Source organism: Melanerpes formicivorus, unplaced genomic scaffold (assembly GCF_026170545.1).
Source record: "Melanerpes formicivorus ecotype bairdi unplaced genomic scaffold, bMelFor1.0.p_v2 SCAF_14, whole genome shotgun sequence".
Classification (NCBI taxonomy): domain Eukaryota; kingdom Metazoa; phylum Chordata; class Aves; order Piciformes; family Picidae; genus Melanerpes; species Melanerpes formicivorus.
The window spans coordinates 2,225,309-2,348,398 of NW_027142366.1; the positions used below are offsets into that span (position 1 = coordinate 2,225,309).

Genomic DNA, 123,090 nt, shown 5'->3' on the forward strand with positions numbered 1-123,090 from the left:
AATCAAATCAAATCAGAGACACACACCCCACACCCCCCCACACCCCCCCCCGCCCCTACTCCCCTCACCCCACTCCCAGCCCCTCATTGTCTGCATGAGGCTGGCTGAGCCTCTGCACACTGCAGTCCTCTGCCCATTGTACTGCTGAGAACATGCGAACAGACGCTCTCGGGCGATGGGTTTTATTGAACGCAACTTCAATGGCAAATGGAGAAGGGAGGAGGGGGGAGAGAGAAAGAGAGAGAGAGAGAGGGGAAAAAAAAAAAAAAAGAAGGGAAGGAAAAAAAAAAAAAAAAGCCTTGAAAATCCATGCCAAAAAAAAAAAAAGAGAGAAAGAAAAAAAAAAGAGGTGGGGAGGGTGTTTTTTAATGCAATCAATGGCTCCTTCCTATAACTCTGCCTGTTGTGAGGAAATTTCTTTCCAGTAGCAGCCAGCAGCAGTCCCAAGGCTGTGACATTGCTGTAACGCTTGGAGCTCAGCTCTCTATCTCTGGCAGCAGCTCCGTCTTTTTGTCATTATTGGCTGTGATTGCAGGGGGTGAACGCCAGCTCGCCGAGTGCCGAGATACTGCTGCCTTCCCCTCCCTCCGGACAACCTGCCCTCCGAGAGGAGTTTGGGAGGGTGGTGGGGAGGAGATGGGGGTGAAAGAAGGAGTGGAATTCTCTTTGCTTCCCCCGAGGAAGCTCCTATCCGAGCCCACATGGATAGGTAGAGGTCCCCAAGGCCCTTTTGGAAAGCTCATTAGGAAAGTAGTGACAGATGCATTAGCTATTAAAAAAAAAAAGGGGGGTGGGGGGGGAGAGGAGAAGCTATCATAGAACTTTAAAAAAAAAAAGAACCACACCACAACAAGCCAGCAGCAGCCACCCGACAGTTTTATTGCTGTCAGATCCTTTTTTGGTTGGGTTTTGGTTGGGGTTTTTTTTTTGGTGGGCACGTTGCAAAGCAGGAGAGGTTTGGGGAAATATCTGAGGCATGCACGCTCCTCCTGTGCTCCGGGCTGTCGATAAGCCAGCCAGGGTGACTTCTCACCTCCCCCCCCCAGGAGGGGACTGCCAGTTCTGCCTATTGCCACTACAGCCACTCGCCCTCCCCATCCCCCCCCTCACCTCCGGGAGAGGAGGCTTTGGAACGGGCACGTCTGGCTGCATGCAAAGCTGTGGAAGGAGCCCGCTGGGAGGTCATGGGGGCGGGGGGGACACGCAAAAAAAACGGGCGTCAGCTGCTGCCATCTCCGACTCCAAGCTGCAGCCTGAGGAGGACAGGTCTTGGCATGAGATGTTCCCTCCTGATCTAAGCAGAGGTGATAGAGTCCTGCGTGCCAGGACCTGCTGTCCTTGCAAGCTCCAGCAACATGCTCGGTGGAAGGACAGGGACAGGTCACACTGTGCAGCTGCACTGGACACACAGTCAGACTCCAGGCCCCACCTCAGGTCCCCGATCTCTCCAGCACCAGGTTGTAACCCACAGCCCTCAGAGCTTGGGGAACAGGCACACACATGCCAGCAGGATACACACTGACAGGATAAATCAGTTCCCTGCACCGAGTGTGAGGAACACATTCTGGAAGCAGCTGGCAGAGCCCTGCAAATGGGGACCAGGGTGGGCAACGGGTACTGGATAAAGATTATATGCACTAGATGGTGGTCTGGGCAGATAAGCTGCAGTAGGAGTAGATGATGGGAAGGATAGGGAAGTAGGATCAAGGTGATGGTGTGGGTTTGGAGCTCCTTCCTCATCCTGTGAACCAGAAAAGGCCACCACCGCTCTTACACCAGCATGAAGAGCAGAGCCCAGGTAGTAAGAGGACAATAACAGATGTTGCACCTGCATGACAGCTCCTGAACAGTGCCAGATGAGCTGGAATTCACATCTGAGCCACAACAGCAAAGCTCTTCCCACAAACAGCAGCGGGGAATCAAAACATCACTTCCACAACCACACTCACAGCACCAGCTCCTGCCTCTGTGCACCCTGATGGACCATCCTCACCACAACAGGACGCTTCCACCAAGCACAAGCAGACCTCTCCCAGACCTCTGAAAGGGGCTCTCTCAAAAAGCAACCAGGAGGGTATCAGAGCCCACATCCCCTGACCTCCCCTCCCAACCACAGTCAGGAGGCAGAAACCTCACCAGAGGGAAACAGTAGCAGCAGCAGCAGCAGCAGTAACCGTCCCCCTCGGTCGAGTTTTAAACGGCTCTCGGCTCCCCTTCAAACACATCTAAATGCACCGATCCTATTGTGTGCATAAATCTTTGCACCGGGGCCTTGCACGCCTCCACACTATTGATAAAGAGAAATGAGTCTTAAATATTTAATGAGCGAATAAACCCGTTAAGAGGATATGATTAACTGCATGCCACAGCTCTGCATTTAAGGTGTCCCTGCTGTACCTTTAGAGGGGTTTTTATTTTTAAGGGAAATCGGCAGCAGCAGCTGGTGGAAGCCAGCAGCCGGGGTGCCACGAGGGGAGGAGCGCCAGCACCGCCGCTTCGTGGGCATAAATATGCCACAGGAGCCCGTGCCGTTAAAGGGGGGGGAGGCCCAGGAGGGACCATATTGATTCAGCCTGATGGGGGGGGGGGGGGGGGGGGGGGCAGAAAATAAGAGCCAAGGAGGTTTTATAAGAGGTGGTGAGAGCCAGGCTGCCCATTAGAGGAAACGTCTGAACTCTGCCACCTTTCTGCGGTGGCAGGAGGGGGGCTGCTTGGGGGTGGGGATCAGGAGACCTTGGGAGATGTTTCCAGCTGGTTCAAGGAGCTGGAGCACAACCCCGGGCAAGTCACTAACGGTCACCCTGTGCCCAGAGTGGAGCTCTGTGTGAGACAACCGAGGTCTTGTTTGCTGCGGGTGTGGATCAAGGCAGTCTGTGGAGCCAGGCTGGTTGCACGTTCCCCTCCCTCTGCCTCCACCGAGCCAACAGCAACCTCAGGCCGAGTAGGGCCAGGGTACCAACTCGCCAGCCAGCCCACAGGATGTTCCTCAGGCATGCAGCAAGCCATCAATGGAAGATTTTATGAAGCCAAGAGCTATAAATGTCCCTTTGCTTTGGGACTTTTTTCTTTTCTCTGTTTCTAAATTATTTTGATCATTATTTTTACCAGAGCCAGGCAAAGAATACAAAACAAACCACCGTGAATCATCACTCTGGGTTTCAGATATGTTAAATTTAGCTGTTTTGGTGCCACCTTTTTTGTTTATATTCTCCAAGTGTCTCTTGCCAACAAGTTACCGGCAGGGATTTTTGGCCAGGAAGGGGGGGGGGGAGGTTGAGGGGATGGAGGGAGGGGGGGGAAAGAAGACAAGACACAGACTGTGAATTTGAAGCATCTTGGAAGAAAGGGAATTTCAAAGTCTTAATTGCAACAGCTCACAGAACCACAGAACCACGAACCAGGTTGGAAGAGAACCGCTAAGATCATCAAGCCCAGCCCCCCCCACCCCCGCCCCCACCCCCTCAAATCTCAAGCCTATAAAAAACTAAGCCAAAATCCAGCATGTGAGATGAGATCCCAACGAAAACAACTGAAACAACTCTGCTTCCCCAGTCGAACCTCCACGAAAGAGCAAAGAGCAGGAATCACTTCGCAGAGAGAAGGACGGCGCCGGTGGCGGTCGCAGTCCCTCTTGAACGCTTAAGGCGACGACGGCAAACCACCAACCCTCTGCCAAGAGGCAAGGGGCGAAACGTCGTGGAATCGATCATTTATCACAGGTCCTGCCACCGCCAGGGATTATCACATGGGAATGATGCCCCCTGCGCGGCGGCGAGCGCGGCAGGAGGGAGCCACAGAGACCGACGGACAGATGGAAGTCATGCTTGGAAATACTTCTAATCGAAGAGGCTGAGCTGCCGTGGCCGAGCGGAGGACCACGCGCCCGTGACCTGGTATAAATCAGGGCGAAATAACTCGGGCAAGGGGATGTACAAAGCAGCCCCAGGCAGGAGGAAGGGATGCTCTGGGTGACGCAGCCAAGCGGAGAGCAGCTGTAGAGGAAGAGCCGCGGAGCCCTGACACATGCTGGCCAAATCCCAAGAGGCGTCAGCGCAGAGTAACATCGAGGATGAGCTGTGGAACTGTGTGACTGTGGCTGGTAGGAGGGGTGGGAGATGGCTGATCCCCTGGTGCACATGGCTGGTGAGCAGGGCAGCAGCAGGGAAAGAAGAAGCTCCAGGTAGGTCTGGTTAAAACACAGGTGGATGCTGCTTCACTAAATGCTGATTCATAGAATGATTCCAGCTAGAAAAGACCTGTAAGACCACCAGGTCCAATCAGGAACCCAGCACTGCCAGGTCACCACTAAACCGTGATCCTCAGCACCACATCTACACAGCTTTTCAGTCCCTCCAGGGACAGCAATACCAACACTTCCCTGAGCATTCTCTTCCAGGACTTGAAAAGCCTTTTAGGGAAAAAATAATTCCCCATGTCCAACCCAAACCTCCCCTGGCACAACCTGAGGACATTTCCTCTTGCCCTGTTGCTGTTACTTGGGAGAAGACCAACCTCCACCTGGCTCCAACCTCCTTTCAGGGAGTTCTATAGAGCTACAAGCTCTCCCCTCATCCTCCTTTTCTCCAGGCTAAACAACCCCAATTCCCTCAGCTGCTCCTCACAAGACTGCTCCAGACCCTTCACCAGCTTCACTGCCCTTCTCTGGACATGCTCCAGCACCTCAATGGCCTTCTTGAAGTGAGGGGCCCAAAACTGACACCACTATTCGAGCTGCAGCCTTGCCAGTGCTGAGTGCAGGACAACAGTCCCTGCCCTGGTCCTGCCGGACACACTATTGCTGATGCAGGGCAGGATGCTGTTCACTTTCTTGGCCACCTGGCCACACACACCTGGCCACCTGCAAGGAGAAATAGCATCCCACCATCCAGAGACTGCAAGCATCCAGACCCCTGCAGGATCTGAATCCAAGAGCCAGGACTTCACCAAATATGATCCTGTCTCTCCTCAAGCCCTAGACTGAGATGAACTCTGGCTTCACCCTGACAATTTCTCCCAAAGCCACCTTTGATGCTCAAAGCGTGGAGGACCAGAGAAGCAGGCATCTACCAAAACTTGAAGAGCCTTTCTTGGTCAAGAGCCAAACTCCATGTCCTTGCTAGATTTACTTCATCACAGCAATTGCATCCAGCATTGAGTGTGGAGGCCAAACCTTCCCCATGCTTGCTTTCCAGCTGGGAGGGGGAAGCTGAAGGGAGAAGACAGGAGATTTTGAGGGGCAGGAGCAAGTAAAGAAGGAAAGAGGGTGCTAGAGGACCTTGGGGGCCACACCAGGGCACAGAGAAGCTGGGAGCTTCTCAGCACAGGGTAGCTGGACAGGTGGCTGCAGAGGTCTCAGCATGATCAGGACACTGCTGAAACAGAGTCATAGAATGGTTTGGGTTGGAAGGGAGCTTTAAGGCTCACCCAGTCCAACCCCTGCTTCAGTCAGCACAGGCATGTTCAACTAGAGCAGGTTGCTCAGCCCCCCAAACAACCTGACCTGGAATGGTTCCAGGGATGGGACATCTACCAATTCTCTGGGCCAGTGCCTCACCACTCTCATCATAAAAAATGCCTTCCTACTCTCTGGTCTGAATCTCCCTCTTTTAGTTTAAAACCATCAGCTCTTGTCCTGTCACAACAGGCCCTGCTCAAAAGCCTGTCCCCATCTTTCTTATAGACCCCCTTCAAGCACTGAAAGTCTCCCTGGAGCCTTCTCTTCTCCAGGCTGAACAATCTGATGGAATGGAACAAGTGCCCCCAAGCAGCACTGACTCCAGCAACACCACTTCACTAACAGTATCTGCACAACACCAATCCCAGCAAAGATCCTCTCCAGCCCAGGCTGGAGCACCTTGCTCTGGGAGCTGTGGTCCCCAATGGGTGCTGCCACCCACTTCAATATGGGCAAAATCTGCTCTTGCTGTCACTGCCTGCACTTGCCTGCAGAGCACTGCAAGTGCCCCTGTGCTGGGCAAAGCCTGCAGGCACTGCTCAGGCAGGGAGACACCAGTGGCCTCTTCCTGCCCAGATACCATGTGCAAGGCAGTGCTGCAACAGTCTGGTAGAGATGGAGCTGTTTTACATCCCAGCCTGGTCAGCTGACATTTATCAGGGTAACAAAAGGTTACAGCTGGATCACAAGACAGGCTGCCAATGCATCTTCCCCTTCTGGGGAGGAAAGTCAAGAGCCAAAGTTGTTAAAAGGAGTCCACTCATCTCTCACATCTTCTTCTGCCTGCAGTTTGATGTGTGGGGCAATGGTTCCTCTCATCTTCCTTTGAAATGAAAGAGGAAAGGAAAATGCAAGAATTGAAAAAAAACCCCAAACAATAATGAAGTTCTTCTAATGTCTTGGGTCAGATATTCCCCAAGGCTTCTGTTGTGGTACTCTAAGAAAGCTGAGGCTGGATCTCTTGAATTCAGGATGCTTCCATCAATTTGCACCAGCATTTTGATTTCAACAGGACTGGCCGGGTATGCACAGGCTGTTCTGTGCCTGGACTGAGGCATCAAGAGAAGCCCTCAGGAACTGAGAGTCATTATTTGTTATTAACTCACCTGGAATCTCTGATTTCTCACAGGTTATTATGCTACTTGGCTGAGGAGTGAAACAGCTCCTCATGAAAGAGGGAAAAGTGAACCATCCACCAGCGCAGGATCCTCTTTCCAGTGGACTTCAGCAGGTCACCATCAACCTGGATCAAAAGCAATCAAGATTGTCCTGGTGGCTTCAGGGCTTTCTTCTTGTGTCCATTTATTGACCATAAAATAAAGGAACCAGCCCCTGCAGAGACTGCCCTGCTCCAGCCTCCTGCCTTCTCATGCTGGGCAGCATTGGGTATCACACTTGGCTGTTTTCAGACCATGGCCCCATAAAGCAGAGTCCCCTTGCAAGGTCGTTCCAGGCAGGAAATTGCTGCCTTGTTGGAGCATCTGAGAGGGAAACTCAGCTCCCCTTTCCTTTCCAAAAGCCTCTGAGGAGTTTGTTCTGGAGAGATGGAGAACTGCTGAGATCCCAGAGGCTCTGCTCCTGGCTGTCCAGTGGATTCCTCCCAGTGCTGATCTGGTGGTTGTCACAATGACCTTTTATGGTTACTGATCTGTTGGGACAGCAGCTTAAGGTGCACAGGGCACTTCCATGCCTCAGCTCTCTTACAGCATTTGTGTGTGGTCTGGCTGGGTTTGCAGACAGGGAAACCAAGGCACAGAACTGACTCTGGAGACAGCCAAGCCTCCAGCAGTATCTCCAGCTGTAGCACTCAGGAGCTCCAATGATGCTGCCCACGATACCAGTCTATCACTCACACCCAGCTGAACTTCCCTAAGGGCCCCTGAGGAGTGATCTGCTTTCCCTCCATCCCCAAATCATCCACTGCAAGCTGCTGGCCTTGGTGCCTCTCTCTTGAGCACCACTTTCTGTCTCTGGTACCCAACAGGCACCTCTCCTGACAGCCAGGCTCTGCCCCTCTGATGCTCAGGGTGCCACCTTCCCCTCCACCAGCCTCAGGAGGACACAGCAAGGGGGCTTATGCGTCTCTAACAGGGCTGGTGACAGCGAGGTGGACAATGACATTTGCTGCAGGAGCCTGACATTGAACCCAGCCAGTCAGAACGGAGGGTGTTTTGCTGGCAAGGGTAGAGGCTCTGCTCTGACACCATCAGCGAGGGGCAGGAGAGGGAGGGGAAAGGAAAAAAGCCGAAGCAGCAGCCAGACAGCTGCCTCTTCCTCCTCCTCCTTTTGTGCAGAAATGTGTTTTTGTTTGTCAGTCAAACAGATTGTTTTCTCCTTCTTTGCAGGCCAATTGTTTCTGCTCCTGCAAGATAAGGGATTGAAAAGGGCTATATTTTTATGGCACTGAATCTAGGTCCTCCGAATTGGAGGGGAGACATCAAGTGGGAGGAGATTCCTGTTCAAATCAACACTCCTCTCCCCAGTTCCACTCTCCAATCCTATTTCCACCCCCATTTTCCCTTTTTTTTCCTTCCTTCTCCTGCCTGGAGCTGCCTCTCAGCCCTCTCGCTATTTAATCTCCATCTCTCTGGTCGACTCAGGAGGTTTATGCAGCTTCGTCCTCTTTGCACCATCTGCTGAAATGAATCCAGCTGTCCCCTAGCCACTCTGTCCAGCCATCCTCCTCCTGCCACCTCCTCCTGCCATCCTCACCCCAAAAAAGGGGAGAGCAAAGTTGATGCCATATGTGGCCATCCAGATGAACAAAACCCAGGAGGGATTTTCTTTTCTGTGAAGGCAGAAGACACACTGGAGAGGCAGATCCCATCATGAGGCAGAAGCAGGAAGAAGAGATGAGGGAGAATAATGGTTAATAAGGGCAAGCCCAGGCTGGGATAAGGCAGCAAGTTCCTCTCCTGGCTTCCAGAGCAAGGCCAAAGAGCCTGTGTTCAGTCTTCTTCCTTTCTCTTGTTGGACTCCCTCAAATTCACCATCCAGGTGGGATGCTGTGCCTGATGATGATGGTTGAGAGAGGGAACAGCAGAAGGGTGACCTGTCAGCATGATATTCATGCCTTCAGAGCAGGTCCCCAAGCCAACAGACTTGGAGAAGGTCCTTGCTCTGGGGACCATTAGGACTGGAGGCAAACCCAGCCTTGAAAGGGGTGGGGATGGCCACGTCTCAAGCAGGAGTTCTTTGCTCTGGTGACCAGCGCTGAGGACCGGTGGGAGGTTTTGCCTTCCCTCCTTGGGAGATGAGAGCCAGGAAGGGGGCAGAGTGGTTCATATCCAACTCATAAGCCTCTCAGAGCTCAGGCTTGAGGAGTGAGATTCACTCAATTAATTTTGCTTTGGCAAAAAGTCCATTTTTATTGCTATTTCATGCCTTCAGTATAGATTTTCCCTGCTCGTCTCAAAGGGATAATAAAACCTGACTCGTTCTTTTTATAAAAGTCTCACACTCCCTCTCTCACCAGGCTCTGTGTTCCCCAGCTAGAGATGTAAATTTAAAGGGGAAATGCTGTCACTTAAAACAAAACAAAACCAAAAAAAGCAACTCAGAAATATCATCTTTGAGCATATTCCAGCTTGAAAAACTAGGCTGTTGCAAGCAAAGCAAAAACCACGTGGCTGCCTTCCCGCAGCCAAGTGGCCTCCCCACACAGCAATGGTCACCCTCCCACCAGGGACCACGGGTGACTGGCAGCCCTAGGAAGCCACCCTCCATCTTTCAGAGCTAGTGGAGGCTCTCATTTTACTGGGACATGTAGCTTTTGTTGGCTGGGGACTGGGAAGTGCAGGTGGTGACCACTGCTTGGTTCTGAGTCTTTACGCTTGGCCACAATGCTGGTTCCCAAGTGCCTGCACCTGTCTGCCTCCTCCTCCTTCTCCTCCTCCACACCAGGTCCAGGGTGAAAACCTCACTGCTGCTAGCTCCAAGCAGCTGCATGAGCCCTCCTGGGGGAAATCCCAAATCCACATGATGCTGAGCAGGTGGATTTCGAGCGTGTTTCCAAGTGGGTGGTGGGACAAGATGCTGACAGGTCCAACCTGCTCTGCCCCAGCTGGGATACGTCCTGCCCAGTCTTCAGAAGGGCTGCAGTTGTGGAGCATCCCTCTGGGAGGTGAAGAAGGGAGAAGGAAACTGCCCTTACTCTGCCTCATGCCCTTGCCACAGGGGATAGGATGGGAGCAGAAGCCAAGTGGCATTGCTGGAAGCCTGTCATTAGTGAGCAACAGCAATCACCTGGGGACAGGGTGGAGCCTACGAGCACATTAGAGCCAGGTGCCTGCCGGCAGGTCCGATCCAGCTGCCTAGGATGGACTCAAGATTGTTTACTCCTGCCCCAGCCATGTGTCTGATTCAGTGATGGGCAGAAATCCAACGTCACCAAGACTCTCCTTGCTCCAGCAGAAATCAGGAGTGAATCCAAAGCGAAGAGAAGCAGTACGAGGCAAGAGGAGACTTGTGTGTGCCTGAGTGGTGCCAGCCAGCATGCTGCCACACCAGCCCAGCACTCAGCCCTGTGCCACAGCACCAGACCACACCAGCCAGGAACAGGCCACGGGGTGACAACCAAACCCTTCACATGGAACCCTTCTCCCCACCCTCTTCCTTTTGCCCCACCATGAAGCTGCCTGCAGAGCCCAGCTGCTTGGAAACTCAAAGCCCTGCCTGCATCTGGCAGGACAGGCAGTGCCCACAGCAAGAGGAAACCCACAGCTTGCTCTGTTCCTGCAGGTGTGCCTCCAACCAACAACAGTTTTAGGGCTACTCATGCTGGGACAGGCAGGAAAGAAGAGATGAGGGTGAGGAAACCCCCAGTGATAACACAGTCCCAGGCTAACTGACAGCCTGTCACCTCCGGGCTCAGCTCACCATGTCCCTGGTGAGGCTCCATCAGTTCAACCAAAGTTATGCTGTTTCTTCTGATGACAGAACAAACTGTCCTTCCCCACCCCGAGCTGCCAAGTCTGAGAGACGCTACAGAAAAGAATTCTGTAGCTCCCCCATTTGGGAGGGAAATCTATTGGGGTCCCTAGAGCCCTCATAAAGCTTGACCCTCCAGGCTGGAAGATCCTTAGTGAGCTGTGACAACCTCTGCAGCACAGGCAAAGGCAGGAGATGATTAAGACTGGCTGAAATCTCACAGGACTCTGATGTCTGAGAGGCCCCACGCAAGGCAGAGAGAACACTCTGGGCTGCTCCGTGCAACCTCCTATTCCCCTCACCTTAGCAGGGGAGAGCAGGGACGGAGCTAGGCCAGGAACCAGGTCACGGCTGCTGGTTTCCAGGCAGCAAAGGTTTGGAAGAGCAGAGGATCATTTAGCAGAGCGACAGTGAAGGTTCAGAGCAGAGCCTTCAAATTACACGCTACAGAGCACTTTTCCTGCCTAAAAGGTCTCTGAAATGACTGTGGCGGCTCTGAAACGAAGCACTCTGTATGCAATTGTTCCCTGGGGCTTGCAGAGGAGACAGAGCCAGGAGAGGAGAGGTGGGTCTGCGGTCCCCGGCAGGGGCAGCTCCTCAGCAGATGAGGATGCACACTTCTGCTGGGCTCCACGGCACAGCCCAGCTGCTTCCCTAAATCTCCCCAGCAGCTTCTACCGGTTGTGCTCGCCTTTCCTTTTTTTTTTATTTTATTTTTTTTAATTCAGTTCTCACTTCCTGCCTTGAACTCAGCCCCAGGCTGCAGAGCTACTGCTTAGGGTGCAGATGCTCCCAGCCTGGGCTCCAAGCCCCAGGTACAAACCCATACTGAAACCCCTAATCATCACTGCTTTTGTCATACCTCAAGGCACACTTTGATCCCGCAGGGAATGGGGAGGGAAGAGCGCTCAGAGGGAACACGTCCTTTCCTCCATCTCATTTGGCTCCTTCCCATCCTTCTCCACTCCATCCCCCCAGCAGCTCAAGGTCCACTTTCATCAGGCAGTGACAGACAGCAGGAGATGCGGTCTCAGCACCAGCTGAGCACGCAGTGCCAGGGCACCATGCACAGCCAACCCTCTCTCATCAACACACAGGTGACAGCAACCACATCCGCAAAGCCACCCCGGTGCTGCTCGCCCTCCTGGGGAACACAAGCTGCTACCTCGGGGAAGGGAAAGTCCCAGCAAAGTCCCAGCACCCAGTAAAACAACATTTCTGGACCCTCAAGGAGGCTCTGGCGATGCTGGCAGACGGAGTAGAGCTAGGAGAACCCTCAGATGGTTCTGGGACCACCAAAGATGCCTTCCCTTCACGCACACACTACCCTAGGAGCAATTTCGCATGCAAAACCCCCACTGTTGTTTTTGTTCCTCCAAAACATCACTCTGGGAGGTCACCTGAGGGCAACCAGCACGGCACCGCTCGCAGCCAAAGGGGGTAGAGCATGCAGGAACCAGTAGCCACAAGAGCTTTTGGGTATTCAGATTTGCTCAGGTCTAAGGGACCGCATCGAAGGCAACGGGGAACAAACACACACCCCAGCATCTCCCCGCTCTGACGTCAATGACAGCCTCCGGTAGGTCTGCAACGTCAACCACCACGCTTCACCACCGGCCAGAGAGCCCTTGGGATGGTGACCCACGGGCCGGGGAAGGAGGCTGGTCAGCATCTCCCTTGGGATAAGCACTGCCCAAGCTCAGGCTGCTGTTCCAGCAGCGCTTTTCCAGGGGGTGGTGTGAATGGGACACACACCCTGGGATTTAGCTGGAATTTAGCAGCAGGAGGGCTCGGGGGGTGCCCGGAGCTCTCAGACCAGCTTCCTTCAGGGGTACCTCAAATGCACCATGTACCCCCCTTCTCTATCTGCAACCGTGGGATTGGGGGAGGTTGGGGAGCCCCTTGCTACCCCCCATCGTGACGTCAGAGTGCATGGGGACAGGGTCGCGCTTGGTGGTCCGGGCAGGGGGCAGGGGGGCTCGAAGCCGGGGGTCGGAGCGGGCTCGGTTACAAACAGGAGCGCGAATGGAACGGAATGGGCAGCGGGAAGGGGAAAAGGGAAGGGAGAAAGAAAAGGAGCAAAAGGGAAAAGGGGAAAGGCAGGGAAAGAAAGAGAAGGGAACGGGAAACGAAGGGAAAGGGGATGGGAAAGGGGAAAGGAAGAAAAAGGGAATGGGAAAGGAGAAAGTAGGAGAAAGGGAACGGGAAAGAAGGGCAAGGAAGGGAAAGGGAAAGGAAGGGGAAGGGAAGATGCCGGCAGCGCGACACGGACGCGGCAGCAGGAACGCAACGGGCCCGGCGGGCGCCGCGGCTGCAGCCGCCGTTGCGACGCGAAGCGAGCGGGGCTGTACCGCGGGGCCCCCGGCACGGCTCGGCCAGCCCCTCTCCTCCCCAGCCAGACAACGGGTGTCACCCCACCACCGGCACCACTCCGTCCCCGCCGCCCTCCCCGGGAGCCCACCTCGGCCGGTGGCGTTTGAGCCAGTGGCGTCTGAGCCCGAGGCCCTCCCGGGAGCCACAACTGGAGCCTTTTCTTACCTGCCGGGCCGGTGCCCCGGAGGGAAGGATCTCAGCGGCGGCGCTGGGCGGGGGCGGCCCCGGCGGCCATCCCCGAGCGGCCGCGCCGCTCTCCGCCGCGCCGCGCCGTGCAGAGCCGCCTCGGCGGTGTCAGCGGGCGGGAGCCCCGCGCGGCGCCGGGAGGGAGGGAGGGAGGGAACGGAGAGGGGGGGAGGAAAGTCGGGGGCATGACCGAGCGCCGTCGGAAGTGCACGCGCGCCCGCCGCCCTGCCCGCGACGGCGGCGACACCTGCCGGCCGCGCCGCGCGCCACCGCCAACCGGCATCCGGGGACGGGCCCCGCGCGCCGCCGGGAACCGAGCGCGAACCGAACGGGAACCGAACAAGCGCCACTAGGCATCGCGGCGGGCGCTAAGCATCATGTACCGGCCACCACACGGGCTACCGGGACCGTGCACCGGGCAGCAGTGCCAGCGGCAAGAGATCATATGGCAACGTGCGCCGGGTGGCGGGTTAGGGGTGGGTGGTGGGCAGCGGTACTCGAGTAGGGCATCCTGCTGGGTGCTGGTACCGAGCGCTGCACAGCAGGCAGTGGTACTCGAGTAGGGCATCCTGCTGGGTGCTGGTACTGGGCACTGGGTACTGGGTAATGGATGGTAGGCAGCAGTACTGGGAGCAGGGCAGCAACTGCCAGGTGTCGGGGGAAAGGCACCAAGTGCTCCTCAGCAAGATGAGGTGCCAGGCACTGCTGTACACCAGGGACCACATACCAGGTGCTGGGTCAGGGCGTAGATCAGGAGTTGGATCCACATTGGCTCAGGGCTGGACCACATGTGGATCTGCACTTGCATATGAGTCTGAATTTGGATTGAAATTTGGGTACACATCTGGATTTTTAACTGATCTGCTTCAGGATTTGGATCTACATCTGGATCGAGGTTGGACCATATGTGGCTAGGCGCTTGGATCCAGTTCTTGATTTGGATCAGGATTTGGCTCTGGATTTGAATCCACATCTGGATTTGCATTTGGAGATAGATTCAGATCCTCAGCCTGATCTGCAGCTGCATGTGGAACACACATCCTTTGGAGAGGATGAAGGTGGCATGTCCAGCCCTCTACTCTCCAGCGCCCCACGGCAGCCCCAGTGAGTGCACAGAGCACCAGGGTGCTCACCCCCGAGGGTGCTCACCCCCGAGGGTGCTGTCTGCTTCAGCTTGGAGAGCCCCATGCAGAGAGCCAGGGTCTGCAGTGGCCACCGCAGGAACTTTGGCCACCAAGCCGAGGGGAGGGACAAGATGGCAGCAGTCCCGCTGGCCCTGGCCACTGCTTAGCAGTGCACTGGGGGCTGAACGTGCTCCAAGGAGGAGTTGAGGTCAGGGCGGGGGATGAGCGCAGGAAACATATTAAGCGAGGAAAATTGGCTGCAGCCTGGTGCTTGCTTGGGATTTTCCTCTCCATCAGGGATCCGGTGTTAGACTCTTGCTGCTCAGCTCTTGTGCCTCAGAGGTGCCACCCAGCTCTGCTCCAAGAGGGGCGGCACCCGGGACCCCTCCTTGCTTGTGCCCCTGCTGTTGACACCTCTCTTCAGCCCCAGCGACACTCGCAGGTATTTTTAACAGGGAGATTCCAGGCTCCCACAGCCCGGGTGCTAATTTAATCCTGCTTTCCTACGAAAACGATTCCTGAAGGCGGGAGCCAAAGCAAAGCTATGCGGAAGCGCCCTGGGTGCAGGACACTCTGAGACGCACAAAGGAAACAAAGCAAAACCAGCGTTTTGCACGTTTTGTAGCCTCATTTCAGCTGGGGCTTGGAACTGCAGAAGGGAAATCTTTTCCAGCAGGATGTGCACAGCAGGAGGGCGTGCATCAAGCTGCTGGTGTCCCTTTGGAGCAGGGCCACCTGCCTGCTGAGGGATGGCAACTTCTGCGTGTCCCTGCTTTTCCCCAGGGGTTGTCAGCTCCCTTAGGGGACGTGGGGCTGAAGCGGAGTGTCCCTCGTGGGGCTGCCCGGGTGGGAATGGTGGCCGATGGCAGGAAATACCTGCTGCTCTGCCGCTTCCCGGCCAAGGCGAACAAGAGGGAGAGTGTTCGGAGGGCGGCCGGGGCCACGTGTGGCAGGAGGAGCCTCTGAGGGACACTTGGGCCATTGTTCCTTGAGCGCGTGGGGCGGAAATTCGGGTGGACCCCTTGTGTGCCGTCCTCTCAGTGCCGATCCCAGGCTGCCAGCGGGACACAGGAGTTTGTTCAACCTCATGTCTGTTGTAGCGGTGGTTGGTGGGACAGCCCTGGTGGGACAACCCGCTTGAGGGGGCTCTCCTGCTCCTCACAGCTGGACTGTGGCACATGCCTGAGGACTTTTCTCTCCTCCAGAGCTCTTACTGCTATTTGTTGTGGCCCTGCTGTCTGTCTGCATTCCTATCAGCGCCCTGCAGCAGCATCACAGTCACCTGGAAAGACATTTGGTATGGTCTGGATTTGATCTGTGCTTTGCCATTTCTTTAAGCACTCCTTGGTGTTTTCCTTTTGCTTATCCAGCACTTTTTCCCACCAACACTCCCCAGTTTCTTCAGAAAGGAAGAAAAAGCCTTGCAGAATGTGCCCAGCCTTGCAAATCCCTGCTTACCCTCCTCATGTCCTGTCAAACAGGCTTCCTTCTGAGCAGCAAAGGGTCACAAGCTCTCCTCAGAGTCCAATAACACTGATCCTCCCCACTGCCCTCACAGGGAGAGCAAAGTGGGGTTTGTCTCAAGGGGGAGAGCAACGTGGGGTTTATCTCACTGCTTCCACCCAAGCCCCCAGCCAGCTCACCTTCCCCTCTGCCACCTGGCCCTGTGTTGGCTTTCAGATCTGAAGAGGATTTTTTGGGAGAGAGGATACAAAAAGGGGAGGGGAGGGGAGGGGAGGGGAGGGGAGGGGAAGGGAAGGGAAGGGAAGGGAAGGGAAGGGAAGGGAAGGGAAGGGAAGGGAAGGGAAGGGAAGGGAAGGGAAGGGAAGGGAAGGGAAGGGAAGGGAAGGGAAGGGAAGGGAAGGGAAGGGAAGGGAAGGGAAGGGAAGGGAAGGGAAGGGAAGGGAAGGGAAGGGAAGGGAAGGGAAGGGAAGGGAAGGGAAGGGGAGCATGCTGCTTTCCTTCCTCACCTCAGTGCTCTGCCCTTTCTCAGGGACCAGAGAGATTGCTTCCATTAGGAGAAGCTGAGGATCCAAGTATTTGTCAATGGGCAGGAGAAGATTTGCTGATCATTCCGTGGGACAGTGTGGAGCGAGGCGCTTGGCGCGTGCCCATCCATCCTTTTATGGCAAAACCAGGGCTGAGCGCCGGGCGGGTTCGCATTCGAAGCTGATTGATAGGTGGCATTAATGCAGGCAGAGATAATTCTGTGTTTTGAGATTGCTGAGCAAGGAATAATTTTTTATTTTGGGTCAAAGATAAGGGTGTTGTGCAGAGCTGAAATATGCAGGGGTTGATCTGTGTCACCGCCGGTGTGATTCTCTGTGCTGGGTAAGGTGGCGGCAGGACCGCATTAGCCATTCCTGCCTTTGCTTTTAAGTGCTTTGGGTCTGTGCCCGATGCAAGGAGTAATCCCCTGCTGTCACTTAACGCCAGGACACAGTTCCAACTCTCTGAGCTTTGGAGTTTCCCATTATAAAAGAGCAAAACCAAAACAAACCCCCCAAAAACCCCAAACCACAGAGCAGAACTCTCTGTTTTCTTGGGTTTGTTTGATTTTGTGCAGGCAGAAGGCTGTGCCATGGAGAGACATTAACTAAATAGAGCAGCACGGCTTGATCATTATGGGAGAGGTGCAGGCAGAGTGTTGCCAAGCTGGTGATGCCACTCAAACCCACCTCTGGCAGTCTGGGCTGAAGCTGTCAGCAGCACCTCAGCTGTCCCAAGCTCTCTGCCCTTGCAGCAGCCCATGTGGCACATCTTGGGTCGGGTGGCACAGCCAGTGTCATACTTAGAGGCACACAGGGCTGTTGGCTCCTTCATGTTGCTCAACCTCTCCAGGTGGCTGAATGCTTTTGACAAGCTGGAAGGGACCTCAAAGGGGACAGATGTGCAGTAAGGACACAGACTGGACCCCCCTTGGGGACTCAGTGGTGGAGGAGAGGAGCAGCCCTTTGGGTCCCCAAGTCACAAGGGCCAAATAGCTGGGGGCTACTTTGCTAAATGCATCAGCACAGGGCACCTCTGAACATGAGAGATCATCCATCCATCCATCCATCCATCCATCCATCCATCCATCCATCCATCCATCCATCCTTCCATCTCCCAGTGGAAGGTGGCTTCCAGCTGGAGTGCGGGGGCTGTTTCGGCAGGGGCAGGCAGCAGAGACGATGCCATTCATGGCGTAAAGGGAGCTGTAATGAGGAAGAACGATGCAGGCATTAATTAGGCAGGCAGCAAGATCCTCAGGTGCAGATAACTCAGCAGAAGCGCTGGGCCATTTGCATGCAGGAGATGGAGATGGCAAACACTCGTGTCCTGGAGATACAAAGTGAACCCGCTGGCATCCCTCCTTTCCCCTTTGGTCAGGTCCCAGGGCCACCGCAGCTAGCAAGGTAGTGGGGGGCTGCACGGCAAACCCCCTCCCCTTCCATCAAAGCAAGTGGTGCGAGGAAGAAAGGAAGAGGAAGGAGGAGAGAGCAGAGCTGAGGAGCAAAATAAGCTGCGCTACAAAACGCCCCAAGCAGTCACTTGTGCTTCAGGCCATCCCTGCTGTGTGGCCGAGTGGCTTTTTCCAGACCTGGCAGAAGAAGCCCGGAGGGCTGGGCTGGGAGACAGGGACAAGGGAAAGAAGGAGACAGCCCTGGCTGAGCCAACGTGCATCTGAACCTCAATAGGTTTCAGAGGCTGCGACGTGTTTTGGGGATGAAAGCTGCCCTGGGGCCCCTCCCAGCGAGCAGCAGTGCTGCAAGTAAGCTGCGGGCATCGTGTTTGTCTGGCTGGCAACTTCCTTGTTACGCTGGAAATGCTCTTAAAAAGAAAGTGAAGAAAAAAAACCCAACCAAAACCGAAACCACAAAACAATAATAATAAAATAAAAACCCAGCCAAACCTACAACAACAAAAATACAGCACCAGCCCCCAACCGCCCTCCCCCCCCAGCCCTGTCTCTACCACCCAACAACAACCAAGAAAGGCAAGATCTTTCACAAGCCCGGAAGATGTCACCATAGAAACAGAAATCAGACCCACTCCAAGGATCCTGCCGCCTGGGAAGGCGATAAAATGTTTTCTATCGATTGCTGTCGGGAAAGTCACTGCTGATAAGCCATCTGAGGAGAAATGGAGCAGGTTCGCGGGGACGTGGGAGCTCTTCAGATGAGCCTCCAGATGATCCCTTGGCTGGCCCTGTGTGGTGGTCGGGGGCCCAGGGACCCTGGGCTGGCTGGGGTTGGTTGCTGTGCCCTAGGCTGCTGCCAGCGTCCGTGTGCAGGGGAGGAGGTGTGAGTGTCTCATGCCTTCGGTGTGGCGATGTGTGCGTGCCCTGGCTGCTCTAAGCAGCGAGTGGAGAGCTCCCTGGCTGCTTTCCCCTTTGCTTTTGCAGCAGAGCAGCTGCTCCCGGCCAAAAAGCGCCGTGGCAGGGCGGCTGAACTTTCCCTTGGCTCCTGGTGTGGCACTGCCAGCGTTTGGCATCCTCTCGGTAGTGGCAGCGATACCCCCTGTGGTGCCCACCAGCCTGGTGCCCTCGCAGGACTCGGGTCCCTGGTCCACATTTGCTGGCAGGCAGCTGCTCTGCAGCTGGGAGCATCCCTGCGGTTGCGGTGCCGGTGGGAGCTTCCCAGCAGCTCTTCCCAGGGCACTGCACAGCTCAGGGGCCTGGCTCACACGCCCTTTGAAGAGACGGAAAATCCTATTATCTGCTCATTCTTCTCGCAGTGTGAAGCCTCAGAGCATTCAGCAGCAGCTGAGTGTGGTCTGCTGCCTGCAGCCCAGTGCTGCCTCTCCTCCCATCCACAGGGGAAGGTCCCCACGGGTGGGCATCACCTTTTGCATCTCCTGATCCACGCTGGATAGATTTCTGCCTGCAGTGGGGTGCAAAGGATGGGTGTGCAGGGAATGCAGGGCTACGGGGCTGTGGGCTGATCCCACCCTCTTGGTTTTGGAGCTGAGGCTGCTACTGCAGCTTGCAAAACCTCCCATCATTAGGGCCAGGAAGGTGGTAACCCATCTCGTGTGCTCCATCCCCGCGGCATCGTTGCTGCCAGTAATTGGCAGCAATAAAAGAGGCAGTTAATCCAGGCCGGCGTGGGACGCAGGCACATTGATGTCTGCGGTGAAAGGCACCCTGGCAAGGAGGAGCTGGGGAAGAATATGCTCCCGGGCACAATTTGCAGCCCTGGAGAGCTGGTTGGATGCCACAGGGAGCATTTGCTGGGGATTTTGTTAATGATGCAGGCGCAGCCTTCCCAGCTTGGCCTGTGCTAAAGCCCTGGCTCACGCAAGCTGAGCCTGTTTGGCTTGAACTTAAACCAGCTGCTTTCCACTGGCTGGTGGATTTTTGTCTTGTTGCTGGGTGGCTTCCTGCAGGAGAGGAACAAAGGAGTAGTTAGTGGGTGATTTCAGCCTGGGGGGTATTTGTTTGGAGGAGGAAGGAAGGGTTAAGCAGGATCTCGTTACTCAGTTATTTTAGGATGGCAGGGCTGAAGGGACCACAAGAGGATGGGAAGATGGAATTTAATCAATATTGACAAGAGCTGTTCACCAAAACAGGCTCAGTCACTAATGAAAGCCAGACCTGGTGACTCCCCAGAGAAGGATGGCTTTGGGAAAGAGGGGAAGGACGCACTAGGAAAGCCAGGGCTCCCTCTCTCATGGTTCTGATGAAACCAGGCTGTGTTTAGGCTTGATTTTCCCAGCATGGAAAGGCTTGGGCTTGTTTGCCTTATCAGTACAGAATGTCCAGGACTGACGCTGGTGGCAGCGAACCAACAGCCCCATCCTTGCCCAGGAGCCTGTGTCCATGTCACACCTCAGGCACCAACATCCCAGTGTCAGGCAGAGGCTGGCACATGTGTGATGACAGCAAAGGCAGCCCCAGACAGATGGCATGGTGTGGGGTACAGCTCAGACTACAAGTGGGTGTCCCTGTGCAGTGAAGTATTCCACGAGCAGAAATGTTCCCATCCAAGCCATCTTACCTGGTGGGTTTTCTCAGACCTTTTTAACTCAAACACCCACCAAGCTGATGGGAGAAAGAATGTTTTTGTCAGAGGTTTGTGTTTTCCCTTCTACTCTTGCAATTAGAAGCAGCAAATGGCCAATTCACCTCCAAGCCCAGCCCCTTCCGACGATGCAGCTCATGGAGAATCAGCCTAATTCCTGCAGCTGGCAGCTGCTATTTTCCTATCACTGTGGGCTCTGTATCCTGGAGCTGAGCTGTGCTCTGTGTCACACAGTGCTGGGGCTGCCCAAAACCCTGTGGGCACAGCTGGGGACTCAGGCATGACCTGGAGCTGCTGGACCAGCACCTGCCTGCCAATTTCCCAGATCACACAGGACCATCACCCAGCTGAGCAAGGGCCAGTTGGCCAGGGTGGCCTTGCAGGCGTGCTGGGGTTGCAGCTGCCTCCTGGCCCCCAAAGTCACTGGTCTGGACTTGCTGGGCTGTAAGCTTGATTCTGAGAGGTAGAGTTTAACCCCCCCCAAAATTACAATCTCCAGCTGTTTACCTCCCAGCTTCCTGGAAAGCTGTGGAAGATGGCAAGCCCAGGCCTCACCCTGCTCCATCACAGCACGGGAGTGGTGCAGTGAACTGTGCCTGCATGGAGATAGGTTGGGCTTCCTTTTATGGGGGGGAGCTTTTCTGTGTTCCTAAAGGCAACATCGTGTCCTCCAGCCTCCTGGTGTGGCCATGGAGCTGCTCCTGGAGCCAGGGGGGCTGAGTGGGAGGCAATTGGAAAGAAGGACAGTTTTGATCCCTTGCCAGGCACGCACAACCCCATCCAAGTTCACACTGGCAGATAATGAGCTTTAATGAGCAGGCCACACTAATTGGTAAGTGATCCCAGAACTGTCTGTGGCAAGAGGCAAGGGAAGAACAGTGGCAGCTCCAGGCAAGGAGGGAGTCAAGGCTGTGCAGCCTGCGGCGTTCTGGAGGGCAGGGGCTGCCAGAGCCAGGGATGCCCAGGGCAAGGGCTGGGGCTGCCCACAGCAAGTGCTCTGCTGTCAGCAGGACGGTGACTGAGGTTGGGAAGGAAGACCACGAGTAGGGTTTTCAGGCAGGACCATGAGTGGGATTTGCAAGATCCCTTCCTTGGTGGCCAGCTTGGCTTTGCAAGCACCACCAGGGTGAGGTGCATGGGTAGAAAAGAACCACAGGAACAGCCATGCCTCCTGCTCCAAGCTCTTTAGTGGGTGAGGAACGAGATGCAGGGAGCTGGAGGCTTGGAGGCTTTTGCACCGTGGGGTGATGAGCAGACAGTTGGAATCCACAGCCCTTGAACCTGGAGCAGGGCAGGGTGAGCCTGGCTGTGCTGCCAAGGCAGCCCTAATCGGAGATCATTGTAAATTCCCCTCTTAAATGGAGTGGAAAAATGCTATTAGGCTAATAGAACATTACAGGGGAAGGACGCTCTGCCGCCGTGCTCTCCGGGGAGCTGGGCTGTAATGAGGGGAAGGAGCAGGAGATGATGGTACCCAGCCTGCTCGGGGCAGTGGGAGCACAAACCAGGTCAGGACCACCCAACCCTGCTTTGCTTTGCCCTGTCTCAGTTTTCCCACGTGGCAAGGGGACAGTGAGCTCTGCTCCAGCAGCCAGGAGACCCTGGGAGGTACCTGAAGGGCTTGGTTGGCCTTGGCCACTGTACAGTGTGGGGAAAGTGAGGTACAAGAGAGCGTGCCAGAGTCACACAGGAGATCAAGGACAGCAGCAGGATCCTGTGTCCCCTGGGTGCCTCAGTGCCACATTCCCTAGAAAAGTGCTCAGAAAGACAGCTGGAGATGAGGGTCACCCAAACTGTGGGATTTGGATTCCTCTGCTGGCTGGGGACAAGGATCTGGGGAGGAGCATGGCTGGGGGCTGGGGGCTTTACTGCTGGGGCTACCTTGACTGATGTGGGAAAATGCTATGACAGTGGCAGCTGATGCAGGCAGTGCCCAGGGAGGGCCGAGGGCATCCATCAGCTTCCTCTGGGGGTGCAGGGCTGGCAGGGGATCATGAAGCAGCAAAGGCAGTGGGGTGAGGTCTGTCAGCACCCCAAAGGACAGAACAGGGGGACAGAGGAGCCCCATCACCTCCATTAGCAGGTCCATCTTCAGATGGGGCCACCCATATCCAGGCTGGTCTCTACATGCAGCTCAAGCACTGTGAGGATGTGACCCCTCGAGGAGCAGATGGGGTGGCCTGTCCCCAGCTGTAGATGCTCTGCCAGGTCCCTGCAGCAGCCGTGCTCCATTTTTAACACTAAGTGGCAGCCTCTGCCAGGCTTTGGGGCAGCAAGGCCTGGGCAGCAGCATCCCAGAGGGGGTCTGCAGCATCCCTGGGGGGTCTGCAGCATCCCTTGGGTCCCAGAACCCCCAGCCTGACTGACACCTGCCCGGAATGCAGACCACACTGGGGATGCTGCCCAGGGGATTTCCTCACCCACACGGCCATGGGTGCCAGGCTGAGCCCTGCTTGGGGTCAGATCGGGTCAATGCTGCCTGCTAGGAGGGAGATAAGAAGCAGAGTTGGCAGCTGTTGGTACCATCTGCTGAATTAGAATCACAATGCACTAAACAAATAGCATCTTGGGATAAAAACGTGCTGTTTAAGGCAAGGAGGTGTTTCTGCTGCAGGTATTGCTGTGACCTGGTAACCCTCCATGGGGATTCACAGTGCTGTGGAGAAGCTCAGGGATATAAATGAGTCCTGGAGCTGTAGACTGCCTGTGTGTCTGTGCCTGTGGAAGCACCTTAGGTCCTGTGCTGTGGAAAGTGTTGATGCTTTGGGGAAACACTGCTCTGGATTTTCTGCAGCCCAGAACGAGGGGAAAACAAAAATAACTCAAATTCCCGTGGTGGGGATTTTGGTGGAAGCCAGCAGTTCAAGCCAGCACAGGAGATCAAAGCGATGGGCAGCGTGACCCCAGGGCAGCCCCTGCGCCCTCCCAGGCGGTGCCCTTGGCATGATACCAAAGGTTCTCCTTGGGGATTGCACACAGCTTGCCAAGACATTCCTGTGCAGAGCAGAAGCCTTCACTCTCACACTTTGCTGCTGGTCCTGCAGCTTATCCTTCAGCACCAGGCCATGAAATGCTGCAGAGGAGGTCAGCATCTTGCCAGCCCTGCTCTCCTTCAGCATGTGGAGTATGGACTATGACTATATGACTATAGAACACACTCATGGAGCTCACAGAAGAGACACACCAGGCTGTTTCACAGAACCAAGGAATGGTTTGGGTTGGAAAGGACCTTAAAGATTATCTGGTTCCAGCCCCTCTGCCATGGGTAGGAACACTTTCCACAGTATTATATAGGCACCTGCACCCTGGAATCATCTAGAGGGTAAGCCTATGAAGAGATGCTGGGCTGAGATGTTGGGGCTGTTTAGCCTGGAGAAGAGAAAGCTCCAGGGAGACCTTACAGCTGCATTTCAATATCTGAAGAGGACCTACAGGAAGGCTGGAGAGAGACTGTTCAGAAGGGCTTGTAGTGGTGGGGTGTGGGGCAATGGTTTGAAGCTAAAGCAGGGTAAATTTAGGGTAGACATAAGGAGGAAGTTCTTTACACTGAGGTTGGTGAAGTACTTCAACAGGTTGCTCAGAGAGGTGGTGGAGGCCCCATCCCATGAGACATTCAAGGTCAAACTTGGTGGGGTCCTGAGCAAGCTGATCTAGTTGGAGATGTCTCTGCTCACTGCGGGGGGGTTGGACAAGACAACCTTCGAGGGCCCCTTCCAACCCAATGCATTCTGTGATTCTAAATGCTACCCAGAGGGCCACAGACAGGTTTTCCCCTGGGCTGGTGACAGGTACAAGGGGTGGTCACCTGAGGACACAGTGGCTTTGGCAGGATGCAGGTGCCCAGAGGCAGCTCTGCTGTGCAGCTGTGAGTGCCGACAAAGCGCAGCCCGGAGCGGGTGAGCCCCTCGGCGCCGCTGCTCTCTCACAGCTCAGCGCTCACGCCGGGTTCAGCACAGCCCAGCGGCTGGCACGGGCTCCACTCTGCATTTATCCCTTCCCATTTTGGAACAGCCAGCAGCTCATAACCATTCACCCTACTGCAAACAGCCCCGGGGCTGAGCTTGCTGCCTGCTCGCCCTGCCCTGCACCACCCACGCTCGGGCAGGCTGCATCTCCTGCAGGCTGCTAACGAGGTTCATGCTAATGCCCTCCTCTTCCCCAAACTCCTGGAGAAACCCAGCCTCTTAGCAGGCCTGGGAAGTCTCCAGAGGGATCCCTTGAATGTGCTGCCCAGGGAGGTGGTGGAGTCACCATCACTGGAAATGTTTAAAAAGAGCCTGGCTGAGGCAGTTGGTGCCATGGTTTAGTTGATCAGATGGTGTTGGGGGATAGGTTGAGCTTGATGATCTCGAAGGTCTTTTCCAACCTGGTTAGCTCAGTATTCTGTAAAGCTGGGGAAAAAATACTCAAGGAATGGTTCAAAGCTGCACCATGAAGGGATTAGCCATGAAGGGTTTAGCCATGAAGGGTTTAGGCTGGATGTTTGGAAGCATTTCATTACCAAAAGGGTGGTGAACCACTGGAACAGGCTTCCTGGAGAGGAGGTCAATGCCTCAAGCCTGTCAGTGTTTAAGAGACACTTGGACAATGCCTGTAATAACATGGTTTAACTTCTGGTCACCCCCAAAGTGGTCAGGCAGTGAGAATAGATGGTCAGACAGTGGTCCTGGATGATTGCTATAGGGCCCTTCAAATTGAAAACATTCCTCTTCTCTTCTCTTCTCTTCTCTTCTCTTCTCTTCTCTTCTCTTCTCTTCTCTTCTCTTCTCTTCTCTTCTCTTCTCTTCTCTTCTCTTCTCTTCTCTTCTCTTCTCTTCTCGTCTCGTCTCGTCTCGTCTCGTCTCGTCTCGTCTCGTCTCGTCTCGTCTCGTCTCGTCTCGTCTCCCTTCCCCATTCCCTATCCCATCCTATCCTATCCTATCCTATCCTATCCTATCCTATCCTATCCTATCCTATCCTATCCTATCCTATCCTATCCTATCCTACCCCTATCTTTTCATAGAATCATAGACTCATAGATGGGCTTGGGTTGGAAAGGACCTTTAAAGGCCATCTGGTCCAGCCCCTCTACAGTGAGCAGGGACATAATCAACCAGAGCAGGTTGCTCAGAGCCCTAAACAACCTGACTGGGAAAGGTTCCAGGGCTGGGGAAGCTATCACCTCTCTGGGCAACCTGGGCCAGCATCTCACCACCCTGAGTTTTGAAACTCCTACCCCCAGCAACCTCAAAACCCCTTTGGCTTTCTGCATCTCCCTCATCCCCGTGCCTGAGCTCAGGCTGCTGAGTTATTTCCATCACCGCCAGATGATTTGTGGCCTCCTGTCAGTGCTCAGAGGACAGGGATGCTCAGATGAACCACCCAGCATCTCCCCCCAGCTCCTCAGTGTAAATCAGCACAATGCTGGCGATTGCAGCAGGGCTGATTTATGCTGGCAGAAGGACGCTCCAAAGTAGGGCCATGATTTAGCAATCCCATTAGGACCTTGCCACTTCTGCAGAAGAGGCACAGCAGGTCGGTTTGTCTTCTCCTCCTGGAGAGAAGGATGCAGTGATGAGCAGTGACAGTGCTGGAAGCCGGCTGTGCCACTGCTTCCTGGCTGGCTCCAGCAGGATCAGTGCTCTGAGAGCAAGGCTTCATCCTGGGAAGGCAAAACCTCCTCTGTGATTTATAGTGGGCAGGAGCAGCCAGTCCCATCTGCTACCCCAGGCACCTACTCTCTTCCTTTTTTCTTTTCCCCTTTTTTTTTCCTTTTTTCATTAAGCATGAAAGCTAACTGCGAGAAACAACAGAGCTGCAGGAAAAGTGTCTTTAATGGGCATGCTTCTTGGGGAGGGAAAAGCTGCAAGGCAGCAGGAGCTGAATTTACCTCCGTGGGAGCCCTGGAGATGATGAGCATCATTTTGCAAACGGGCAGACAAGCCAAAAAAAAAAAAAAAGTCACCTAGAAAGAAAGAAAATCTCCTCTCAGTGCTTTCTCATCCTCCTTTCCTGACCTTTCCTCTGTTCCCTGTACACACTCAGGATGTTTTACCCTCCGTGATGCTCTGCAGCCGGTGCTTGTGCAGGCAGGCGGAGCACGGCCAAGCAAATCACCCCTCAGCCAGGCTAACAAATGACTAAACAACTGCAAAGGCACTTTGCAGCAGGGCTTTTTTCCTTTTTCTTCTTCTTTTTTTTTCCAACAGATTTAGCAGCAGACTGGCTTTTACAGTGCAGCTTTCCTTTCAGTGCCTTCATCCAGCCTCCATAATGTACCACCCCCTCAAGAAAAAAAAAGAGGACAGAAAAAAAAAAGCCCAGAAGAGAGGAAAGCAGTTCCACAGCAGACCATTTCGGAGCAAACAGCACCCACAGACAAAATGGCTCCTCCAGGGCTGCTGCAGCCCTCCATGCTCTGATTTAAAGGCCAAGCAATTAGTGCGGCAAGCTGGGGAAGCACTTGGAGCAGCGCTGGGGTGGGAGGTTGGCTGCTGGTCTGAGGCGCTGAGGCCAGGAGCTGAGCCAGCAGTCAGCTTGGTGCGGGGGTCAAGGGGAGGTTTGCAGGTCCCACTGGTGGGAAGGGGTTGAGGAAGATCATAGCAGTGTAGAGTCACAGGCTGGTTTGCATTAGAAGGGACCTTTAAAGGGCATCTAGTTCACTCCCCTCCCTGCAGTCAGCAGGGACATCTGCAACCAGAGCAGGTTGTTCAGAGCCCCAAACAACCTGACCTGGAATGGTTCCAGGGATGGGGCTTTTGCCACCTCTCTGTGCAGCCTGGAGCAGTGTTCACCACATGCAGCATATAACAAAATTCCTTCCTTCTACCTAGGCTAAATCTCCCTCTTTTGGTTTAAAACTATTGCCCCTTGTCCTGTCACACCGGGTTGAAGGAGCACCTGGAAAATGGCTGGGTGGGGAGGGGGCTGACACAGATACACCACCCCAGCAAGCAGAAGGATGTTAAACTTCCTGCAGGCAAAATCTGTCTCTCCCCTGGCTTGTCCTGCTCCCCACCCAGGCCTTGTTCATCTCAGCAGCAGCAGCCTCAATGTGGGCTTCTCCATGCATCTGTGCTGATGGCTTCTGCTGCATCATCCCAGCAAACAGTGGGGTCCCACCATGCACATTTTCCCATCTCACTTGGGTCCCCCCAAAGGCTGGGTTACTTTGTCATGGCCCTTGCTTCTTGGCAGCAACAGCACCAGGATAGCCTGTCCTTGCCCCTGAAGGCAGGGGACCCCTGAGGCCACCCTTTCCCTGTCCCTGAAGGCAGGGGACCCCTGAGGCCAGCCTTTCCCCACCACTGCTCACCCTCACAGCTAGAGAACTGCTGCTAGAGAAGGGGGGTAGGTGATGGGAGAAAAGAAGGTTTAAACCCCAGACTGACTGCAGGGAAAAAGGCTTTCCTTAATTGAGATTAATTGAGCCATGGGGAAATGATTTGTGTTCACCAAAACAATCACCTCCTTCTCATCACCCAGGCTTCATTTTGCTCACAAGCTGATGCTCAACTGGGGAATGAGGCTGGCATTGAGTTCTCCTGGTGCTACACCCCAAAACACACTCCTATTTCCTTTCCTGATACCTTTCCCCTTGTGCCCTTGTCCCTTGTCCCAAAGACCCCCAAGACCTTTGCCAGGCAGATGTCTTTCCTGCCAAGTGGAGAGGTTTTCTTTCCCAGCCCTCCCCTCAACTCCTGCCCTCTGCAGCTCACAACTTTAGGGTCTCCTTCATGTTCTTGCCTCCCTTCCCTGGGCACTTACCCTGGCATGGCTGGCTCAGATCAGCACCACTTACAGAGCCCTGCCTGATGCCAGGGTGGCCATGCACTCCTGCACCATGGTGGTGCCTTCCCAGCACTCTCTTCTTGGGGTAATTTAATGACATTTCCATTCCTTTTTGCAGCTCATTGTAAGAAATGTCTCCAGGTTGGGTTTTTTTAGCACTGAGAGACATTATATATGTGCTGGGGTGATGCTGTGCCAGCAGCCACAATCTTGGAGGGCCAAGGACGTGCTGTCCCTCTGGGGAAGCTCACTGAAAAGTCAAGGCCAGGCTGGCACCGTGTCCAGTGTGCTCAGAGGAGTCTGGATTTACTTCTGATCATAATAGTCATGTCATTCCACAACCTTGCCATGTGCCCTTGGTCATATCCCTCGTTCCTGGTGCTCCCCAGCGACGAGGATGCTGTTGGAGCCCGCGGGTGGAACTCTAGGTGTGACAGAGAGATGAAGCATGAGGCTCCCAGCCACATGCTGTGCTCCTGGCAGGGCTGGGAGCTGCAGACATGTAGCACCACTTCTCCCTCACCATCTCTAGGATTAGCTTAATAGCACAGGGAAATAACAGGATGAAAAATTCGCTCCCCTCCAAGCACTAAAAGCCAAGTTTCAAGGTTAATTGTCTGCCCTGTAGGAATAGCTTTTGCACGCGGCGAGGGGCTTAATTAGTGTCATTTTAGCCAAGCAGAGAGAGTGTGCCCTGAACCCGTGCTGCATGCCCCCAAGCCTGTTTTCCTCTCCCAGCGTTGGATGGAGAGGTGATAAATTGCAGGCAGCTTCCCACAGCCAGCACTCAGCGGAGATGGATTTGAGGCTGATGGCGAAACCCTGAGATGCTCCTTGGCGGCGGCAGCGCAGCTGTGGCCCCCCCTGTCCCATCCCTGTGCCCGCTGCACCCCTGGATCCTGGACCTGCTGCTTTGTGAGATTCCTTGGGTTGTCCCATTGTGCTGTAAGCTGAGGGAGCAGGGGAAAGCATCCAGATCTGACCACATGGGGAAGAGCCAACCTGGGGGGATGAAAGGCAGCGTTTAAAGAAAGCCAGAGCAGGCTTGCAGCAGGTGCAGCACAGCTCAAAGCCATGCATGATGTACTGCCAAGTGGCTAGATCCTGCCTCCTTCCTATCCTGTGCCCATGCCCCAGGCCAGGGGAGGACCCATCCCCACTGAGCATTTGCCTGGTAGAAAAAGCACATGCTGCCAGGCTTGGCTTTAATGAGAGGCCAAGGAGATAGAAACATGGAATCACAGAATTGTTTAGGTTGGAAGCGATCTTTAAGACCATCAAGCCCAACTGTTAACCCAGCACTGCTGACTCACTACTGGCCCTCAGTACCATATCTCCATGGCTTTTCTATCCCTCCAGGGATGGGGACTCCATCACTGCCTTGGCAGCCTGGACCAGGATTCTTGGGGAAAAAATTGTTCCTCATGCCCAACCTAAACCTCTCCTGGTGCAACTCAAGGCCATTTCCTCTTGTCCCATTGCTTCTGATTAGGGAGAAGAGGCCAAGCCCCACCTGACTCCAACCTCCCTTCAGGGAGTTGTAGAGAACCAGAAGGTTTCCCCTGGGTCTCCTTTTGTCCAGGCTACACAAACTCAGTTCCCTCAGCTGCTCTTCACAGGACCTGTGCTTTTGACCCTTCACCAGCTTTGTTGCCCTTCTCTGGAAGGACTTCAATGTCCTTCTTGCAGTGAGGCACCCAAAACTGAACCCAATATTTGAGGTGTGGCCTCACCAGTGCTGAGGGGAAATCACTTTCCTAAGAGAAGGAGGTGATTCTTCTCCCCAGTTCATGTTGGCTAGCTGTGGGATATGACCACTGCCCATGCAGCTGAGAATTCTTTGCAGCCCAGCACTGATCCCCAGTAGCCAGCGTGGGGCCAGACACTGTCTGGCTCCAAGAAAGGAGGAGAGGCAGCTGCTTTGAGCCCTGCCTTGGAAACCAGGGCTGGTGCCAGCAGCAGGGGCTCTGGTGGCACAGTGGCAGCCCATTCATGGGGGCCACCCAGGGCCTTCCCAGCCCAGGGCAGCTGCTTCCCATCATAGCATCCTTGGCAGCAGGGCAGGAGCAGGACCCTCCCATGGAGGGTCCCCATGCCCAGCCACCCCCGAGTGTGGTTTCCCATCACTCAGCATCCATCCTCACTGGGCTCCAGCTCGCAGAGCCCGCAGGGACAGCCATGACCTCCTGAGCAATCCAGGTCAGGAGGCTCCCCTGGCCGCCTGCCTGCCTGGGCTGAAGCAGACCTTGGAAAGGAGCAGCCTCTTGAGATTTAAAGTTTTCCCCATACTGAAGAATTCATGGCAGCTCTCACTGAATTCATCTGCCAGCAAAACTTCCCTACTCCTACTCCAGCCATGCTTCCAGACGGGCCGTGTCCTCCCACCCCTCCTGCGCCCACATCCCATGCCCTGCCATAGGGCTGCAGCCGCTGGGTGCTGGGCCCACCCCACGCTCCCAGCACTGCTCCAGCCTCTCCTCCTTCCCTCTCTGCCCTTTGGATTAAATTTCTTCTCCCTGCAGCCGATGTCCAAACAGGACCCCAGGGGATCCCCACCAGCAACAACAAACTGCAGCAGAAAACATCTGTCCCGACGGCTGGGGCTGGCGTGGAGCCTCTGCAGCCTGACCCAGGCAGTGACCCACAGCCCAGCAATTGTTCTTTTTATGGGGATCTGCATAAAAACCCCAAGTCTTGGCAAGAGGGCAATGCTGCAGGCAGGCACCCTGGCAAAGGGGACAGCTGGGTTTTTAGGTGCTTCCAGACCAAACTTGGAAACTTCCCACACTTCTCCAAGTGTGAGAAGGAGGAGGGATGTGTGGAGGAGGGAGTGGGGACAGCATCTTGTCTTTAGCAACCAGGGGATTTAAAGACCTCAAAACTTAAACCAGGTAAGCTGTCTGCTCTGGGTTAGGTGAGGAAGCCTCAGACCCTTTGTTTCAGGCTCTGTTTCCTGCAATGCAAGGCTCAGTTTGTGCTCAGAGTTCTTCATCTTACTGAAAGGGTGAAGGGGATAGAATTAAAAAGTTGTCTCCAGCAGCTTCTTTTTGCTGAACCAACTTCAATCAGCACCCAGCAAGGGCACCCAGCAATGCCCCTCCCCGGCTCCCAGTCTGCTTACAGGGAGGGACACGGCAGGGAAACCTGGATGCACAGCTTGGGAGGGGCCAGGAGCTGGGGCAGGAGGCCCCTGCACCCCGTGCCTGATGCAGAGCTGGCTGGTAGGGTTTGCTGGTGCTCATGGCTCACCCTCCCATTCTGCTGCAGCAATTTGGAGCCTGGGGCTCATGGTGGTGAGGAGTGATGGAGTTTTAATTCATTTAAGGGAATTAAGCTCGTCTGTGACTACTCACGTCGCCTCCACTTTCATTAATTCCTGAGCCGCTTGCCTGCTTTCCCTTGGCTCTGGCTGGGTTTTGGTATCACAGGAAACAAATTTCCTGCCAATTGCACATGGCTGGGGAGCAAGAGGAGACTCCATTTATCCCCATTCCCGTGCTTGGAAGCACTTTTGGTTGCCCACATTAGTTCTACAGGGACTTGCCACCTTGTGACCGGCACAGGGAGCTGGGCTCGCTGGGAGCTGGCAGAGCCCCTGGGCTGCAGCTGAGTGGAACCAGTTCATCCCAGCAGAGGAGAGTTTCTGGCCAAATGCTGGCTGGAAGTGGAGCAGAAAGCCCTGGGGGGCACCAGGGAGAAGGTGGAAGAGGTTCTGCTGGGCTTCTGCACCCCTTCTACTTTTAAGGTCAGTCCAGCCTGGGGCACTGCAATTCCCAGAGCGGAGGAGCTCCCTGCTCTGGGGGCTGCTTTCCCCCCACTGGTGGGACACAAGGGCAGAGCTCTTGCCTGTCGTATGTCACTGGGATGGAGGGAGGAGATTCCTGCTGGGAGCCAGGCAGTTTACTGGTCACAGGGACTCTGTCATACCAGGGTTCCTAGCCTTATTCCCAGGGTCCTTGATCTTCTTCCTGGGGTCCCTAACCTTAATCCCAGAGTCCTTAACCTTCTTCCTGGGGTCCTCAACTTTCTTCCCAGGGTCCCCAACCATACCCCCAGTGACTCAACTTTCTTTCCATCTTCCTTTTGAGATGCTTCTGGGATGCAGCTCACAAACAGCCACAAAAAGCAGAGGGGGGAGAAGAAGAAAAGATAAAAATAACAGCAGCAGGAGTGGGTTTGAAGTAAATAACAGCAAAACATCAAAGCAGAGGGGGAGTGCTGCTCTGAGGAGGTATTTATAGCTGGCTTTGTGGTTCCTCAGGATAAACTTGCATGACCCCATGGAAAACCTCTTCCCTGGCCCCCACGAGTGTGTGTTTGTGTCTGAGACCTTCAAGTCAGCCCTTCCCCAGGAGCTCCCTGGGTGGTTTGAGCCTGGAGGCAGAGGACATCCCTGCAGCTTTCAGGGACTGCTCGGGGAAGGGCTGATGCCCCAGATAAGCCTCAAGCCCCGCTCCCTGCAGCACTGGGGCTGGGAACCTGCTGTGAGGGCCATCACGCACGGCACGAAGCAGCCCCCACTGGCAGGCTTTGCCCCCCGCTGAGTCCTTGAGGAGGGCTTTTTCCTCTCCACAGCCCTCCTGAGTGTCACATCTGAGAGCAAGGCTGATTGCCTGGGAAAAGCCAGAAGGAGAGATGAAAGATGGCCACGGAGGTGCTGAGAGATGGCCATGGAGGTGATGCTGTGTGCTGTGACTCAGCTCCCTTCATCCTCCCTGCTGCAGCAAGCTTTAGGTGAGCATTTTGACGTCTCAAAACCCCAAACCTGGCTGCTCAGATGATGGGGACATCCTAATTGCATGTGTCTGGAGCAATGCCTCATGTCCTTGGGCTGATAATGTGCAGGGAGGTGTTTTGGAGGCTGCTTTGGCCCTCAGCAGTTTGCACCATAGGCACAAAGGTGCTGGGGGTGCAGAGGGTGGTTTGTAGGTGCAGAGGGGTTAGGAAAAGCTGTCCAGCCTCTTTGGATGGACCCAGGGGGCAATGGGGGTTGTTTCCCACCTCGGGCATGGCCTGTGCTTGTGACCAGGGGATGTAGTAGCAGTGACCTTCTCAGCTGCCCCCTGCTTTGGGAAGCCTCAGCTTCTCTTAAAGCATCTGTCCCCGTGAAAGGTACTTTGGAAGGATTTAAGTGGTTTGGGGGATTTAGGGCTTTGGGGGGAGAGCAGATTGGCAATAAACCCTCCAGCCAGCTGTGCAGAGTCAGGACCTTTTGAAGAAGAGAAAGCCAGAGGGATTTCCACCCTTCTGGAGCCCCAAAACATCCTCCCTCCTTGCAGCCGTCTCCCAGGCTGGGTGAGCAGCGGAGCTTTGCTGGGCTGCGGTAGCAAGGGCTCCTGCACGCCCTCACTGCTGCTCTCTAATCAGACACGGGCTTTGCAATTAAGCACCACGAAGTGCCTTGGGGACAGAGCCTGCTGCTTGAGCCCAGCTCAGACGAGTTCGGGGAGGGAGAGACCTGATTTCCCGCTTAGCAGACAGGTCACGATCAGTGGATTCATTGATCCCAGAAAGTAAAGCCTTGGCTTCATTAGAGACATGCTGGTGATGAAGGCAGCCTGGGGGAGTGGGGAAGCTGTTCTGAATCCTTCCCTAAACGTTGTCTCCACTGGGCTCTGAGTGCAGATGCCAGGAAGCTCTTCCAACAACGTGGCTTCAGTTGGAGGGAGCCTGCTCCTCCCCACGTCACCACCACACGCTCAACTCCATGGGGCACTGGAGCTCCCTGGGAACAGGCTGAGGCTGGAAAGATGTCCCTTAGTGCCTCTGTGTCTGTCCCCTCCCCCAGCAGTTCTCCCCACTGAGGTGTGACAAGGGCACAATGTCCTGGGTCAAAGCAATGCCAGCTGTGGCTTTGCCAGGGCAGGGCAGCGAGGCGAGCCCCTGTGTATCTGGAGTAGGGTGAGGTGTGCCTGGAGTTGGCTGGGGGGATCCCAGAGCTTGGGGGATTCATGAGGGGTTTTCACCCAGAGGTATAGACACAGCAAGGCCTTGGAAGCTGGTTTAGGTGCAGGCAGCACAGGCAGGGCAGAGTGGAAGCAGCCCCAGGAGATTGGAGAACACTGATCATAGAATCATAGAATCAGAGAGCGGTTTGGGTTAGAAGAGACCTTTAAAGGGCATCCAGTCCAACCCCTCTGCAGTCAGCAAGGACATCTGCAACTAGAGAGGTTGCTCAGAGCCCCAGACAACCTGACCTGGAATGGTTCCAGGGATGGACCATCTACCAGCTCTCTGGGCAGCCTGGGCCAGAGCCTCACCACCCTCAGCATAAAAAAATATCTTCCTTCCATCTAGTCTGAACCTCCCTCTATCCCCCTTGTCCTGCCACAGCAGGCCAAGCTGCAAAGTCTCTCCCCATCTTTCTCCTAGACCCCCTTGAAGTACTGAAAAGCCTTAAGAAGGTCTCCCTGGAGTCTTCTCTTCTCCAGGCTGAACAGCCCCAAGTCTCTCAGCCTGGCCTCGCAGCAGAGGGCTTCCAGCCCTCCTACCATTGCTGTGGCCTCCTCTGGCCAGGTCCAAACAGGTCCCTGTCTCTCCTGCGCTGAGGACTCCAGAGCTGGACCCAGCACTGCAGATAAGATCTCAGCAGAGCACAGCAGAGGGGCAGAATCCCCTCCCTCAATGTGCTGCCCACACTGCTGGGGATCAGCCCAGGTCACAGGTGGGTCTGAGCTGCAAGCACACACTGCCAGCTCATGTCCAGCTTTTCACCCACCAGTAACCCCAAGTCCTTCTCCACAGGGCTGCTCTCAATCCTTTCATCCCCCAGCCCATGCTGATACCAGGGGCTGTCCCAGTGATGCTTGTCAAGACTCATGGGCAAAGTCCTGCCCAGACTGCTCCCAAACCAGGAGCACACAAACTGTACACACAGAATGTTTTGAGTGTGAAGGGGCTGTTGTTATTCCCCTTTGCCTGCAGGAAGGACAGATCCTGCTCTGTCCTGTGCTGTGTTTCTGGTTGCCCTCCCCACATCAGCTCTCCCTGGAGGCAGGTTTCCTTGTTGGCTCCTGCCAAGAGTTCCTGGCAGTAACTTCTCGGTGCCCTTGAATGCAGCTGCTCAAGACAGCAGATGGGGACGTGGGCTGTGGCTGTGCCAGACTGGTTGCTCTGCAAGGCTGGTTAAGGTTAAGCTGGGCTTATGCAACCAGCTCCATCCACACCCCAAGTTCCCATTGCCTCCTGTAAACAGTGACTGAGAAACTCGTGGAGTTACTGGGAACACTGAGGGAACAGCTCCCCCAGGGGTGAGCACTGCCCAGGAGCTGGAGCAGGGCCCTGTACCTGTGCCCTTCCCTGCATCACGACTCCACAGATAAGCCAACATGAGAACACCCACAGGCAAAGGGAAAAATAGCTTGGGAAGGACTGTGAACCTTCCACGTGGAGCTTTTGGAGGCTTTCCTGGTTCTCTGCATGAAGGCAGCCACAGAGAGGACACAGCTTTCAGGAGGTTTCTGCTCCAGGGAGTCACACTGCGCTGCTGCAGGGGCAGGGATGTGTCATCTTGCTCCTGTGGCTGCCTTCTTGTTGCTAACTCTTTTCAGAGAGCACCTCCTGTGGGCAAACCTGTCTGGCAGGACATCCTGATGCCAACACAGGCATCCTCAGCTTCCAGCAGCCCCAAGCCTCCCATGCTGTGACATGTCCCCTTCACAGGGGTTATTGTTGGACACCTGCTCTAGGGGCAAGATCTCCAGCTCCTGAGCACTTGGCTGCAGTTTCTGGCTCATGCTGCTAACATGGAGGGGCTGGAAGCAAAGCAACTTCTTCCCAGCCTGGCTTGCAGTCTGGGAGCATCTCAGGCTTCTGGAGAATTTAGGTGCATGGAGCTGATCTTGGTTGCTCTCTGCATCTCTGGGCATTTAAGGGAATGCAAGGAACAGTTGGGGCATGGAAAGCAGCAGCAGCTGCCTCCCTGGATTTACAGGGATCAGCAGCAGAGCGAGTCCCCAGCATTAAGCAGGGTGTAAGTGGGAGCAGAGCCTGCCTCACAGACCATATGTTCCAAATCCACCACGTTCAATCAAGCCTAATAAAATTGATAGGGGAGCATTGAAAATCTCACGATTAATTCTTTATGATCTGTAATAGGGGAGCTGCGTGCCAATTACTCCAGTAAATCATTCATCAGAATATAAATAGAGCTAACCTCCAGCACAAACACCAGGAAGATTTCCACCAGGACTGCAGGGCTGGATTGCAGCACTGCACTGCTGGTGACAACCTGTTTACCAGGACAGGAGAGGAGGGTCTGTGGTTCGGCTGCTTCTGCCCCAGGTTTCAGCTCTGGGCTCCAGGGTTATTTGCTTCTCTCTAGCTTTGTCTGCTTTGATGTTCTGTCCTTGATCTCTGTGACCCATGTCCAAGTCCTTGCAGGTTTGCAAGGCCTCCATGGTCAGCTTCATTTCAGGGCAGGTTTGGATGTGTGGACAGTGACACAGCCCATGGGGAAAGGGACACAAGAGACAGAGAAAAAAGCCCCAGGCTCATGCTGCACCCATGGGACCCCTGTTGAGTGGCACAGCTGGGGTGGGACCTGGCAGACTACAAAATCAGATGCCAGAAACCAGGACTGTCAAGTCAAACCCAGCCCTTTGTGGTGACCACCAAGGCTTGGACAACCATAAATTCAAGTTGGCCTGGCTGCAGTGATGGGTGAGGGGGGGGGGGGTAAAGGAGCTACAGGCAAGTGTGGGCACTGATGAGCTTGTCCTGCTTTGCAGGGGATGGCAGCAAGAGTCACCTGAGGAAGCTGTGGGTGCTTTGTCCCCTTTTTAGCTTTTTCTCAGCAAGAACACCAATCCTCTGGTCTGGAAAGTTTTTCTTGGTCATAGACACAGATGTCCCTCTGATGTGCTGAAGCTGACCTGGTTGCAGTTTCCCAGCCAATATCCCATTTCTAAAGGACAGCCACCCAACAGTGCTCCCTGCCCTGGATTTCCATGAGCTGAGAGTCCCCCGGGCCTCCTTGTGTTGGAAACACTCCTGAGCAAACTGCAACTTGCTGAGCCTCAGTATCCTGCTGCCTCACCACCACCAAGCACTCTTCACCAGACCATGCTGAGCTGCACCCAACAAATGTGCTGAAGGCATGGAAAGCTTCCAGTGTCACTGCAGCAGATGTCAGAAGCAATGGCAGCTGCACCAGCCCCGTGTGCCACGAACAGCTGCCAACTGGTGAGCCAGCTCCTGGTCCTCCCCCCATCTTTAGGACTGACTTTCTTTAAGTGCTCATTGCCCACATGAGAGTTTGCAACTCCATATTTATAGGTAACCTCCTGGGGCTGTGCTGGGATTTCAAAAGGTGCTGGAGGGTGTTCAGGCTGAGAAGGGAGTTGGGAAAGCTTGAGGGCAGTGCCCTCTTCCTTAGCTCGGTGCTCAGAAGCAGAGAGCTGAATAAAAGGCAGGCCATGGGAAGAGGAATGGGGACACAAAGGAAAACCCAGCCCTGCAGAAAGCCCTCTTTGTCTCCTTCACAGCTGCTGGGATGTTTCCGAGGTGGGATGGAGGCTGGTGCCACCACAAACACCCCGCGCCCCTCTTACGTGGAACATGTTCCCTGGCCAGGGGATTTGGCAGCGGGAACAGCGTGGGAGCAGCAGTGTGAGGCCCTGCCCACAACACAGCTGAGCTGGTGGTGGGGCACTGGGTCCTGCAGCAGATGCCTTTACTGGGTGCCTCCCAATGTGAGGTGAGAGGACAGATGTGTACAGACAGCCTAGCTCTGCTGGCACTGAGCAAGGAGCCAGGGAGACAACTCAACCCTCTGCACCTCCTCACCAACTACCCCTCTCTCTGTCCCATTCCTCCTCCCAGCTCACCACAGCATCTTTGTCCTCTCCCAGCTGGCAGTGCTGGCAGCACCATGACATCCTCCCCCTGCAGGAGGGAGGATGGTTCAGAGAAGGTTTCTCTCTCGGGGGAACCGTTTCCCTCTCTCTGAACGAAACCATCCCTGCTTTCGCCACCATGTCTCCTTCACCCTCCCTGCTGCCCCAAGCACCCAGCTGGTGGAACTCACAAAAATAAACATCCTCCCATCTGCTCCCATGCCCCAGCCTGGGAGATGACAGAGGCGATAATTACACACTCGGCACAGCAAAATTATCCGGCGCGAGGGAGAAGAGGCCGGAAGCAGCTGGAGATCATCCGCAGGGAATGCTGCTCCCTCCCCCAGCGCCTCTGCCTGAGCCTTACCCCAAAGCAAACCACCACTGCCAGTTGCTTGGTGAACGTGGTAGGACTGTGGCAGGAGAGGGTCCAGCCCCGTGCCAGCACCCCGAGCACAGGAGCTGACCCCACAGTAGGGGCAGGCGGGGATGTGCTGCTGCAGGGAGTGCTTCGGAGCAGCAGGACAAGACGGTTTCCTGTGGGGTCCATAGCTGGAATCCCCTGGGTCTCCAGCAGCGCAGCCTCCATGAATGGTGTTTTACTGGATGGAGGCTTCTCACCAGCTGTCACTTGTGCAAGGGTTTGCTGCCTGCCAGGGCACAAGTGCTTGGACATCCCGTCCCTTCCTCGCTCCCACGAGACCTCTGTGGGGAACACGTGCAGCTCACCCATCAGGCTTCCTTCACAGCAAACTCCTTTGTGGAAGAACATTTATTTTCCCTCAAAGGAGAGTCTGCAAATGCAGGTGGTCCATGCAGAGACCCTCAGAGGTCTGTGGGGATGATGCTACCTGATTTCCCATGCATAGGCAGGACTAGGACTGTAGTCCCCAAGGTGTGTTAATGAGAAATACCCTAAAGAGGAGTGAAGAAGAGAAAAAGAGAGCAGGAATAATAACAGCAATAAAGACCCCAAACAACTCCACACCTGCTGGAGGCAGCAGGCTGCAATGATCTGTCCTCAGAACAGATCCAGACTTGATGGCTTTACATTCTGCCCTGGAATGAGAATACTGAGCAAGCGACATTTAATTACCACAGCCAGGAAATCAGTGGGGCTGGTTTGCTCACCCTAACCCTGGTGTGAGTGCTGAACGTGGGCAGGACGATGGGCAGGGGGAATGGGCAGGGAGACAAGCAGGGGAATGGGCAGGTGATGGGCAAGGAACAGAGAGAGGCTCTGTGCAGGAGGGCAGGCAAGGGCGACAGGCAGGAGAATTGGCAGGGGAACAGGCAGGGGGACAGGAGATGGAATGGGCAGAGGGGCAGGCAGGGGGGCAGGCAGGGCAATGGGTAGGGGGGCTGGCAGGGCAATGCGCAGCAGCGCAGGCAGGGCAATGGGCAGCAGCGCAGGCAGGGCAGGGGAACGGGCAGGGGAACGGGCAGGGGAACGGGCAGGGGAACGGGCAGGGGAACGGGCAGGGGAACGGGCAGGGGAACGGGCAGGGGAACGGGCAGGGGAACGGGCAGGGGACAGGCAAGGTCGCGGCTCTGCCCTGCCGCAGGCCCTCTCCCGGCCGCTCTCCGCAGCTCGGTGCTTCTCCCTCCCACGCCCGCCCGGTGCTGCCCGGTGGGGCGAAGACCCGACCCCGGGTGTAAGTGGGGGGAGCCCCGTCCCGCCCGCCCCGCTCCGCTCCGGGCGGGGTGGAGGCTGACCCGCGCCGCGGCCCGGTTCTGTCACCGGGCAGGGTCGAAGTCCAGACGCTCGCAGCACACGACGGAGGCGGCCGGGCTCCGCGGCGAGGTCAGTGCTCCGCCGGTGCCTCGGGCCCGGGCCCGGCCCTGCCGCCGGGGCCCCGCCAGCCGCGGCGGCGGAGGCGTGACGACGCTTCCCGTCAGCGCCACCGGCCGGCCCCGGGCGGGGGAGGCGGCGGCGGAGGCGGTGTCCGGGCGGCCCCCGGCCCTGCGCCATGGCGGGGCGGCCCGGGCCGGGAGCGGGGCGGCGGGCGGCGGCGGCGGGCGGGGGCCGGCCGTTCCCACGGGAGTGCTGCGAAGGGCTGGGCGGCCTGGACTACGGCCAGGTACCGGCGGGGCCGCGGGGCGGGCGGGGAGCGCCGGGAAGAGGCCCGACCCGAGGAGCTGCCGTCCGGCGGCGAGGGGCAGCCCCGGGCCGCACCTCCCCACGCACCGCGGCCTCGGCCGGGGCCGGCGCAGGGCTCCGCAGGGCTGGCAGCAAGACCCCCCCCGGGCTCAGCCCGCAGGTGCGGCGGCCCTCGGGGATGCTCCGTGCGCCGTGCCCGAGGGGCGCCTGCCGCTGCCCCGGCCTGCTGCCCCGCACCGCAGCGGCACGGTGTGGCCATGTGGCAAGAGCTGCACCGGCACCACATGGGAGGCCCAGGGGTGCTGCCACTGGTCACCCAGGTGCCCCTGAAGGTCCTGCCCGGGTGGATGTGCAGCTCTTGCCTGGGTGCCCATGGGGCTTTCACCCAGGTGCCCATGCAGCTCTCACCCAGGTGCTGGTGCAGGTCTTGCCCAGATGCCCACACAGCTCTCACCCAGGTGCTGGTGCAGGTCTCGCCCAGGTGCCCATGCAGCTCTCACCCAGGTGCTGGTGCAGGTCTTGCCCAGATGCCCACACAGCTCTCACCCAGGTGCTGGTGCAGGTCTCACCCAGGTGCTGGTGCAGGTCTCGCCCAGGTGCCCATGCAGCTCTCACCCAGGTGCCCATATAGGTCATTCCCAGGTGCCCATGCAGCTCTCACCCAGGTGCTGGTGCAGGTCTCGCCCAGGTGCCCATGCAGCTCTCACCCAGGTGCCCATATAGGTCATTCCCAGGTGCCCATGCAGCTCTCACCCAGGTGCCCATATAGGTCATTCCCAGGTGCCCATGCAGCTCTCACCCAGGTGCTGGTGCAGGTCTCGCCCAGGTGCCCATGCAGCTCTCACCCAGGTGCCCATATAGGTCATTCCCAGGTGCCCATGCAGCTCTCACCCAGGTGCCCATATAGGTCATTCCCAGGTGCCCATGCAGCTCTCACCCAGGTGCCCATATAGGTCATTCCCAGGTGCCTGTGCAGCTCTTGCCCTCCCAGGCTTTCATATCACAGTTTCATATCACAATATGTTAGAGGTCGGAAGGGACCTCCAGAGATCATCGAGTCAACCCCCTGCCAAAGCAGGATTGCCCAGGGTAGGCTGCACAGGAATGCATCCAGGTGGGTTTTGAACGTGTCCAGAGAGGGAGACTCCACGGCTTTGCAGCTGTGGGCAAGTGTGTGCCACTGTTACTTCCCCCCCCGTTATTTCTCACCCCTTGAGGAGGAAGGGGCAAAGTTGAACGCTCTGTGCCCGGCAGTTTGCAGAGGTAGCTCCTCCTGATTGGCCTCCCTTTTATCCCTAAAAAGCACATGCTAGACACAGGCCAATCTGCCTCCCGCTGGCAGCAGTGAATTTGGTTGTTGGGAGGAGAAAAGAAGGTGAATGCAATGTTAGGGATGTTGCCGGCCAGGAGTTTGTAGGTCAGGAAGAAGCTTTTGTTCATCCCGTGCTAGCGGTGTGCTCAGGGCTGTGAGAGGAAGTGAGAGGAGAGAAGCTGTCCTGGTCCCATGGGTTTGCAATTAAAGTGGGATGAGACAGTTCAGCCTCGGTGCCAGCAGCTGTCTGGGTGCCCAGGGTACTGCCTGACAGCTCTCAGTTTGAAGGCATGAGGTGTGATGGTGAAGGGCATGGAAGGAGGGGGAGGAAAGGCTGAGAAGGGTGGGAAAAGAAGGATGTGGGTCAGGATCAGGCCCTGGGGGCTGTTGCCATCATTCCTTAGCAGTACTTGTGTCTTGAGGGTTTGCATAGAAGAACCCAGGGGAACTGGGAATGGGGTGGTTTGAAGGCAGCCAGAACCTTCCGAGCATCCTCCCATTTCCCTGGGGCAGCAGATGACCACAGCTGTGCAGCAAACACCCAGAGTGGCTGGATGTGCCCTGGCACAGCACAGGAGCCGTTCCCAGGGCCTTGGCTCTTGGCTAGGAAAGATACCAGGTTTAGCAGAGCCTCTCCATAAATCCTGCTGAGTTCTGGCTCCTTCCAAGAACCTGTGAAAAGCCATGGGGAATTTCTCTCCTGGACAGGCGAGGTGGAGCCAATGCCTTTTGGAGCCTTTCCTGTACCCTGGCATCCAAAGAACTTACAAACACAGCTGTGTTTGGGAAGCAAAAGCCTTCCACATCTTGATGTTGTCTTGATTTTGATTCAAGCAAGGGAAGAGCTTGGGCTAGGCTATTTTGTCTTTTGTTTTCAGAGCTTTTGGACACAAAAAAAAAGAGGCTAAGGCTGGTTTTGATCCAAATACCACTGCAGGGAGAGGGAGGGGGAGGGAGAAGCAGCATGGCTTCTTGCACATAAAAATGCTGACAATGTCAGGGAGCTGTCCTGGGAAAAATCTCTCTTTCTTACACAGAGAAAGGGAGAGAAGCAGCAGCTTTAAGGGCTTTGTTGTTGTCATCAAGACAGGAAGGTGTTTTGCAGCTTCTTGCAAGGTGAGTGCTTCCCTTTCATGGAGGAGAGGATTTGCATCACTCTGACTCTGTGGAAAGCAAGTTTGAGGCTGACACAGTTCATTGCTTGGGATTTCCACACAGGCCAGCATCCCTGGGACAGTCCTCCATCCCCAGGGACATGGGGAAATGGTGCTCCCTTTCCTGCATCTTGAAAGCAGGTGCCAGCTGCCCTCCCTGCAGCACTGGTGCTCATCCTGAGTGCCTGTGCCCTGGGCACAGCTGCAAACATGGGGCTGCCTGAGATCCTGCTGCCCTCTGTGTGTGGGGAAGCAGCTTGGAGGAGTCCCCATCCTTCTTGACAGCACTTTGTAAGCCATGACAGCATTGATGGGGCCGTTAAAAGATTCATCTGCTCTTGCAGGGCAGCTGATGTGTTTGGTTTAAGGTAAAGTGCCCCATATTTGGGCCCCCATGGAAGCTCCCACCCTCAGTAACTGTCTCTTTCCATGCCCCCCCAGGTGGACGTGAGAGCCATGGCAAGGTTCTTTGGCTACGTGGACGTGACCGACTCTGCCTTCATTGCAGCTGTCCTCTCCATTGCCTTCAACCCATTCTTCTGGAATGTGGTAAGAACCACCTGCACACTGGTCACTCCATTAAGCTTAGCTTTCCTTTGCCAGGGATCTCCTTTGGACCATGCTGGAGGAAAAACCTCTTTTGAGGACATCTGGTGGGCTGGGTGGGACAAGCGAGGCTCAGTTATGAGGTGTCAGAAGTGGGTGAGCAGAGAGCCATGTCTCAGCCTGGAGCTGGGGGTCTCTGTGATGGGTGCCACAGAGGAGGGGGAGGCAGGAAGCAGCTCAGGATGCAGAAGGAATTAGGAGCTCAGCTTGGGAGAGGGAACATAAAACCTGTCCTTCAGCCACCTTCTGTCACATTTCCCACCCCAGCAGCTAGGCACTGGTCATGGCTGGGACTCAGTATAAATGGCATTAGCTCCTGGTGCTGGCTGTACTGGATATGTTGCCTGCTGTTTCCCCTTGAAATATGTGGCAGATGGTTGTGTGGATGGCAGGAAGCAAACCCAATCAGCTAGAAGTTAACCTGAAGAAATACCTCCTCCATCATACTGAACAACCTGCTCTGGTTGAAGATGTCCCTGCTCACTGCAGGGAGATTGGACTGAGTGACCTTTAAAGGTCCCTTCCAACCCAAACCAGTCTGTGATTCCATGATTCTGTGATTCAGAGTCTGTCAAAGAGCTGCAGAGCTGGCAGCAAGCCAGCCCAAAGCAGGAGCAGGGATACCTGTGCAGGGGTGATGCTTGCCCTCCCTGCAGGTGCCTTAGCACTGGGAGACTCTCTCCTGCCCTTAAGCTACCTCGCTTCAAGAACAGGGAGAATCATTGCCAGCCCCATGCTGGAGCCCTGCAGGGCCAATGTGACAAGCTGGGAGCCCAGGCTGGCAGCAGCACGAGGTGGCTCCCACCATGCAGCACCCTCAGCAGCACAGCCAAGGTCTGGGGTGAAACTTTTCCTCGTGAGTGCTCACGGCAATGGGATGTTGTCTCAGCCAAGATTCCCAGAAGCACCTGCCAAACCTCCCTGCAGGGTCTCTCACCCTGGGGAAGCCTCCTTGAAAAGGTCTTATTTTTCCAGAGGGGGAGGACTCTGCTCTCTCTGAGCGTGGTGGCTCTTGAGGTTGTCTCCTGCTGGGCTTTGGAAAAGTGAAGCTCTCCTGGCTGTGAGTCACTTTGGAAACCTCCGCCGGAGCTCTTTGTTGCAGCCTCCCTAATTTTTCATGCAGCTCCTTATTAACAAGTCTCACGGTGTCTGAAATGGGAGCTGGAATATGCCACATCATTTCGACTGTGGAGTCATCATGTAGCATAAAGAATCAATGAATAAGAAGATTCAGGATGTGGTCTCTTTGGGGAGGGGGGAGGGGGGGGTTGGGAGGTGGGGGGAAAGAGAGAGACCTGCTCCAGTGACAAACTGCATTAAAGGGAAAGGGAAAAAACCCTCCTGTGCTTTATTAGCATCTGCTGCTATGCCTGCCATCCGTGGGATGCCTGCAGCTTGGGAAATAGCATTGCTTTTTGGATCAGGAGTTTGGCTGCTGCTAAAGGACACGGGGAGAGAGCTGATGTAACAGCGGGAAGTTCATTGCTCAGCGTTGCTGTTGTCCCCTTCCAGCGTCTGAAGGGCTGTTGGCGGCAGGTGGCACTGCAAGCAAGACGTGCAGGGCCTGTGCCCAGGAGCAGAAGGCATGTCTGCATGGGTGTGCAGTGAGCAGCCTGAGCTGGTGTGTTGGTGGAAAGCTCTGGGGAGGTGAGAGCGGCACTAGAGGTTTCCCCTGGCTGTAGTGGGCTGGGTGACTCTTGCAGTCCATGTGCCTCTGTCCATATTGTTGCTCTGACCATGTGCCTGGGGTTTCCAGGCTTTGCCAGTCCTGGTGTGGGGCTCATACCAGACACTGCTGGGAGATTTTTGCAGGAGAGCTGTGGGACCTGCAGCCTTGAGCAAGTGCCTGCTGTTTGGGGGCATTTTAGCAGGAGTAGCCACAGCCGTTCCTGGATTTCCCCTGACCTGGTTCCTTTACTCATCCCCATCCTTCTTTCCATGTGATCAGTGTTGCCTGCACCCAGCCAGCAGCTCTTCTTTCCTTCTCTCCATCCCTGTGCAGGCTCCCTTTGTCTTTTGCTGGTTGAGTTCCTTCCCAGCAGCTGAGATTGCTTCTGCATCTGAATTACTTTGCAAGAGCTTTAGTGCAAAGCCTGGATTCCTATGCAGTGCCAAGCATCCTCTGCTCTCTGTGCTTAATAAGTAATGTGGGACCCTGCTCAAAAACCTTCCTGTGCATGAAATTCCTGATTTGGATAGAAATTTGGATGCATTGATTTAGTTCAGTGTCTTAATTCCCTGCTTCTGCTGAGCTCTGGCCAGGTCTGCTTCTTGCAAAGTTTGGCGCCGGGCTGCCCTGGCTGTGCAGTGCCTCAATAAATATGTGGAGGGGAAACCCTGGCTCCATGTGGTGCTTGGCCAGTGGAGAGACACATCTCCAGGCCTCCAGCATAGTGAGGTGTTTACCCTGCTAAGCACCAAGCATATCTCTTTGGGATAAAAACCTGCAGACTTTGGGGATGAAGCATAAACTCCAGAAGCTGCACAGGAGCATCTCTCTGGAGAAAACCCTGATGCTCCTCAGGTCAGTTTACAGGCTTTGGTTAAGAGAGCAATTTAGAGGAGCAGAGCCTAAGTGGGGCAATTTGCAGGACTCCAGTCAGGCTGTGCTGATGCTCCCTCCTGTTCTCCACAGGGGAGAAAAGCCCACCAGAAATAGCCTCCCGACTTCCAATTCCCACCCTCCTCCCTGCAAGAGGTGCCAGAGGGTACCATGAATGTCTCACCTGGGGTTGTCTGCTGCATTTCCCAACTGAGGGCTTGCAATCCCTCTTCTACTTCCTTCTCTCCATGCCAATTAAAACCTCACTAGTCCCTGGGTGGTCCCCCAGGTTACATTGTCCATGGCACAGTTTGGATGTGTTCCTGCACTATTCTCTGTTTTTTTTCCTCTCTCCTCCTGTGTTGTCTCTTTTCCCACCCACTGTGGCTGTTACAAAAGGAGCTGCTGGGAGCCATGATCCTGTATGAGACACAGTGCAGGCAAGGCCCCAAAACACAGCCCTGGAGCTGGTTTAGGGGTGAGGTCATTTAAAACTCCTCAAGGATGTTCAACACAGCCAGGCCTGAGCTGCTGTGGGGCTGTTGATGGGCACCTGGCAAGGAGTAGGTGCGTTGCTGGAGCCGAGCCATGAAATGTTAATGAGGTCAGAGCAGCAGGAACCTCAATAAATCCCATCTGTGTTTGGAAAGCTGCAGAGCGAGGGGAGAAGCTTCCCATCCTTTGGTAACTAGGGAAGGTATTAAATAACTCCTTGAGGACAAACATTTTCAAGCCAGGGGAGGCAGATAACCTGATGAGGGAGGATTTCAAGAGCTGGCTGAGCCTTGGCACTCGGGGAGGTTGCAGCAAGCTGGAAGGTTTCTGAACAGCCAAGTGGCACAGCCGCGAGCCAGGTAGTCTGACGCTGGTCACCACGCCAGTGAGCTTGAAGTGGGGAGCACATCCATCAGCAGCCTCTGTCTTGATTTGAGCCTCTTAAAAATGTACAGCTGGCGTCACAGAGTGATGCAGAAATGGCACATCTTCAGCTGCCACCCAAGAGCTTGGCCCTCCTCTCGCCTCTGATGACCTCCCCCAGGCACCCTTGCAGGAATCTGTCACGGTTAGGAAAGGGCTCAGTGGAATTTAGCCTGGTTTTAAAGAAACTAGACCCCATCAGACAAGCTGTGATTTTTATCCTTCAAGGTTGCAGCTTTTCCTGTTCAGGGTAACAAGATCTCTGTTCTAGGCTTCTGTCAAGTGTTTAAACTGCATGAGGTTTTGATTAAAGAAGTAGTTGCAGAGGGACCTGGGCTGACAACGCCTGGCTCCTGATGGATGTGTATCTCTTGGTTCATTTAGTTTTAATTTCCCATCCTTTCCTCCTTCTTTGGAGACTGGAGGAATCTGCCAAGTGGATAAAAAGTGCTTGCACCAGCGGGGAGGGGGAAGTTTGCAGGAGCTGGCAGTCTGATTTCACCTCCCTCTGGCCACTTCTTGCTAAACTCGGAGGAAGGTGCCTGGCCCAAAACCTCTCCGCGCTGCTGGGACGTGGCCAGGAGTTCAGGAGCTGTCAGGATACAGACCTCAGTGAGCCAAACTCCAGGAGACCTTATGGGGACCGGAGAAGAATGCCTGATGCTGGGGGGGATCTCAGCAGTTTTCACTGTCTGATGCTGGAGTGGTTCAGTAGCTGTCCTTGTCTGTCTTGCAGAAGGCAAAGATTAAGTGGTGGCCTGATGGCACCTCAGTGGGGAAAGGAGATTGTAGGGCATGAAATGGCTGTGTGAGGGCTGGAGCTGCAGGCAGAGCCTCGCAGGGATCACACTCCACTTAGCTGAACTTCACAGGGTTGGGAGATGAAGGAGTCCGAGTGATTTATTGGTATTTTCTGGCCTTCAAATTCTGTGAGAGTTTTGTGGAGCCGCCTGCAAACCTCTGCCTGCCTGCCACAGTGGTTGAGAGCAGCAAAACAGCCCTCAACCACCTTCTGGAAGGCGCTTTCAGATCCCGCTGTAGAAGCCACGGCACAGCGATGATGATGATTTGCTTATAACAGATGCTAGATCAATAGCAGGGCTTCAAGCCACGCTGCAAGGCAATTGACTGCAGAAAGCATCTCTTTATTGGGGTAAAGCTGGGCTTGCAAGGAGGTTTGGATTCGCTCTTACATCTCTGGTCTGAAAATGTCACCACCAGCTCTGATGCCTTTCATCCTTTGTGCAGGGAGAGAACGCACATTAGTCGTAATTGGACTCTCTGCCAGGCAGCAATAGCCGTTTTCATTTCCTACAATGCTTGTGAAAGAGCAAGGATTTGCTGCCCTTTTTCCTTTTTTTGCCTTTCCCCCCCCTTTTTCCCCCCCCTCTTCTTTATCTTCTTTCCTCTCCCCCAAACAGCATTTAGTGGCAATTTTATTCCAAGTGACTTGGTAACGCTTCCCACTCAGACACCGAAGGCTTTGCAGCGATGCTGTAACGCATGATGAGCGGATGGCATCGATTCTCCAGTTGTCTCAGAGTGAGTCCTGGCCAGGTGTGGCCAACTGTGACAGTGGAGCTCCTAAATTTAGCTTTTTCCAGCTTGTTGGCACCGCTGTGAGCTGCGTAACGGGTGCCAGAAGTGGGTCACCTCCCCCGGCCTGCCCGCTGGAGTGACACAACTAGGAGCTCTGTCACCTTGAGGGAGAGCCACATCCTTTATCCCAGCCCTGCTTCCCTGCAGCCTCCCAGCTAGGGCTGGTGGTGTTTTCATCTCAATCCTCTTTAAGAAGCCGTGAAATGTCTTTTTATGATGTCCTTGCAGGCTGAGCTGCCTGCAGCAGTGGGGATCATGGAGCCCTGCCTGGCCTGGCAGCTGTGAGCTGAGATCATAGAATCCTAGAATTGTTTCTGTTGGAAAAGACCTCCAAGATCAAGTCCAACCTCCAACTTAAGACCACCATGGCCATTAAACTACGTTCCTAAGTGTCATGTCCACACATTTCCTGAACACCTCCAGGGATGGTGACTCTGTCACCTCCCTGGGCAGCCTGTTCCAGTGCCTGACCGCTCTTGCAAGGAAGAAATTGGTCCTAATATCCAACCTAAACCTCCCCTGGTGCAATTTCAGGCCATTTCTTCTCATTCCATCACCTGATACGAGGGGGAAGAGACTGACCCCCACCTCACTCCAGTCTCTTTTCAGGGAGATGCAGAGAGCAATGAGGTCTCCCCTCAGCCTTCTTGTCTCCAGGCTAAACAAGCCCAGTTCCCTCAGCTGCTCCTCACCAGACCTGTTCTCTAGACCATTCACCAGCTTTGTTTCCCTCCCTGTGGAGGTGCTGCAGCAACTCAGTATCTTTCCTGTAGGTGTTTCATCTGTGTGTGGAGCCAGGCAGGGGCTCAGTGCTCCTGCTAATCATTCAAGCAGCCCCCATGCACAGGTACCAGCCAAAGCAGGATGTGCTTGGGTGGCTGTGACGTTTCCATGCCCATCCCTAGAGTGGCTTTGGGATCCAGCTGGTGCCTGCTCAGCATTGCTCTAAACTGAGCAAGGTCAGAATCTGTCTCTCACCTCGCAGTCTCCTGTGGTTCATGGCCAAGCTGACCCAAAAAACAACCTCCTTTTTTTAGCTTCTGCAGAATGCTCCCCTGGAAACCCAGGGTGTTTGCTGTATTTGCTCTACTTCTCTTGTTTAGTGTTTTAAAAATAAACCACAGGCTGCTGGCAGCTTTGCTGGAATGTCAGCACAGGCACAAAAGATGAAAACACTGAAGTCAGGAGTCTTGCTTCCAGATGCGTCAGAGAGTTATCTGCACACCCTACGAGTTGGGAGAGGCCTTTCCTCGCCATCCCAGTCCATTCCTGTCCTGCCATGCTGCTGCTAAACACAGACTCACAGAATCCCAGAGTCCACACATAGTGAGGGTTGGAAGGGACCTCTGAAGATCATCCAGTCCAACCCCTCTGCTAAAGCAGGGCACCCACAGCAGCTTGCCCAGGAGCACAATGTCTGGGCAGGTTTGGGATCTCTCCAGAGAAGCAGACTCCACAATCTTTCTGGGCAGCCTGCTCCAGGACTTCAGCAACCTCACAGCAAAGGTTTTTTTTCCTCATGTTCAGAAGGGACTTCCTGGGTTCCAGTTTGTGCCTGGTGCCCCTGGTTGCCACTGGGCAACACTGAAAAGAGCCTGGCCCCATCCTGTTGACACCCACTCTCCAGTATTTATAAGCATTGATAAACACTTCCTCCTGCTGCTGAGGTGCAGCCCAAAGAGGTTATTCTGTGACATGACAAGTCTGTGCCCACCTCTGTCCCATGGCACAAGGCAAAAAATGCAGTTAGAGCTCCAAAAGAAAGTAGTATGGTTTACCCAGACTGGGAGGCATGGAAGTCCCACGTGGCCCTGGGCTTTGGTAGTGTTTGTGTGTAGCCCTGGGGCTGGGAGCTGCTGGAGCCCTGAGCTGGGAAATCCATCAGCTCCCCTGGGACACCTCCGGCTGTCTGGGGGCGTCCTGGCTTGCGTTCCTGCCGCAGTCACAGACGTAAGCTGGGTGGTTTCCCACTGTACCATGGCTCAGACCATTTAGCAGAAGCCTGCCCAATTCCCAGGATGGGATCTCCCAAAATAGGCTGCCTTGACGAAGCTCTGAGCGGCACACAGTCTTCTGGGTGCTTTTGGGAAGTATTTTCCTTAAGACTCACTGCCCAGCTTCCGTCGCCGTGCAATTGCATCCTCCGCATGCCTGGAGACTTAGGATGGAGAGGCAGGTGTTGGGGCTTCACAAGGGAGGTGCTGGGTCCAGTTAGTGGCAGGCTGGTGGCACACAGGGTTGGCAACCCAAAGACAATACATCCTCGTTTTCCCTGTTTTCTTCCCCCTTGATGGGCTCCAGGGGCACACTTAGCTCTGGTTGCTCACGAGGGCAGTAGCAAAAGGGTAGTGAAGTAGATTAGTAAATCAGTAAAAGCAAAACCCCTCTTCTCCTTTCTACCTATGCTGTGTCTCCAGTGTAGCTGGAAATGGCCTTTGGCAGGAGCATCCCACATCCTTGCCTTCTTGAGTGTGAAACCAGATAGTTCAGCAGCCTGATCACAGCAGTGCTTGGTGGGTGCCAGTTCATGGTAAATACGAGGAGCCTCACCTCAGTTAAAGCAAACAAATATCTGCATTCCTCCCTTCCTGTGTTGTCTCCCTTGATTCCTCTTTCTAAGGCATGATGACAGACCTTTAAAACCCCTGCACCCTGATCCAGGGAGAAACAGTTGATTTTTGGAAGCTGATGCTGATGTGTTACACTGGAGAAGGATATGAGCTGTGGACATAGAGCTACTGCTGGATTTTCTTTTTCCCTGCCAAGCCATCTGGACCTAGATGTTTGCTGATGTGTCGGGAGAGAAGAGCAAGTCTCTTAGGGAATTAGGAATTCCAGAAAGGCTGGAAGCTCCAGATCTGTGCTGCTGCCTGTGGCTTCATCAAACTCCCCCAGCCTCCTGACAACCTTTGGGATCAGGGAGAGGAAGGCTGGCAGGAGCTCTTGATTTTCTCATGTGTCATAGCATCATAGAATTGTTTTGGTTGGAAAAAACCTTTAAGATCATCAAGTCCAACCATGCTCTCTCTCTGCCAGGTCTGGTGCTAAACCATGTCCCTCTGCACCACATGCCTGTGTCTTTTAAACACCTCCAGGGGTGGGGATTCAACCACCTCCCGGAGGAACCTGTTCCAATGCCCAATAACCCTTTCAGTGAACAAATTCTTCCTAATGTCCAACCTAAAATTGAGCCAAGGGAGGTTTAGGTTGGATATTAAGACACATTTCTTTACTGCAAGAGTGGTGAGGCATTGGAACAGGCTGGCCAGGGAGGTGTTCAAGAACATCACTTAAGGTCATGGCTGGGCTTAGACTGAAGGTTGGACTCTATGATCTTAGAGGTCCTTTTCAACTGCAAGAATTCTATGATTCTGATTCTATGATTCTAAACCTCCCCTGGTGCAGCTTGAGGCCATTTCCTCTCATACTTGTCACTAGGGAAAAGAGAACAACCCCCACCTCACTCCAATCTCTTTTCAGGGAGTTGTGGAAAACAACTAAGCCTCTCCTCAGCCTCCCGTTCTCCAGACTGAATAACCACAGTCCTGGGAGTGTTGTTGCAATCACAAACCTCTGTGGTGCATTACCTACTCATCTGGATTTAGCAATATCTTGCTTGGGTTTTTTGTTGTGGGGTTTTTTTTTCTCCTCTTGTAAATCCTTTTTTCTCCCTCTCTCTTCTCCTCCAGATCAGGCATGATGCAGCCACGGGCTGCTTCTGCAGGTTGGGGAGTGTGAGCAGCTGCTTTGTCTGGCTGAAGGGTTTTCACTCGCTGTCTGGGTAGGCCCATCCATATTTGGTGTGATCCTTTTTGTGCTTTTGGGAAGGGAGAAAAGCAGCTCACACCCCTGAAGTGGGTGAAATAGAGAAGGGTTTAGCAATTCTCTCTGCTGTCGGCTGCTGAGGGGAAGCTTGGCCGTCAGGGCTCTCCAAACGCCTTCGTCGCCTCCTTTGTGCAGAGGGAGGTTTGCTCATTATCTGGTTTGTGCTCTGAGGATAAAAGAAGCTGTAATTGTAGCAGCTCCTTGCCATAAAAGCACAAAGGCATTTTCAGGGAAGGAAAATGTATGTGCAGCTTTTATGATCTTTTACAGTACTCCTTCTGCCTACTTTTCTCGCCTCCTGCCCTTTCTGCAGTATCAGCTCTGTGCCTGCCTGGTGCTCAGCATGACTGCCTCTGGCTCCAGCCTCTCCTTTGCTGTAGAAATGCCCCTCTTAGAAAGAAAAAGTTGGAACATCCTCCTCATCAGTCGTGTTGGGAGACGAGAGGAGGGACCCCAGATCCCACCGTGGAGTAGTTGGATGTTCCTATTCCTGCCTCTTCCCTCGGAGCCGTGTTTTCTGTGGGGAGTCTGGCAGCAGATGCTCAGTCTGCAGAATCCAGAGGAGGATTTTGAACTGGGAAAAAAACAACTTGCCTGTCCATCTGTGATTAGAGTGTGCACCAGTATCAGGACTGGAGTGATAGCAAATCAGATCGCCTTGGGGCAGACGTGGCTGTTCCTGCTAAAAACTGGATGACCTCAGACGAGATGCAGTATTTTTAACTGCCACGCATTCCTCTTAAGTGCCCTTTCCTGTTTATTTTTACCAGGACATTATTTTAATGGCTCCAGGCTTACTCATTTGATTCCCAAGGCTGGAGAGCAGCACTGATTTTGTTTCATTTGGAGACTTCACCGTGCAATCGTTTTCCAGAGGCTGATGTACTCGGAAGCCCAAACGAGTGCCTTGTCCAACTGAATAGAACATTCCTGCTTGTACCCTTCAGGCTTTGGTCCCTGGTGTGGATGTGTGAGGGTACTTAGCTGGAAGGGCTTGCTCAGCCTTCCCCATCCACCTTCACACAGGGCTTTGGTACAAATGGGTTGTTTGGATGTGGTGCTTGGGTTTAGGGGTACAGCTTGTAGAGTAGGATTCTGGGTTGGACTTGGTGACCCTGGGGGTCTTTTCCAACCTGAACATTTCTGCGCAATTCTGTGTGCAATGCATGGAGCAAAAGGCTGGAAGAGGATTTGGGGTCTGCTTACAGAGCTCATGTGCACCTCAGTGTTGGACCTGGGGGCAGCAAAAGGGGAAAGGAGCATCCTTGGAGGGGACAGATCACCGGGTCTGGGGGATGACCAATTATTCACTCAGCTTTTGAGTTAGACCTCCAGAATAGTATCATAGTATCATAGTGTCAGTCAGGGTTGGAAGGGACCACAAGGATCATCTGGTTCCAACCCATCTTGCAGATCCCTTCCCACCCAAACCACCCTACGATTCTGCGATTCCTTACACGCAGTAAATACCATGGGGCACGTGGTTGCAGCCATCAACACACACAGGAAGCCCAAGAGGTAACACCAGCGAGCCTCAGGGGTTTGCTGATCGCGTTTAACCCTTCGGGCTGCTATTACTGCTTGTGCCGCGGGGTTCGAACGTCTCCTTCCCGAGGAGAGGGGAACAGAGCGCGCGCCTGGCCGCCTGGCAGAAGGATCAGGCTGTCCCTCGCTATTGTTGGCCGCCGGGACGACAGCAGCGTGGCAAACATGTGTGTCCTCAGCACCGTGGGAAATGTTCCCAGGGGAGGCTTAACACGGAGCGTGGAACGTGATCCGGCCAGCAGCGGGAGGCCCCCAGCCCAAAGGGGCTCCGCCGCGCGCGCCCGCTGCGGCCACTGCCTCTGCCAGCCACCTCTCACTCCTCTGCGAAGGGGGATTAGATTTCCCTTGCATTTTGTGTTCTCTGAGGTGGTTTAATTCTTTCCCACCCCCCCCCCGCCTTCTTCCCTCGTGCCCCCCTCCCTGAGGGAGCGTTGAGTGAGTACACGCTGTCCAGAGGATGGGTGTGTTGGGAGTCCTTATTAGCAGACTTAATTCCAGAGAATTAAACCCTAATTTCACAAAAGGGCAGCAAGAGAACGGCTGCAGCCCTGGGAGAAGCCAAGCTGGCTCTGTGTGCTGTTTGCAAATAGCACAGGGAGTCCTGGTCTGAGCCTGCTGGTCCTGGTCATTGGGGTATTATGACCCAAACCAATAACTGTTGTGTTTCTTTGCTACTTAAACCAGAAATCTCAAAGCAGTGTTCATACCTCCTCCCCTGTGCCGTCGCTCTGCACCTCCACTTGTGTTGTTTTCCATTCTAGGCAGGGTTTTCAAATGTCCCTAATCATCTCCCCCTTCACCCTCTGACAGCCCCACCGCAAACCCTGCCTCTGTGGCCCCTGTCGTTGTTTCTCCCTGGATTAATTGCTGTATGTAATTGCAACCTCCTGCAGGATGCTGCCTTGCTCTATTACAAAAGAAAATAGGAGATGCTAATGAAGAACATTGGGTACCACAGAGCAGGAGAGCAAGGCTGGACTTGCTGGGACGTGTACTTGGCGTACTGTGATTGCCAGCCTGGGCAGAAATGGTGCTTGTGTCTCTCGTCAGTCACTGCCTAATGTTGGTAATTTTTACTTGCTGAGAAACTCTGGGTCTAATGGACTTCATTAACAGGTACGTGAGATGCTACCAGACCTGCATTAGGGGGGGAGAGAGGAAGAAAACAACCCCTGCATGGAGGCAATTTTATTATTTATTTGTAGCAACAGGAGTGATGCAGAATTAGTGCTGGATTCGGCGGTGTGGCTAATGAGCTGGGCTGAGCTGGAATCCAAGCAAACCTATTAGCAAGAGCAAACTGCAAGGATGCTGCCCAGCTCTGAAAACCCTCACATCAAACACGAGACCCCAGGCGGTGCTGGGATGGTTTGGTGATTTTTATCTTCCTCCACGTGGGGCCCTGTGGTCCTGTGCCAATGTATGTCTCTTTTGAGAGACCTCTGATTACTGGTCACCCCACCTAGCCTTTCACCATCCCCTTCTCTCTTGCCAGGAACCCAAAACTGAAGCCAGTATTCAAGCTTTGGCCTCACCCATGCCAAGCACAGGGGGATGATCACTGCCTTAGTCCTGCTGGCCACGCATCTGCAGGTCCAGCTGGCTGGGGACCTGATGACAGAGCTGGGTGATCACATTGATACCTGAATATGGTATCTTCAACTAAATACAGGTCATACAGGAGAGTGAGAATGCGCTGGGGTTAGCTGGCACCTCTGGTGTAGCTTTATACAGTCTCTTTGCAGTGAATCAGAGGCTGCAAGAAATGTCAGAGCTATTAGATGACCTCAGTCTCCTTTTACCTGCAGCCAGTGAAGTTCTCTAAGAGGATTTTTCTTACATAGGATGCAATTGCTGAAGAATGTCCATTTTTATTCCACCTAGACTAACTCTTAATCAGGCTGACCTTACTTGGCAGCAGTGCTAGAGGTTTGAAGAGCAGGAGTGATGCCTCGTGACCAAGGCAGAGAGCTTTGTCCCTGCATTTAAAACCTAACCCAGGGCGTTGAAGTCAGCAGCAAATTCAGAAGGACTTGACCTCAGCATGGTGGATCTGCAGGGATTGATTTGGAAACAACTGGAGGAAACAGAGGCACAAAAAGAGAAAGGAAGGGCTTAGAGAATCACAGAATCATAGAATGGTCCAGGCCAGAAGGAGCTTCCAAAGGTCATCCAGTCTGACCTCCCCACAGCCAGCAGGGACATCCCCAAATAGATCAGGTTGCCCAGGGCCTCACTGAATCTTACCTGGAATATCTGCAGGGATGGAGCCTCAACCACCTCCCTGGGCAACCTGTTCCAGTGTTCCACCACCCTCATAGTGAAGAACTTCTTTCTGATATCCAATCTAAATCTGCCCTTCTCTAGTTTGAAGCCATTGCCCCTGTTCCTGTCACCACAGGCACCTGCAAACAGTCTCTCTCCTTCCTGTAGCCCCCTTCAGATACTGGCAGGCTGCTGTTAGGTCTCCCTGGAGCCTTTTCTTCTCCAAGCTGAACACCCTCAGCTCCTTCAGCCTGTCCTTGTAGCAGAGGTGCTCCAACCCCCTGAGCATTTTTATGGCCCTTCTCTGGACCCTCTCCATTAAGTCCATGTCCTTCCTATATTGAGGTCTCCAAACCTGCACACAGCACTCCAGGTGAGGTCTCACCGGAGCAGAGCAAAGTGGCAGAGTCACCTCTTCTGCTGGCAGCACTGCTTTTGATGCAGCCCAGGCTGTGATTGGCCTTCTGGGCTACAAGCTCACACTGCCTGCTCATGTCCAGCTTCTCATCCAGCAGCACTCCCAAATCCTTTTCCACAGGGCTGCTTGCTAACACCTCATCCCCCAGTCTGTATTGACTTAAAAGAGAGGAGCCTGTGTGTGCCGGCCGGCGCGGTGCAGCAGAGCTCATCCTCCCAGATGGATGCCAGCGCAAACATCGGCAGTGCTATTGTTGGATCACTTTGTTTGCAAATGGGTCTTTTTGGGGAGGTGACCTCTTGCAGTGAAGCTGCTGTGTCTACAACACTTCAGGCACTTTCCCTCCTCAGCTCTGCTTTTTTTAGTGGTGCGTGAGTAACAGGGAAAATAAAATACATCAGCAAACAGAGGATGTGAGGTGGGCAGAATGGTCCAGCTCACCCAAGAGACTCACACACCCCCCGCTTTGCTTCTGGTTGGTTTGGGAAGGTGCCTGCTGTGGGCTGCCTGAGTAAAATCAGACCTGTTTTGCTCAGAGAAAACGCTCTGAGCTTCAGAAGAACGTAGGAAAATAAGAGGTTTGTGGTTTTCTGGATGTGTGCAATGGGAGGCTGTGGGTGGGCCAAGTCATCCGGGCATGGAAAATGAGGAAAAACAATCTGGCAAAACACTGGGCAAAATATTTCCCTGTCCTGTGCAGGAGATGCTCATCCAGCAGCACTTCCCTCCCCCCTGGGCCTGAGCTGAGCCCCAATCCTTGTGCAGCAGGAGCCTCTGCCTTTCCCTAATGTCAGGAGATTGTTTTATTTGGTTGTGTTATTGGCTTAGAGGAGCTGGGTGGGTCCCAACTGCTCCCCATTCCTCTGTGCATCCTGTGTCACTCCTGGTGCTTGGCCATCCCCACCGCATCCCAGGCTGGACCTGGAAAGGTCCTTCCCTATCCCGTGCTGAGCTCTGGAGAGATCATCATCATCTCACAAATACTTTTTTCTGTGGGTTTTGTGGGCTGGAAGAGTCAGTTTGGGCTGGTCAGGCTGGTTCCCTGTGGCTGGAGCACATCTCCCTTCCCCTTCACTCTTGGGGAGCCGCTCGGGAGGGCTTCTTGTGCCCACGCTCAAAATTAATTAACACAGCTCGTTCTGGGTGACTCGAAATCACCTGCCTTCAGCTTCCAGCTCTTTGGACATAAATCATGAGCTCCTTGCCTCGAGGAGAAGCTGCTCAGATTTTGTGTTGGAAATTGCTAGCAAAGGCAGCCCATATTCCGTGTCGGTTTTGTTTTTATTGAAGAGGAGAGGATGTGGCTCATGGAACATGGAGGGACCCAGGCTGCCTTGGCATACGTTAAGTAGGAGCTTGTTTTTATTGCAGCCAGCTAATGAGATGGTACTTTGACAAATCACATAAACACTATTAGAGAAATGAAATTATTATCTAGCTGTTTATCATGAGTGGATTCAAGGTAAAGACTCTTGTGGAGGTAATCTCAAGGGATGGCTTTGAGGCAACGCGTACCTAGTCCTTACCTGGCCCTTATCTGTTTACCTGCCGACTTGTTTTGTTTCCCCAACTCAAGGCTGTTAGCTGAGGTGACCCTGTGCCATTTCAGTGCAATTACTTCTGCCAGGGAGGGATGCAGGGGGTGGTGTTTCTTAAGCTAAATTCATACATGGTGGAGGCAGGCTGGGCTTATTTCACAGTCGCCTTTCTGCTTCTGAAGAAGTGGAGTCATTTTACTCCTCTCTTTGTGTCAAAGTACTCAGACTGGACCCTGTTGACCCTCTTGGTGCTATTTTCATCAGGGAAAAGTCACAAGAAGAGGCACTTCAGCTTGCATTTTGTCCTCTTAACTCGCTCCTTTGGGTGATGGTCATAGCAGGCAGTGAGGGTTTGTCACCCCAGCTGGTCTCAGCACTGCAGCTCCACAGCCAAGCGTTTGGTTTTGGAGAGGGGCCCACCCTTCTTTCTGCTTGCAGATAGTTCTCTTCTTCAGCCCCTTGGATGTTCTCCTTTTTTTTATTGTGCAGCCTTTTTGTGCTTTCCAAGCCTCTGGTTCCACTGCAGGAGCCTGGAATGTGTGCTTTTTCCCTCCGTGAAGCTGTCACCTGGGTGTGCAGCCCTTTCATTCCAGCTGGCTGTTCCATACCACACTCTACACACCACCCCAGCTCTCCAAAACCCTGCTGCTGTTGCTTTTGGCTGGAATAAACAACAATCTCTCCATCCAGAGCCCGTGGAAGGCAATGGAAAAGTCTTCCTCGAGTCAAATCAACACCTTCCTTTCCAAACTGAAAGCCCTTAGCAGACACAGATGAGCTAAGCTGTCCTGCTCGGCTGCAGCTCGCTGACAGCTGTTATTGCCATTGTACCAGTGGGAAAGGGAAAAGCTAAGTGGTGTGGCATCATGGGGAGAGCTTTTGCTGCTGAGCTGGCATGTCCCCATCCCTAAGGACACGTCAGGTCTGTCATCATCAAGTCAGGGTGCCAGGAGCCTCCAGGCTCTGATGGGAATCCCTGCCCTGCTCCAGCTCCATGTCCAGGCTGTCACCCATTGTCCCTTGTGCCTGTGGTTCAGCAGCAATCCAGCTCTGGGTGCATCTTTTCTTGGTGCATTAGCATAAAAAAGACCTTTACAAGCTGTGTGGGCAAAGTCTCCAGCCTGGGTTGCCTTACAGCTCACATGAAACCATTAAGACTGTGCCTGTCTCTTCTAATATTGCTTCAGTGTTTTAATTGCATGAACTGGGAGCTGCTGCTCCAGTACTTAGTGGGGAGAACTTCACAGGGCTTTAATCATTTGCTAAAAAGCTTTCGGGCTTCATTACCATCTCAGGGCTCTCAGTAATTGAGTGCCTGCGAGTTGAGAAGCCGTCAGAGAAATCACTCGGCCTCTGAATTGGGAAGTCCAGAGCTCTGCCCAGTGCAGGCAGGAAGCAATTAAACAAAGTGGAGCCCATCAGGGTGCTGGCAGGAGCTGGCAGCCTGTGACCATCTGCCCTGGGGTGCTCTGCTGGCAGGAGGGACAGAAGGTGGTTTGAAGCGTGTCTGAAGGAGGGCAATGAAGCTGGTGAAGGGTCTTGAGCACAAATCTTGTGAGGAGGGGCTGAGGGAACTGGGATTGTTCAGCCTGGAGTAAAGGAGGCTCAGGGGAGACCTTGTCACTCCCTACAACTCCCTGGAAGGAGGCTGGAGTCAGGTGGTGGGTTGGTCTCTTCTCCCAAGGAACAAGTGATGACAGGGTAAGGGAAATGGCTTCAGGTTGTGCCAGAGGAGGTTTGGATTGGACATGAGGAACAATTTCTTCCCTGAAAGGGTTGTCAAGCCCTGGCACAGGCTGCTGAGGGCAGTGATGGAGTCCCCATCCCTGAAGGGGTTTCAAAGCCGTGTAGATGTGGTGCTGAGGGTCATAGGTGACCTGGCAGTGCTGGGTTAATGGTTGGCCTTGATGATCTTCAAGGTCTCTTTGAACCAAAACGATTCCAGGATTATATGGCTGTACTGAGTGCTGGCTTCTCCTCCTGCCTCTGGATAGTGTCCTGCTGGGGACAGCTGAGCCTGCAGGCTCACAGCTCGGCAGTGATGGCTTTCCAGGGTTTAGTGTTTGCTCTGTGCCACCTGCTCCCAGCCAGTCCTAGAGCCAGTGTCCACCTCAGCTGCACTCTGCAGTTTGGTCTTGCTCCATGGGCTGCACTGGGAAGGACAGTGGTGAGCTGCAGGGGGCTCTGAGGAGTGCTGTGAGGTGGAGGGACTGCAGCTGGCAGGCTGTGTTGGATGGGGGCATTGGGAAGCCCGGGTGGTGCTGAGATTAAGGTTTGTGGAGGGTCAGTTGGCTCTGGTGGTGGAGCACAGCTGAGAACTGGTATCTCAGAGCATGTAAGTCATGATGGATGCACAAAGGACTGTCCTGCTAAAGGCTGGAAGAGGGAAGACATCCTCGTGTTGGGAGCCATGGCAAATGCAGCAGTACCAGCCAGGCACCAGACTGAATCCAAGGGAGTCACCACACACCAGTGCATCACTGCCCAGCTGCCAAGCCCCAGCCATGGCCTAAACCTTGGTGGCTTTAGGGCACCTTCCCAGGACCATGTGCCCACTTGAGGCTGACCCAGTGCTCAGCAGCAGCACGGGGAAGGCAGTCCTGCTGATGGGTGCTTTGTATCCCCAGCACCACTGCTGCACTGGGAACGTGACTGCAGGGAGGTGATGGCTAATTGCTGCAGCGAGTCAAGGACTGTTTAAGCAGCTAATTAATTCCTCCTAATCAGCCCTTGATCTGTTGAAAACTGCATGGCATTATCTCCTCTGCTGCAACACCTTGATAATTCCTGTCTGAATGGCCTTCACGGAGAACATATTTAAATAAACTCAATAGAGATTTCAGACAGATAGCAACTATAATTACCAGCTTGTACAAATTAAACCGTGGTTTGTTCTGTTCTTTTTCTCCTACCTTGGCTGCCCAGAGCTCCTGCTAATCGTGTTCCTGCTGCCAGTGGCACGCTGGTCCCTGGAGCGTTTCCTGCACATGCCTTTGGAAAGGCTGTGCCCGTGCCTGGTGCTGAGGGGGGCACACAGAGAGCTGCTGCCTCAGACGAGGCTGCACATGGGCACATGCCAGCCTGTGTCAAGGGCTTCATGCTACAAGAGCTGCCCCCACACACACCCCTCGGGGCTGCTGTGTGTGGTACCAGCCCTGCAGCTTCCCCTCCTGTGTCTCCTGAGGTTTGCAGTCTCCTAAAAAAGCAGAATTTTTATCACCTAGGAGTGGCAGAAGCACTCAGGTGTTTGCCTTGAGTGGCCTCAGGAGCCCAGACTGGAGCTTTCAGCCTGACCACAGCGTTCACCCAGCGCTGTTGGCTCTTCCCTCCCAGCACGTTGGCAATAAACCATCTGCTGGCTGCAGAAGGGCTGGAGCACGCTTCGTTAGGAGGGATAAGGTCAGGCCACACTCATTTCCTCCATGGTCACTTGGGGCAGCCAGAAAGGCTGGCTCCTCTGGCACTCAGCAAAGGTCAGCCAGCCTCAGCACTCACAGACAGGCTGTGGATGTGCATTTACACTGCAGCCTGCCTCTGTCTTGGCTCTGCTTCGGCTCTGCTTCAGCTCTCCTTCGGCTCTGCTACCCTGCTCACTCCCAGGAGCACCACAGGTGGATGCTCAGGGGTTGTCTTGTGCCTCCCCTGTCTTTTGGATAAATGTGATAGCTGAATGCAAGGTTGTTTTCCAGCATCCAAGCAGAGGCAGAGAGCAGGGAATGTTGTTGAATGAAGCATTCCAGGGAATCAGAAAGGAAAAATGGATTCTCCTTTCCGCCGTTTCCCAGGTCGGTGCCTCTGGTCCATGTGGGTGAAATAAGAGTAGCACCAGGTTTCCTGCCCTTTCATTGTGTTACAGGCTATGTGGGTAACATCTGGGATAGGAGATGGCCACATGGAGCCCCTCAAGTCCAGAGTCAGGGCTTCTCCTGCACCAGCACCCTCAGGAGGACGTTGCCCCACAGCTGGCCAGGGCGACAGCAAGCTGAGGGAGAAGGTTAAAGACTTTGCTCAGGTTGCTTTTGTCTGAAGGCTTTTTAGAGTTTGAGCTGAATCGTTTGTGCATCCAGGGCTCAGCCTAAACATGTGCACCCTCTTGGGACTGATGTGCAAGTGTTCTCCAGGAAGTGGTTGTTCTTCCTCTGGCCTTTTCATGGAACTCATGACTTTTGGATCCCTCGGTGAGCTCTTTCTTAGATCCCACATGATGAGGCAGTCCTTCACTGTGGCAAATACTGAGACAGGTGTGGTGCAGGTAGCACATCCTACTCACTGTCACCTTTTCTACAGCCCAAACTTGGGCACCAAACATTTTTATGCCAACCATTTGGGCAGGGCAAGAGCATCCCCAGAAGTGGGCAGAGCATCTCACAGATTCACAGGTTGCATTGGGCTGGAAGGGACCCTCAAAGGTCATCTTGTCCAAACCCCTGCAGTAAGCAAAGGATACTTACAGCTAAATCAGGCTGCCCAGGGCCACATCAAGTCTGATCTTGAACATCTCCAGGGCCAGAGCTGGAAAGCAGCCACTCAGTCCCCCAGTGCCTCAGTGTCCCTTGGGTTGAAGGGAACTGCTGATCCATCCCAGCCTCACCACCAAGCTAAATTTGCTGGTGCCCATATGGTCTTGTTCAGATAGGATGGGGAGATGTGAGGACATGGACCAGCTGATTAGCATCCAGATGCAAAACATCTCTCCGAGCCGAGCCTTTGTGCTGTCTGCTTTCATTCCCCATCTCTGGGGCAAGCCAGATGTGGAAATGGAGTTATGTGAGACCTCACAAAGTCTCTATCTCAGAGCTGGGGTTGAGCAAATTCAAATACAGCATGCTCAAAAGCCAGCTTCCCTGGATGGCAGACAGAGAGAATCAATTTCCTTGAAACAAATACTAAATATTAATGAGAGGCAATGGTCTGCCACGCACCCAGAGCTGCAAAGAGCATCTCCCATTGATCAGCTGCAGAGACAGGTTCATGGGGATGAAATTGATTTTCAAATGCTTCTTTGTGGCCCTCCTGGAGGTGGCTGGGAGTGGTTTGCCTGCCCCCCAGACACAGCAAAATGAAAACCTGGAGCATTTCCACTTTGCATCAGGGCAGGCAGGGGGGGTCTGGGGGGCTGCTCTCGGGTTTATGTGCTGGCTCAGGTGGGAGGGGAGGTGGCTGGGTCTTGGTACATAGAAATTAGCCCTGAATTTACATAGAGGAGGAGGAGGAGGTGATCCCTGGGAACATCAGCCCTTGATGAGTGCTGAAATGGCCTGCCAGAGGCAGAACATGGGACCCAAGAGCACTCACTGGCTTTGCAGCCACATCCGCCCATTGAGTTATTTCCATCAGGAGCACTGGGGGAAACGTTAACAAATTTACTTACAGCCCTCCCTAAGTATCCTGAAGTGAAAGCAGAGGGCTGGGAGCTTTGGAAAAGAAGCCTCAGATTGCTGTGACCCTTGGGGAAGTCAGAAAGCTTTGTATAAACTCTCTTCCCAACTTCAGGGGTTGGCAGGAACATACGAAATCTCCCTTCCCTCCCTCGCCAGGACGCACAGCCATGGTGTGGGGCTCTTGTCCTCGGTGCTGTGCTCACCCACGGGCAGCATAGTGCCAGCTAGAAGCGGGAGGGCAAGCAGCACCCTGGGAATGGCTGCAGCCCCCTGGTCTCAGCCCTGCTGCGTCCTGCATGTGGCCGAGGAGGGTGCTGGAAGTATCTCACACCCATCGTGCAGTAAATAATAACTACACCTCGGTTCATGGTTTGATGGAACCATCAAAGCAGCTGTGTAGCCACAGGTCGGGAGGGAGCTAATATTAGCTAGAAATGACTAAAATTAGAAAATTAGAACCCAGCCAGAACTAATTAGTTGTTCAAGGAATAGAACCAGAATGGGAACAAATTAATTGTTGCTGAAATACTGCCGCAGGGCCTGGCGAGCGCCTCTGCTTCCAGCCCCACGCAGCCTCCTGCTCCGCTTTCCTCGGCATGAGCCCCCTGTGGACTCCACACGGAGCCCAGGATCCCATCTGAAGGCTCTGACAGCTAAATAAAAGTTGGCATCTCGGTCCCAGCCAGGGAGTCAGCAGCAACATGATGCAGCATGAGCTGGGCTATGCTGGGAGTCAATCCCGACTCATCCCTCCGCCTTGCTGCGCTCCCTGGCTGCCCAGGTGGACCTTTCTGAAGGTGAGGGTAATTATGAGGCCGCCTTGCTGGCTCCCAATGGCACAGGGAGCTCTCCTCTCTGATCCTGGCAGTGCTGCCTTCTCTTTTAGCTTCATCCCTGCTACCGGCCGAGACGCTTTGCGAGGCTCTCGAGGCGAGCCCGGGGCTGCCATCCGTGCAAGCGCCGCCGGAATCATCTCCAGGGAATGAAGAAGTTGGTGCAGACAACTGGCACGTGGCTGCATTTTTCCATCTGGGGCTCAGTCACCTGTATGGTCACTTCTTTTTGACTTCCCCAAGGTGGGAGCTCAGCCTGTATGCCGTTTTCCGCTCTCTCAGCACTCGAACAGCAGCTCCCATTTTAGCAGCAGCGTGACGCACGGTGTTTTAAATTCAATTTAGAATACAAACTATTTATACCAGCCAGGAAAAGGCAGTGAAGCAGCTCTCTCTGTCATGAGTGGATTTGTAATTTCAGAGCAATCATTGCATAACTAATTGAATCAGCTCTCAGCATGTGAAATCAGTACCCTGCTTATCAGAGGTTTCTCATCGTTCTCCCCTCCTGAAGGCTGCGGTCCCCCTCCACCAGCAGCACTTTGTGCTTCTGCAGCAGCCTGGGAGGACAGGGGGACCTGCAGAGCTGCCTTCCTCTGCTCAGTCAGAGCCAATAAATTAGCAGATGCATTGGGAGCAGATGAATAGCTGGGTTGCAGGTGCCCCCTGAAAGCTGCCCAGGCTCCGTGCGAGGGAGTGAAGTGCATCTGAAGCTAATGAAGTGCCAGCCGTGTCTGAGAAGCAAATTGGTGCTGAGAGGTTCTGCTGACTCCCAGCCTCCTGCTTCATTGCCCATGTGTCCTCTGCTCGGCTGGAGTTCAGGGTCTGATCCAAACTCCAGGTGTGGTGCCTGAAAGTGGGGCCTGAAAGAGGCAATAAATGCAGCCACAGCTTTTTGAGGGGCATGGGGAAGGTAGAAAAACAGAGCAGCTGTAGGGACTTGATGATCTCAAAGGCCTTTCCCAATCCTAACTGTTCTATGGTTTGCATCAGCTTGGGAGTGAGGGTCCTGGATTTGGTGAGTTGGGTGGATCAGGTGCTGTGGATTTGGGGAGCAGCAGCATCTGTCAGCATGCAGCAACCTTCTAGGGCGAGGGGACACCTGAGGGGACACCTGAGGGGACACCTGAGGGGACATCTCAGCTGCAAGCTGTTTTGTGCAGGGGCCTACCAGCTTCCACAGGACGTGGAGCTTCAAATGGCAGCCAGAGAAAAGCCTCTTGATGCTGATGGCTCCCTGGGGATGCTGCTTGCGTCTGTGCGAGTCCTGTGCTGTCACTGAGGCGTTGGCTGGGTTGTACTGAGACAGCCATGTGGGGATGGATGGGGAGTGCAGATGAGCCCTTAATGACTGCTGGGGCTGAGTGCTAACGAAGGCCAGATCCTTCAACCTGTACAAGAGGAAGCAATTCTCTTGGCCAAGCTGGCAGGTCATGTCTGAGAGGAGCTTGGGGGAGGGCTTGTGAACTTTCCTGGATGTGCACAGGGAAGAGCTGTTCCTGCCAAATGTGATCCCTCAGGCTGGATTCAGGAGATGACAGAGCTGAATAATGAGAACTGAGTGTCCCTGTGGTCCATCCTGTATTTGGATCTGGTCTCCTTCCAGGAGAGCAATACAGTGTTCCACAGCAGGGGTCTGTTGGCTTTGGTTGCCTGGGGACAGCCTTAGCAATGATCTCAGCCTTGTTGTCCAACCCAATTGATGTGTGGGGTGTTTTTTGCCATGAGCCTGTGCTACAGTGATGTTGGCTGGCCTGGTATGCAAGGATACACCTGATGAAAACACTAGCAGGGGCTGGCATGAGTAGGACAAGGAGCTGTCATCCCCAGGCTTCATTTAAGCCACAGAATCATAGAGTTGTTTGGGTTGGAGGAGTCCTTTAAGACCATTGAGTCTAACCTTAAACCCAGCGCTGCTAGGTCACCACTAAACCCTGTCTGTCAGCACCACATCTACATGGCTTTTAAAGCCCTCCAGTGATGGGGACTTCACCACTGCCCTGGGCAGCCTGTGCCAAGCCTTGAGAACCCTTCCAGGGAAGAAATTCTTTCTTATGGCCAACCTAAATCTCCTCTGGCACAACTTGAAGCCATTTCCTCTTGTCCTAAAGCTTGTTCCTTGGGAGAAGAGACTGACCCCCACCTGGCTCCAACCTCCTTTCTGGCAGTTGTAGAGAGTGAGCAGGTCACCCCTCACCCTCCTTATCTCCACATTGAACAACCCCAGTTCCCTCAGGCACTCCTCACTGGACTTGTTCTCTAGATCCTTCACTATCTTTGTTGCTCTTCTTTGGACAGGCTCCAGCACCTCGATGTCCTTCTTGTAGCGAGGGACCACGTCCCATCAGCGGCATCCACTTTCCTCTCACACAAAGCCATTGTGGGGGCCAAGGCTGTGGGATTCACACTGCTAGGGTGGGTAGCATGTGCCCAGGCACCTCCAACCACCCATTTTGTTCTCTGTTGTCTCTCCAGGTAGCCAGATGGGAGCACAAGACACGAGCGCTCAGCCGACTCTTCGGCTCTGCGCACGCTGCCTGCTACTGCCTGGGCATCGTCATCCTGCTGCTTAACTGCGTGCGGAGCCATTGGTAAGGAGCTGACCCTGCTGCTGTGTGGTGCTGCAAAGAAGTGTCCCTGTGTGGGGGGATGAGGGATGTTTGCTCTTCAGTGCTGGAGGTGTTCAGGAGCCATGTAGATGTGGCACTTCAGGACACGGGGAAGTGGTCGTGGCTGCATTGGGTTGAGGGTTGATGATGGCCAGCAGGAGGACAGAGGTGATTCTGCCACTGGGCCCTGGTAAGACCTTGTCTGGAGTACTGCCTCCAGCTTTGGAGCCCTCACCACAGGAAGGACATGGACCTGATGAAGAGAGTTTAGAGGAAGGCGACAAAAGTGATCAGGGGGCTGGAGCACCTCTGCTGTGAGGACAGGCTGAGGGAGCTGGGGGTGTTCAGCCTGGAGAAGAGAAGGCTCTAGAGAGACCTAATAGCAGCCTGCCGGTACCTGAAGGGGACCTACAAGAAGGCTGCAGAGGGACTGTTTGCAAAGGCCTGCAGTGATAGGACAAGGGGCAGTGGTTTGAAATGAGAGAAGAGTGGATTTAATTTGGATGTTAGGACCAAGTTCTTTACTATGAGGGTGATGGTACACTGGAATAGGTTGCCCTGGGGGGTAGCTGAGGCCCCATCCATGAAGCTATTCAAGGTGAGGCTCAACAAGGCTCTGAGCAACCTGATCTAGTTGCAGATGGCCCTGCTGACTGCCACCCAAACCATTTTATAGCTCTATGATTCTGTGGTGGGACTTGATGGTCTTAGAGGTCTTTTCTAACCTTAATGATTTCATGATTCTATCCAGCCCCAGCATGTTCCATTTACATGCTTGGATGCCTTCAGCCAGCAGCAAGTTTACTCCATGGCTTATAACACAGATGAAGGGATGCAGCAACGGGACCAAAACCTTCAGCGTCAAGAGCTGTTGAGTGTGGCAGGTTTCAGGTTTCCTCCCTCTGCTCTCTGAGGGCAGCTTCCCCAGCATCCCAGGTGACAGGAGGGCTCTCTGCACAGGATGGATCATGTGTAACTGCCAGGTCCTTTAATTTTCTCAGAAAAATCATAAACAAAATTAAACCTGCTTTTAAGGAGCTGCAGTTTCCTGTGCAGAAGAGCAGGATTATCTGTGCACTTAGCAAGCAGTCTCTTGAAACTCTTATCTGCAATCTCTTTAAATACCACCTGCACTAGCTAAGAGTATTGTATGACTGATGCTCTGCACACCATGGGAATACGTCCTTGGCCGTTCTGAGTGCAGCAGAGAGCTTTACTGCAGAAGATTTCCTCAATGCCAGCCATTTATCCACAATCTGCTAGGTTTTATCTTCCACGTCGTTAGGAGAGACAGAGTCTCTTACTGAATTCCCAGATTCAATTATGGCAGGGTCAGAGCTAATGGCTTGTTTAGTGCTTTGGGTAATTTCCCAGGCGAAGAGATCTCAGGTTGGAATTTGCACATGTATTTAAGAGCTTTGCCTTCCTGGAAGTGACACCACGGCCTGCCCCTGCCCTTCTGCGTTTGCCCTGGCTACTTGCTTCTTGCAGAAGCTGGAAGCAGGCACGCAGTGAATGGGGCTGTAGTTGAGTGCAGGCGGCGCAGGGGGCAGGTGTGTGCTCCGCCGATGGCTCAGCGACGCGACAGGCTGGGAAATGTCTCGGCTGGTCTCTTGCACAAGTGTTGTCTGGGAAGCAGTGCAAAGCCTTGAGCCTGCCTTTAATTGAAAACACAGCTGATGGCAGGACACTCTCTGTTCCCAGTGGTCCTGCTGGCTCCTGGGTCAGCATGGCTCGCTGGGTCACAGCAAGGCACAGATGGGGAACTGCTGGGAGAGCCAGAGAGGACTCTTCTGCCCCAGCACTACGTTCGCCTGCAGACCTCTCTGTGCCATACCAGGGCTGCCATCTCTGCCCATGCTGGCTCTGCTCTGTGTTATGAGTCTGTGAGTGCTGTGAAGCTTGTGGGCTGGCTCTGCCTGTGCAGCCCACAAGTCAGGCTGAGGAAAGCACAAGGTCGACCCAGGGGGTGGAAAAAAGCCTAACTGGATCTTGATTTTGGAGGAAAGGCTCTAGAAGATGGGTCAGCTCGCCCCAGGCAGAGCTTGGATGAGATACCAGCCTGCTACACTTGCCAGCCCATCTGATGGGCCAAGGCCATTTCAGATAATTGCAGTGAGAAGTTTATTTTGCTCATGAGTTTTAACATGGTTGGGTCATGCTGCTTCATGAGTCATACAATGCTGGCACTGCCATCTCACTGCCATCATAGAGTGGATAGAAGGAATATTGGATAGTAGGAAAAAGTTCTTTAATGGAAGAGTGGTCAGGCATTGGAACAGGCTGCCTGGGGAGGTGGTGGAGTTACCATCCCAGGAGGTGTTCAAGAAATGTGTGGCCATGGCACTTAGGGACATAGTTTGATGGCCATGGTGGTGGTAGGTTGCTGGATGGACTTCATGACCTCAGAGCTGCCAGGAGGGACACACCTCACCCACTCTTGCTATTTCCCTTCTCCCTCTGTTCTGTTTTCTGAGTCACTTGTACTCAGCAGAGGGGTGGAAGCAGGCTCTGCACTCCTGGGCCCCGTGCAGGCAGTGCAGCCAGCAGAGCACAAGCTGTGCCACGCGCCTCGGCGGTCCAGGCTGCTTGTGCAGAGCCTGCTGGCTGCTGAGAGAGAGCAAAAAGGCTGCCTCGGGGGGGCCCTCCACCCCCAGTGCTGTAATCCATCCTTCAAAACTCCTCTCTGTGTGCTCTGGGGACTTTTTCTGTGGGTGGGGGCTGCCAGGGAGCAATTGAAGCCCACGGGATGTCTCTTTTGTTTGTAAGAGCCTGCTTCCTTTCTGCAACTGGATTTGTGAAAGGCTGCGAGCTGGGGGCGGAGGGGAGGGCAGAGCAGACAGGAACTTTGTGAGTGGGTTGGCAACAGGGCTGAAAGCACCTGGGAGCTGAGCTGCTTGGCTGCTTCATTGCCTGTCCCACGCAGGGCTCTTCTCCGTGATCCTGTCCGCAGTTCAGCACCATCGTCTCTGCCCTGGTCCTCTCCCCACTTCAGCTCTGGGCTTTCTGCTGTGATGCTATCCCCAGTTCAGTATCAGGATCTCTGCTGTGGTCCTGTCTCCAGTTCAATGCTGAAGTCTCTGCCATGGTTCTGTCTCCAGTTCAGCACTAGGGTCTCTGCTGTGGTCATAGGCTCATAGGATCACAGGATGTTAGGGGTTGGAAGGAACCTCTGAAGATCTTTGAGTCCAACCCCTCCTGCCAGAGCAGGACCATAGAATCCAGCACAGGTCACACAGGAACACATCCAGAAGGGTCTTGAAAGTCTCCAGAACAGGAGACTCCACAACCTCTCTGGGCAGCCTGTTCCAGGGCTCTGTGACCCTCACAGTGAAGAAGTTCCTCCTCACATTGAGGTGGAACCTCCTGTGCTGGAGTTTATATCCATTGCCCCTTGTCCTATCCCAGGGTGCAGCTGAGCAGAGCCTGTCCCTGTCCGCTCCCTCCTGACCCCCAGCCCTCAGATAGTTATAAACAGTCATTAAATCCCCTCTCAGCCTTCTCTTCTCCAGACTAAAAAGCCCCAGGGCTCTCAGCCTCTCCTCAGAGGGCACATACTGCAGTCCTTTCATCATCCTGTTTTCTGCAGGTATGCAGGGAGAAAATTTACTTTTGGAGAATGTGTTGTTGTTGTTGTTGTTGTTAAAGCTTCTAATCTTGATCTGCAAAGCACAGGTCTTCCCACCAAGCAAAGTGATACTGATGGAAAGGCTTCACTCTGATAGCCACCATTGTGCTTTGTTCTATGAAGCATTGGTGGGTTGGCTCTTTCTGCATGGAGGCAAAGCAAACCATGACCTGCAGTTGTGCATTATGAGAGATCTATGGAAAAGAAAGTTATTGTTAAATCCCCTCCTTTCCCACCAGATCTGCCCCTTTCCCACCCCACCCACCCCATTTTGCCCCTGCTTCCCCTCAAACCCAGAGCACCTGGGCTCTGTTGGAGTCTCCTCCCACCCCAGGTGTGGTCACTTGGCCCTCCCCACCCAGTCCCCTATTTAATCCCCACCAGGAACGGCACCAGCCCTAAGCTGAGCCCATCTGGGCTGGAGGATCCTCCTCTCATTGCTGGTGAGTGCCCCTGGAGCACACTGGGTGATGGTGGTGGTGACTACAAAGGCCGGGGGGCCTGGTGGCCCCCCGGTTGTTAGGGCCATGATTGATGACTACTCCAATACCCTCCACGGGTGCTGGCTGGGCTTCCTTCCTGGGGCTGAGCTCCTCTGTGTGGTATCTTGGCAGCCCCAGGCTCTGGGATGGGTGCAGAAATGGTAGTGGTGGAGCTGGAGCTCTTTAGGCAGGGTGGAGGACAGTGTAGAGGGAGCAGGAACTGCTTGGGGAAGGGGGGTAGTGGTCCTGTCCCCAGTTCAGGACCAGGGCCTCTGCTGTGGTCCTGTCCCCAGTTAAGCACTGGAGTCTCTGCTTGGTCAGCCCTCAGTTCATTGCTGTGGTCTCTGCTGTGGTCCAGCCCTCAGTTCAGCACTGGGATCTCTGCCATGGTCCTGTCCCCTGTTCAGCACTGTGATGATTTCATGCAAGCTGTGCTCCAAAGGGTGTAAGAGGAGAAATGCCTTGTGCTCAATTAAGCAATTAGGTGCTTCCCAGCTCTGAGCTTCATTATTAGCCTTGGCTTGCTTCTGAGAAGCAATCCAGAGTGACCTGTGACCAGGGGGGACCTGCTTAGTCAACTGCACAAGACAAGCATCCTTAATTGCTTCTGTGCAATGATTATTTTCATTACAGTGGTGCTCCTACTGCAAAGAAGTGGGGAAACTTCCATCACCAAGGCTCTTATCTGTGAAAACAATTCCTGAACTTTTGAACCATCCTCACTGCCTGCACTACCCCAGTGGGTTCTGACTTATCTGTGTGACGTGGGACGTGACAACCTTCACTGTCCTCCAGACTGAGATCCAGCCTTGCTCTCTCCTGCCTTATCATGTTGTTGATATCTTTCCCTGCATTAGCTCCCTGATTAGCTGCTGGTGCTGCCTCCCAGCCTTTTTCATACCCTGGCAAACTCCCCACCTCAGGGCAGGCCTGTGCAGGTGGCTTTGTATGCAGGGAGCTGCTGAGCTTCCCACCCAGCTTTTTGTGGCTGTTGGGTGCAGCATGATGGCCATTGGAGAGCAGAAGAAATGGGATGCAGCACAAGCTGTGGAGGGCCAGGGGAAGACAGCACTGAGAGGAGCAGTGACTGTGAGTGGAAGGCAGTGGCAGGGGCCATGGCTGGTGAATGCAGGCTGTCTTCTGGCCACCCTGCTGAGCGTTTGAGCTGTCGAAGCAGCACTCACATGCACACCCTGAATGGGGGGGGTTGGCAGATGGAAGGGTCTTGCAACATCCACAGCCTCAAGTGGGAGAGAGCCCTGCAGTGCCTCTGGCAATGTGCTCATTGGGTACCTCACTGCTAGCTGGCACAAAGTCCTTCTTGATGCCACCCACTGGATATTGCTTCCTGCATGGATGGGCTTCTTGCTTGGAGCTGATGCTTCCAGGAAAATGAATCAAGCCTGGGATGTGATTTTGCACAGGGCAGGGGCTGTTTGTCAACTTGTTCTGGGTGTCATCTCAAAGCACATGGAGGAAATAAAGGTTATCAGAAGTAGTTAACATGGATTCACAAAGGGGGAATCATGTCTGACTAATCTGATACCTTCTGTGAGGGCATGACTGGATGGATAGATAAGAGGAGGGCAGTGGCTGCTGTTCAGCAAGGCTTTCAGCAGTCTCCTGCAGCTTCCTCATGGGCAAGCTTAGGAAGTGTGGCTTATATGAATGGACAGTGGGGGTGAACTGAGAACTGCCTGAAAGATAGAGGTCAGAGGGTTCTGGGCAGTGGTGCAGAGGATGAGGTCTGTAGCGAGTGATGTTCCCCAGGGGTCAGTCCTGGGTCCAGTCCTGTTCACCACATTCATCTATGACCTGGAAAAAGGAGTAGAATGTTTCCTCAGCAGGTTTGTTCATGACACAAAACTGGGAGGGGAGGCTGACACCCCAGAAGGTTGTGCTGCCATTCAGCAAGACATGGACAGGCTGCAGGGATGTGGTGGTGGAGTCTCCATCTCTGGAGTCATTCAAAACCTGCCTGGATGCTGTCCAGTGCAGCCTGCTGTGGGTGAATTTGCTCTGGCAGAGGGGTTGGACTAGACAGCCTCCAGAGGTCTCTTCCAACCCCTACCATTCTGTGGCCACTGCCTGGTAGTGCCTCTTGGCTTTCCCCTCCCCACTATCTAATGCTGTGAGTACCGTGAGCGAGCAGGATGTAGACAGCATCGATCCAAGAACCTTCTGTGCAGAAGTGACCAAGTTTGATGGGAATCAAGCATGGCCTGGAGATGATGTCCCCTCCAAACCACACTGCCAGTAATCTCTGATGGCTGTCTGGGAGAAGCCCCAGCGAGCCAACAGCACCTTGCTCCTTCACCAACAAGGCTGCTGGGCACCCAGATAAGGAAACTGAGCGGCTGAGATGCAAAGGAAGGAGAGAAGCTGCCACAGCCCCCAAGTGACCTAAATAAGATGCACAGTGGTGGTGGCAGAAAAGCAGAGTCATTGCTGGAAAAAGAAGCTGTGAGGATGATGACCTGCCTAACAATTGCCAGAGGTAGCAGCAGGGCCATTTGAGTGTTGTTGGGGCTGCTTGTTTGCAGTGAACAAGGATCTTTTGTTGCAGCACTGCTGCTGGGCACTGCCCAATGCTTTTACCCCTGTTGCCTCCTTTTAGTGAGAGGAACAAAATGCCTCAGGCACAGGGGCCAGGCCGACATCCTGCCTGGAGAACTGGCACCTTGCAGCGGCTCCTGCTGCCTCCCCAGCCCTGCCTGCCTGCACCACCGCTGCTCCCTCGCTGCCTGCCAGCCCTTGGCCCAATTCTGCCCCAATTGCATTTGCCAGCCCCAGTTTCCAGGCTGATATTTGGGATCAGGCAATGGGTGTGCTGCTGGGCTGCTCCCAGCTGTGACCCAGTTTGTCAGACGAGATCTTTGCCCTCCTTTGCAGGAAAGGGATTACAAAATGTGTTCCTGGAGGGCCACAGGGAGGCCCAGGGACCTTAAAAGCTCTCTTTCTCTCCTAGCACGGTATTTCCAGGTTTGCTTCATGCCCCATGCAGCCTTTGGGGACGTATTTGGGGCTGTGGGTTGATAACTTTTCCTGTGTTGCAATCACCATTCTCTGGCTGAATAAATCAGAGCCTGTTTGTGTGAGCCTGGCCCCGTGTCCCCTCTACATCCCAGCAAGAGGATCTGCAGCTCACTTCCCTTGTTCTGACTTTTTGTGTGAGCCCCCCAGCGTGAAACCTCCATCCCCTGCTTTAGCTCCACTTGGAGTGGTTTTCCAGTTCATGTGGTGAACTAAAAGAGAGGAGATTCAGACTAGATAAGGAAGACAATTTTTATGGTGAGAGTGGTGAGATGCTGGCTTGGGTTGCCCAGAGAAGTGGTAGAAGCTTCATCCCTGGAAACATTCCAGGTCAGACTGGAGTGTGCTCTGAGCAGCCTGCTCTAGTGGAAGATGTCCCTGCTGGCTGCAGGTGAGTTAGACTGGATGACCATTAAGGTTCCTTTCCAACCCAAAGCATTCCATGAGTCAAATTTGGCCAGAGCAGATGAATTTGGATTTTTCCTTGCTGGGATGAAGAACTTGCACCTCTGGTGTCATCCCTGATGCTGGCAAGCATGGGCAGATTGAGAGGAAGCCCCATTCTCCCAATTTCCATGGGCCACATCTGGGGGCACCTTCCAGGTCTCCCCTTTCCCCCCACTGGCAGCCATCCTCGTGATAGCAGCTGGGTGATTAAAGTAGGTCGCAGCCTGCCCCCCCCCTCCCCTGCACTGGCAAGAGGGATGCTCTTCACCATGGCAATCTCTCCACTCAGCACATAAAGCATTTCCAGGTACTGGGAGGGACAAAGCGTGGCTGTAATTGGTGTCCTCTTGAGTATGGAGCTGGGCCTGCTGCCTCGTTGTGCAGCCAGAAATAAATCCTGTACCAAACGTGACTCAGAGACACATGGAGGAAGGGACTGGTTTCATGACAGATTGGCTGCACAGTTCCCTCCCTTAGCAAGGGAGATGGCCAACACCTTGTCCTCCCCTTGCTGGGGAGGGTGAGGCTCCCCTGCCGCCGAGGAGCGATTGTGGATGCCGCAGTAATTGAGGAGTCGGTGCCGCCTGCCGTGGCCCCGCATCCCAGATGCTTAAAAGGTTTATTTACCAATTCTGAAGACTCCTGTGTGCATCATGTTTAATGCAAATAGAGAGTGTGGTTAGGAAGATAGAAAACATTACTAGAGGGAAAGGCAGTCCATTATCTCCCTGCAAACACCTCCCTCTCCCGCGCTAAGCCAGGCAGCAGGGGAGCGAGGCAGACGTGCTGATGAGGATAACTAATGCAGGCCTAGCCGACCATGACAAGGAGGGATGGGATCTGCTGGAGCAGGGGAGACAGCCTTGCCAAAACAAACCTTGTCACGTGCTGCTTGCAAAACCTCCAAGGCTGAGTTGCAGTCAACCAGCTCATGCTCTTGAAGCCACTTCTGTTCTTCTTGTGCTCCAGGGCCAAGTCAGGTCACTGGCATCGGCTGGAGGAGCCTTGAGGATGTAAGAGAGCGTGAATCCAGCTCGTCTTGAACAAGAGGCAGGCTCTGAGCACTGCTCTTGCTCTACCTCTCCTTGCTCTGCCATCTTTGTTAGGGTTGTTCAGCCTGGAGAAGAAAGGGCTCCAGGGGCACCTTGTTGCAGTCTCAAAGGGAGGCTATAGAAGGGACTTTTCATCAGGGAGTGTGGTGGCAGGATGAAGGGCAATGGTTTCAGACTGAGATGTAGATTAGACATTAAGAAGAAAGTTTTCACTGTGAGGGTGGTGAAACACTGGAACAAGCTGGCCAGAAAGGGGGTGCCCCATCCCTGGAAGCATTCAGGGCCAGGTCGTATGGGCCTTTGAGCAGCCTGGTCTAGTAGGTGACCCTGCCTGGGGCAGGCGGGGTTGGAACTAGATCATCATTAGATCCCTTCCAACCCAAACTATTCTGTGATGCCTTTACTGTAGGTTGGGATTGAAGCAGGAGCCAGTGCAGTACTACTCTCCAAGCCCTGCTTCCCCAGGGATCAACAGCAGTGCTTTTGATTGCTGTGATGTCCCCTCTTGGTGCTGGTGCCCTGTGGAGAGATCCCAGCCAGGTGCAGAGTCAAACCCTCATAGCTGTGAAAAGGCATTAGCATCCTCCTCTGTAGGAGCAAGTACCCCCAGAGCATCCCTGGGGATCTCACAGTGTCCTTTGAGAGCATGGCCAGGCCAGGAGTGCTCAGGCAGACAGCTATATCCATGCAGGAGGATTGCTTTCCTCCCAGCCCCCGCAGTGGCTCTGGGATTCCTCATAGGGAAGACTTGTTTAATTTAAAAATAAATACCAGGGAAATGATGCAAAGGGCTCTGCTGCTTCATGTTGCAGCCAGATTTGTGTGTCCCCCTAGGAAGGATTTTAAGCTAAACCAGCGTGATCCTGGGGAGCTCAGGTCGGTGCTGGGTGCTGAAGGAGGGCTGTGGGCAGTTACATTGCCCAGGGCCATGCTGCCTGCTGTTGGCTTCCTGGGAAGGGGAATTTCCTGGTGATTTCCAGTGTGGAGGGCAAAGCTCACTCACTCCCAAGCATGCTACCTTTATTCTGTGTCTTGTTTCCTTGCTCCAGTCCAAAGTGAGGATTGAATGATCCTAAAAACTGCCCTACAGTAGAAACCTTAGCAGGAATGAGCTCCAAGGAAAACAAAATACATCATCCAGGTCCCTAAACCACAGGGTTTAAATACCATGCTGGGCTTGGCTTGGGGCATGTTACTGGCTATCTGGGGTTTGAGCCTGTGAAAGGTGTGCTTGAAGCCACTTGTCCATCGACCAGGCAAGCAGGACTACACCTCTCAGCTTTCATTTGGGCAATGTAGAGTTAGATAGTGGTTGGACTTGGATCTTAAAGGTCTTTTGCAACCAAAATGATTCTAACAGGAAAAAAAAAGTGAAAGTCAGGCATTTGCAGTGCTTGGGGAAGCTGGGCACTGGCAAGACCAATCTATCCAGAGAAGGGCCAGGAGGATGAGCAAAGAGGAGCTCCTCTCCTATGAGGATAGACTGAGGGAGTTGGGGCTGCTCAGTCTGGAGAAGAGAAGGCTCTGAGGAGACCTAATTGTGGCCTTCCAGGATCTGAAGGGGGCTACAAGAAAGCTGGGGAGGGACTTTTGAGGGTGTCAGGGAGGGATAGGACTGGGGGGAATGGAGCAAAACTAGAAATGGGTAGATTCAGATTGGATGTTAGGAAGAAGTTGTTCCCCATGAGGCTGGTGAGAGACTGGCACAGGCTGCCCAGGGAGGTGGTGGAAGCCTCATCCCTGGAGGTTTTTGCAGCCAGGCTGGATGTGGCTGTGAGCAACCTGCTGTGGTGTGAGGTGTCCCTGCCCATGGCAGGGGGTTTGGAACTGGCTAATCCTTGAGGTCCCTTCCAACCCTAACAATTCTATGATTGTACCCTGAGCCCTGCAGGTAATGTCATGGCAGCACTTTCCAGCTGAGGAGCCCAGAAGCACAGGCAGAAGCAGCTCTGCTGGCCCAGCAGCTGTGGCTGGAGGCATGGAGAGCTGTTATTCCACTTGAATTTCAGCCTCCAGGGTGCTCATTAAACCAAAAAAAAAAGGCTCCAAGTTTCCTACCTCATGTGTCAGCAACATGTGGAGAAACACTGTACAGCTCTGCAGGTCTGCTATCTCCTCTCACTGTTATTAATGGGCATTGTTTTAATCCCTCTCTTGTCTCCCTCCTCGTCATGCGTTTGTACCAGAGCTATGTGAGATGCTGCTGGGCCTGCCCAGCCCCTCTCTGGGCAAAGGTCAAGGGGCTGAAGGGAGGGATCACAGTTTTTCCACTCACAAACTATGTGTTTGGAAGGTCAGACCTGAAGTGCCTGAGCAAGCTGGGAGCTGAGAAGCTGTGTTCACACTCGAAAATGACTCTAGTATTTTCCTTTTGCTGTTCCAATCCTCCTCCTGCTCATCAGGCTTCAGCCATGAATCACTCCTGGGCACGTGGCTAACACATGAAGGCTGCAAAATATTTTGATGGAGAGGAACGGGGGTGGGAGCATGAGGTAACCCAGCTGATTGTTCCCAAGCCTGCGAGTCCTGCGCTGAGGCACCGCAGCCTCCAGCCTTTGCAGGGCTGCCTCTCCCCACAGCTCCTGGTCACGGTGAAACCTGGGCTTTGGTGAGCCAGGTGAAGGCTTGGGATGCTGCAGTTCAGTGGGGTTGGCATTTCCAGGAGAGAGCAAGGGTTGCAAGCAGAAAAAGCTGCTCCAGCTCAGGAGCCTTGGTCGGTGCCTTGCTTCTCCTATTGGGAGGTTTGAATAGGTCCAGGTGGAAAAAGGAAGCCCTGGAAGGGGGAAGCAGCATCCTCTGCCAAAGCTCCGCATCTCTCGGGGAAAGGTGGGTGGTGTTACAGTGACGAGTTGCTGCTTTGCTTTTGACAGCCTCTGTTGTCTCTCCAACAGCTTCACAGAAGCCATGAAGAGCCAGCCAAAGCTGGAGGGCTTGGACTGCCACTGGGCCTATTACTCAGGCTTGGCCATCTTGGCTGTAGGGTCCTTGTTTGTCATCTCCAGCTTCTTAGCGCTAGGATTCATCGGAACATTCCTGGGTAAGCACTTAAAAAGTCAACAGCTTAACCATTAAGTGCACTTTAATCCTTGCAGGGGTCTTTTGCTAGGGCAAAGTCCTGTCACAATTTCCTTGCCCTTGCCTTCAGGGCTCTTAGATTTGGTCTTGGCTTTGCACCAAAGCATGATGTAACCGTGTGGTTACCTCACACCGAGGAGGTGGTGCAGAGCTTTCATTGCTGCCAGTCCCATCACCTTCAGCGTCCAGACTGGGGATCCTCTGACAGTCCAGAAAGGACCCCAAGTGCAGACCCCACGAGCAGGTCAGCACCAGCACAGCAGGCACAAGCCAGCCAGCAGCCTTGCTCTGAGCCCCCACCCTCGACACCCACACTGAGGCAGGATCTTGTTTGCTCTGTAATAAACCTGCCACTGGCTGACAGATTCTTTTATCTGCCACTTTCTGGCAGAAGGCATTTTCCATCGTGCCTGCTTTCACATTTAGAGAGTAATTCCGTTAGCCTTGTTGACTTTAAAAACATGCCAGTATGTGTGGAATTCATAAAAGTAAAATAGAGACAGGAACAATAAATATCTGAGGAAAGGGGCAGCTCCTGCTGGCTGGAATAATCACAGCCCCAGCTTTGACACTGCATTTAGGCTGTGCTTTTGCAAGTGCTTTACAAACCAAATTCAATTAGCTCCTGTGGTGTTGCCAGGAAGAGGAGAGGGAGGTAATAAACCTTCCTGGTTTCAAGTGGAGTTGCAAAGAAATGTGTTGAGTTGGCCAACATCCTGCCACCAGGAAGAGTGGGCTCAGCACTCCTCAGTGTGTGGCTTCACCCCTCGGCTGTGTAACCCTGCTCCTGGCCCTGTGCTACACCTCTGTCCCCCAGCTCCAGCATCCCCCAGAATCGCCCACAGAGCCCAGGAGTGGTGCTGTGCCTGCAGAGTCATGTCCAGGGAGGCTGGGCACAGGAGTACCTTGCCAGCAAGAGCTGCTTGAATGCTCCTGAAGTTCAGCCAGGTCTGGGGCTGTTTACGTAAAGCCTGATTCATCTGACCAGGAGGATCCACTGGACTTGAACCGCTGGGGAAAAACAAACAAGTGAGTCAGGCTCAGCGTAAGCGGCGAGACTGGCCCTCTCCCCTCTGCTCTCTGTGGCCATTGGCTCCCCTGTCTCCCAGGGCAGGGAACAAACAGGCACTGGTGGCCCATACTAGGCAGTTCTCTTCATCCTCTCTGCTGGTGGAGGCTCTCCCTGCCACCAAGTTGAGGCTTTGTGGCTCCAAGCCTTGGATGAAGCAGCAGGGAGTGAAGCCAGCTCTTTCTGCTAGCCAGGGTGAGGAGAAGCCAAGACCATGTTCTGGTGCAGCCAGGCTGGGTGGGGATCTCTGTGCCACAGAAGAATGGCCCTGCCGAAGCCCTGCAGAACATCATCCATCCTTGGACTGATGGTGGATTCTCAGCTCCATTGCAAGCCTCTGAGTCCAAGTCAACAAACTCTCCATGGAGAAGGCTATTCAGCATGGTTTCTTACCCAGCAAGGGGGAAGACAAGGAGCAGGTCTCTGAGAATCTCACATGTGGTGTTCTCTTACTCAGGACTCACCTGAAAGTGGCATTCCCAGCATCCTCCTTCATGCAGGGTTCAGTGACATGCTGGTACTGCAGAAGGAGCAGGGCCCCACAGAAGCAACAGCATTTCTGATTGCAGGTAGCAAAGGGAAATGCTGCCTTGGCAAGAAGGGGCTTAGCACACCATCCAGCTTCTTCTCACAGTCAATACATGAGCTCTGGAGTAGCTTTGAGACAGCCTCTGACACCCAAGCACTTGAACTTCTCAGCACACCATTTGACACTTCCCTTTTGGGTTTTCCTGCAGCAGTGAGGGCTGAACTAGGAAGAGATGGAGCCTGCACCAGGGCTGCCCATTAGATTTCTCTTTAACAGCGCATTTCAGCAGTGCAGCAGGAGCCACCTGAGTCACAATTCCATGATCCTGCAACAACCCCAACCTCCTGCACAGCAGCACCCACCCCAGCCTCTGTAAGTAGCAGCTGGAGGCAGCTCCATGCCCAGGTGGACTTCTGCCCTGCAGAGCAATCCCCTCTCCACACCCTGCCCTCACAGGGATCAGTTCAGCACTGGCCATTTGTCCTATTTCCTAACAAGGGCTTGGCTTCCCAGAGGCTGAGGGCACGGAGGGGCAGCTCTGCCTGTCTGACCCCATCTGGCTTGTGTTTGCTCCTTCCAGCACTGACCAAGATTTCAAGCAAACCTGATTTGACCCAACTCTGACACTGGGTGATAGTGAAGCCAGTGGCTGTCCAGAGGGAAGCAGAGGTGATGCTTCAGCCCCAGGTCAGGTTTCAGGGGCTGTGGGAGAGCTTGTGGAGTGCATCAAATGGCTTTTCACTGCTGCCATCTAAAGTGTCTGCTCTGTGCAGTGAGATAGTTGCACTGACCTCTAGCAAAAAATAACCCAAATTAGATGCCAGAGTCCCTTAGGCTGACAAGGAGCTGATTATAAACCAGATTAGATGCCAAAGTCCCTCAGCATGACAAGAAGCTGATTCTCAAAAACCTCATCCCTGGAGGCTTTTTAAGGCCAGGCTGGAGGTGGCTGTGAGCAGCCTGCTGTAGTGTGAGGTGTCCCTGCCCAGGGGGAACTAGATGATCCTTGAGATCTCTTCCAACCCTAACAATTCTATGATTTGAGGGCTTCAAGCAGGCACAGGAGATGCCCAGGATGGTGCTGTGCAAACCAAAGCAGAGTCCTTTCTCTTGGCACCTGCCTGACTATAAAAGCACTGCAGGTCATCTCTGGTGGTCACCTTCATTTCATTGTGCAGCTTCAGAGGCAGGGTTTACATCTGAAAAACTCATGGCCTGGGGGACAGCCTGCTCCCCCCTGCAAGCTTGCAGGAGCCCACCCAAAGGGTCCCACGGCCCCACCAGTGCCAGTCTCAGCTAAACCCCTGGCAGCCCCAGGAAGCCAGGGCTTTGTGCAGGCAGGGGGAGCGAGGTGTTCCGCCCAAAGGCGAGGGCGGGCAGGGTATAATGAAGCATTCTGACACATAAGAAAGCAGAGAAATGGGCTGTGGCAGGGGGTGATGTGTTCTTTCTACTGGAACAATCTGAGAGATGCATTGCCAAGTAACTGTGAGAACATATAGTATGAATACCAAGCAATTATCTCACTTAGAGGCCTGCAGTTAAAGCCCCAAAGCATTGTCTAATTGGGCAGGCGCTGTTTATCCTCAGAAATAAATGTTTTTGCACCGAGTGAGGTCAAAGAAATTACACCACCATCTAGGTAATAATAATAACCTTGAATGGCTTGCACTCCTGTAATGCCTTTTATCTGGATTTCTGAGCACTTTCTCACCATACATTAATCCTCACCACCCTCTGGGCTATAAGAAAGCCTGAGCTCATGATCGGTGCACAATAGCACCGGGAGGGACGGAGGAGAACTTGCCCAGGGGTAGGGAAAGTGCTGGCAGCAAAGCTGGCAACATGACCCAGGGCTGTGGCAGCTCCTTGGGCTGATGGACCAGCACTGCTCCTCACTTATTACTGACACAGGTCTTGGGCAGAGGACATGGAAGCAAAACCAGACTCACAGAATTACTGAGGCTGAAAAAGACCTCTGAGATCATTGAGTCCAGCCTAGGACCCATCAACACCACATCAGCTAAACCATGCCCCCAGGTGCCACATCCAAGCTGTTCTTAAAGACATCTGGGGATGGCAACTCCACCTCCCTGGGCAGTCCACCCCAGTGCCTAATTAGCCTCTCTGTGAGGAAGTGCTTCCTAGCATCCAACCTAAGCCTCCCCTGGTGCAGCTTCACACTATGCCCACTTGCCCAGTCACTGGTTGCCTGGGGGAAGAGCCTCACCCCCACCTGACTGCAACTTCCTTTTAGGTAGTTGTAGAGAGTGATAAGGTCCCCTCTAAGTCTCCTCCAGGTTGAACACCTCCAGCTCCCTCAGCCTTTCCTCATATGACTTTCCCTCCAGCCCCCTCACTGGTCTGGTTGCTCTCCTCTGGACCTGCTCCAGCACCTCAAGATCCTTCCTGAAGTCAGTGGCCCAGAGCTGCACACAGTGCTTGAGGTGAGGCCTCACCAGTGCTGAGTACAGGGCAGAATTCCATCCCTGCTCCTGCTGGCCACACTATTCCTGATCCAGACCAAGATGCCATATGTCTTCCATGCCACCTGGGCACACAGCTGGCTCTCAACCAGTACTCCCAGATCCCTCTTAGCCCTTGCTGGGCTTTGTGGTCTCACTTGTAAGACCGAGAGAAGTCAGAGCTCTGCATGCCAGCGTTTTCTCCCCCCTTGAGATGCCACTCACAAGCTGCACAACATCTCCTTGCTTGTCGTTTCTTTTCCAGGCTCCTTTCAGGAGGGTGGAAGGATTACTCCAAGGTAGATAGGAAGCTGGTTGGTTGCTGACTGTTCTGAAAGCTTTCCTGGTTAGAGATGACAATCATCTTTCCTCATCATCATCATCACCATGCTGATAATTGAGCTTTTTGTAGGCAGGGCTGCTATTTTCTGAAATGCTGAGGAATGCTCTGACCCAGGAGGTAGAGGTGACACTGAACGAGGGCATTTGCTGGTGGAGGGCCTGATTATAACATCTTGAAACACCATTACAGGGCACTGGGCTTGTTTCCCCATTTAATGGGTTTGATCCTGTGTGCTTCTTTCCTCATCCAGTGGCATCAGGTGGGCTGCTCTCAAATGAGAAAGCCAGAATCAAGCACCCGGGACCTGGCGAGCTGTCTGGGCTGCTGTAGCCTCATTGCAATGCAGAAACCTTCCTCATGGGCAGAGAGCCATCCCGGGAAAAGCTGAGAGACACTGAGCAAACAGCCAACCTCTTGGTGGTTGCTGTTTTCCCAGCCTGGAAACCAGCAGTGAAACCACCTGGTTCACCTTCCTTCCTCACCCCTAGCAGGGCTGTGACACAGGGCAGCCATCGGCCTGCCAAAGCCCCCTCCCAGCTCCCAGCTTCACGGAGCCTAACCGACAACTCTGCTTTGCTTTGCAGGAGATTACTTCGGCATCTTGATGGATGCAAAAGTGACCAGCTTCCCCTTCAATGTCCTGGACAATCCCATGTACTGGGGCAGCACTGCCATCTACTTGGGCTGGTCCCTCATGTGAGTACCTGCCCCTGCGAAACGGCGCCGGTAGGGTACGCGTGGGATCTGCGCTGGGCACAGGCTGCACCGGGAGGCCAAACAACCTCCTGGGGATGGCAGCCAGCGATGAAATGGCAAAGAGAGTGCGACAGGCCCTGACTCCTCCTCGCTTCCCCTCGCTTTTTGTTAAGTGCAGAATCCTCTGCTGCCATGAAAGGCTTGCGGCATTGATTGTAGCAAAATAAATCGTGGCCAAGCGCTGGGGGAGAGGAAGAATCAGCAAAATGCTCTGCAGCTGAGCGAGGTCCTTGGCAGGCTCTGCACGTGGAAAAATCAACACTGGGGCGGAATTCACACCAGGTGTCACCCAGCAGGGGCAGGGCAGTGATACTGGGGATCGGTGTGACCCTGGAATTACCTCTGAGGAAAACAAAACAAGGCAAGGCACCCTTTCCCCCCGCGGCATGGTGGCGACACTTCCAGAAGGCTCCTCCCGCGATACATCAGGGCTTAATAGCCTCCTTAGCAGGAAATGAATAGGCTGCAATTTAGCGGCAAATGAGCAATATTCTCTGTTCTCTGTAACAAGTTTGATGTGGTTTTCATTTAATATCACGTTTTATTTATTTGCTCGGGAGGAAAAGCCCCGACTGTGTCCCTCCAGGAGCCTGTCACGCCTTGGGGGATGGGATCACGAGGTAATTTCCCGTTGGTGCTCCTGAGTGTGACCAGCTCTCTCCTGCTTTAGTGGAAATACTGAAGTGCTTTGCCACTTTCTGGTCACCTTTTAGAGCCATGAGTTCTGCTCTTTCTGGCCCCTGGTAATAAGTGAGCTGATGGTTTCTCTCCTGTCTCCACTGAGCCTCGCTGCTCTTCGTTCTGCACTTGGAATTGCCTGCCTGGTGCTGTGAGGGCTGGCTACAGAAGGCTCTTTGCCTTCCTGGCAGACCCATGGCGCTGGACTGGGTCCAAATGGGGCTGGGGCATTGCTGGGTATTAGAGCTGGCTGTGGAGCCAGCAGCAGCGTGGTGGCAGTGTGGATGTTGCTGGGAGGAGTGGGGCAGGATGAACCCCCTCTGTCTCACACCACAACCAGAGATGATGGACACTGCCACCCCTCATTCCACAAACCATGGAATTTCACCAGGAGGAATTATAAGGACATTTTTATTTACTAGAACCTTAGCAGAGCCTTCCTGAGCTGTTTCTGTCCCTTCTACATGCCCACACCTTGTACCAGGTGCATTTTGCTTGGTCTTTCACTGCAATCCTGAGCAGAAGCAGCTTGAGACAACAGTGTGGTCACCTCCTTTTCCTCATTAAAAGGCAGTCACCATGAAGGGCAGCAAGGCATGACAAATAATTGCCTTTAACAAATTGCTGGAGCTGTGTGAAGTGGCACCAAGACACCACCTGCCTGCCCTGGGGAAGCTCTGCACAGCCCTTCACCTTGGTGGTTTGGACTCTTTCTTCCCTCTGGTATCTCAGCTCAGGTTGCTCAGCAGGTCTGGGGAGTCTCTTCTGAGGTCTCAGGGCGTTCAGAAGATGTTAGGTGTCTGCCCTCAGAGGCCAGAGCTAACATCCTGGCTCCATGGCAGCTGGAGGAATGTGTTTGCTGTGTTGTTTGTCCTTCCTTGGTGATGTAGCACTCTCCAGGCATTGGAGACCAAAGGACTGGTGAATTTCCAGCTGTAAGGGCACATACCACGCTACTAAGTGAGCCTGGCAGCACACCAAGACAGCTTGCCTTCTGGCTCTGGTCCAGCCTCAGAAGCATGGTGTGGGGCAAGAGCCACTCTTTTCCCCCTTGCAGGACATTGCAGCTACCCCCAGCTCTGCAAGATACACTGGAGAAGGCACCTCCACTTATCACCCCAAAACCAGGAGCTGCAGGAGGGAAGGGCAAAGCAGGTGTCCCACATCCAGCACCCCGCAGGGGACGATGCAAGCCTGCACTATTGCTCTTGCAGAGAACCCACAGCCATGGGGAGCTTCAGCAGGGGTTGGGGATGGACAGGTTTCTACCCAAAAAAGTCCTACCAAGAGCACAAAACCTTCCTGTCTGAGGCTCAATTGACGGTGCTACATCACCAGCCATTGCCTAGTAAGTAGGTCGAGTTCTTAGGAGGGAAACGACTCGCCCCAACGCTTCTCATCACCCACTTCAAGCAGCCTCATTTCTCCCACAAGACAAATGGAGCATTAGCTGTTTGGGGACAGCTTTGTGTATCTCTGGTAGGGAACTGTTTCAACTCATGGCAACAGGCTGTGTAAATCAGAGCTGCAGCCGCAGCCAAATGATGCAATTAGAGGTCTTGCTGTCAACAAACAATCATGCAAATTTGTTCTCTTTGATAGGAATCAAGGAGGAGACATGACTAAGCATGTAATAGCAGGGGGTTGGGAGAGGAAGAAGTTGCCTGATGCTTCCTAATGAGGGGAAAACTTTCTGCAAGAGGGAAACAGAGAGAAGGTGACAATTTGTGTGGGTCTCTCCAGGAACTCATTAGGCCAGGTGGGACCTGAAGTTGGGTCCAGTATGAGGTTTAGGTCGTTTGGTTTCTCCTCCTGTTTTCCCAACAGGCACGAGTCTTGCAGAATGTTTTTCCTCACCAAGGGCCAGCTAAGTCCTTTTTTTCTTTGCTGACAGCCAGCTCTTGTCCCTCTCAGAGCTGAGCTGTGACCAGCAATTAAAGGCAATCAGCAGCGTCCTAATTAAGGGCAACACTTGCAGCCATTAGCTGGAGGCACAGGATGCAGAAAGGGCGTTTTGGAGGGGCTAGTGCCTGCTCCACTTCCTTGCTGGGAAAAGATGGAACCAGGACCTCATGGCTGCTGGGCTAGCAAGTGAGGAATGGCTGTTGGTGTGGCTGCTGTCACCACAGGATGGTGTCGGTATCCCTGGTTGGGGGACTGTAAGCCACCGGCTGAAGTCCTGGTGCCTTAGCAAAGCCCTCTCTGCCTCCACTGGAATCTGCCTCAGACACTTTTGTGCCAAGCATCAAAGAAGTGTCCTCATGTGGGTGATGCAGGTTTGCAGCCTACACTGACATCTCTCTTTGGAGCAGGAGGAGATGGAGATGTTGGGGTCCTGATTCTTTGGTGCTAAAAGGAACAGTCACTCCCATTGCACAGTTGTAGTAGTGGGGCCCTCACCAAAAGGACATTGTTGGAGCATGTCCAAAGAAGAGCAACAAAGCTGATGAAGGGTCTAGAGCAGAGCTCTGGTGAGGAGAGGGTGAGAGAACCAAAGTTGTTTAGCCTGGAGAAAAGGAGGCTCATGGGAGGTCTTCTTGCTCTCTACAACTCCCTGCAAGGAGGTCAGAGGTAGGTGGGGATTGGTCACTTCTCCCAAGGAGCAAGTGACAGGACAAAAGAAAACATGTCCCACCTGGCACAACTCAAACCTGAGGAACAATTTCTTCATGGAAAGTGTTGTCCAGGCCTGGAACAGGCTGCCCAAGGCAGTGGAGGAATCCCTGTTGATGGAGGGATTGAAAAGCTGTGCAGACGTGGTGCTGAGGTTTAGCGATGACCTGGCAGTGCTAGGTTAATGATTGGACTCCATGATCTTGAAAGTCTCTTCCAACCAAAACACTTCTCTGATCTACAGCACCTTGAGCACCTCTGCCTGTAACCAGGCAGTGCAGTGTGGTGGGCAGCATCAGTCCCCTTGCTGAAGGACACCACTCAGCTGAGCTCAGTCAGGTGGCCGGAGCAGGGTATATTTAGGATGGACATAGGGAGGAAGTGCTTTACAATGAGAGTGGTGAAACACTGGAGCAGGTTGCCCAGGGATGTGGTTGATGCCCCATCCCTGGAGACATTCAAGATCAGACTTGATGTGGCCCTGGACATCCTGATCTAGCTGGAGGTGTCCCTGCTGACTGCAGAGATGTTGGACAAGACAACCTTTAAGGGTCCCTTCCAACCCAATGCCATCTGTGAGCCATCTTGAGATGGGTTTAAACATGAACCCAGCCTTGCACACAGCCAGCACCCTTGGCAGGTCACACTTGGACCCTTCCATATCTCTCCCTCCCTGGCCCTGCCATGGCTCAGCCGCTGTCGATGGATCTGGTGCAATCTGCCACTGCCTCTGCCAGGTGTCTCCTGCGCCCTGGGTGGCCCTCTCCTGCCGTGCACATCAGGCATTCCCCTTAAAGCTCTGGCTGGGAGCCACGGCCCTGCGTCAGCAGCTGCTCAGCTATTGAACAGCCAAATAATCTCAGGACTTAGCATCAAAGCCGAAGCTCTCTTAGCAGAGACGTGCAGGGAGGAGGCTTAAAAGAAGCTGCTGAAGTAGGCTGGGGAAGAATCTCAGCCAAGTAACATCTGTCCAAGACAGTTAAGCACAAAATCAACCAACACACCCCACCCTTTCCTTTGCTTCTGTTTAACGAGCAGGAGGGAGCTCTCCTGGAGCCCAGTGTCTCATTTCACTTCCTAAACCAGGCCTTGCATAAGCCCAAGCGCTTACCTGAGCTTTCCCCCCTCTCTCTTTCGAACCAGGCACGCGAGCCCAGCTGGCCTTCTGCTGACAGCTGTAGTGGCAATTTCCTACACCATCGCCGTGCTGTACGAGGGGTGAGTGGCTCTGCCGAGCTGGAGAGCTTCTAATTGTTCCTTAACAGGTTTAACTCCCCAGGTTTCGGGGAACTGCAGGAGGGGAGAGAGATTCTTTCTTCTTTCTTTTTCTTTCTCCTTGGTTTTTTTTCAGTCTTTTTCCAATTAATGCAGTGGGGAAGCAGGAGAACAGAGGATTGGTTTTCAATTGTTTGGGTAATGGGCAGATTCCTCTCCGAAACTATTTGCTGAGTTCTAGGAACATCGATGGCGCTTGTTTATTTTTATCCAAAATGAGAGCTTTCCTTTCTTCTGGGTGCCTGTTTCTGTCTGCACAAGAACAATAAGGAAGGCACTGAGAGGGCTCATTGTGTGCTCTGAAGAGACCCTGCAGAAGAGCTGCCATTTTATGCTTCCTTGGATGGGCTCCTCTGGTATTTTGCGCCACAATAGCTCAGCAGCCCAGGACAGAGTGGTCCAGAATGATTCCCAGAAGCAGCAGTTGTGCTTCCATCAGTGAAATGTCTTTTGTGTTTGCAAGGGAGGAAGAGATGCAAAGATGAGGCCAGTGTGCATGTGGTGTACTGAGCCTCATCCCACTGAAGGATGGTCTCAGGTGGGAGCAGCTTGGAGCTGCTCCGTGGTCCAGAGAGTGAGCTGAGGATTGCCGTGGGTTGTGCCAGCTCTTGGAGGGCAGAGTTTCTGGGTCCAAAGGAGAGCAGTCAGCAGTCTCAATTTTAATTCTTCCTCCATTCTTTTCCCCATTCTTGTGTCTCTGCTCTCTCTCTCTCCCCAAATCTCCCTTCTCCCAACCACAGGCCTTTCACAGAGGAAATATATCGGCGGAAACAGAAGGGAGCAAAGAACAAGTAGCAAGAGGTATGTTTGCTGATGGCTGCTTCGGCCAGGCTCCCCACCCTGCCAGCACATTAGATGGGGACAGGAGCACCACCCTCCCAGCTCATTCCTGCCCTGCCCAGCTCCTCCAGAGCCCTTCCTGCACATTTCAAGGGATTGGAGGTTCAAACCTCCACAAAAACTCAGGTGGGAAGGTTTTACACCGTGGTGGTCCTGTCTGCCTCTTGGCACCCAGCTGGCAGCCCCCAGATTGGTTTGATTGTATACTTGAGAGTCAGCACGAGGGAGAGCTGCTGGGGAGCTTTGAGGCTCCAGGTTTAGCCTAAATCAGGCAGAAAAAAGGCAGCTATTGGCCATGGCAAGTTCTCCAGAGAGCAGCAGGGATGGTGCAAGAGGGCATGTGTGCCCCATCACCCTGCAGGGAAATCAGACACCCCTGCAGTGTGCCCGAGCTGGGAGCACACCGCACAGGGGCTGCACCAGCTCAACCCAGACACCTGGGGTTGGGGGGGTGGCAAAGCTTAAGTTCCTGCCAAAGCTCCTTTCCCTGGGGCTAAATGTCCCTCTGCAATAACCTGCCTGCTGGCAGGTGGGGAGGATTTGGCATCTCTGTAGCCTCTCCCCCAGCAGAGATGCTGTAACACCACTGTGGTCCCCAACAGGCTTTTGTCTCTGCCTTTCAGAAAGCAGTGTCTCGGATACCTTGGCACAGCGTGCCTCTGTGGTCCCCACACTGTCCAGTTTGCCTACTTTCCTACTGAGATGTGTCCCACTAATTAGCCTAGCAACCCTTAATGAGCCCACTGAGCACCCTGCAGTACTGGAAGCCATCAGAGGAACAGCCTGAGCAGGGCAGCACCTCCTCACTGCAGCCCACAGGAGCTGGAGGTACCTGTCCCCAGCTCTCTGACCCCATTGATGGATCACTGCAGCTCCTGCCACAAAGGCATTGCTCTCCCAGGAGCCACATGGTGTGGGACATCTTGACCTCTCCTCCTACACACTGGAGATCTGCAGGGCAAAAAGCAGCCCAGCTCCAGTCCTGGACTGGAGAACAAGCAGAGTAACAATGGAGGCACCAGGGGTCTTCTGGAAGCAAGCTCTGAGCATGAGGAAGCTCCAGCTCCATCTGATCCTGAAGATCATCTGCAGATGCTGTGCAAGAGCCTCAGGAAGCAAGCCATAAAGAATGTTTGGGAACTCCTGGGGCATTCAGAAAGGGCTGGAGAAGGAAGAGGTGAAACTGCTGCAAACCCAACAGTAAACCCTCTTTTCTAGGAGAGGGAAACCTCCCTGTCCAGCGCTGCCATTTTCCACCCATGCAGAGCCCTGTAGCATCTCTACACCATTTGAAAAGGCCCCAAGAAAGGTCGCTGAAGAGCACTTAGATGTGAATGTATGACCCAAACCACTGTTCAAGGGGGATGCAGGGATGGTAGTTGTCTTGTGGGGAAGCCCCAGCATGGAGAGGACCAAGGGGAAGAGTCAATCCCTATCCAGTCCATGCAGGTATCCCATCCCTGGTCCCCTCTGCACACACACAGCCCCTCCTTTTCCCCAGGGGCATGTGTGGGCCCTGCCCACCTTCCCCATGACCCAGTCAGTGCCTTCCAGCTATTTTCACTGCCTTGAAGGGGCAGTGGGTGGGAAGGGAGGGAAAGGGCTGCCCCTGCCTTCTGCACCGGGCAGCAGACGGGTACAGATCATTCCCTCCGCCCCTGCCACCAGCCTTGACAAGTCCTATAGAGCCCAGCGCTGGATCCTGCCCTGAGAAGGAAGCTGCCGGGGGGCGATGCTCCAGACCTAGGCTTAGTGTTTACAGTTTCTCAGAACAGTTTGGGAAATAAGCTGTAAATGACCAAACAAAAACCACCACAAAGCCTCCGGCAGCGGCGCCAGAGAGAAGGGAACTGCGCTGCCGCCAGCTCCTCTGCTGGCGTCGCGATGCAGTGCCACAGCTGAGCATCACATCCTCCCCTCTGCAGAGGGTCCCTTTTCTCAGCGTCACCTCCGTGGACCAGTTTGATTTCCTTTTGCTTTTGCATGTTGTAATTCACCCTCCGGGCATCACTCAGCAGGAATTAAAAGTTGGTTTCTTTTCAGCCCAGGCTCCGTTTCCTTCCGCCGGGCTCCGGGCGCTGCTGCCTTTGTGTCTCACTGTTTGGGAGCCTTCACACGAGGTTGTGCTGGGCTCTTCTTGTCATCACCATCCCAACCACCTTCCTCTTAAAAGACTTGGGCATAGTATTTTATTTTTAGCTATGTTTCCACATCCCCTTCATGGTTAATGTTTATAGACAGAGGCTAAACCAGCCCCGTCCCCATAGCAACCAGCAAGGAGAGGAGACGTTGCATTATTCAGACAATTTATGTCAGAGTTGCCAGTCCCAGCTCAAAGTCTCTGATGTAAATAAATTCAGGTCTGTTGATAGGAGGAATCAGCATTTGCTAAGAGACAACGTGCCTGCTCAGCAAGGCTTGCTCTTCAGGAGGGTGCAGCAAGAGCTGGGGTTCTGCTGGCTCATTGCTGGTCTGAGGACCATATATGCCTTGCCCTGTCCCCACAGCCAGGCTCATTTCTCTCCAGTGAGCATCACCACAAACCTCAGGGATGGAGTTGCTTCCCCTCCTGTGGCCACAGCAGCCCAAAAGCTGCACCAGCTTCACAGACTCCTTACCTTGTTTCAAACCCTTCTTGATCCCTTGAGCCCCCGTTTCAAACCCAACCTTTCCCAAACCCCAGCCAGGATCAGCTTCCTCAGATGAGTGCCACCAGTGGCAGAGCTGCTTCCCCTCCTGTGCCCACAGCAGCCCAAAAGCACCACAGGGCTTTGGTGCTGCACCAGCTTCATGGACTCCTTACCTCTCGATCCACTGTTTCAAACCCTTCTTGATCCCTTGCTGCCCCCTTTCAAACCCAACCTTTCCCACTGCCCAGGCACTCTGTGTCAGCTCTGTATTGCACAAGGGTTTCCTGGCGTGGAGCCAGATGCATCCCTGTTCTTGGTAGCTCTTCCTGCAGCAGCCAGGACGGATTAATGTCTCTGTGTTCGCAGAACTGGTTCTGGCTGCTCTTAAGCTGGAGTTTGACGTTTCAGAGGCATCTGCTGTTCCCTAAAGTAAAACCAAGACCTGGAAGGTGATGTTCAAGCCCTTTTTGCAGGATCCAAGCCCATCTTTCTCCTTTGAGTGGCAGGCTTGGCCCTTGCTTGTTGCCATTCCTGGTACTGTGGAGAGGAAAACAGACCATTACTCATACTGTTTTCTGGTATTTACCAACAAGAGATTAAGGGACTGAGACTCTTCCTCTCTGGTTTTAAGGGGGAAAAAAACCCATGGATTCCTCTCCAATTGCATACTATTTCCAAGAATTTGAGGTTACAGAGGGTGGGGATGAAACCTTCACCATGAACATGAAGCACTGGTAGTGTCAGAGCTATTTTCCCTCTCCCCATCTCCAGGGCCACTGCCTGGCTGTGGCTGAGCCACAGCCTGCACTGCAGTATGGATGGACCTGCACACAAACTCCTGCTTCCACAGGAGAGACCTGCACTGTGGACCCCCAGAACCAGCCAGCTACAGCCCCAACACCGTGCTCTTGAGGAGGTGTCAAGCACCAAGTGGGGTCCCTGTGTCCCTCTGGCTTCCTGGGATGCATTGACCACCAAGCAGGACTCCTGGAAACGTGGTCATGCATCTGTTTCCAGAGTTCCATGGCTTCAGAATCCAGTGTGGGGCTTGCTGGGCCCATCTGAGGTTGGCAGGGCGGTTTGTTTGCAGCCTTGGGAGCTGCCTCACATGAGGCTGTGTGCAGATGCTGCAGGTCACACTTCCCATTTCTCCAGAGCAAACACCAGGGAAGGAGAAACTGGTTAAATCTCAACTCCTGCCTGGCAGGGGTGACCAGGTCACCAACCCCATCACACCACACTGCCTGGGTCACCCTGTCCCACTTTGCAGCTCCCAGCTGTGCCCATCCTCATGCTCCACCTGGGTTTTCTCTGCTCAGCCACAGCTCCCCTGCACTTCCCTCACCACCACCCCTGAAACTGCATGATGAGAGGAAATGGCCTCAGGTTGTACCAGGGGAGGTTTAGATTGGGGATTAGAAAAAAACTTCTTCATTGAAAGGGTTCTCAGATACTAGACCAGGCTCCCCGGGGGGGTGGTTGAATCCTCATCCCTGGAGGTGTTTGAAGAGGCAGAGATGTGGTGCTGGGGGCCATGGTTTAGCACCAAACTTTGTAGAGTCAGAGGGTGGTTGGACTCAGTGATCTTACAGGGCTTTGCCAACCAAACAATTCTATCATGTGAGACATTTATTGGGGGGGGATGATCCATACAAACCCAAACAGCCTCAGCAAGGGGCAAGTGTTGCAGATCCAGCATGGGCTGCTTCATCCACCCTGGGACATGGATCACAGGATATTAGGGGTTGCAAGGGACCTTTAAAGATCATCAAGTCCAACCCCCCTGCCAGAGCAGGGCCACAGAATCTAGCATGGGTGGCACAGGAACACATCCAGATGGGTCTTGAACGTCTCCAGAGAGGGAGATTTTCAAGAGGAGGAGGCTGCATCCTGCAGTCCCCTCCCTGAAGGCAATGGGATGCTGTGGACATCCAGAACTGAGGACAGATCCCAAAGGTCTTACCCTGCTTTGTGACCATCCATAACCCTGCACCCATGTTTGCTGCACTGCCTTCACCCCAGGGAGGGACAGGCACCAGCCCTTACGTGGCAAACAAACCAGGAGCAGGGAATAAACACATGGCGCAATCCGGGCCGCTCGTGTCACCTCGGCAGGGCCATGGAGAAATCACCATTCCCCCTGGGCTCCAGCCAGGCTCAGTGTGCTGAGGCTGCACTTCTGCTCTTTAGGCAAACAGGGGCTCAGGGCTCTGGTGGATGAGAAGCTCAACATGAGCTCAGTGTGCACTTGCAGCCCAGAAAGCCAACCAGAGCCTGGGCTGCATCAAGAGAAGCAGAGCCAGCAGGTCGAGGGAGGTGATTCTCCCTCTCTACTCCAATATGCTGAGACCCCACCTGGAGCACTGTCTCCAGTTCTGGAGCCCCTATTAAAAGAAGGATCTGGAAGTGCTGGAAGGTGCCCAGAGAAGGGCCATGAGGATGAGCAGAGGGCTGGAGCTGCCCTGCTATGAGGACAGACTGAGGGAGTTGGGGCTGTTCAGTCTGGAGAAGAGAAGGCTCTGAGGAGACCTAATTGTGGCCTTCCAGGATCTGCAGGGGGCTGCAAGAAAGCTGGGGAGGGACTTTTGAGGGTGTCAGGGAGGGATAGAACTGGGGGGAATGGAATAAAACTAGAAATGGGTAGATTCAGATTGGATGTTAGGAAGAAGTTGTTCCCCATGAGGGTGGTGAGAGACTGGCACAGGTTGCCCAGGGAGGTGGTGGAAGCCTCATCCCTGGAGGTGTTTGCAGCCAGGCTGGATGTGGCTGTGAGCAACCTGCTGTAGTGTGAGGTGTCCCTGCCCATGGCAGGGGGTTTGGAACTGGCTGATCCTTGAGGTCCCTTCCAACCCTGACAATTCTGTGATTCTGTGGTACCTCCTGCACCCATCCCAGTGCTGAGGCTGAAGCTCCACGCAGCCAGTCTGTGGGCAGGGGAGATGGATTTGTCTGCCAGCCATTGGCCAGCACCATCCTGCCTCAGCAGAGCCAGGCTTGAGCCATATGGGCACCACAGGCAAGCTCCTGCTTTGGGATCTGCAGATGCATGCAGGCTGCACCCATTCCATGGGTTTCCAGAGGACACAGCAAAATGTGCCCCAGTGCCAGGAGGGCATCAGCACCCCATGACCTTCACATCACCCCTGCCAGGGACAGCACAGTGACACCACCCAACCCACCTTGGCCCATCTCCACCCTCCACCCCGGGGGCCCTTACGCACGGAGCCCCTGCCATGTGCCCGAGGATGCACTCTGAGGCTGTTTGCTTTAGCTTGCACAGCACAGAGCTGCCTCGGGACAGCGCAGGGAGCTGGCCACACTCTGCCACCTCCTCCTTGGATCTTATTTCCAAAAAAATCACAGGAATGTGCTGCTTTTTCCATGCTGCCTGCTCTGCAGAGGGGAACTGTTTACGGAGCAAAGCTCCTTTCCAAACGGAGGTTGCAGGAGGGAGGCAGAGCAGTCGGAGCCCCCCAGCAAGATGTTGGCAGTTCTCTGCCTGCAGCTCTGCTTTGATGCTGCACCGGCACTGAGCATCTGTAGGAGCCCTAAGACTCCTCGATTTGAGCATCAGCACCCAGCAAGGCTCAGCCCTTGCCCAGTTCACAGCCAAACACCTCCAGTCACAGCCTCAATCCCTCCAGACTCCACAGCCAAAGCAGCAGGGTCAGGTGTGGGACCTAGACATGAAACACCTCCAGGCTCTGAGCACTCAGCACCAGCTGAGCATCCTTCTGCCAGCTCCAGCCTGTTGCTGCCAGGCTCCCTGGGCTTTTTCTTTTTGTCCTACAACCCTGGCAGCCGTTATTATTTCCATGGGAACCCTCCTGAAATCTGCAGCAACATGTCCACCGGGGTCACCAAGCCTCCCTTTTCCCCCATGCCCTATATTCCAAGCCCATCTCAGGTTACAGGTGACATTTCCCTCTAATCCCGGGGAAGCTGCTGCTCTTTGGAACAGAGCAGAAGGTGCTGGAGTTTGGGGACATGCCCAGGACATACAAAAACCTTTGTCCATGTCAGATGCTGGCGGGATGCTGCTCACTCTGAGCGAACCATGCGTGAGAGAATGGCATAAGATGGGAAGGAACTGGGAGCAGGACATTCCCAGGGTTTGAGCCCCAGTTTGGCTTTGTGTGGAGCTCTTGACCCAGTTGTGCCACATGGTTATTGACCATGTGTCCAGCTCTGGAGTCCTCAGCACAGAAGAGACAGGGACTTACTGGAGTGGGGACAGAGGAGGCCACAGCAATGGTAGGGGGCTGGAAGCTCTCTGCTGTGAGGCCAGGCTGAGAAGGTTGGGGTTGTTCAGCCTGCAGAAAAGAAGGCTCCAGGGAGACCTTCTTATGGCCTCAGTACTTAAAGGGGCTGATAAGAAAGATGAGGAGAGACTTTTCAGCAGGGCCTGTTGTGAGAGCACAAGGAAAGAGGGAGATTCAGACTAGAGAGAAGGAAGACATTTTGCACACTGAGGGGGCTGAGACCCTGTCCCAGGCTGCCCAGAGAGGTGGTAGATGTCCCATCCCAGGAACCATTCCAGGTCAGGCTGTTTGGCTGTGAGCAACCTGCTCTGGCTGCAGATGTCCCTGTGGACTGCAGGGGGTTGGACTGGACAAGCTGCAATTGTCCTTTCCAACCCAAGGCAGTCTGTGATTCTGTGATGGATTGATGCCACTTCAGCACACGGATGGGAGACGTTGCCATGCTGGCAGAGTGGGGCACTATCCCCAGTGTGGCTGGCAAGCAGAGCCAAGCCCCTGTGGGGTGATGCCACCAAACCTCATCTCTCACCATGTCCTTGGCTGTCTGAGGGCAGTCAGCTCCTGCTGTGGGTGTGAGTGGGTTTGTCACAGCAAACACATCCCAAAGGTGAGAGAAGGGGAGGGAGGGCACAAAGTGTGGAGGCCACAGCATGGCACAACCCTGCTCCTGGGCACAGGGATGGCATCTCCAAGGGAGCTCTCATCATTCCTTGTCTGGATGACTCAAGGAACTGGGGATTTGAGGCATGTCTCAGGCTTTCAGATTCTCTGTTAATCAAATCCCAAATGCTAAAAGGAGTCAAGAGACATGAAAAGTGTTGCTAAAGAAGTAAGGGGTGGGGGAAGGAAACAAATAAACCCACTCCTCCCCGGTCCCCAGTGGCAGCAGCCCACTTCTGCAGCCTGTCTCATCTGGGAAAAATTATATGTTGAGAATTCTGTGCTGCTTCTGAAAAGCCTTAAAGGAGATTTAATAAAATGAGACAAACTAATAATATAGGGAATGAATAGCAACCCTGGATGCTGCATCTTGATTTAATCAGATTCTTTTCCCCAGGACAATGAGCAAGAGTTATAGCTAAACCTCCCCTCCTTAGCCAGCTACTCCCCTCTTCCTCTGACCCCCTCATTCCTTCTCCCATCCCAGGAGAGCAGCCAGGAGAGCATCTGGGGTCTCTAAGCCTCTGATGCTCACCAGCAGCATTGGGAAGCATGCAGCCCGTGCTGGTTATTTGTGTGGAGGGTAATGAGCAGCACAGAGGGGTGCAGTACACCAGACAGGGAGAGAGTCCATGTCTGAAGCACAGTTCCCTGTCCTGGGGGAGAAAGGTGGGAACTGGGGAGCCAGGAAAGCTGGGCTGGGGAATGAGTTTGGCTCTGTGTGCAAAGCCTCTGTCCAGAGCCAGGGAATGCCATATGCTGCTGCAGAGGGCACAAGCCCTTGGACGTGAAGCATCTTAACAGCCACAATAATCAACCCATGTTGGATGTGCTCCTCTCCAGGGCCCAGGAAAGGCCACAGGGTCTGGGTGTGCCGAGATAGGAAGCTCACAGAATGGCTCTTCCAGTTGTGGCTTTTTCACCACTTGGACCCACAGGACCCAGCTGGGAACTGCGACCTGGCTCAGCCCCGGAGCGGCCACGACTCCGCAGCACGCTCCCAGTTCAAAGCCATGTTCTGATGTAATTGTTCTTTTCCAAGTATCCTCCTGCACGCCTGCCCCTGGCTCGGGCAGCCTGATGCATGCTCCTGCCTCTGGGTACATTTTGCTTCCCACATTTTGCAGAGGCTGGTGCTGCTGCAAGTTCTATTTTGCTGCTTGCACAGTTCGTCCAAGCCAAGCCCTGGGGAGCCTGGTGTTCTGTCACCGGGATGTTTGTCTGACTTTCGTGGAATTTCCTTTCCTCAGCCACTTGCTCATGGCTGCTGGGCAGGTTCTGTGCATGGGCACAGAGCTGGTAAACCCAGGAGGGTGCAATGAGGACAGAAATAACAAGAAGCCAGGGATTGATCCGTGCTGAAGATGTTCGATTCCAATAAAGGTGTCTGCAGCGGCTGGGGTTTGTGCTCAGCAGCCTGCCTGCAACTCCTGCTGTACCAAGCAGTGGCATGAGCGAGCAAAAAGCCTGAATCCTCCCCAAAACAGGGTGAGTAGCAATACACCCCACAAATAGCAGGGTCAAGCTCTGTGCTGGCTGTACTGCAGCCGCGGGGGAAATGGTATTTCACCTGCCCCCGCTTGGGACTTGGGCTATTTGCAGCCAGGTCAGGGAGAGGTGGTGATTTAGAACAGTCACAGCCGTGGGAAGGCTCTGCCTCGCAGCGAGGTGGATCTTTTATCATCAGTCACCAGCAGCCAGCTCCCAGCAAATGTGCTCTGCTTTCACCACGAGATGAATTTCCAGTCGATCTTGGGGGACTCAGCCTAATGCCTCATAATGCTCCACTCCTTTGGCTCTGCATGACTCTGCCAGGAGCTGGGCACTGGAATAACAGCTGGCAGCACTCACATCCTCTCCCTAGGAGCTCCTGCAGCCATCAGCTCTCCTCCACCCACAGGGGAACCCTGTTCGTGCTCCCAGGGAGTCCTAGCAGGGTGGCTCCTGTCGCACCCCTGAGCCGAGCTCATGGGGTCTGGTGGCACATCTGCTTCGTGGTGTGCTCTGCCTCTGCAGTGCCCAAAGAGCCTTTTAAAGGAAGCAAATGGATTTTCCATTGCTGAAGACTGTTAACCCAAGAGGAAGCTTCGAGCAGGCTATTTTTTACTTGTTCTTAGCACTATGAATACTTTTACCGTTAACAACAAACACCAATCAAGACATTTGATGTGTCTGTCCCCCAGACCATGACACCTCCTATTGCCCCCATTGTTTCCCAACAGCTACTTCAATACAGAGATCTTTCTGTTATTTTGAGGCGTTACACTCGTGCTTTGTAATCGGCTATTAAAGTTCTTTGCCGTCTCACACACAGATCAATAAGCACGGGAAACTGTCCCACTTTCCCTGCCCACAGCATCCTTCTGCCTCTGCCGCTGGGCAGGATGGTTCCCTGCAGGCAGACGTGGGGCTGCGAGGGGCTGTTCAATCTGCGGTTCCTTCCCACCTCACAAACACAATTCCTCTGTAAACCTTCAAACAGGGCTAAAATTGAGGATGAGACCACACTCGGGGGAGATGAAAAGCTCAGCAGCATCCATTTCCTGAGCAGTGCTGATGAAAGGCACCGTGCTCCACAAATGTTTGTGTTCCTGCTGTCCCTGAGGTCCCTCTTGGTGTTGTAGGTGAGCCTTGTCCTGGCCTGAACGTTATTTAAGTATTACTTTTTCCTACTTTTTTCCACCCAATAGGTCTTCTCAAGGTCTTTTTTTGATTGAAACTTTGTCATAAAAGAGAAACTTGTCTTTCCTTGGGCCATGTCTCTTCATCACGGATGGCCCAGAGAGCCCCTCAGCACAGCAGCTCTCTCATATCCCCCAGGACCATGGCCCGGGTGCAGCCCTGCTGTTTCTGGGGGGCTGCCTGGGCCACCTCCAGGGATATTCGGCAACTCAGCCCAAGCTCAAGCCCAAACATCTGGTACGAAGCAGCACCACACACCCTGCCCATCGCAGGAGCTGCTGCCTGCTGTGCACTTCATCATCCTCCGGGCAGCCTCCCATGACCCCAGAGGGGCTGCAGGACGCTGTGCCTGCATGTCCCCAGTACAAGCTTCCCCAGCCCTGCCCCGGGCTGCACCGCCGGGCCCGGCCCGGCCCTGCCCGCGCTGCCCACTAGCGGGAGGAGTCGGTGCTGCAACTGCGCCGCTCTCCGTACCCTGGGTCCGGGTCACCCCCGGTACTCCCTGCCCTGGTACCCCCCGCTCCAGGTCTGGGGACCCCTTTCGCTACCCCTCGCTCCGGGCACCCCGGGACCTTCCACCCCGAGTCTCTCCTCTCGGGGCAGCGCTGCCGGTAAAAGGTTTCTGGAAGCCCCGAACTTGGCAGTAGGGCACCGGAAGCCCTCATCGGTCTGCGAACGGGACCGGGCTGTGCGGGACCGGGCTGTGCAGCACCGGGAGCCCGCTCCGGGCTGCGAATGGGGCACATCCAAAGCACCGGGTTCTTGGGCTAAGCTAAGGGGTCGGGTTGGAAACGGGATCGTGAGCCCGGACGCGGCTGCGAACGGGGCCAGACTGAGCAGCCCCGGGAGTACAAACTAGGCTGCGAACGGGAGTGGGAGCCCGGACCGGGTTGAGAACTGGACCAGGCTGCCAAACGTAGGGAGCGAGACCTGGGCTGTGAACGGGACCGAGCTGGGCAGCACAGGGAGTGCAAACGTGGCAGTGAACAGGACTAGGAGCCCGGACCGGGCTGCGACCGGGACCAGGCTGCCGAGCCCCGCGAATGAGAACCGAGCTGCAAAGGGGACGGGATTGTGCAGTACCGGGAATTCAAACCGGGCTGCGAACGAAACTGTGAGCTCGTACCGAGCTGCGAACGGGACTAAACTGCCAAGAACCGGGAGTGTGAATGGGTCTGCGAACGGGACAGGGCTGTGCAGCACCGGGAGTGAGAAGGGGGCTGGGCTGTGCAGCATCGGGAGCACAAACCGGGCTGCCGACGGGACTGGGCTGCCGACGGGACTAGGCTGCCGAGCGCCGGGAGTGCAAACCAGGCTGCGAACGGAGCTGGAGCCCAGCCCGGGCTGCGAACGGGGCTGTGCTGTGCAGCACCCAGACCCCGTCCGGGGCGGCGACGGGGAGCGGGCACTGACTCAGCCCCGGGGCCGTGACGCGCCGAGGGGCGGTCGCTGCCGCCTCCATATAACGCGGCGGCGGCCGTGCAGAGCTCACACCGGCCTTTCCTGCGAGGGGAGAGGGGCTGAGAGCCAGGCTGACATCACCTTCCTCATCCTCCTCCTCCTTCCTCTGGGCACAAGCTGCCTCTTCGCCGGCTTCAATGAAACTGGCAGCGATGATCAAGAAGATGTGTCCCAGCGAGGCCGAGCTGAGCATCCCCGCCAAGAACTGCTACCGCATGGTCATCCTGGGCTCCTCCAAGGTGGGCAAGACAGCCATCGTCTCACGCTTCCTCACCGGCCGCTTCGAGGAGCAGTACACACCGACCATCGAGGACTTCCACCGCAAGTTCTACAGCATCCGCGGGGAGGTCTACCAGCTCGACATCCTGGACACATCGGGCAACCACCCCTTCCCTGCTATGCGCCGGCTCTCCATCCTCACAGGTACTTGGTTCTTGAGTGCCAGGAGGAAGGGAGGGGAGTGGGCTGGGTGTCTTCAGACAGTTTTCAGGTGTTCTCACCCAGTTTGGGGATGTTTATCCCGACCCAGGAGGAGGGAGGAGGGATTTCGTGTGTGCACAGAGTGGGCAACTTTGCTCCCAGCACTGGGTGGGCAGGAGGATGCAGGACTCAGGTGCTGCCCTCCCTGAGTCTCTTTATGGCTTAGGCAGTGGGTCTTGGTGAGCCTGCAGCCGTCTCACGATCCCTCTCTGTCCCCAGGAGATGTCTTCATCCTCGTTTTCAGCCTGGACAATCGAGACTCCTTTGAGGAGGTGCAGCGCCTGAAGCAGCAAATCCTGGAGACCAAGTCATGCCTGAAGAACAAAACCAAGGAGAACATAGAGGTGCCTCTGGTCATCTGTGGCAACAAGGGGGACCGGGACTTTTACCGGGAGGTGCAACCCCGGGAGATCGAGCAACTGGTGGGAGGGGACCCCAAAAAATGTGCCTACTTTGAGATCTCAGCCAAGAAGAACAGCAGCTTGGACCAGATGTTCCAGGCCCTCTTCGCCATGGCCAAGCTGCCCAGCGAGATGAGCCCCGACCTGCACCGCAAGGTCTCGGTCCAGTACTGCGACATCCTGCACAAGAAGGCACTGAAAGGCAAAAAGCTGCTGAAAGAGGGGGGCCGGGGCAGCAGCGAGGAGGCGTACGGCATCGTGGCCCCCTTCGCCCGGCGGCCCAGCGTCCACAGTGACCTCATGTACATCCGGGAGAAAGCCATTGGCGGGGGGCACAGCAAGGAGAAGGACCGCTGCGTGATCAGCTAGGAGCCCCCTGCTCACCAGGAAGGAAAGAAGGAAGGAAGGAAAGAAAGAAAGAAGGAAGGGAGGGGGGAAAGATGCTCGTCTCCGAATTGACTTTGGGCAGGCAGCAGGGTGGGCAGGTGCCCATCCAGGCAGAAAGGGAGGGTTGCCTCTTCCCCAGCCTCCCTCCTCCCAAGGGATTGCTTTCATCACCTCCCTCCCCCAGGGTGGAATTTTGGGAGCAAGAGGGAGGCTTTGGAGGGCAGGAGGGGGGTGCCACTGGGACCAGCCTCCTCTGGGCAGAGAGACAGGGAAAGAGTGAGCTACTGGGCAGGCTGGCAGCATGATGAGTGTGGGGGGCATGGACCCTCCCAAACCTCCACCCGGCCTCGGGCGCTGCCTTCAGGAGGGAGGGCAGAGGCCTGCCAGCGCCTGCTTGGGGCTTTGGCTTTGGTTTTTCTGTTGTTCTGGTTGTGTTGTTTCTTTTCACTCGAGAAGCTGTGCACGGCCCCTGGCGCCGTGTCCTGTGTTCGTCTGTGTCTGCAAAGCACGTGCAGAAGACACTCCTGAGCTGTTGCAAAGACATTGCCGAGTTACAGCCCTGATGGACCAAAAAAAACCCAACCCCCCACCCTAACTCTTGTTTACATTTGTCTTGTCTGATTTGCAAGATTTGGGGGGAGGGTGGGGTGGGGGGGGAGAGTGGGAAAGGGTTTTTTAAGTAAGACAATAATAGGCACTTTATGTAGGTCTCTGTTTGTCATTGACATGAACAAAACAAAAGCCTTCAAGTGTTTCTACCGTGGGTGAAACTTGGATGTTTTATTTTTTCTACAAATTAATAAAAATCTTTTTAAACCAAGACCTGTGGCTTGGCCTTGGCTTCCTCAGCAAAACCAAATCCTCTCAAACCCCAGACCTGAGCCCAGCTCCCCAGTCCTACGAGCGGCCTCTCGACTCGATGCCTTTATTACCCCATCCTCCCCGACTCCCAGTGCAAAGGTTTCCGACGCTGCAAGCAGCCAGCTTCTTGCCACACGGGGCAACCAGGGGCCCTAAGGCAGAGGCAGTTACTCAAACAGGTCACTGAGCCAGGACTCTTTCCTCATGTCACCAGCGCTGAGTGACGATGCTGCCAGCCCTGCCACACGCTGGGCATGGGCATGCCGCTCGCCGCAGAGCCCCAGCCGTCTGACATCACTCTCTTATAAAGAGCTGATTATGTTTCATGCTTTTTCCCACTTAACTAAGCCCAGTTTAATGATGTCAACAGAGAGTGATTCATCCCTGCCCTGTCCAAGAGGCTGTTTTTATTTTGCAATATGAGTAAAGGAAGTACTTTGCTCGAAAGGTCACCTTTGCATCTGATGGGTTTCAATCTCTCCCTCGCAGTAACTGTGCTGCTAGAAGTGAAAGGGAAAAGCTCTTCAAAGAACAGCTCTCCCTGGATCCAGCTTCTGTTTCACTTCATTTTCAGCCCCCTTTCCCTTGCCCCACCTCCTCAAGCCACGGAACAAACCTGCATTTATTACATATTAATGGCAAAAGACTCATTCTGTAGCAGCCTGGGTGGGTGAGACTGAGAACCAAACCTCCGCAGTTTTGTTTGAAACTTGGATTCAAGCTGACAGAGTTAAGTTGCTCCTGTGCTAAGTGCCAGGCATTTCTTTGGAAACACGCTGTTCCTTCCAGCTCCTTGTGTGCCCTGATTTCACAGGGGCTAACAAAAAGGAAAAATAAAGGGTAGCCATCATCCAGGCATGAGACACAGGAATTTATTGAGCTGGGACAGGCAATGGTTGGCAGCAAGGTAATTTCAGCAATAAAAAGTGTACATTGTGCTTTGTTTACCTTGGTGTTCTGCTTTCCCCAGAGTTTACACCCTGGCACCTTCCCAAAGAAAGTGCTGCTGGAGTGTTCCAGTGGGGACAGAGAAATCTCCAGGCTACAGGTGAGTCACAACCATCCCAACTCCCAACAAACAGAGTTGTTTGCCTTTTGGTTTAGGAAAGGGAAACCCCACCCAAACAGATCTCGCTTCCCTTCCTCTGAAGGTGTGAGTGCTACCCACCCTCAGGTGCTTCTCCACAGACACTGTATTTCAGGAGCTGTTTTTTCACCTCTTCCACTACTGACCTGCACCATCTTTCAGCAGGAGTCAGAGAACCACGAGACTCAAGGTCCTGCAACATCTTTGTTAGTGGGCAAGATGTGGTGCTGCTTTCCAGACTGTCATCTGCCACCATAAGAGCTAATGGCAGGACAGAGGGCAGGGAGGCCTAGGATCTGTCTGAATGTGACATTCAGGAGTTTTCCATCAGCTGCTGGCAACTGTTCAAGCCACTCAAGTGCTTGTGTTTGTGGGAAACCCCTGGAGCACTTCGGATGTGGAACTGATCCGTCCTGTTGAGCCCGACTTCTGTCACGTGGAGTGACTTAAACCTCTGCTCACTTCTGGCCTTTGTGCTAGTCTGCTTGCTCCTCCCTGCTTGAAGAGCAAGATGCCCAATGTACTACCTACAAGCTGCACTCACCCAAGAAGATTGACCACCCAAAGCCTATCAAAATCCCCTCCTGGTGGTCCCTGCTTTGCTCTCCCAAGTCACTCTCCTAGCGAAAAGAGCGATGTCAAGACACAGAAGCTGGACCCAGGCCACACATGTCCTCTGTGCTGCCAAAGTCCTGCCCCAGCTCAGGCTATATCCACTCAGTGACCACACAAGAGGGGCAGTTTGGGATTTCTAAATCTTTACTCATCTCATACACAGCCATCTCTTGGTTAAGAAGAGAGAAAGAGAGGGAAACACAGAAGCAACTGAAAGCAATCATTCCTCTTTCAACATACACAGACCCAAAAGTACCCCAGAGGTACTTTTTCAGGAGCAGGGCCAAACAGTTCACACTTCCCTCTTGTGCTCCCTTTGGATTTTTGGCCAATTTTAGGTAAATAAAAAAAAAAGAATGCAGAAAATGTCTCCTTTTTTTCCCTGCTGAAGGTAACCAGCAGGTATTTCAACCCTTAATGAGGAGAAAACATAACATCTCCTGCTTGCTTGAATGTAAAAAACAAACCTCACTCCACCCCAAGAGAAAACAGGGGAGATGCTTCTAGAAATGTGCAGTCCTACAGCAGCTCAAAGCAGAGGTCCTGCTGCAATCACCACAGGTGAAGCACACAGCGTCCTGGCTCAGCCTCACACCTGCCAGCCACACAGACACCGCCTCAGAGCAACACCACCAAAAACAGCATCAAAGAAAGGGAAGGGAACTCCTGCCACCTTTCTCTCCTGTTCAGCCAGGAGAGGAGGTATCTTGGAGCTGCAAAGCAGAGCTGTGCCCCTCCTACTCCTTGGGGATTTCAAACATGCAGAGGCTTTTGTACTTCTGCAGCAGTTCGTTTTTGGTCCGGACCTGCTCCCGCAGGCTCTGCAGCTGCTGCTGCTGCTGTTCTGGGCTCACTCCGATGCCAGGCATGGAGCTGATCAGCTTCCTCATCTCCTGGAACTTGTTCTTGAGCTCATTCAGCACCTGGTGAACATCTTGGCTGTCCTTGTCCATGCTGTAGAGAGAAGATAGAGACTGTTCAGCTCTCTCGTATTGGAAAGCGAAGAACGTGCTTGGGCAACAGACATTTCCAGTGCAACCAGAGCTTAAACTGGAATTCAGAGGGAAACTTTTGCTCTTGGTATCTAACTTTTGCTCTTGGTATCTAACTTTTGCTCTTGGTATCTAACTACACACATCTCATCCACCCATCCTGATAAAATGGGCACAGATAGATGTCCAGACTGGGCAGCTTCTGGGGCAAACTGGTTCCCTGCTCACTTCCAGTGCATAGCCCCAGAGCTGGTCTGCAGCTTTACAACATTACCATGGAAGTGGCTACACTCTCCCCCTGTTTGAACTCCTGCATCTCTCTTTAGGGAAGGGAAGGTTACATAGCTGTGTGTGTAGGCACCTGGCAAAAAAGGATTTCAGCCTCACCCGTGCCCTGCTGCTGCTGTAATAGAACAAAAAAAATCAATGCAGTCAAACAGCTTGACAGAGGAAACCAGAAACTGCTCCCCAAAGTACCAGAGAGCATCCAATGGTAGGGAAACCAGTACTTGGGAGCTTTGAAACGACTCTCTGGGGATAGAAACCTAATAAAAGAGAAGTGGCAGCTTATTTTTTCCAAGAACAGCACAACTGGTCCCGCAGCCAGCTCTGTGCTTCTCAAGGACCAGCGCTGTCTGAGCCAGCGTCTGCCCTCAAGCCCTTGTTAGTATCCACTGCAGCGCTGTTAGCGCCAGCCAGGAGTTTTAACCATGCTGGGCAAATCTGAGTCCCTGCTTCCAGGGTCCCTGTTAATAACAAGAGCAGGGTCTGAACTGGGAGCCTCTTCAATAGCCAGACCTAAAAATAAACCTGCTTGGCATGACCAGGACAGAGAGGTGCTCGATTAGAACTTTGGGCAATCGTGACACGGCTGAGAGTAAAACTTTTAACCAGATGGTGGCCACTGCTTTCAAAAGCCTGTTGGAACAAAATATTCATTACTCCCTTCTAAATAAAACTGCAGCTGCTGCTCTAATGTATCCCCATTATGCAGGCACTCATGGTCAGGTCAGCAGTGGAAAAATACAGGCACACACACAACCCCACAGCACCTCTCGGGAAGGGTTGGGGGATGCTGCCTTTAAACCACCATAGCTGAGAGGGTCATTCTCCCCTCCTCAGTGTCTCCCCAAGGGTCATCCTCCCTGCTCCATGTCTCCCCAAGGGTCATTCTCCCCTCCTCAGTGTCTCCCCAACGGTCATCCTCCCTGCTCCATGTCTCCCCAAGGGTCATTCTCCCTGCTCAGTGTCTCTCCAAGGGTCATCCTCCCTGCTCCATGTCTCCCCAAGGGTCATTCTCCCTGCTCAGTGTCTCTCCAAGGGTCATCCTCCCTGCTCCATGTCTCCCCAAGGGTCATTCTCCCTGCTCAGTGTCTCTCCAAGGGTCATCCTCCTTGCTCCAAGTCTCCCCAAGTCTTGTTCTCTCCTCCACACGACAGCCTGTTGGGCTGCTTGATCCCTAGGAATGACTACTTCAGGTTTTCCTTCTGGATCAAGCCACTTAGGTAACTCCTTCTTTGAGGACAGGGACGGGCAGGGGTGAGGTGTGGGAAGAGGCTGCAGCTGCCTGTGCACAGGATTCAACACAGCATCCAACCACAGCCTGTGCTGATGAACCTAACCTAGGGCCTGCCTTAAGGCACAGAGGCCTTTGCTCCACCAGCACACTCCCCCTTTAGTGAAGCCATGTGCTGGGACCTCAGTGGCAATGCTGTTTGACTGCCCAAGGTCAAAAATATCAGCTAGCCCTGCTTGGGAAAACTTTCTCTGAACCCAAACAACAGGAAAGAGCAGGTGTCCTTGATGCAAGCAGATCTACGCCATACATCCTCGCTCCTGAGCACAGAGTCGCCTTGGAGATGTGTCTTCAGGGCTGAGTCAGTGTCAGAGCAGCAGGGCTGGGCTCTGCGAGGAGCGGCAGCTTAAGGGATCATAGGTTTGCCATCTGCCAGGGACACAAGGTGACATGTCCCACCACTCACCTCCGTGGTCCCACCTGTCTGCAGCCCTGCTCAGTGTACCCAGGGCTGCACAAGCCACGTGTGAAACTGAGGGAGGTAGCTGGGTAGCAGGAGTGGGTGGCTCAGTGGGACAGGGAACAAGATAACCTAGGGACTGTTAGTTGCAGGACACCATGACCTGCTGGGTGACACAGAGAAATCTGGGAGGTCTCAGCCCGTGGCTGCTGCCCACTTTGGCTATGTACCTGCATGCACCTGGCTTAGCCTTGTTTCTGTGCTCTGGCCACATTAGGAAAAATAGAAGCTGGGGGACAACTGCCCACTCCCACCCTAACTGGGGGCTGAGGGCAATCAAGGGGGGGTGTGTTCTTATGCCTATTCTGTATCCATGACGGTGTGTGAGGGGTGTTCAGCCCTTCCCTGCCACAGCTCCGGCTGCAGAGCCAGTAAGTGTGAACCACTCTCACCTTTCAGACACACATGATGCAAGTGACACATCAGCAGCACACAAACCAGCCCCAGCAACTACGCAAGTGCACAGGGAAAGGGCAACCAGGCCCACAGGTAGGAACAAGGGAACTCATGCTTCCCGGGTCCTCTGCCTCCCTCTCTAGCGTGCTCAGGTGACAGATGGAGCTGGCCTGCATGGATTTTCATGGCAGAGCCATGTCCCTCCTGGAACATCAGACCATGGTTATGCTGAGACAGAAATCATAGGCCTAAGGACCCTTGTGCAAGCACCTTCTACCTCCACAGTACTTATCTTGAACTGGGAAAAGAACAGTTCAACTCATACCACTACAAGAAGCCATCCTTCTTTTTACAGCTCCCCCAAAATGAGTTTGCTTTCCTGCCCCAGAACTGCCTGTACCTGCTCAGGCTTTTACAAGCCAAAGAGTAGAACTCCCTGGAACAATAACCCCATGCAAGTACAATGCCCTGGGTGTCAGTGCTGGGGCGGTGTGCCTGGGCCACGGGAGCACCACTACTCGGGTGACCCAGGTACAGGTATAACTGACATCCAAGAGGGCAAAGGAGAGCATCACTAGGAGCACTGCTACCCATCCGCAGCACCTTGAGGATGCTGGCAGTTGGAAAGCACAATTAGAAGGAGGATTCCTTTGTCCTGCTTCCTCTCCAGGGATGCTGGGGGCTGGAGAAGATCATCAGCGGGGGATCGATCCCCTTGCCCTGCTCCCTGTCCAAGGCACCGTGATGATGCTGAGGGTGGGAAATATCGTTAAGAGTCTCATGCTCTACCAGCTGAGCCACGTGGTCCCCCCCGTTCAAGGAGGGATCCGTAGCCCTGCTCCCCACCCAGGGCGCCCCGCAGATGCTGGGGGCCAGACAGCAGCATTGGAGCGGTGGTGGCTGGAGCAGGGAGGAGGTGGCCGGGCCCGGTGCAGGGCGAACTGCTGCTTTGCAGCGGGGGAGGGCCGGTAGCGCCGCGGTGCTGCCGGTGGCCGCGGCCGCCGTTACCATTTGATGATGTCGTGGACGAGCGGCAGGAAGGAGAACTCCTCCTGCGGGGGTGGCGGCGGCAGCAGCAGCGGCTTCTGCTCGGCGGACGGCTCGGGCGGCGGCGGCTCCTCGGCGGAGCGGGCGGCGGCGGCGGCGGCCGAAGCCATGGCGGAGCGCGGCCGGCGGCGCCGCGCAGTGACGGAGCCGAGCGGCAGGGGGCGGAGCTCGGCCGTGCCGCACCGCCCCCCACCGGCAGCGCTGTGCCCGCCGGGGCTGCGCTTCCCGGAGCTGCGCTTCCCGGAGCCGGCGCCTGGGCTGAGCTGAGCGCCGGCCTGGGCTTGCACTGCGCCTTCCCCTGAACCTGGGCCTGAGCCTGAGCTGGCAGCTGGGCCAGCGCTGGGGCCTGAGCTTGAGCTGGCAGCTGGGCCAGCGCTGGGGCCTGAGCCTGCGCTAGGGCTCGGTCTGAGATGAGGTTGGGATTGGGGCACTTGGCCTGAGCCTGCGCTAGGGCTTGGTCTAAGATAAGGTTGGGGCACTTGGCCTGGGCCTGAGCTATGGCAGGGACTGGGACTGGGGCTTGGCCTGAGCTTGGGCTGTGTCCCTGCGACCCCCCAGCCATCCCCACTCAAGCCCCTCTCGCCCTGCTAACCATTGTCCTGCGCCAGACTGAGCTCCAGAAGGCTGCACGGAGCATGGGGTCCTGTGCTTCGAGGGCAGGGCAAGGAGAAGGGGTCCCAGGAGTCATCCTGTGCAGGACTGTTGGTGTCTCCCAGTCCCTTGGTGTCCCCAGCCTGTGTGCATCCCTCCCAAGCCAGATCCTGGAGGGGAAAGATTGGTGTTTCTCAGTGCTAATAACCACAGCAGGGTTCCACTGTCTCTTGGATGCCAGCTCTCCACTACGGTTTTTTCATTAGATGGTGTCCTTAGTTTGACTTTAATGCACCTGGAGACAGTGTGTGGAAGGTGGCTGAGTGTCAGAGCCGTGGTCTCTCTAACGCCTTGAGGACAGATGCTTACGTGAGAGCAGGCTTTGTGCTGGAGAGATGAAGCACAGCTGACATCAGTGGAGGCAAAGCAAGCTGGAGCCTTGGCTGAGAGCCTGGAGGCTGGAAACTGGAGGGATCTGGAGGAAGAGAAACAAATCTGCGACCACTGTGAAGCTGAGCGAGGCAGAAGAAAGGAGGCTGTGACATGAGTGACCTGGGGTGGGGGGGAAGAGGTGATTCGAGCTGGTGTGTGGTCGAGGCTGGGAGGTGGAGGATGCTGCTGCCCCTCTGCATCAAACACCCTCGGTTTGCTTCACTGCTGTGCTTAAACCCCTTGATAACACAAAAGATCACAGTGCTCATAATTCCAGCCACAGTCATGTGTTTTCCTTCCTGAGTTGGCGTAGAGAAAGTGCCTAATTTAATGTTTCATTGGAAATAGCCCCTCCCTGCTCAGCAGCTATGGGCTGAGGATGACTGGGAAGGCAATTTCATTTTTTAAAGCAATTTCTTTTGAAAAGCATAGAGAGGCTATTTATACATCAAATGAGAATGTTGCTAACCATTTAAACACGTAGAGTATTGACTCTTTGCTCTAAATATAGCAGATGCAATCGCTTACTTTGTTCCTGATGTCAGGAATAGAGCCCAGCTAGGGTGCTGATGCTGGAATGTGGGAAGGAGCCCGGGGGAGCCCGGGTCCTGCCGAGCAGATCCCTGTGGCAAGGCTGGTGGCATTTACGGTCTTTGAGCCAAGCAGCCAAGCAGGAGGTACAGGATGCTGCGTCCTCGGTGTGGGACTGAGCCAAGAGGTTCATTTCTGTCATGTTTTTAATGGGCTGTTTCTAAAGCAAGACTTGATTTAGGCTCCGTGGGGGACACTTCCCTCTCTCCTGCGCTGGGTTTAACTCTCCCCTGGACTTTAAGGAGGAGGGCGGCTAATTGCTAGGCTGCTGGGCGCCTCTGGTGGGTGAGTCAGGCAGTCGTTAGAGCAGGTGACAGCGCGCAGATACCATTCAGCCGTACCTAAAGCGCTGTCAATCAGCATTTCTTTGTGCCTTTCTGTTCCCAGTTTGGCTCATGTGGTCCCACAGCAGCTGGAACACACAGCTTTATCTGGCTGCCGTTCCTCCCTGCCTCTTGCCTTCCCTTTCTCTGTGCCTGCCTCTCTTCTCTATCCCTGCCTCTCTTCATTCCTTTTCCTATCCTTCTGGTTTTGGTAGGAACAGCTTCCCTCAGCTCCTCTGGGGCTTGTCATGTGTCAGGGCAAATCCAGGGGAGCAGAAAGATGTTTTGCAGTGGGGTTGTGGTTTGACAGGCTCCTCCTGTCCTCACTGAAGATGTTGGTGGTCACAGTCACCATTTGAGCATCAGCCTGCACAAGTGGCACAGCAGAGCTGCTGCCTATACTGTGACTGTGTGTCCATGTCCCTGGTGAGGACCACAGGGAGAAGTGAGACCTAGCTGACAGTCTGGCAGGGAAGAGGAGACATGCTTTGGGGCACGCAGACAAGTGTTGACCTCAGGCATGGAGCAGTGCTGGTGTGCCCTAATCATCACCTGCCCCTGGGGAGCTCCAAGCTGGGAGAGTCTTGTACCCACAGAGTGACTGATGACCTGGGTTCTATCCATGTGATCCCTAATAGATATAATCATCAGCAGAGTCCTCTCTATCCACATCCCTTTGCAGTCCTGCCAGGCTCTCCAGCTCAGAGAGAAGGGCTGTGTCTGACCAGCTGCTGTTCTCATTTGGAGCTGGTGCTGGGCTGCAGTCCTTCCTAATTTGCCATGTGGAATTTTTCACCCACTCTCAGTTCCTCTTCTGAAGAGTTTGAATGAGCAGCCTGTGAAGCTCCTGGTGAGGCAGCTCCAGCGTGAACAAAGATGCTTAGTGTTGAATGAAAGAATGATTTCCCCCTGGATTCAGTAATAAACCTGAAGTGCCAATGATCGACCTGTTCCTTGCATTTCATTGTGGCTTCTTTGCTGAGCAGCCAGCGCCTGAAGTGTGCCAGTGCCTCCACCCCAGCTCATCTCCAGCTCTTAAAGCCATCACACACACTCCTTGCTCACCCCAGATGTTTGGTGAACACATTATCCTAAAAACCAGCTGGCCAAACAATCCCTCTCCAGGGCCTCTTTGGCTGCTGCCTGCTCCCTGTACGATACCAAGGTTATTCCTCATCTCCCGTCGCTTCTGCACTAATTGCACCTCTTGCCTGCCTGCAAAGGTAGCCTCAGAGAGATTTACCAGGGGTTATTTAATTCAGCACCAGGTGACTCTCTGCCTTTCACCATTTCCTTACAATAACTTGCTGTTTTCATATTGATTATCTGGTGGTTCATGGGGCTCCGCTTCTTGCTGCTGGACCATCTGGAGCTTGTTGTGCTGTTGCCACCAGCTCTCTTATCATTTGTTTTTTTACTATGTGGCTATCACCAGGCTGAACTTTATCTTTTCCTCCTGCTCCTGCCCTGCATTGTCAACCTGATTCTGTTTTAAGCCTTGCTAAGCTGCTCTGGTGGGATAAGTCTGTATTGCTAAGTTGGGAAGGTGTTGTCAGGGTTGTGGCCGGCTGGGATGGGCTGATAAGATTGAGGAGTTACAATTCCAGCCCTTGGCTGTGATCAGCAGCACAGAAACATTGAACCTTTTGGTTTGGTCATGGCTGTGATCCTGCAATTGCTCAGGTTCCTGGCTGAGATCCCCCTGCTTTTGACCAGATGGGAGTATGGTCTTGGGCTCTGCCCTGCCTTGAGTCTTGGTGTCATTCATGGAGTGTTTCAGGACCCTGGTGTCCCAGGCTTGGGAATCAGGAGGTCATAAGCTGAGCTTCAAACTTTGAAGCAATCTTTTAGTCAAAGAGATTAAGGCCCTGGAGATGTGGCTGTCTGCAGAGACTCAGCTTTCCACCACCACATGCTTCCAGAGCTGCAGGTGTCCCAGGTACTGTTGGGGTCCAAGATCCAGCTGGGGTGAGCACACAGCACCAACCACATCCAAAGCACCCCAGTGCCCCTGGGAGCTCACCATACTTGGGCAGAGCAAACTGCAGTGCCCAGACCTGATGTTACTGTGGGGGTGAGAGCCTTTGTCCCATAGCCCCAGAAGGTGCTGTCCTGGAGGAGGGTGGGTGGCTCTCCCAGGAGGTGCATCACACAGGGCAAGAGGTGGTAGAGGGAGTTTGGCCAAGCTGCTTGTAGCTCTGGGTTGGATGTCGTAGCTGCAGGGCAACGACCTGGCTCTGAAGGCCACTGCTTCTGTGCTCCAAGCCTCAGAGGGAGAGTGGGGATGATTCAAGGGCACAGGGAGTGTCCAGTGCTCGTGTGATGTTCATCAATGCCACCCCAGCACTGGGCAAACACAGAGGCTGGCCCAGGCTCCATGCCATCCCGGGGGAGCCATGCAGGGCAGTGTGTGGGCAAGGAGTGCACACAGGGCCTCTTGTGCAAGCTCAGCTACGCAGAAGCATGGATCCAGGAACACACGCAGCTGGATGGGCCACAGCCCCCAGCCTGGCTCACCTCTAGGCACAAGCAGCTCTGAAGCTCACTGTCTGCATTGGGCAGTGCTGTGTCCATCCTGGGGTGTGCAGGTCCTGCGAGCCACCAGTCCCCTGCTGGGGCTCACAGGGTTGTCCCACAGCTGGACTTGAGTGTTCCCAGCCTCTTTCCACCCAGTGCAGAGGGGTGAAAATCTCAAGGCAGGAGCTTGGAATGTGAATTTGGGGTGTCCCTGAGGAAATCTACCCCATGCAGAGGGAAGTGCCCTTGTTACCACTGGGCAAACCCAGTCCTGGACGCCTGCTGGCTCTCAGACGCCTTGTGGTGACTCAGCACCCTCCCTGCCATTATTTACAAACAGTCAGTTAGGCACAAAACACGTGCCCCCAGGACACGAGGCAGCGGGGTTTGCCCTCTCTGTATGCAACCATGGCCTTGAAGCAGTGCTGCAAGAGCCTTCACCAGTGCCCACGGCCCAGCACAGGCAAGGAGTTCTTCCCTCACCTCCTGGATGCACACCCTGCACCTTGGGAGGGTGATGAAGCAGGAGAGACAGCACATATGTGTGTATGCCTGGACACACACATCCCTCTGTGTGTGTGCATCCCTCTGCTCATGTATCCCTGTGTGTGTGCATCCCTGTGTGTGTGCATCCTCATGCTCATGTATCCCTCTGTGTGTGTGCATCCCTGTGTGTGCATCCCTGTGCTCATGTCTCCCCCTGTGTATGCATCCCTCTGTGTGTGTGTGTGTACATCCCTCTGCTCATGTGTCCTGTGTGTGTGCATCCCTGTGCTCATGTCTCCCCCTGTGTATGCATCTCTGTGTGTGTGTGTGTGCATCCCTCTGCTCATGTGTCCTGTGTGTGTGCATCCCTGTGCTCATGTATCCCAGTGTGCATCCCTTGTGTGTGTGCATCCCTGAACCTGGGCATCCTGACGTGCACTCCTGTGCTCCTGCATCCCTCTGTCTGTGCATCCCTCAGCTAGCTCCCTCCTTTTGGTGACCATCTCTGGGCTCTCTTTGGCACCCACAGCTGAGCCCAGGGTCCCAGGGTGCTGCTGAACCCCATGCCTGGAGCTGCTTGTCCCCCTCCTTGACCACACTGGCAGCTCTCAGCCGTTCTTGGGGCTGGCAGCCCAGGAGGCAGCTTGTCACGGTCAGGTGTCCCCGGCCCTAAGGAGCCCTGTTTGCCAAGGGTTTAATGTTTAGCTGCTGATAAACAAAGCGTATCAGAGAGATCTTGCTGACCAGGTAGCCAAACTTGCCTAGGAATTTTGTTGGCTCCTGCAGCACAAACAAGGCCAGGATGTGGTGGCATTCTTGCCTCAGATAAAGTTTTCAATGGGAGATAGCCTGTGATTTCCCAGAGCAAGGCTCCCCACATCTCTCCCCCTCCATTTCCTCACTCCTGCCCCCTGCCTGGGCATCACCTGGTGGTCAGTTGCACAGCTGCGTGCCCAAAAGCTTTCCTGCCATCCCAGCCACTCTCTGCCTTATCCAAGAAGGAGCTGCTGATCAGAGTGGGATTGGTTTGGGATTTTGGCTCTGAGGAGCTGTCAAAGGGTAGAGCTTGCTTCCAGCAGCATCAAAATGAGGTTTTCAATCAAAGTCAAGGGGGAAAGAGCACTCCTCCTTGTTGTTCTGACTGGAGAGGAGAGTGGAGTTGTCCTTTATGCCTTTACTCCATGGCTGTTTCTCAGCCTCAAGTTTAAGTTTTCCCTCTAAAGGAACGTGCCTTAGAGCCCAGCTCAGCCAGGTCACTGCTGCCTTTCTTGGTGACCATCATAGCTTGGTCCAGCCTGGGGCCAGCTTTTGCCCATTTCTACCTTGTGGATAAAGCTGAGCCTGGCCTGGCTTGTCCCATGATGGCAGCTAGCAGAGAGGGAGGCCAGAGCATCACGCAGAGCAGCTCTGTCCATCCCAACAGCTAAAGCCAGCCTGCTCAGCCTGTTGCACCCTCAATCTGAGTGCACACAGCTGTCATTAGAGAGGCACAGTGGCTCTCAGATAAGCACCTGCCCACCCTTGCTCTTGCTGCTGCACAGAGCCAGGCTGTGCTCGTGGGGTTTTCGGTGTGCTGATGGAACCCAGCCAGATCCCCGGGGAGCTGCGTGTCCAAAGGGGCTTCTCCCACCCAGACACGGAGTTCTTCCTGTGGGATGCAGAGGGCTGGAGATGCTCCAGGCTCTTTGGATGCTCCTGCTGCATTTTGCTCTTCCTCTCCAGCGCTGGCAGCTCCTGGCAGGGCTGGGCACTGCATCCCACCCGGAGATGGCACCAGGAGCTGGCCGCCGGCCGGCCTGTTCCGGCATCGCTCGGCAACTGCTGAGATAATTGCCGTAAGTCTAATTGTTCCTGCTGGATAATGAGCATTCTGCATCATCACCGTCCCCAGCTGCCGAGAGCATCATCTCAGCTGCTATTTCAGGGGTGAAAAGCGGCTCCTCTGAGCCAGGAAAGACTGAACCAGGCTGGATCCAGCCACTCAAAGCAAAGCCCCACAGGCCGAGCCCCTGCTGACAGCAGCCACGGTGTGCAAGCATGACTTGGGACCAGGCATGAGCCAGGGACTGCTCCCCAGAGGCCGCCTGAAGATGAGGGCATGCAAACGTGGGATCTGCAGGGTGCTGAAGAAATGGGTGGCCCTCCCCTGCTCTAGAGTTTGCATGGCTGCAGCCCAGCAGTGAGGAGGCAGTGGGGGTCCATGCTCTACTGCCTATGCCCCGTGACTGTGGCCAACTTGCCTTTGCCATACCCTGCCTTACCTGCTGGGAGGGTTTTGGGGACATCAATGTAGCAAAAAGTTGTAAGGCAAAAGGGTTTTGCTTCCAAATTGCCACTTAAGCTGCTAATGTCATGCACAAGACTCTGGAAATGGGTTTTGAAAGGATGTTGCTGATCATTCCTTGGACAAGGGTGATTCGGGGCTTGAGATAAGAGTCCTACAAGCTGGCTGGGAAAGGAGAGAGAGGCAAGAATGTGTCAGGGCAAGAGAGGGGAGAGATAAGAGGCACATCCGGGCTGGGAGCATGATGCCATCAGCCTCCCTGGCGCCACAGGGCTGTGGGGTGGCCAGATCTGGGCCGTGACAGCCTTGGATGGAGCCAGCCCCACGACAGAGCCTGTCTGCTGGGAGCCCTCTGCCAAAACCAAAGAGAGCAGGGCGGAGGCAGCCCTGCCCAAAGGCCTGCCCAGCTCCCAGGGGCTGTGAGGGGAAGAGGTGATGGGAGTTGCTCCTCCCAAGCCCATGCAATCTGCATCCCACTCTTGGTACTGCTCTGTGCCAGGGCTGCCATCGCTGGCTACAGGCCAGGGCCCAGGGATGCTCAAGGGGGAAAGATGCTGAGCACCATAAGCTTGTTCTGTCATTGCCTGAATGTTACACCTTTGGAACTGCAACGTCCTGCATTTCGTATCAGCTTGAGGTTTCGAGGCTGGGGGAGGTTTTGTGCTGACACAGCCTTTGCTGCTGCCCAGGGTGGGATTTTGGGTGGCCAAAAGGGAAAGTTCTGTCCTCAGGAGCCAGCTGGGCCCTCGTGGCTGATTTTGCATGTTGTCTCCTAATTGCAGTTCTTCATATTCTCCCACAGCAAAAGGAGTAATTAGCTGGAGGATGGGAAACACAGGAAGCTGGGAGCAGCCTCCGGAGCTGGTGGTGGTGAGGGGGTGGCTGCCTGAGGGCTGGGCTGCAGCTCCTGCTGTTGCAGGATCACTCCATCCCCTCCACCAAAACTGCTGCTGGCATTTCTCCTGCCAGCATCTCCATCCTTCTCCCTTCATGTACCCATCCACTTGGGTATCCCAGGAGGAAATCCAGGTGCTGGCAGCAGCTCCTTGCTCCCATCCCAGCACTGTGGCACCCCTGTGAGCACACAAAAGCCTCTCTCATAGCAGCTCCCTCTTTGCAGCCACTGTATATACAGTATCATCCACCCACGGGGCATCCAGGCTGTACTTGGCTGGGAAGGACAGAACATCCTTGTGATTTGAAAGGTCACAATGAATGTCAATACCCTGTCAGCTTGAGCCAGCAAGAATGCCAGAGCTGCCTTGGGGACACACTGTGCTCAGGGGGACAGTGGAGGCTGTTGGGTAGGCTGTTCCCTGCACAACAGGCACAAGGTTCCCTAAGGTGCTCTGCTTACTGCAGTGTTGAGCAGGGCAACTATCCCTAATGATAACAACAACCTCATGGTGTGCAAACAGCTTTGTCTGCTCAGCCCAGGGGTCACAGAATCACAATCACAGAATCACAGAATTGCCTAGATTGGAAAAGACCTTTAAGATCAGCAAGTCCAATCATTAGCCTCACGCTGATAAGTCCTTGACTAAACCATATCCCTAAGCACCTCATCTACACAACTCTAAGTGCCTCCAGGGATGGAGACTCCACCAGCGTCCTGGGCAAGCCATTCCAATGCCTGAAACTTCTTCAGTGAAGAAATTCTTCCTAATATCCAACCTAAACTTCCCTTGGCCCAACTTGAGGCCATCTCCTCTTGTCCAGTCACTTGTTACTTGCTTGAATAGATTGACCTCCATCTCTCCACAACCTTTCAGGTTCCTGTATCTCCTGTCAGCTCCTGGACAGCAAGGAGGTAAGCAGGTCTTGATGCCCCTCTCCACAGCATGCTCCCAGACTCCTCCATTTCTGATTCCAAAGCCCAGCCCTGCCTCCTCCCCAGGGCTGCAGGGCAGGATTTTCCTCCCAGGGCTTGGCCATGGAGGCTACTCCAGATCCATAGGCAAAATGCAACCATTTGCTCTGGGAGCAGCCACCCAGGGCTCAAGGCTGGAACAGGACCAACATCCACCTTCCTCTTCTTCCCCTGTGGAGAAAAACTGCAGTCACTTCAAGGTGGGCTGGAGGAAACTCAGCTTGGGGGGATGATTGATTTCCAAGTGACAATGGCAATCCTGTGACTCTGGAGCTCCCAGCCCTGTACCTAACGATTTTCTCTGCTAATAATCACTGCTGAGCAGGCACAGCACATGCAAGCACTGAGCAGGGGGGTGAGTGGGATCATTCAGAGGCTGATATGGCAATGGCAAGGCCATGCTGCTGGTCCTGGTGTAGACAGCCTTTGCAGGAGGGCTGCCCACTGCCAGCAGCACCAACCCCTCTAACCATGGCTCTGTCTAATGAGAATGAAACCTTCTGGGGCTTGGGGGATTTGGAGGTGAATTAGGAAATTTCTTCATGGTGGCAAGGCAGATCTTGGGAGCTGATGGTGTTTTGTAGCAGGGCTTTGGAGGCTTTGAGCTGTGCTGGGTGCAGGAGGCCTGTGGTGTGTTTCTCCTGGATGCAGCATTCCAACATCTTCCCTTCCCTCTCCCCATCCAGTGCAGGGAGCAGGAACAAGAGCATGGCCCCTGCTGCAAGAATCACAGAATCACTGTGGTTGGAAAAGACCTTCAAGATCCAGGGCAAGCATTATCTGACTCTACCAGGGCCACTGCTACATCATCATATCCTTGAGAAAGGATAGAGGACAGATGGGGAAAGAAAGATGGGGCAACCTTTTTAGCAGGGCCTCTTGTGATAGGGCAAGGGGGGGTGGTTTAAACTAAAAGAGAGAGATTTAGACTGAATAGAAGGAAGTCATTTGGGCCAGTGAGGGTGGTTGGACACCAGCCCAGCTTGCCCAGAGAGGTGGTAGAAACCCCATCCCAGGAACCATTCCAGGTGAGGTTGTTTGGGGTTCTGAGTAACCTGCTCCAGGTGCAGCTGTCCCTGCTGGGGGCTGGCCTGGATGAGCTTTAAAGGTCTCTTCCAACCCAAACCATTCTATGGCTCTAAGATGCTCAAAACCTGGGCTTTGGGGAATGCCTCTGCTCTCCCCAGCCTGGCACTGCCAGCAAGGAGCTGCAGGGCTGGGCAGGAGCAGTGCCACCCCTCGGTGCCTGCGTGTGCCAAGGTCAGGAGGGTGGCAGGAGCTGGCAGTGCTGCCCAGCCTGGCAGGGCTCTCGCAGCCCCGACCTTTCTGGCTTTACAAACAGGATGGGAACAAGACGCACTTTTGTTTTCAGTTTGGGAGCTGGAACAGGACCTTCAGGCTGTTCCTGGGATGTTACAGCAGCCTGGCTGGCTCTGGGGGGGGACCCTGCACACTGGCACCTCGAGGGCAGCCGGTGGCCTCGCTGCACCCTTGCTCTGTTCCCACTTTGTCCTTCGGCGGCAGAGCCCAAAGCTGTCCCTGCGCTGTCCTGCAGCCAGGCTAGCTGGGGGTGCTCCCCCAGGGCCACCAGCCGGGATGAGTGGCCCTGGCAAAGGGACAGCCTTCAGCTGGAAACCCCTCTGGCTCTCACCACTGCTCACATGCCTGCAGAGCCCCTGGGGGGTCAGAGAGTTTGTGCTGCTGCTGCTCGATGCAAAACGTGACTCTTTCTCTTGCTGGCTCAGGGCACTGAAGTAGAAAACTCAGTGTATGAGGGATGTGGGTGCCCCCACCTTGTTTCACCCCTAAAATCCAGCTTGTGGCCACCAAGCAGCCCCTGGCCAGCGACCCTGAACCATGATGCAGGGACACAGCAAGGGACAGCAGGGCAGGGGATGGCTATGGCTTGTAGCAAGGCCGTGCTTATGCCTGTTGCATGGGGGAATAGGGGTTGGCAGGGTTAGCTAATCCTTACCCAGGGACCTGGGAACCTCCAAGTCACAGGAATTAGAGACAACATGACCCTGCACCACCAAAACCAGGAAGATGCCCTTGGGGGTGCACAAGGCTGGCACTTGGTTTGCTGACCACTTGGCAAGCAGGCAGCAAATGAAGAGGGCATCATTTCCTCTGGTGTGGCAAGGGCTGTTTCTAGAAGAAAAGGCAAATCACAGCATCCCCTCAACAACCAGCGGGCACCTGGCACCTCACTGCCACCTACCACCGGCCCTGGAGCAACCCCAAGGACAAGAGGCTCTCCGCTTCCCGGCCCCACTCCTTATCAGCCTCCCACACCCACAAACAGAGGAATAATCTGCTGGGTTTCCGTAAAAGAGATTGCGGAGCCAGCCGGTGATGAGAAACAGCCAGGGCCCTGCCATGGCCCTGCACGTGCCAGGGGCCACCAGCGCCGAGGCTCCTCCAGTACTTCAAAGCAGCTCTCAGCACCTGCCTGGTACAGCTTCCTGAGAGCCATTTGTGCTCACCTGCTGAGGTCACCTGGCCCTCGGGTGCCCAGAGCCCATCTGGAACAGAATGGAATGGAATGGAATGGGATAGGATAGGATAGGATAGGATAGGATAGGATAGGATAGGATAGGCTAGGCTAGGCTAGGCTAGGCTAGGCTAGGCTAGGATAGGATAGGATAGGATAGGATAGGATAGGATAGGATAGGATAGAATTAAGCAGGTTGGAAAAGACCTTTGAGATCATCGAGTCCAACCTATCACCCAGTGCCATCTGATCAACTAAACCATGGCACCAAGTGCCTCATCCAGTCTCCTCCTAAACACTTCCAGGGATGGTGACCCCATCACCTCCCTGGGCAGCACATTCCCATGGCCAATTACTCTTTCTATGAAGAATTTCTTCCTAACATCCAGCCTAAACCTCCCCTGGTGCAGCTTCAGACTGTGTCCTCTTGTTCTGGTGCTGGTTGCCTGGGAGAAGAGACCAACCCCCACCTGGCTACAACCTCCCTTCAGGTAGTTGTAGATGGCTCCCCTGAGCCTCCCCTTCTCCAGGCTAAAACCTTGTTGGGTGATGTATTCATGCCACCCTTTGCAAGCTCAGGCTTTCCTCAGGAGCTGGCACAGCAGGAACACCATTTCTTTTTTCCCCAAAGAAAATGAAGGTCCCCAGGTGATCTCCCAGGAAAAAAATCAGAGAAATGCTCATCAGGAAAGCTAAAGCCTGCCCTCAACTGCCTGTGCCACAGGGAGCTGGTGTGAGGCTCTTTGTGTGTCCTGTGGTCCAAAATCTCCCCAAATCCTTCTGCTAGCAGAGCTCAGCCAGGGCAGGGTGGGGGCAGGTCCTCCTGGGCCAGGAGATGCTCTGGGGCTGGGAACAGAGGGCTTCACAGGATCACAGAATCAGAGAATGATTTGGGTTGGAAGGAATCTTAAAGATCATCCAGTTCCAACCTCCCTGCCATGAGCATGGACACCTTCCACTAGCCCAGGTTGTTCAACCTGGCCTTGAACACCTCCAGGGAGGGGGCAACTACAGCTTCCTGTGTTACATGTAGGATGTGGGGCTGGGAGAGGGGCAGGGATTGGCAGGGAATCTCCATCCCTGTATCCTTTGGGCACAGCCCCTCTGCAGTGCAGTAGCACCCAGCATGGCTTGAACCCCCAGTACTGAGTATTCCTGCTCCAGGAATCAGTCCCTTTTCCTGGTGCTGGCACAAGGAATCACGCAGGAGCTGGGTCAGGGACCACATCCAGCTGGAAGCATCTGCCCTGCCGAAAGTTTGTGCTCCAAGTGTTCCCCGCACGGGGCGGGCTGGATGGGCGCCACAGTGCCAGCACCCTGCTGCTCTCCTTGGTGCCTGAGGGTAGTATCAGCCCTGTGAAAAACATGATCTTTGGTTTTGCTGCCTCAGGGTTGAACCATTGCCCTCCCCAGGGATGGCTCCCTGAGGGCTGGCAGGGATTTATAGCTTGCCGTGATTTATGGTGGAGGTGGAGCGGGACAAAGCCGTCACAGCCAGCACTCAAGGAATCCAGCAGCAGGACTGTCCTGGCATGACCTTCCCAACCCTGTGGAGCAAAGCCCTGGGGACAGAGGTGGAATCCACAGGGTGGGTGACAGGGTGCAAGTGTTCACTTTACCCCTCCCCCTCCTGGAACAAACCAGGTGTGAGATATTAAAATGTGAATTTTGGCCTCTGGTTTGGGGGTTTGCTCCTCTGCCCCCATCCAGGAGGGATGCTGTGGGAGCTGGCACTGCCAGGAGGGACACTGGGTGACCCAAAGGCAATGCAAACCAGGGCAAGTGGCAGCAGATGTGGTATTGGACTTGGGGAAATCAGCTGAGCAGTAAAGCGAAACAGAGGGGCTGAGGAAAAAAAGGGGATAAAGGGTGGGGGGTTGTGTGGTTGAGAGCAGCCCTGTGGAGAAGCACTTGGGGTTACTGGTGAGTGAAAAGCTGGACATGAGCCAGCACTGTGTGCTCACAGCCCAGACCCATCTGTGTCCTGAGCTGATCCCCAGCTTGGGCAGCAGGTGGAGGGAGGAGATCCTACCCCTCTGCTGTGCTTTGCTGAGACCTCACCTGTAGTCCTGGGGCCAGGTCTGGACTCCTCAGCACAGGAGAGACAGGGACCTGTTGGAGCAGGGCCAGAGGAGGCCACAGCAATGATGGAAGGGCTGGAAGCTCTCTGCTGTGAGGACAGGCTGAGAGGGTTGGGGTTGTTCAGCCTGGAGAAGAGGAGGCTCTAGGAAGACCTTCTTGTGGCCTTTCAGTACTTTAAGAGGCAAATCAGAAAGCTGGGGACTGACTTTACAAAGCCTGCTGTGAGAGGACAAGAGGCGATGGTTTGAACCTAAAGAGGGAGATTCAGATTGGAGAGAAGACATTTCTTAACCTGAGGGTGGTGAGACTCTGGCCCAGGTTGCCCAGCGAGGTGGCAGATGCCCCATCCCTGGAACCATCCCAGCTCAGCCTGTTTGGGGCTCTGAGCAACCTGCTGGAGTGGCAAGTGTCCCTGCTGACTGCAGGCAGGTTGAGCCAGAAGATCTTTACAGGTCCCTTCCAACCCAAAGCATTCTATGACTCTATAGTAGAGTTACCAGATCCTGGGGACAAGCCCCAGGCACCTTTTCTCCTTGCACCATCACCTTCCTCTCCAAAGCAAACCCTGAGAACCAACCCCAAGGACCAAAGCGCTTCCCGTTGGCCCTCGGCCGCCGCCGCTCCCTTCCCGCTCGGCTCCTCCTTATCTCGGAGGGGTTCTGCGGCCAGACCAAACAGCCACCCCCGCTGCCGCCGCACGTGGGGCAGCACGGGCCAGGGTGGGATCCAGACATGAAATAAAAGCATCTTGTCTTCTGCAGGCTGGCGAAATCCAACCGTGGGTGCCCCCAGGCGGCTCCGCTTCCCTCCCTCCTCC

At 54.3% G+C, this 123,090-nt stretch overlaps 3 protein-coding genes across 6 annotated transcripts; 2 read left to right on the forward strand and 1 right to left on the reverse strand.

Moving 5' to 3' along the window:
- Positions 1-39,371: 39,371 nt before the first annotated feature.
- On the forward strand, positions 39,372-90,648 carry PEMT (phosphatidylethanolamine N-methyltransferase). 3 transcript variants are annotated; one of them, XM_068146573.1, is made up of 8 exons: positions 39,372-39,479; positions 42,684-42,791; positions 66,188-66,303; positions 77,855-78,000; positions 83,029-83,140; positions 87,635-87,709; positions 88,507-88,567; positions 89,230-90,648. In XM_068146573.1, exons 2-7 carry the CDS (start codon positions 42,699-42,701, stop codon positions 88,559-88,561), a joined length of 597 nt encoding a protein of 198 aa, XP_068002674.1. In that variant the 5' UTR covers positions 39,372-39,479; positions 42,684-42,698; the 3' UTR covers positions 88,562-88,567; positions 89,230-90,648. The 3 variants fall into 3 exon arrangements, with proteins under 3 accessions (XP_068002674.1, XP_068002673.1, XP_068002672.1); XM_068146572.1 differs by lacking the exon at positions 39,372-39,479 and adding an exon at positions 39,675-39,756; XM_068146571.1 differs by lacking the exon at positions 39,372-39,479 and adding an exon at positions 42,134-42,204.
- Positions 90,649-100,342: 9,694 nt separating this feature from the next.
- Positions 100,343-102,389, forward strand: RASD1 (ras related dexamethasone induced 1). Of its 2 annotated transcripts, none has more exons than XM_068146574.1 (2): positions 100,343-100,724; positions 101,001-102,389. In XM_068146574.1, the coding sequence occupies exons 1-2, from the start codon at positions 100,439-100,441 to the stop codon at positions 101,549-101,551; spliced, it is 837 nt and encodes a 278-aa protein (XP_068002675.1). In that variant the 5' UTR covers positions 100,343-100,438; the 3' UTR covers positions 101,552-102,389. The 2 variants fall into 2 exon arrangements, with proteins under 2 accessions (XP_068002675.1, XP_068002676.1); XM_068146575.1 differs by having other exon boundaries at positions 101,072-101,326.
- An 899-nt stretch (positions 102,390-103,288) lies between these two features.
- Positions 103,289-108,748, reverse strand: MED9 (mediator complex subunit 9). Its single transcript, XM_068146576.1, has 2 exons — positions 108,565-108,748; positions 103,289-105,086 (listed from the first exon to the last, which is right to left on the reverse strand). The coding sequence occupies exons 1-2, from the start codon at positions 108,711-108,713 to the stop codon at positions 104,870-104,872; spliced, it is 366 nt and encodes a 121-aa protein (XP_068002677.1). The 5' UTR covers positions 108,714-108,748; the 3' UTR covers positions 103,289-104,869.
- Between the last annotated feature and the right edge of the window lie 14,342 nt (positions 108,749-123,090).

Excerpts from the sequence above, each read along its gene's own strand:
- PEMT (XM_068146573.1), top strand. The coding sequence starts at position 42,699 with ATGGCAAGGTTCTTTGGCTACGTGGACGTGACCGACTCTGCCTTCATT. Across the intron at positions 66,304-77,854 it reads AACTGCGTGCGGAGCCATTG|CTTCACAGAAGCCATGAAGA; the intron begins GTAAGGAGCTGA and ends TCTCTCCAACAG. Across the intron at positions 87,710-88,506 it reads ATCGCCGTGCTGTACGAGGG|GCCTTTCACAGAGGAAATAT; the intron begins GTGAGTGGCTCT and ends TCCCAACCACAG.
- MED9 (XM_068146576.1), bottom strand. The coding sequence starts at position 108,713 with ATGGCTTCGGCCGCCGCCGCCGCCGCCCGCTCCGCCGAGGAGCCGCCG. Across the intron at positions 105,087-108,564 it reads GTCCACGACATCATCAAATG|CATGGACAAGGACAGCCAAG; the intron begins GTAACGGCGGCC and ends TTCTCTCTACAG.
- RASD1 (XM_068146574.1), top strand. The coding sequence starts at position 100,439 with ATGAAACTGGCAGCGATGATCAAGAAGATGTGTCCCAGCGAGGCCGAG. Across the intron at positions 100,725-101,000 it reads CCGGCTCTCCATCCTCACAG|GAGATGTCTTCATCCTCGTT; the intron begins GTACTTGGTTCT and ends CTCTGTCCCCAG.